The sequence below is a fragment of the Muscardinus avellanarius genome (assembly GCF_963383645.1).
Source record: "Muscardinus avellanarius genome assembly, chromosome: 10".
Taxonomy (NCBI): Eukaryota; Metazoa; Chordata; class Mammalia; order Rodentia; family Gliridae; genus Muscardinus; species Muscardinus avellanarius.
The window spans coordinates 42,938,617-43,082,795 of NC_137796.1; the positions used below are offsets into that span (position 1 = coordinate 42,938,617).

Below are 144,179 nucleotides of genomic sequence, written 5' to 3' on the forward strand. Positions count from 1 at the left end.
TCCAAATCTTTTGAAATCTTAAAATCAGGAAGGAAATTCTTCTAAGTCCACTTAAAAATATCTTCAAACACATCCACAAATGTGGATTTCCCCCCATACCTGCAGCAGACATCCTATACCCTTGAGTCTAAATCATCTTTTTTTTTTTTGCATTGCAAAAATCTTCCCTGACAGCCAACAGAACATATTCTTCTTCTAATTGTTGGTTTACCTCTCGCAAACACCGGCAGATCTCCCCATCTCTAATCCTCACCTGCTTATTCATTAGCTATCAAGTGTGGCTTTTGGAACAATTATATTCTGTCCTACTGTCAGTTCTCTCTGTGCAGGTACAGTATACGTCTCGATTCCTCACACAGGATGTAAATTATTGCTGGCATACCAGTACCTGAAGAATGATTATACCCAGTGCACAGCTAAATAATGGATGTTTAGCATGGTGCATTGTAATAAGCAAAAGATATGAAATATCTACTATTCTAAGTGGAATACACTAAGTATTTTTTTATAACAAAACCATTTTGGGAAAGACAAGCTATTGAATCATGGTCTCCAGAAAAGATTCCCCAGGTGTCAGCTTGTTTGCAGAGCACAGATGGCACTGTTATCTCATCTGTGAAATGGGGACCATACTTACGGTCTTCATCGAGTAGGGGTACTGCAGGTAAAGGCTTAGCATGGAGCTTGGCACATAGTAGGTACACAGTAAATAGAAACAGCTATTTTTGTCTGAGGAGTGGCTGGTGGCAGGTTGGAGTTGCCACTCCCTCCTCTGGTCCATGAGAAAATCTCTGTTGAGCTGAGGATAAGGGACACACATCTACGGGGTGACCCACACAGAAGGCCTGAGATGCTGTGGTGCTGCTCTCTGCTGGACTGAGCATAGGGTAGATTTGGACTGTTCTCTTATTTGTTCCTTGCCGAGGGCCTGAGAGACTGGTTAAGAGCACCCACTCACTCTATCTGGCGTCCAATGTCCTGCATTCAGATCCTGCCTGGTCTTTTTCTGAGCTCTGTGATCTCAGATGTTAGCTCAAGTTAACTTCTCTCTACCAGTGTTTCTTCATGTATAAAACAGGAACAAGCATGGTTACCAGCTCATAGAAGTACTGGGGGAATTACAGAGAATATAAGCAATAGGTTTAGCCCAGTGCCTGACATGGACAGCACTCAAATACATTTCAGCCCCTTTATTAAATTCATTTTATGGAAACTGAATGTGAGAGTCTGATGTCATATGATTCCCTGGAAAGGAGCAGAAGGGCCCTTCCTAACCCAGAGCTGATTCTCACTGGGCCTCCCTCTGTGGCCCTCTCTGACTGCGACACGGCTGTCTGAGTCTTCTCCAACTGTCCAGTAGAATCTCGTTGGCCGTCTGGACCAATTCATCTGGAGCCCCAAGTCAAGGCCACTAGAAGATGCAGTGGGTTGTGCTGAGTGGGAAAGAAGCGCTCTGCTCTCATTTCTGCCTGGGGAACAGGGAAGGGCCTACTACAAAGGTGGGGCCCAGTGCAGCCAGGCCCTCAGCCTATAGAAACTTCTAGAATTCTCATCTCACAGCAACACTGAGGAGCAGCCTCCTCTGCTTCTCATCAGAGCTCCACTCAGTGCCCTCTGAGGATGCTGAGGCATGGAGTATTTCTCTGGACATGGTAGATCACAGTGAACTTCTGCTGCCTTCCTGAATCCCTCCTGGGCATGGGAAGGCACGTGGCACAGTGCTGGAATACTAGCAAAGCCTGCAGAAGTTTTTGACTCCTCTGAGCCTTAGAGTCTGTGTTAGTTTCTGGAAGCAGCTATAACAAAATTGGTTAAGTCAACAGAAATTTATTTTTTTTACAGTTCTAGAACCTAGAAGTCAGAAATCAAGTTTTCTATAGGATCATGCTTCCTCAGTCTCTAAGGAAGAATAAATTCTTTGTCTTTTCCAGGCTCTGGTTGCTGCTGGCATTCTTGGGCTTGTGGCTACATCACTCTAATCTCATTTTCTGTCTTCACAAGGGTTTCTCATCCTCAGGACATTGCCTCTGTGTGTCTGTGAAAAGACTTTTGTCGTTGGAGTAGGGGGTACCTGCCTAATTCAGAATGATCTCAGCATCTAAAGACTCACATCTGCAAAGATTCCTTATTCAAATAAAATAACACTCATACGTTCTGGGGTTCAGGACATGGACATATATTTTGGGGAACCTCATTCAGCCCATAACAATGTCCTCAGTTATAAAGCATGAACAACAACAACAACAATAATAATAATAATAATAACAACAACAGGAGCCTCATAGAGTGTCATAAGGATTCATAATTTTCAGCTTTCCTGCCAATACAAAGTATTTATGTGAAAGCATAGTATATGGACCTTCATAGAGTCCTAGTGCCCTACAAACGCTAATTTGTTTAATTGACACAAACTAGATTTTATTTGGATAGTCAGGGTGAAGTGTTCTGTGCAGATCTCTGGGCAAGGCTTTTCTACAGACAGGAACAATCAGGGTCACTGAAGGGACTATAAACGTCATTGGCAGATCACCTCTGTCATACTGGCAATAGAAACAGCATAGAAAATCTAAGGTTTATAAAACACATGTAGTTTTTCTGAGGGATTATGTGGCAAAACAAAATGCATGTTTCTAGTTGGGCAGTGGTGGCACTTGGCTGTATGTAATTCCAGTCTGTGGGAGGCTAAGTCAGGATTGCAGGTTGAAGGCCAGGCACATCAATATAGTGCAACCCTCAGGAACTTAGTGAGATCCATCTGTCCATCTGTTTTTTTTTTAAAAGTAGAGGAGCCTGAGGGCATATTTTGAAGGTAGAATGTTCCTAGGTTCAATCACTAGCAGAGACAGAGAGAGAGACAGAGACAGAGACAGAGAGAGAGAGAGAGAGAGAGAGAGAGAGAGAGAGAGAGAGAGAAGAAGAGAAGAGAAGAGAAGAGAAGAGAAGAGAAGAGAAGAGAAGAGAAGAGAAGAGAAGAGAAGAGAGGAGAGGGGAGGGGAGGGGAGGGGAGGGGAGGGGAGAGGAGAGGAGAGGAGAGGAGAGGAGAGGAGAGGAGAGGAGAGGAGAGGAGGGAGAGGAGAGAGGAGAGAGAGAAGAGGAAAAGGAAGAAAAAAGAAAGGAAGGAAGGGAGGGAGGGAGAGAATCATGTGCCTTTGTTACAGTGCAGCCCCTGTTAGGGAACTGTTCTACAGAACAAATAGCAACTCTGCAGAGAGATATGTATTTAAGGATATTTGCTGTAGGACTGTCTATAATGGCAGAGAGACAGGGAGAAGAATAAAAAGAAGAGGAAAAGAAAATAACAAAAAAGTAAAAAATGATAAAAGAGAGGAAGATGATAAAATGATTAAAAGCCTTGACAGAGGAATGCTGAAATGCCCAAAGTGGAACCCAAACTCTCAGTTCCTCTGCAGGGACTCCCAAGATAGGACTGGGGGCTGGGAAAAGCAAGTCACCAACAATATGCGCAAAATGGTCACAGTTATGTAGGAAGGAGAGCTTGCCTGTGTGCATGGGTACACCAACCACCCTGTGCACCCACAAGCAGAGGATAGCAATGCATGTCTATACTACAACACTGTAGCAGGGGCTGGGAGACACCCAGATCTGCAGACAGTTATCTGGTCAGCTGTGGAATGCCAGGGCTCAGAGGACAGCTGGATGTGTCCCAGGGGAGAGACCCTACTCTTGTCTGCACACAATTCACCTCCAGATGAAAAAAGCTCACCAGAAAGCCCCCCAGAATCTCTGCAAGAGTTTGGGTACTTTTCCAGCCAAGTGACAGACACCTAGCAGATTTTAAATGGAGAATGAGCGATTGCTGGTCAGTCTGTCTTCTAAGATCCAATGTCATACCTACCTGGCCTGTATCCCCAAATTTGCAAAGGGACAATTAAGAGAGTTTCAAAACTATGCCTGCTTAGGGCATAAAAAGCATATGACCACTCCTGGGTTCTGAGCACAGTGAGGCCTCTAGAGGAGGCTGGAGTGAATCACCACAAAGCTATGCTGCACAGGTGCAGGGAAACCCTGATATGCTGGAAACTGAGACCTGGGTGGTCTGTGGAGGGGAGGGTCCATGGGGCACCAATCCCTGGGGCTGAAACGACACGTGCCACGGCTCGCTCCTACCAAGAGTGCAGCTGAGCTCTGGCTTTCCTATTTCTGAGGCTTTGTTTTTCCACAACGGATGCATTTCTGAACTCCTACCTTTGTAGACAGATACCATTAGGCAAGGCGGGGATTTTCAAGCTGTGCCAGCCAGCATCTCTGCTTCCCCACATTTTGGAGGAACAAAGTTCAAGTTCAATTTTTGTCTTACATGTCTATTTGATCACGTGCCTGGCCTCTGACCTGCTCTGCAAAGCTGTGGTCAAAGGACCTGGGCATCTCCATGACTATGGGAAGATAGAGCCCGCTAAAAATATTCAGAAACCCATGCGTGCACTGCCAGGATGCTCTAGTGGAGGAGCCAGAGGAGAACCAGCAAGGCAGGGCCACCATCGCCCCACCTTCCACACACATACCCTTGGATTCAAGACTTTGGAGAAGTCTGGAGAGCCTAAAAGTCAGGAGTTACTGGTGGTCTTCCCCCCGGGGAAGGTGAGTGCCAGACACATGGCTCAGCCTGAGTAGAATTAGAAGTATTTTTCATGAGAAGTGATGAACTTTGGCCCCATTTCTTCCTGACTAGAGCAGAGTCTAGGTTTCCTCTCCAGAGGCCCTCTGAAAAGGAGATAAAAAATCTTATTTTCAGTTCTATGCTCATCCACCATTCTGGTGACTGGAGGAGAGAGTCTGAGATGAAGTTTCACCTGCTGATCATCAATGGGGAATTCCAACCAAACGTCAAGAGCTTTCTAAGTTCCCCTCACCCTTAGCAGTGGGCAACGGTGAGTCCAAATAGCATGCTTCTGGGGTGAGTAGGTGATGTTTCCACAGCCACCCTCTACAGTGGAACACAGAAGGCTGCAAGAAAAGCCCAGCTGATGTCAGGAGGGGAGGCAGCAGTGGGAGTCCCAGAAACCCCAGGCCCTCTTCATCACTCACCACGCACAGACGTGACCCCTCTGCAGGCTTACCGTGTCTCTAAAGGCTTGGGGTACAATGCCACAGACCTCATCGGGTTGCAGGAAAGCTCCTGAGTGTCTGTGGGGCCCACTCTCTTGCAGGCAGACACAGTGACAGCAGATAATACACACAAGGGAATTCTCTATTCCTGCAAGGAAGGGAAATTCCTTCTCCTTAGAAATCCCAGGGCCTCAGCTGGGCATGGTGGTGCACACTTGTAATCCCAGTACTTGGGAGGCTGTGGCAAAAGGATCGCACATGTTCGAGGCTAGCCTCAGCTACTTAGTGAGGCTCTCAGCAACTTAGGGAGACCCTGTTTCCAAATAAAGTATAAAATAGGTCTAGGAAAGCCCCTGGGTTCCACCCTCAGTATGATGAAAAGAAGAGAAAAGAAAAGAAAGGAAAGGAAAAGAAGTCCCAGGGCCTCTTGTATCTAGTATTTGAGAGTCCAGCCTCTACATCGAAGAAAAACAGGCAATTTCTACTCATGGAGGGCCAACCTGTGCACCCCATCAGTCAGGGACTGGTATTAGAGGATGAGGAAGGTGGTCCTTCCTCTGTTCAGAGCCATCTAATAGGAGACGAGACTTCCCAGGGCAGAAGGAGATGGGGGAGTGGGTACTGGGGCTGCAGTAGGAGAATGAATAGATCAGTGGCTCCAGATTTAGGGGTCCCAGACCTGGCCATTCTCCACGATCTACTAGCATGTGATCTAAGGCTCAATGCCCGGTCTCCCCGATGCTCAGTTTCCTTTTCTGTGGAATAAGATTATAAAGTAGCTCCACCTCCTAGGATTGCAGTGGGACAGGAAGGGGTGGGATATTCAGAGATTCACTCACTTTTGGACCCTCAAACCCACCGCTGTGTCCTTGTTTTCCATCCCCCTGCTTGATGAGGAATCCCTTTACAGCTCAGTCCAATCCATATGCGTCTTCCACCTGCCTGCCTGCCACATGGCCATGTCACCTATGCCAGGTCCTTTGCCAGGTGCTAGAGAGAAAGATCCAGCCCCAGGTGTTCCCAGGCTAGAGGAGAGACTCACCTGTGAGTGGATTGCAATACAAAGTAGTGACAGATGTTTGCCCAGGGGGCCTCAGGAATGACGGATTGTGCCTGGGGGTGTCCCCAGGGCATGTGAAGCAGAGACACTCTGATGCTGTAAAAGACAGCAAACAGGAATCCAGCATATTCATTCATTCATTTCTTTCTTTCTTCCTGTCTTTCCTTTTCTATATATTCCTTCTTTTTCCTCACTCACCATCTTTTGATTGTCTAGTTTACAACAGGCACAAGAGACAGTAGAAACCGCCTTCCATTCAGAGGGAGTGAATTACTTAAGGGACAGAGCCTTCCCAGATACACAGTCACCACTCACCCCTCTGCCCTTGAGACCCTTTGCAGTCCTGAGGCAGCTGGCCACAGCGAAGCCTCATTGGATGGCCTGTCTGGCCACAGCACCAGGCACCACAGGGCACACAGAGTAGGTGGACAGTGAACTTGTGCTGACCGTGTGGCCTTGGCACAGCAGTGCTCTAACAGGGTGCTCTGTAGCTTTGGGGACCAGCATGTTGAGGAGCCAGAGAGGGCTACACAGAGGGCTTCCCTTAGGGAGGAAAGGTGCGGCCAGAAGCAGGAATGGCATCTGCGAGCAGCAACAATGGTGTATGCAGAGGCACAGAGGACAAGGGAGGCTCTGTGGGTGCTACAAAGCCAAGCCCAGCACGGGAGGACCTGGAGGGCCAGCCTGGAAAACCCACAGGGGCACATTAAGCAGCCCTCCTTCTTTTCCGTGACTTAGCTTCCCCTGAAGATAAAGCTGTATGTGTGAGTCTTTTTATTTGGGTATGCTACCCTGGGGCACGGGCAAGGGATGCGGAAACAGAAGCAGCAGAGGCCAGGCAACCGAAGGAGGCATACTGAGCCTGCACTGCTGTGGGTGGTGGTGTTCCAAGCCGTGAAACATTTGGAGGACCCCCATGAAATGTGTCTGAGAACCATGAGGTTCCTCCCCCTCGGGTCAGCCCAACTTGCCGCAGGTCGAGACTGCATGGTCTCAGTGCTGAACAAGTTCCCTGGTGCCGTGCTACAGCACCAAAGCCCTCCTAGGGCGGACTCCTGGGGCTTGTCCTGAGCTCAACTTGCTCCCAGCCGGATGTTCCTGCCTGAAAGTGGTGGGCGCCTGTACAGAGCCATCCTACAAAGGGGCTGGAATAGGAGTTTGAGCTAAGAGTTCTCTGTAGAGTATGAAAGGTGATTTGATCAGGGATTAGAGGTAAGCAAAAACCACTGGGCCCAGCTGATTTTCCCAAACTGTAAGCCAAACATTCAAGATTTGGCAAGTATAGGGAAGATAGATAGGAGATGGGGGAAGGGAAGACAGTCGAGGGTTTAAGAATAGGGAAATCAATAAAGTAGGCAATAGGTGAGTGATATGAGAATAATCCCATGGAAGGGCCCTGGGAGACATGCCTCCTAGATATTTCCCACCCAATGAGGTGCTGGGGTACAAATATACCAATTCCCTTTATTCTTGGTTGCCCTAGTTATTAACTGCATTTGGGGCCTGTCAGAAGGATAGAAAAGGCTTTCTGAGCTCTCAGGCACATTCCAACTGTTCTATCCACTAAGGGCCCTGGCCCCACCCTCACTCACAGGGCACAGAAAAACAAAATCAAGCTTTTTTGCTTGTGATAACCAGGGTAGGCCTTCTTGAAAATTCTGGCCCAAAGTGTCCCAGCCCAAGAAATCTCATTTCAGTTGAGGAAGCACATCCGTGTGTCTCTCCCTAGCCGCTCTGGTCTTCTCCACAGCCTGTCTTACTCTCTAGGTGTGAGTTTGTGTGTTTATTTGCCTTGTAGATTATGTCCTGTTTTCTACAAAGCTTCCTAGGGATGGGGACATACTCTTAACTCAGTTTTACCTCAACTACCTAGAACATTACCAGACCTCTGACACAGACTTTGTAAATATTTATTGAATGGAGCAAGGAGTACCAATATATAATATTCTTGGAGCCCAGGTCTCAGCCAATTCAGTCTCCAGGGTAAAAACACAGGTCACTTCTCACAGCTGAAAGGGAGCAAATACCTGGTTCAGTTTCCCCAGAGCCCTAGGGCTGGCTTCCCAAGGCTGGGCTCATTGGCCCAGTGTGGTATTCCCTGGGGTACCATCACAGTCTTTCCGGCTGGGTGGGCATCCTCTGTGAGTTCTCCCCGGCCTGGGACCTGCCCCATTCCACTTCTTCCATCTCTGCCCAGCACGGCATCTTTCCCTACACATGGTCTGTGGTGTAGAGTCACGGCAGTATTCAAAAGGTTAAAGCAGAGTGAACTGTTAATTTTAATGCTTTCTCTAAGCTTCAGTTTTAATAAGCGAAAATGATGTTCTTATTTGCAGTAAAGTGGTGTTATAAAATTCTGTCTGTCAAGCTCATTTTAAAACCATGGAAATAAATGATCTGACAAAATCAGGCTATTAGACAAGTGAGGAAGAGTGATTTCCATAAAAGTAGAGGAGCTGTTCCTTAATTTCACACTTGGTAGTCTTTTGGGTCGACTAAATTTTTAAATAAGTGATAAAATTATATTAGCGCAATTGCATTTTTATAGATTTTTTTGGTCATTGTACTCTTTTTCAATCCCTTTATTTTAACTCAAACTGTTCTGCTGAAAGGTTACTTTCAACTTATGTTACCTCGTAACAGTGTCTGCCCATGACACGGCCTAAGGCTTACAAATCTTCAGACCATCCCAGCAGGGGCTGGGCAAGATATATCTGGGAAATAGCAGGCCCTTCCAGATGAGTGGGCTGGGGTGTGTGATGACGGTCCAAAGTAAGAGGGGGTGTTCCCTCGGGGTATCCTGAGGCCTGGAGCTCACCTGTTCCTGGTGCCTGAGCTCACTCTATTTTTGTTCAGAATGAGAAACAGAAGCAGGAGATGGTTTTGTCTAGAATCTTCACTCCTCACATTCACTGGATCATCCTTGTCTAGTTGTGTCTTGTCCTGGGCACCCTGCCTAAGCACAGACAGGTGATACTATAAAGGTCTGCTGGATGGCCACCCCCTCCCCTTCTGTGGGCAGGTCTGGGACCTAGGATCACCGGGAGCCCAAGCTGGGGTGCGGTTCAGCTCTGCAGGTACCCAGCCTTGGGGACACCTCTCTTACCTGCTTCCAGGGACTCTGGCCAACAGGTAGTTTCCCAGGCTTTGCAGGGCAGCCGTCTGTAACAATGTGTGTTCACTTCCAGGCAGCTTTTCTCCAAGGACCTCTGAGACCCAGCAGAAGGGAGGGAGTGGGGATCAGTGGAGAACCTGGCCTGTGCATGAGATTGCAGGCACTCTGCTTATTTTAAGGCGGAGGGCCTCCTCTGAGGATGAAGGAGTTTCCCGTTCCAGTGAAGGAATGACCTCTTTTGTCACTGAAGCCCAGGGTCTGAGAAAGGGAGAGGCTGGCTATGTTAGCACTGAGCCGGGAGGCAGTGAATTCCAGTGCAGAAGATTGGGGGAATCCACTCACCTTACTTGTTCTTTCATCGGTTTGGCCAATGTTTTCTTGGCATTTTCCGTGTGCCCAGCGCCATGCTGGCTCATTTGGGATGCAGGCAGTGTAGGAGGGCAACTGTTTTTCCCTGGAGGACTTCTCAGGCTAGGCTCTTGGCCCTAAGGGAAAGAGAAGCCGTCTGGGAACGTATGTGCTCTCCTGCCTCAGTCTCCTCAGCGGTGCTGTGCATGCCCAGGGTGCCCGGAGCTCTCCCAGCCCTGACGTTCTACAGGCAGAAGGTTCTGGGGATACTGGAAGCTGGCACCTACAGGCTGCCAGGAAGTGGCCGAAGAGTCGCGCCCTCCGTCAGCCACTGTACACTCCCCTGGCATTCGAGAGAGCATCTTCAGGACTCGGAAGTTCAAACTGCATTCTCTACGGTCTCTCAGAGGCACCGACTGAGCTGAGGTGGAATGCTAAAGTCACAGCGTTTCCTGGAAGAGAGGAGGAAGCGCGGGGAGGCAGAGCCTGGAGGGTGGCCTGGGAGGGCCAGGGCTGTCTCTCCCAAGGAAGGAATAAAGAAGTCCAAATTAGTCATGTTGTATTACTTCTTTTTATGGCAATGCTCTGAAAGTCTGCAAATGTCAGCATGTTAATTTACTGTCACTCAGTGATATTATTTCATCCTTTCAAAAATGTGTTTCTTGCATTTTCAGTAGCATACTCCAAGTGTTCTCCATTTCAAAGTTTCTATAGATAGTGCGACTACTTTCACTCTGACCGTTGCCAAAATGTAGAAATTCATCGTTGACTGCAGCCACATATACGTTACAAGTGGAGTTAGGGAGTTGGATTTCCTGCTTACAGAAACTCAGGGAGAGGTCTGAATTTTCTCTCGTTCTCTTCCTATCACCTCTTGTCCTCCTCAAGTGCTCTGTGGTTTCTCTCTCAAGGAACGTGAAGAGATAAATTTAATAGAGAAATTTTAACAAATCGGTCATGGTTGAGTTTGTATATGAAGTCTGAGCCCTCCCTGTCTCCCAACCCAGCCCACCCCCAGCTCCTTGCTTCTCCTATGGTGGCAAACTTATTTCAAAAATTCTGATGAAACACTTTGTAAATTTTGTTATTCTGTGATGATAATAAATCATTATAGCCTTAAACACTTCTCTAGCTTGGAGCCTCAGTCACAAATTATCTTGTCATTCTGACCAAAACATTCTCCCAAAAAGCTTGACAAGTGCTAAAACCCAGAACATGAAACCATGTGTTGTTGTGAAAGCAAGATTCAGAAATGTCAATTAATTAGATTAAGAGGCTACTTTTAGCTTTACTCGTGTTGCCAAATAACCCTTAAAATATGCATAGCAGTGGAAATCTACCTCCGCGGTACAGTACTTCTGTGCCGAAGGAAGACAATGGATCGGAGGACTAATGGACGAAATTATTGTATCTGTCAGTCAGCTCCGGAGAATGATCTAGAAGCAAATGTCTTGCTTCTTTTTCCACAATGTAGCTTTACGAGCTGGGTAAATTCTGTCATTTATGAATTCAAGTACTTTTCACCAACCCCCACTCCACCCCTTGGAAATCATGTACAGATCAAGAAGGAAAAGTCAAGCCTTTTTTGTATGTCTTTACTAGTGAGATAGGTTTTTAATGTCTTTCTGGGCTTTTTTCTTTTTAATTTGCATTTGCATTCTGAAGTTCACTTTGGAAAAATATATAACATGAAGAAATTATTTAAATTTTTATCCCTGTTTCTTGAAAGTCTTATCTTTAAATAATCTATATCCTCAATTTTATTTATGCCATAAACTGTTCCTATATTTTAATGGTCTGTTTGCTTTAAAAGGGGTTGTTGGTTTTAATAGCTCAGTTACTATCTTTGTAAACTAAACTACTTCTGACGAAATTCAAGCAGATCATCTCTGCCTGTGTGTGGAAGGCACATTCCAACCCCTGAAAAGGAAATTTAAGCCAAATAAATGTTCTGCCCAAATTAAAATACATAAAATGAATAGTTAACTCGGACAAGAGCTGATGGACAGAGCAGTTGGGCTGTGGACATGTGGGTGTTGGGAGAGCTGGCTGCCAGGCAGGGCCTCAAGAGAGAAAATCCAAATGAAATTAATTTCCTGTAACCCCCTTTGCCCATTCCTCAGGACTAATTGATTGCAGCGCTGGCATGGATGTCTTGGGCGAGCAGAAATGGGCCGCACGATGGCACAGGCAAGGATCTGAAGAGGGAAGATTCCCTCCCGCAGCCGCTGTGCCCCAGCCACGGCCGAGGGGTCCTCCACCAGCCTGCTGGGAGAACAGGGAGTGGAAACTTAACCCCCAAACTCTCAAGGCAGTCGCACCCACCTTTATTCTATTATAAATCACGTGGATTCTGACACTAACTTTATGACATGTCCTTGTCATGGAGGAAGGGCCTGTCTGAGCTCACACAAAGAAATGGCAGGGGGCAGGAGTGTGAGCAACCTGAAAGACGGCCGCAGCTGTGCGAGTGACATGGCTCTGAGGGAGAAGTCCTATTCTTCTTGGCATTCATAACCTCGGCCCCTGCCTCCTGCAGTTACCCCCACTCCCACCCCAACAGCAAGCATGAGGAAATGAGAAAGACACGGAAGAAATCTGCCTTTCTCAGAACTCCTTCCCCGTTTGGGGTGCTCCATTCTGTTGGTCAGGGTCAGTGTCTGACTTCCTGTGGGACAGACTTCCTGTGTGGAGCCACTTCCCGCTTGATGTCATTTTATGGGGCCAAGCGCAGGGTGGAAGTGGGGCCCTGCAGCTAGTGGCTCAGTCCCCCATCTCACAGCTCCTGTGTCCCCAGTTCATTGTTTTCCCCACCCCTCTCAGCCAATCTCCCTGTTTGTAGCCAGCAATGAGGCAATTAATGAGCTGTACAGAAGCCCTAAGTTATCTCTGGAACTAGATGGGTAATAAACACATAAATAAGTAAATAATTAAATAACTAAATAAAATAAAACGGCTGAGTGAGACATGCAGGGCTGCAGTCTCTCCCTGGAATAAATAGGAACAGCTGGTAAGAGGGGGAGGCCTGAGCGTCAGTCTCAGCCCTGCCACAACATGGAGCATTACCTTGGGCAAGTCACTCCTCCTTGCTGGGACCTTCCCCACTGGGTCAAAGGGCGCGCCTTGAATACATGCCTACAGGAACTCAGGGGTCAGATGGGAACAGGGCTGGTTTAACGCAGGCGCAGGGCGAGTGCCACCTGCCCCTCCTCGTGTCTTCGTCTTCACCATTACTGTCTGTGCCAGAGGCTTCCTAATTAAGCCCTGTGTTTGTGGGAGAATAGTCCACCCATGCACAGGGGAGGCAGTGCTCAGCAGGAGTTGGCAGATTCTTCTCTGCCTTACCCTTAGCTGGGGCCAAGAAGAGATTTCCCTGCACAATCCTACAGAGATTCCCAGAGGACTGAGTCCCACCACGGCTACTGGCTTCTCGTTGCCTCAGGAATTGTTTCCTGTCCTTGTCACACTCTCCCCTCCTGGCTGTGCTTTCACGATCACCTGTCACATGAACCGCTGCACTCAAATGCTCATCTCAGTCTCCCATTCTGGAGGCGCCCAGCCCAGGAGACAGACAGTGAGCAGGAAGGACAGAGGCCACACAGGGAGTCGGTGCCCTGTAGGATGGGCAGCCGCTGCGCTGCTCCAGCCACCTGTTGTCATACGAATATGGTACGTGGAGACACCAGAAATTGGACTGTAGTATGAAATCTCCTGGTTTTCAAAGTTTGGCAATGAATTAAACTTTATCCTGTGGTTTTTTTTATGGCTCAAACTAAACAAATTTGCAGGTCATATTCAACCCATAGGCCATATTTTACAACCCCTGCCAGGTAAGTGTTTTCTGTCAGTTCAGTTGCCAAAGAGACTAAGCCAACAGATGAAGCTAACAGATGAATTTACTCTGTCCAGTAAATGCTAGTCTTCAGTAATAACAGGGGCTAGGAAGTGACGCCCTAGGGCAGAGAAGGTCATTCTGTCCCTTAGGTCCTGGTCCTCAGTTATGCCTTAAGAAGAGAATACTAGGAGTTTCCTTTGGTCCCCCAACACATTTCTGGCTCACAGAGATGGAGACAGTGCCTAAAGTATCAGGAGAACCTATTCATCAGGGGCCTGTGGCAATCCCATACCCCAGTTAGGATTGTCCCTGCTGACCCTTAGAAATCGAGGCCCTTTTACCAGACCCAACTCCTTGAGTATTCTGAGAAGTTCACAATGGGGCTCATTCCTCCACGGGCAAAGTGAGGCCATACATTAATCAAGATGCACAGAGGAACACCTACCAACTCGTACACAGAGCCCTCTGCATCCAAGAGCTGGAACCCCAGAATTCAGCTTGAACCTAACCCTGGGCGAGGGGCAGGGGAGGCTGAATTTATGATCCAAGTAACAGTGGTTGGTCTAAGAATGCAGACTAGATCTAGTCCTGGCCAATGAGAACACTACCTAGAGCTCTGGCTCTCACCCTTGTGAAGAGAAGTTCTTTTTCCCTCAAGGTTGTTGGGTCAAGTAAGGAAAGATCAAACCTTCAGGGGAAACAGAAAGTGAGAGAGATGATGTCCCTCAGAGGGCAAGATTCCTGGTGATATTACTAGGAACCCACATCCATCTGTGCCTGAAGCCCCTTGCTCTCAGACTCCAGCTACATGAACTGAAATTTCTATTTTTGCTTAGGATTCTGAGCCAATCTCTGCTGATAGCAATTTGCTGAACACCTCTGTGACCCCTCCCACCCCCAAGCCTGCCAGGGACCCTGTGCCCTACAAGTTACAATCTCAGAAAGCAGGAGAGACCAGAGTTTGCCAACTGGGATCCATCACTGAGACCCGTCCTTTAGTGCCCACACTCCCCTAACCATAAGCAAATGTATGTCTGCACCCATCTACGTGTTTTCCTGAGGAGACAGTCAATTGTGGTATATACTGCTAGAAAAACCTCCAGGTGAGAAACACTGGCATGGAATAAAAAGTATCTACCACTAAAATGTCCGTGGCAAATCTTGTCATGGATGACTCAGAGGGACTTCTCAGGGTGTAACAGCTACAACACTGGTCTCACCATCTGCAAGCCCAGCCTGAAGGAAGGCTGAGTAAGCCTGTCTTTGTGTTGTCCCATCAAAGAGAGGAGGAGCCATACCCCAGCATCCTCCTCCTCAGCCATCTCTCACACCTTAGCCGTCCTTCAAGGCCCCTCTCAGGCTCTGTCTTGCCCAGTGCACAGCCCCTGGCCAGGCCACTTCGAGGTACAAGTTTTGAGTCTTGCAATTTTCCCTTTGTTTCCCAATTGCTCTCCTACTTAGTTGCAAGTTTTCATTTACTTGAGGTCACTGTTTCCTTATGTACATGTCTTCTCTCTCTAGCTGGACTCCAAACTCGTTAAAGGCTAAGGCAGGTCTAGGGCATTTTCTTTCTTGTTCTTGGTGCAGGCCGAGGGTGAGACTGCTCTCAGCCCCCACAGAGGGAATGAGAGGTGGGCAGGGCCCAAGGAGACCTGCCAGTGTCTCAGGCCGCAGATGCTCCTTAGACCTCTCTTAGACAAGACCACAGGCCTCCAGGCTAGGACTAACTCTTGCTGCCACATGGGCCAGGTGGTACAATTCCCTGTAAATTCTGCAGTGACCGCCCCCCCTGTCTGGAAGCCCCTCCCTCTGTACCTCTCCTTCAGCCACTCTGCCCCAAAAGCCTTCAGCAGGATCAAACCTAAGGTAGCCTCTCCTTTCCAGCACTTCCTTTTCCTGCCTGACCTCCATTGTTTATTGCCCCACTACCTCAAATCTTGGGAGTTTTCTGGTAGACACCTCGAATTTTCTTAGGAGAATGAGCCCATTTCTTTCCCACCCTTCACAAGTTTTCTTTGCCCCCCCCCACCCCGGGATCAGAGTCATGCAGGGGTGAAGGCCAACGGGCTTTAGAGTACGGGAACCAACCAGGATCTGGGAGCACACTCTGTTTTGTGATAATTTTACTGAGTAATTTGCTGACCGGGATAATGTGAATATTGAAGTGCTCAGGAAGGCTGTGTGAGGGTCAGGAAAGTGATGTAAAGGCAGGGGAAAATGGAAAAGTGTGAGAGGAAGGCAGCTCGCTGGGGTTCCTTTGATACCTTCTCTTCCCTCTCAGGCCTGGGCCCACCTGCTGGCTTAAGCCCCCCTCCAGAAGAATCTGGGTGCCAGAGAGCCCACAATGAAGCCACTGCCCCATGAGATCTGAGACATATTATCTCATGGAAAAAGGGGCCCTAAATCAAACTGTTCCCAGAACCAGGGCTTTTTGGTGGTAGGGGATTGAAGCATTAGGTAAGTAAATCCCGGGATTTATGATCAGCCTGTTTCCAATGTTTCTGGAGTCAGAAGGCTGGCTGAGCTTCCTGTTGGGCACAGTGGGCCCTTGTCCTGGCCACTGTTCCTCATGGACATCATCTTTAAATGGGCCCCAGAGGCATTCAGCCTGCTGCTCTCCCAGGATGGCTGCAGAGACAAGAGAACAAACTGGAAGAGCAACTTGTCCTGAGAGAGGTGAGCTGGTGTCATCAGCTCAAAATATTATGACAAGACACTCTGGGTTGAAAACAATGTAGGAAAAGGCCTTTGCTGTCTTGAATCTCCAAACTGTGGCTGGAGCTGGGGCCACACTGTTTGCTGGAGAGGTGGTACCACTGCCATCTTCAGAAATCTGGTCCACATACAATTAGCCGCAGGGAGGGTAGCGTTCCGAGCCCCCAGTGCTTAGCCCGGCACAGTCGCCAGACAGAGCCGGGCTAAGCTGAGAGAAGAACCTATGTGTGTCGCCAGCACTCTCAGCCATGCCAAGTGGCCCACGCTGCCTCGGAGGTCCAGGCACTGCAGGAAAGCCGCCTTTCTCCTTCCCTGGCCACGTCTCCTTTTTGAGGGCTGTCATAGCAGCCCTTCAAACCCATTTGACTGGGCTGGAGCGCATCACACTGTCACCAACTCAGTTTTCATTAGGCGGCTGCTTCTCAGTTAGCCTAGCCAAGCAGAAGAACTCAAACACATGCACAAATTAAATCGACATCCAAACTCCACCAATATACAAAGCAATTTAAATGATATTCATTAGAGCGATGACAAGTCCTGATGAGGCTTTCAGGAGCCCGGTCCTTCAGCTTTTGCCGACTCGGTTTCATGGTCACTGAGGCGGAACTCCGGCGACTGTACCTCCTTTTTTTCTAAAGCTAAGAAAATGACTCCTTCCTGACACGCCTATCTTGTTTCCTCTCCCTTCCTCACTTTTCTCTCTTGGCCCAAGTTTACTCAGACCTGGCTTCTGGACACAGGTATTGATATGAATCTGAGAGTCACAGAAAGGGGGAAAAAAAAAAGCCATTCTAACTTCTTTTCCTTCTTCTTTTTTCCATAAATGCTCCAATTAAAACAGATTTCAGTTTCTCATAATTTCATTTCACTTGGCCTGGGAGATCTTTAATTCACAATTATGATGGTCATAAATGTGTCCCTGAAATCCTGCTGTGGGGGAAAAATGGTACTGAAATGTTGAAATGCAATAATTTTAAAAATGTAGCCCCCCCAAACTTAAACATCCCATTTATACACCTGAATGAGAGAGAGAGAGAGAGAGAGAGAGAGAGAGAGAGAGAGAGAGAGAAAGAGGAGAGAGAGAGGAGAGAGAGCACGCCAGTGAGCTCACAGGGTGCTATCCCATAGTGTTCTGAGGCTACAGAGGAGATAAAGGCTGGGTGGCGCCTCTGAGGGTGTGGGGGACTCCCAGCAACCACGGGTGGGGGCTGAGAGCCATCCCAGCCACAGAGTCTCCAAGTGCCTGGGCAAAGAGAGCAGCCCCAGGACTGCCTGATTCGTCATCAACTAAGGGCAGAGCAAGGTCATGGCCACATCCATCACATCTTTGGGCTCTGGAGTTTGAGGCCTAGATAATATCCACAGCAGGGGGAATGATCAGCAACTTCATATACTGATTCCTGCACTTCTGTTTATAATTTTATGCTCAAGGTTAATTATATGTGTCCTTGGCTTTGATCATAGATATTAGCATGTTGCTAATGTTGCTTGAACCCACACTGGCAAAATAAGGATTCTTAGAAATACAAGTGGATTGAAAACACACTTCCATCATTAAGAAATGCACTTTTACTTAGGATGTTGCTATGTAAATAATGGTATGAATAGCAATGCACAAACTTATGTTGACAGGAATGTTCTCTATCTGTGCTGTCCAAAAGAGTAGCTGCTGGCCACATGTGACCACTTAGCACTTGATATGTGCACAACTGAAAAACTAACCTTTTAATTTTATTTCATTTACATTTGAATACCCACATATGGTTAGTGTTTGTTGTACTGGGCAGTACAGCTTAGATGTAAATAACACAGAGCATCCTAATTCCTGAGTTAGCTAATTGTGGATGTTAATCTCTGGAAAAGGGTCACCTTGCATATCATCATTATCATCAGGAATGATTTATTAAGAATATATTAGTCCGTGACATTATACAAAGGTGGTAGAAAATCAGTTCCTCTGATCTTCTGTCATTTGAATTTAATTTTGAAAATACCTGGCTTCTTGGACCAGAGATGGGGGTAGGGAGGCTGATACCCAAACGCAGCCTCCAGAAGCCACTAACTTTGATTGAAGCCACTCTTGATGTCCAGAACTGTAACTGGACTGAGTCACCATTTGGCTGTCTGGGACTGTCCCAGCCATCACAGACTGGCAGGCCACAAACCAACAATTTGGCACATCTACTGTCTTGGCAGGGCAGGGAATGTGTTTTCAAATTAAGGCACTTTGGGATAGATGCCTTTGGAACCAACAGAGCCACAGGGTTCAATTGCACTCAAATACTGATGGGGGGGGGTGATTCCTATGAAATCCTTGGGGAGAGAAAGATGGCATCTGGGAGTCATATAACATCTTCCCTGGCTTGTGGAAACTCAATGGGGTCTCAGGAAAATAAGCAATCTCCCTGGAAACAAAACCCTGCGTTTGATTGCCACTCTGCACTGTCCCTGGAAATCCAGCCCCAAGCTGCCACAGGACCACCACACGGTGCATGGAAAGATGGGGTTCTGATGGAGAGGAGCTTTTCTTCCCGGTAGCTTTATGCTAAAAGACAGAGCCAAAGCCTTACCCAAATGAATGAGATTGTTTCTGGAGCTAACTATAGTGTATTTTGCAAAGGCCAGGGCACCCTGGAGTTGCATGGAAGCCTGACTAGTTTTTCCGTTTTCTGAGGTCAGCCGAAGGCTGGAAGGCATCGACTGGCCCTGAGCCCCAGGGGAAATGTATTTTCAGGTTTCTTTGCCAAAGATTACATGTGCTTACTAATAAATCCCCAGGGAGAATGAAGGTAAGCATTCCTATTACCAAAAGAATAACTATCTGGCAGAGTAAAAATGGTAATTTCTCCATTAGCTCAAAGGATAATAGCTATTATTTTAAAGTTAAAGTATTAATTATTAAAGAATGGTGTTGGGGTTTGCCTGTTTTCATTTCTATGATTGCTTCCTATAATACAAAGTGTATTATTTTCATACTAAATAGTCAACAGAGTAAAATATCATTGCAATTTTCCAATTTTAAAAGAACCGTGCAGATGAATTTGGAAAAATAAAATCATTTGATTAATGGTTTTATTTTTTACTAGACCACTTAGAAATTTCTGGAGACAATAGTTTTACCTCCGAATCCGTTCACTGCAGCTTTGCTTTCCATCAGCTCCTGTCCCTCTGACAATTCTCAGCTTCTATCATCAGAATTCTGCTTTTTCAAATTGGAACTAGACATCACATGGGCCTCTGTACTCTATGAATCTTATCATCGTGTTGTAGAACTGTGGGTGGTCAGGGGTTGGGAACAGTTAGGTCTACCTAGGTACAGTGGTGTGAATTTGGGAGAAGAAATCGTTCCAGGGATGCGGAGGTCTTGATCTCTGCTGGGCAAGCCTCTCAGGACATACCACCTCTTTCTGCCTGCAGGACACTCCGAGGAGATGTGCTGAACTCTGGTTATCAACACACACACACACACACACACACACACACACACACACACAATTTTCTTTTTGCAGAATGAAAATAGAACAGAGATACCAGCGAGACTGGGTCCTCATCATAACCAACCCTCTCTAAAGTACATGTAAGATTTGGGTTAATTATAGAATTCGTGCTGCCGAAAACTTAAAGATACATCCCTGATATTTTTGCTAAATGTTGACTGCAGCGAATAGCTAAGATGTGGCATATTGATTTCTTGTTGTGAAGTGAGCTGTTCAAGCTCCATTTAAGATTTTCATCTTGCATGTAGCCCTGAGCACATCATAGCACCATAAATTAGTTAAATTGCACATTTATCACAAATGTTATTTTAAGATACTGCGTAAAGGTGATGTTGAAAGATATACAGTGGGACTGCATCAAGACTGGGCTTGGCAGGTGAGGTCAGGGTCACCTACACACCTGTGATTAAACCCCCTCCCTTGGCAACACCCCCCTCCCTGCGTATCCTTTAAGACCAAGTCCTTCTTTCACTCACCTCTTCTGTTAACACCAGCCATCGAATGTGTGCCCAACTACAACACATGTGAAATTCCTCTTTGATCTCTGGGAAACCAGGGCCACGCTGGGCGGTGAGTGCAATCTCTCCTAATGAGTGGCCCATTCTTCAGTCAGGCGAGGGTTTAGTGAGAAAATGGTCCTACATTTCTAAGAAGGGGATGAGACCCCAACCAGCCCCATCCTCAATCTGCATTAACCACAGTGCCAGTTGTCATTTCAGGCTGGAGACCTCAACTGCCCAGTTACTATGTTTCCTTAGAGATGAAGTTAATTATTGGCCCCCATTAATACAAGCAGTCCTTTCCTGGCTATGAGCCCAAGGTGCCAAATGAGTGATATAACTTGTTTCCTACCTGGCTATCAATCCTTACTTCTCCCTGCAAATTGGAAATCCCTGAAGATAATCTGGAAGTGGGGTAAGGAGGTGTGTGGAATGCGGGGTTCTTCTCCCAAACTGCAAAGAGGGGGCTTCCTTCATCACTTGTGCAAATTCCATCTCCCTTCAAGCCACATGGGCCCTAGTGGTGATGGAAGTGTTGTCAGTTTAATCTGTTAGATGCAGGACTTTGGATTCTAATAAACTGATGCTATATTTAACCTGTGAAAAATTCAAAAGTGGAAATCTGGGCTCCAGGATGTGAAGATGCAGAAGGCATAGGAGGGAGGGTGTCTCTGTCCCCTGAGCCAGGTTCGGGTGGGAGAGCCAGGCCTCTAAGGAAACCTATGTGTCCCTCAGCAACTCTCAGATAAAGGCCAGCAGGGCAGAGGGCGGCTCAGAGGTCCAGGGGCAGGCCACGCCGGAGCTGGGCAGGGTGCAGGCTATGGACCCAGAGGGAAGGTTCTTTTCATCTGCCTTCCAACAGATCCCACGTGCATGCCCACATCACAAGGCGAGAGCTTATAAGGCACTATTTGCCAATAGCCCATTTTAAACTCTAGTGATGAGGTTTTCTCTAAAAACAGAGAGGAGAGAGAGAGAGAGAGAGAGAGAGAGAGAGAGAGAGAGAGAGAGAAAGAAAGAAAGAGAGAGAATTGCCAAAAGAACTAGAGTAATGACGGAACATTTAGATTCATCTTGACAAAAAGGGGTGGGGACACACGGAAAACCCGTAGGTGTGTTGCTGAACATTTTTGAAAGGGCTTAATTTAAATTTTTAATAAAAGAGTATTTTTTTTCTTAAAAGTTGAGGTGTATTATGTATCACATGGATGTAGCACATCTCTCATTTGTATAATTCTAGGTTAGAAGCTATGATTCCACATAACTGCAAGAGTAGTTTGAATATAGTAATAAAGGTATTTTACAATTTTACATGATGTTCCCAGCGTTTTGTTGGCATGATTTGCCGGGGCCAATAAAAGCTTGTGATTATCATATAAATGCTTTTCCCCCCTCTTCCCTTAGATGGGTTCAGCCTTCTCCCTTATCCTCTCCCCCACCTTGTTATCTCTGCTTGCTTCAGCACAAGAGATAGAAAGCTAAATCGGGGGGACCCCAAGTCAGAATGTCCAACTCGGCTCTGCTTTCTGTTGTTTGAAAACCCTGAGTCAACAGAAAGGAACAACCCTGCGCAGAATATTCCAGAGACCTTTCTTCTCCTTCAGCGTCCTGTGGTTCGGGGCCTGACTTCCCTGAGACCTGAAGGAAGACCAAACTCCAGCCCCCCAGAGGGTCATCTGGTGTGCCAGAAGCACTGACATTGGCTATTTTATAACATCACTTTTCCACAGGGAATCTAACCTCACGTGCATGTCTTTCTTTCCGATTTTTATTCTCGGGGAAAATTCTTTGCAAGCCAACACCGAGTGCTTCCTGCTCTCCAAACACCAAAGTTCACTAAAACTCCCTTGATTTACGTGCAGCCTCCGACTGCCAGCACCTGGCAGACACAGCAACCAACTCAGTCATAAACAGATCGCATACAATTTAATTTTAATGTGCTCGTTAGTCGTAGCACATTTCAGACATAATTGTGAACGCAACACAAAATTATAGCAAAAAGACAATTTTAATGCTGCCGTAGAAAAAAGGGTTATATGAAGAGTCACATAATGGTGTTTCATTGTCAACAACAAAACAGGGCACAGAGTGTGTTACGGTGTCTGTGCTGTTTACATGCCAATATTTTATACATAGGTTCTCATATGGTGTCAGCTGTCAGTTACTTCTGCAAATTAACTGCCAAAAATGGAGAAGAACAGGATCACTTGGAGAGCCGGTAACCACGGGTTACCTTTCATAAGCCTAAAGATAAAGCTGCAGTGTGGGATCTTGGGAGAATAATTAGGAAGAACAAAACAGAAAGTTACCAATTGAAATAAAAAGGTGCCCTACAATATGAAATAGCAACCAAGAGGGCTTATAAATAAGTAAAAGAGGTTGTATCACAGAATGCCTCATGACTTTTAAGCAAAGTATTACAGTACAAACATTTTAAAGGCTTTATCAATGTTTAGGAAATACAGTACACGTTCTTTTTTTTTTTTCCTTTTCAAATAGACTTAACCCTTTGAGCACTGAGTTTATTTTGAGCATTCTTTGATTTCTAATAAATATCTTTAAAAATCATGTGCAAAAGAGTATGATGCCTGCCAGGGATGGATTTCCTGACCTCATTTCTTCAGACTGCTCAAAACAAATGATAATATGATGCTAATAAATATGTATAATTTAAACATGAACCTCTATCAATATAGATGTACTGTATAGCAAAACAAACAATCATACTTTGCTTTCAGATAATGTTTCTGTATACTTTATAAATGCTATCTGTGGTATCTTCTGTATAATTTACAATGTTTGCATGTAAAAAACAAAACCCATAGACATTAAAAAAGAAAAAGAAAAAGAATATACACTATACATAGGCACAGCTTATGCCCAGAGCATAGCAGGTACATAAAACACTGTTGCTATAAATGCAAGAAAAAAGGTCATTTAACCACAATCACATTTTTCATAAGAGTCTGAAATCTATACAATATATACATCTATGTTTCAATGTGAAAATAATATTCTTTTAAATTTCAAGGCGTGTTATACCCCTGCAGACCTGCATAAGTGGAGGTTCATATTATTAATTATAACTAAGCTGTTAAGGAGTTTAAAAAACAGAGCTTCATACATTATTATTTTATTTTATTTTTAACCAAATTAATGCAAAAGTGCTTCAAAGTACTCAGAGGGCTAAAGATGAAAGGGTGAGAAATTCCAGCACACTTGTGTCTCATGGAAAAAGTGTGCCTGATTTCCTTATAAATGTTTAATTAAACTGTCTGTTAATGCATGCAGCTTGAAGCATCAGGGGGATGCTCACAACTAAATCCCATTTACACAAAGTTCCAAACACTTACCACTGCGTTTTAACCTTCATATTTTACCAGTAACAACAGCTGATTATGCACCTCTATTAAACACTGTACAGTTATACAAAACAGTCCAGCCCAGAGTGATTCTCTGCAGTTAACATAAGAACATGTGCCAAGAACAAGACAGAGGGGCCTTAAGGTGCCTTTGACAGTTTCCTTCAAAGCAAACTGCAGTCCTTTCCGTCAGAAGCAAATGCTACTGCTTCTCCAACTCAGAAACATACAGGAGGTGGTCTTCTGGCGATTTCCCATGTGTTTTGCTAAGGTGAAGTTTAACCGCATGCTTGCTTGCGAAGGTCCGATTGCAAAGCTTGCACTGATAAGAGGTCCCCAGGTCCTCCTCCGGGGAGGACGTCACCAATTTTTCTGATGGTGACTTGGTTTGTGCTATTTGATTGTTAATCTGTTCAGTGGACAGTTTCGATAAGTCACGCAGCCGGAAGCCCAGATGTGACTCTAGGTGGCTGATATATGTGGAAGGAGTCCTGATTTGTGACGCACAGTCATTACAAAAGAATACCGGGTGGCCAGTGTCCAAGTTTTTGAGGAACTTTGTTCCACCTGTCCTTCGCAGCTGATATTTCACATTGGCCAGCCAGTGGCTGATGGTGGTCATGGAGAGCCCGGTGAACCTTGAGATGTGCATCCGCTCCTGGGGGCTCAGGTCTGACATGATGTACTTCCCTTCGGAGGTCTGCCGAAGGCTGGCAGCGAACTGGGCCTGGAGGATCAGTAGGTGCTGGGGGTTCCAGTTAGACTGGCGGCCCTTCCTCTTCTGTGCAGGAGTCGACTCCTCGGCCTCCTCCAGAGTGGCACCGTCAATGTCAGACTTCTCAGAGATGCTGGAAGGAGTGGAGGATTTTGACGTGTGGCTCTCTGTCAAGTTCTTCAGCATATCGGATATATCTGACAAGGCATTCTCGCGTAGCGGCGAGTTTGACATGAATGATACGACGGCAGATGTCTTCGCCGTTGTCACCGTGGATGAGGAGGTTGCCGGGGATGTGGATGTGGGGGACAAAAGCACTGAACCCAAAGAGCAGCCTTTGTCACTCTTCCCTTTTGTCAGGTCTATGGGCTGGTCGTTGTTGACGTGGTAGAAATAGCGGTCGAGGTGGTCTGCCTTCTTGGCCTGCAGGGGCGGTGGGGTAGCCACAGCTGCCTTCTCCGCCAGGCTGTTGCTCATCTTGAAGAGCATGCTCATGGGGTCCAGCGCGGGCAGGGAGGGCTTGGCAGCCTTGCCCAGGTGGATGTTCATGACTGACTGCAGGGCGCTCAGGGGGTTCACGAAGGGCTGCTCGGGCGGGTGGTCAGTGATGATGGCCGTGCTGCCGCTGAGCCCGCCGCTCAGGGGCTTTGCCAGCTCCTTGCCATTCTCCACTGGCTCTGCCACGGGGCTGCCCTCCTTGCACCCATCCTGCGGAGGACTGGGACTGTTCTCCTGGCTTTTGAAGGTCCCGTCGCTGGAGGCCTCCATCTTGAGGGGCTCGCTGAGCTCGCTGCTGCATGGAGATGGAGTGGCCCGCTTCGGCGGCGAGAGCTTGCCCTCAGGCTCCTTCATTTTCTCCTCGACTTTGGCAACTTTCTCGGTAACTTTCTTCACCAGCTCCTCCATAGCGTGGAAGTTGGTCTTGGGCATAGGGGAGGTCTGGCTACTGGGCGGAGAAACCAGGGTCTGGCTTTTGGTGGGAGACACAATATCACTGTTGCCAAACATGGGTTTCAGGGGTGTGCTTTTCCCTGATGAACCCAGAGATAACTTCATCATATTGGGGAGCTGGTAGGCAGCGTGAATGCTGGGGTAGCCCCCCCAGCTGGGAGTGCCGTTCTGGGCCTTGTTGATAGCGGATGTCACTGTGTTTTCAAGGGATTTGAGGATATCTAGTCCCCCTTTGGGACTCTCTTCTAAGTCATTTTCAGTCAAATAATGGTACTTGGAAGAGATGTCATACTTCTCTTCCTCCTCGCCAAGCTTTTCCTTTTCCTTGGGCTTCTCGTCGGTGACTGCTTTCTCCTTGTCCACTTCCTTCTTGACCTCCACGCTCAGTTTTGGGGAGATGCTCGCAGGTGTATTGGATGGGGACGTGAATGTGGTGGCTGCCAGGGGCACAGACTGTACTTTCTCGTCCAGCAGGGTTGTGATGGTGGGTGTGACGGGCGTCTCCATGATGGGCTTGCCCTTCTTCATGGCCGAGTTAGTGACCTTGATGAAGTGGCCGGTGACCATCATGTGGGCTGTGAGCTCCTGCAGTGTGTCGTGGGAGCTGCCGCACTCCATGCACTTCAGGATTTGGGACTTGCGGGCCTCAAAGTGCCACGCGTAGCTAGCCCCGTTCTGGTGGCCGTACCGGTTATTTGGCGTGATATAAGGGTTGGAGTTCTTCTGGAGTGCGTCGTTGGTGTCCGACATGGTGGCTTTGGGGGTCCCACCTGTGGAATCTGGGGAGCTGGGAAGCTCCAACTCTAGGGAAGCTTTCTTCCGAGCGGCAGGGATGATTTTGGCTGCAACGGGAGTGACAGGTTCCTTCAGAGGCACTTTTTGGTAGTGTTTAGTTTTGATCATGTGGACACTCAAGTCCTGAAGGGACTCAAAGGAGTGGCCACAGTACATACACTTCAACACTTTCTGGGCGTCTTCCTTCCCTTCCATCTCTAGCAGGGAGCGTTTGCGAGGCTTGGACCAGCGCTTGGGGTTGTTGTTGTCAGTCTCATGGTTGTCATCTCGGTAGTGCCCCGTTTCATTCATGTGTACCGTCAGCTCCACCAGAGTGTCGTAGGCGGCGCTGCAATCTTTGCAGCGGAACTTGCTTGCCCCCGTGAAGATGGAGCCATACAGCTTGCTGCTCTGTCGGTACAGCTGCACGGTGCTGAAGAGGCTGGGCTCCGGCAGCATGCGGCTCTGGGACACCTGCTGCAGGGTCTTGGCCATGGCGCTCTGGTGCCAGTCGAAGCTCCCGCTGCCGCAGCTGCTGCTGCTACTGCTGCTGCTGCTGCTGCTGCCATTGTTCTTCTCTGAGGAGGGCTGGTGCAGGTTGAGGTTAAGGTTGGACCAGTAGGAATTAGAGAGGAAGTTGTTATACACAGCTTTCATCTGCTCCAGGCTATCGGACACAGTTGTGTCCTCCAGGGGGGCTGTGACTTCCTTGGTTTCCTCTTCGTTCTTGATGGAGCTGCTCTCGAAGTCAGCCATTCGGTCGCTGGTCTCGCTGATGTGTGACTCGCTGTCCATTTCGTGGCTGGAAAACTCAGCTGCTGGGGAGTTCTGGTAGCTGGGGCAGGCCTTGCTGAGCTCCTTCTCTGGGCACATGTACTTAGCCGAGGGTTCTCCATCTGCTGTGTGCTCTTCTGGGTCTATGTCTTCATCTACCAGGGCGGCTGCCTTTAACTCATCAGAAACATAGGCTGCCATGATAACAGGTGGGAACGACAGGCAAGATAGAAAGGAAAGAAAGAGGGAGAAGAGAAAAAGGGGAAAAAAGCATTAGTAAGTGTTGATCATACCTAGAATATGTTCTTAGTTCTCAGGAAAAAGCAGCAAACTAGATGGGCACATTTATTTGTAAAACTAAATAGTTAAAATGTGGTGTTTCTTCGGAGGAAAAAAAATCTGCTCTTCAAACATAATTTGCCACCTTATTCTTCTCAAGGGGCAACAGCTTGAAATTAAAACTAAATTTGAAATTAATGAAGCACATTCTGGAGGTGGCATTCATTTCTAAAGTAATAAATTACTTGTATCAACCTCAGAGACAGCAGTTCCTGTCTGTCAATTAATATGTCTTATGCTTCTCCTACCCCTAATGCATTTCTTAACAGACAGATTCACAATTTAAATTAAGCAAGCATTTTTTACTCATTACATTTTTGAGGCTCAATCTTTAATAAATATAAAGTACAAAAACATCAATAAAATTTTTATGAAGTAAAAAGAAAGTACATCAATTGCAATAAATTAAAAACGAGGTTTTGCTACTTTCTTTTCTTCCTCTTGGAAAAGCAGGTTTCCTAAAAGCTCAGAGTAAGTTTCTTACCAGAGGTAGGTGCTGGTTTATTTCTGTTGGGAAGGAAGACCCTGACCCACGACCACCCAGCCCTGGCCCATGTCCCCCATCGCTGCTCAGACATCTCAGCCACCGCACATACACTCTCCATGCAGAATTATGTCAGAACAAGTTCAGAAAAATTGGTATGCGGCACTCATTCCTGCTGTATAAATATATACAAGACCTTCCAGTGGACCTTACAAATGTCAAAGTGTTTGCTCTTTAGACTACTTTGTCAATATTTACTCAGCATAAGCTTCATGGGTATCCAAGAAGTATCTTGTCTTTCTGGAGGCGATGTAACCTGGGATGTAAATCCGGCACTCTCCTGAGCCCGTGGAGGGCAAGGTCCTGTAACTGGGGTTCTAGATAAGGCACGCCCGGAGACACAGACACCTGAGAAGACGTCTGTTAATGGGAAAGAGTCAGTAGTTTCTTTTTCTCATTCTCTTGCATTCAGTGATTTAGTTTACTCCGTGCTGAAGCTCACCTCATATGTCCTACATACGGTGGTCTGGCACATACCGGGGTGTGGCCAGCCCTGTGTGGGTAACAATTTCAAATCAAAGAAAAGGAAGAACAGAGTGACTTTTACCTGCCAGCTCCTAAATACCTGTGAGCCAGTGAGTAACTGTGTTTGGTGCCTTCAATGCTATGTTGCTAATTCAACGATGACTTTTAAAAAGTTCTTAAAAAGGAAGGGAAGCTTTGTTTGTAGAATTTAAACTTTTAAACATTTTCCCCAGGTAAATTTCACTTCAGAAAAAAAAAAAAAACAAGGAAAAAAATCCAGAAAGTCAGAAAGTCAAAGTAGATATTCCTTCCCGAGTGTTCCTTCCTGCCCGATGTGCTGCTTTTGTTCCTAAACCCCTCTCTGAGCACCAAGACTGCTGAGCTGAAATAGCAGTGACGTCCCAACATGAGCCAATGTGGACTTGGATGGGAACTGTGTCCCACATACCCACATCAGTTGCAGGGATAGGGGCACTGCTGCTCATATGCATTTTACAAAGAAAGAATCTTGTGCGTCAGCCATAGTATGTCCTTTGGGAATGACAAAAAATGCCCTCCCTTGTCGGCCGAGGTGTGAGGTACTGTGGTGAAACTTAAGTTGGAGGCTATGAACTTAGAGATGACAAATTAAAATGGCTAGAGTTCTTTTCCTAGGACAGAATCAAAATGAAAAGATAAATACAGCACAGGCCAAAGGAGGCTCATTTGCTGACCACAATGAAGAATATAAATGTATGGGTTGGAAAAAGAAAAAAAGAGAAATAAAAGAGGATATCTCAATCTTCCCCACAGCCTTTCTCAACTAGCAGCACGTGTTAGAAATCTGGACTCACAAACTCCAACAGGATAGCAGATGTGGAGGGAGGCCAGCTGGGCTGGAGTGGCCAACTGTCTCAATTTGCCTGTACCTATACAGGTTTTAGCACTGAAAGTCCTGCATCCTGGGCATCTGCTTAGTTCTCGGTAAATGGGTGACTTTTGATCACCCTAGTTGGGGAACACACAGCATTATCGAAGTCAGAATATCTAGGCACGTCTGTGACTTCTCTAGTAATCCCTGCAGAAAGCAGCTCTAACAGGGAGGGCTAGGTTCAGCCAGATGTAGCCCATGGTATACAGAAACGCATGGTGGCACCCATGATGGTTTTATTAAAGAAGGCACTCTATTGTGAATAATCAGTTTAAGAAAAGAGGAAACCACATAGTCCATGTCCCTGCCACTGAAATCCAGAAATAGATACCAAAGCTCCTTCTCTCCTGGACATGTTACTATGACCATGATCTAAAGTTCATGCCCTACAATCTTTTCATCCCATAGCATTTGGCTTCCGTTTTATGAACTAGGGACTATTAGGAAAACCAGAGGGACTCCAGATAATGGAGGGGGAACCTCAGCAAAGCTGAAATGGAAGGGTAGGAGATGAAGAGGGCTGAGGTTGATTAATGGAGAAACTACGTTCAAATATGTGTAAAAGTATGAACGTAGCATGGGTATCCTGGACGCTCATTGTTGGGAGGAGGGAAGGAGAAGTGGGGGGATGAAAGAGGGCACCAAGCACAGTCTGAATGTATACCATTTTCAATATGATCCACATAAAAACAAAAGAATAAAAAATAAATTAAATAAATCCAGGAGAGAAATAGCCTATAGAAGTCACTACAAGAGGACACCAGGTGGTCAAAGGAGGAAGAAAGAAGCCAGTAGTGAATGTGTGTGTGTGTGTTTGTGTGTGTGTGTGTGTGTGTGTGTGTGTGTGTGTGTGTGTGTATTACTGGGGACTGAACCCAGGGCATTCTACCTCTGAGAAGCATCCCAGACCGATTTTATTTGTTATGTAGAAGTTGCTGAGGCTAGCTTCAAATCTGAGATCCTCCTGTCTCAGCCTCCCAAGTGTTGGAATTACAGGCACAGGCCACCTTGCTCAGCACCAGTAATGAATGTCAAAGAGCTTACCCACAGTGGATTGAGGCTACCAGCCACAAGAAAAAAACTAGTAGCTTTGCCAGCCTATCTCCCACCCAAGAGTAGCATGACTGCTAGGGCTCCACCCCATCTCATTCCCTTTCTTGCCATGGAAGCATCATCATAGCACTAGGCAAGCAGAAGGCTGTCAGGAGACCCCGCCTCAGACATGCAGCATCACTGATGGGCCCCAGCATACATCAGTGTGCTTTGTCATCAGTCCAATGGCTGAAAAGGGAATTAATATTGAAAGAACAGTAAGGTTAATCTCCTGGCAGGAACAAAATCCAACTCCGAGGAGTATTAAGTCTCTAGTGTGAAGAAGGCCTGGATCCTGGGGAGACCTGGTCTTGCCCACAGCCCAGCCTCAACTTGTCATGGCTCCTTACATGTGCACTGGAACAAGAAGTCAAGGGTCCTTGTGTGTGCACTGGAACACTGCCGTGATGGAAACCTCACTGCCTGTCAAAAGGCCATGTTTATTTTTCAGACCTGTGAAAAATATTTCCTTAAGCTGTACCTAAGACTGATTCTAGTTCTTCCCTCCACATTAACATGGAGGGAAAAGTCTTAATCCCCTCCCCCCACACTATGCTTTGCAGTAACTACTCGTCTGATAATAGCAGACACACTCTTCATCACTGAACTTTAAGAATAGAAATGGGCCCAGAGATACTTTCTGGGTGCCCATACAAGCCAGGTAAGTTGTGGCCCTCTAAAAAATCCTCCATTTTCTTTCTCTGGGCCTCCATTTCCTCATCTGTACAACACACGGCACTGGCATCATGATCTATATGGCCCTCCTTCTTTACATTTCTATCCTTTTATGTTTCTCAGGTGGAAAACAAAGGAGTCAAAAGTCACTCATCCCCCTTAAATACCAGTTCCTCTCAAATACTTAGTAGTCAGGTCATCCCTTTCTAATTTCATCTCTGGTCCCAACCTAACTGGCAGTCTCTGGATGAATAGAATTACTAGACACTAGGACAGTTGACACTCTATATTAGTAAAGAGGGACAGGAGAGTAGGTGTCCAAAGCCCCTGTGTATAAACAGTGAGAAACCAACTAAGGGGTGGCTGGGCCTGATGAGAAGCTGGCCCAACCCACCATGCTGACGCCCAGTGCCCCAAGGACAGGGGCTGTCGACCATAGGCATCTGACAAAGAACGGTGCACGGCCTCAGGACGCTCCACTGTCATCCGAATAGTTATTGCAATTCCCCTCGCTATTTAGCTTTCTGCACATCCTTGCCTTAATTCTCTGGAGAGAGAGACAATTACAAGTCAGCCTTGCACATAGTAGGTGAGCAACAGATGCTCACTGTTTCATTTGGAAAGAGGTTAGCTGGAGGTCACTTCCAGCAGGGAGGTACTGTTAGGAGCCTTTGTAACAGGATCTGCTCCTTCTCTCTGTCCCCTCCCACTCAACCTGGTCCAGCCAGTAGCCTCTCTCATCCCCTCCTCAACCAACTCCCTGACTCCAGTGTGGGCCTCTTCCATCTATCATCTCCAAACAGAAGCCACTGGGATTGTTATAAAACAGCTGGCTGGGCATGTCGCTCCCTCATGGAACACCCTCATTGACTCCCATTAGTCTTAGAAGAGAATCCAATTTCTTCAAAGCAGCCCCCAAATCCTCCACCACTTGGCCTCTCTTCCTCTCTAGTTCTTTTCAGCGTCTAGAATGTGCCAAGACCTCTCACTCATCACTTCCCACTTCTGCCTTCTCTGCTGAAAACCCAGCGACAGATGCAGGGGGTGAGACAAGCTGCCCCCACTCCCCGGGGCCATAGGTGAAAGGCTTTTCCTGGGGGAGGGGTTCTCTGACCCCAGCTTCTGTCCCTGTAGCACCCTTTCTCTAAGCACACCAACTCAAATCATTGGTCTGCAATCAGATATTTCAGATATCTTAACAGACTATAAACTCTGTGTGGTCAGGAACAGCCCCACACATCTCTCACTTCATGACTGATATCTGCTGCAATCCTATTGTCTGGCTGAATTCATTTGCTGTTACTTAACAAAGTGTCTGAGGCAAGTCAACTTTATAAAGAAAAGAGGTTTGTTTACCTCACAGTTGCATGTCACCGGCTCTGGCAAGGGCCCATGGCAGATTTCAGAAGGGTATGTGAAAGGACGAACCCGCAACTCAGAGTGGGAAGGCAAAAGGCAACCCAGGGTCCCTGCACTCGTAACAACACATTCTCATAATAACTAACTCAGGGACCCATAAGAACTACCTAGATTCCTTCTAAGGGCAGGGCCCTCAGCACACTAAGGGCCTCCTATTTTCTCCCCTTTTACACTTTGTCACACTAAGAGTCAACCTTTGGGAAATATACCCATACCATTTCCAAACTATAGTGGCCACTCAACATATATCCATGGGATAAAGGGATAAATGAACATCAGAAACGACTTCTTCAAATCTTATAAATAGTGGCTTAAGCCGCTCAATCAGCTGGTCCTGGTCCCAGAACACAACGATGTGCAGGTTGTGAAGCAAAGTCCTTCCTTACTCTGTTCTGAGCATCACTGCTGCCTGAGGAAGGGCCTCTGGGGTAGACAGGATGCAGAACCACTGCTGAGGAAGAGGGGGAAGCACCCCAGCTGGGGTCTCGCCTTACTGGAGCCCACTGCCAAACACCCCATCCTTAAGAACACACTGCCATGCCTCTTCTCTTCCATGATTAAGACCAAGGTCTTTGCTGCTGACTCCAGCAGAGGAGAAAACAGGACTGGGAGGGGGATGAGGCTCTCATTCAAACCACACACAGCTGCAAAAGTTGCAAAGAAACACAGCAGTGGGTGGAGACTTGCAAGTGAGGGGTGGCCCAGGGACTACATTTCATGTTTTCCCAAGTTGCTCTGTTGAAAAAGACTTTCTCCAAGATGGAAGCCAAACTGCTGCACCTGCTTCCTGACCTACGTTCCCACTTTCCCTTTTCTGCAAATGAAAAGTAAGTGCTTCAGGCAGCAAGACAGCAGTGGATCACTCTACAACTAAGTGCCAGGAACACCTTTTCAGACTACTAGATGAACCAAAGAACTTGGCTGAGAAAAGCCAAATGGGGCTCTTGGTTAGATGCATGCTCCTAAGAAATAAAGCTCCCAAACTTACAAAAGGTGCCTGTGAAGTTCTAGAGCCCAACACTCTGTAGATAAAAAGAAACAATGGTCCTGTTTAGTATGTGCATGTGCGCATGGATTATTTTCACATTCCTTGCATCTGGTCTTCTGAACTGTCCTTGACCAGGAAGGAAATGATCTCCACTTTGTTGACATGGACATGAGAGTTCTGATCAGCTATACGGAGCCTTCTTTAACCCCAAGACCCACATTGGAGTGTAGGAGCGAGTGTTGTGCTGGGATGCAGAGCCTGCTGTAGGGCCGTCTGTGCTGACCGCTCAGTGAGACTCCAAGCCTGCCCCCCAGGAGGGTCCAGAGTCCCCCACCAGGGCTCACCAATGTTTCTGACTAAGAGACATATCCAAGGAGTGAAGAGTCACTACTGTAATCAGAAGGCAGGGAGGCAGCAGCTCCCTCATTATTTATTATCACCATTAACTAAATTCAACCACTAGGTAAAAATGAATATGTTTCATATAAATATAAAACAGAATGCTGGGACAGGGTGGAATTCATCTCTGGGCAAGTAAACTTGCTTTTATGGCACTGTAACGAGCCTCTCCCAAAGGTGAAGACGCGCAGCCTGGGTCCCCGCTTTCAGGCCATGGGGATGTGAGTGGGCAGGTGAGGTCTCAAGGCAGCACTGGGGAAGGGGGGGGGGATAAAGGAAGCCTGGCTGTGCCATGCTCCCAGAAGCAATTTCAAAGTAAATTATCCTATGGATATTACCATTTGGGGGGCTGAAATTAAAGTTCTGAAGTCATATCCCTCTGTTTTCAAATGCCCAAAATTCCCCAAGAAGGCACATTGCTGGCTGAAACTCTTTACAGGTACCTGTTTGCTTAGTAAGATATCCCCAAGATCACCCTCCTCTATGAAGAGTGGTCAAGCATCCTTCCATAAGTTTCCCTGGGCTGCAAAGGAGAGAGAGGCAGAGGCCAGAGGGAGGGATGGAGAGGAAAAACAAGGAGGCAAAAGTTGGAGGAAGGTGGTTCAGGCCCTTGAGAAGGGTGAGGAGGAGACAGAGGACAAAAAGAAAAAACAGACATGGAGTGGAAGAGGTTGCTCCTTGGTGGGAGACCTCACCAGGGGTGGAAGGTGAGCAGCGAGAGAAGGAAGCCATGATGCAGACTTGAGAAGAGGCAAGGATGAAAGATTATCTAGTGGAAAGGACAGTAAAACAGAGATGGGCCTGGGATTTTGGAGCAGAGGTGACTATATGGGCAGCCACCAGGAGGGGGAGAAGTCCCAGGGAGTCACTGGGTCACTCCTGGGGCTGGAGACCCCACGCCTTCTCTCCACTTCCCGAGTATTCAGATTTTCAAATAACACAGGATGAATTTTTTTTTTCCTTTTTAAATAATCATTTAGCCAGCGGAGGGTGGCCAGAGGAAAGTGAACTACTCCGCTGACCTGGGGACAGAGCAAGCAGATTAGAGGCAGCCTGCAGCTGCCTCCATGATGACCTTGAGCTGTCCTGAGCAAAGAGGATACTCTGGATCCAGTGTGGCCAAGGGAGACCATGCTGGCCCCAGAAAGTCTCTAGAAGCCCAGGTCAGGCCCTCACATGCCCACGATCACACTAAAGATGTGGAATTTTCAGGAAGATGCCAGGGATATGGGCCAGATTGGGTAGCTTGGGAAGAAGGCTATGGGGTCTAAAATAAGTCTCTCCTGACTGGGCTCTCCAGTGATTGTGGACAGCAGCCTCTGCAGCCTCTCCTTCTGCCCTCCCCTCCTAGCCAGGGCCTCACTGAGGCCCTACATCCGCTGCACTGATATAGAAAGTGTCTGGACAAGGACATAGGCCAAGTTCCTCAGACGGAGTCTTGAACACTTTTGGTGCCCCTGCCTACACTTCTCACATATGGTCCCAAGAGAGCAGACCCCTATGGACTTCGGCAGGGATGAGTTGGGATGGCTGCAGAGCCACCCACAGGGTAGCAGCTGGATTGCTGCAGAGGACCTGATACTGCTGCTGGCATTTCTGCGCTGGCATTCTTCTGTAGTCACAGACAGGGAGGCCCTGGATCTTAGTTCCTACTCTATCCGACACTGTCACCTGGCTGTGATGATGGCCTTTGGGTATCAGGAATGGCTTCCCTTGCTTCACTCCTAAAAGGTAGAGAGAGAAAGGGTGGGCATAATATTGGCCACACCCACTCCCCATGGCTTCCAGGAGGTAGGATCAGGAGAGTTCCTCTGGGCTGAGCTCTCCTGTAAAGGGCTTGAGTTGGCATTTCCCAGATGTTCAGCCCTGGCCTTGCTGCCTTTCACTAAAGGGGTGCTGGGGGGGGGGCAGGGAAAACCTTGCTGGGGAATTTCATCTGCCCCCATGCCAGGTCAGCTTCTGCCCTGAGCTGCCTTTCTCTGCATTCAGGAAAGAGCTCTCACTGCCTAGGAAATTTCACCTAAATCTTACCTCATTTTAAATACACCTGGACAATCTGGATGGACTGATCCATCTGACACACACAAAAAATGTTTTCTTTAAGAAAGACTTGTGAAGCTGGGCATGGTGATGTATGTTTGTAATCCCAGTACTTGGGAGGCTGAGACAGGAGGATCACAGGTTTGAGGCCAGTCTCAGCTACTTAGTGAGGCCCTCTGTAACTTAGTGACCCTGTTTCAAAATAAAAAATAAAAACAGGACTAAGGGAGTAGCTCAGTGGTAGAATGCCTCTAGGTTCAACCCCCAGTATTGCAAAAAAAAAAAAAAAGAAAGAAAAGAAAAAAGGAAAGAAAGACTCATATAAGGGCCTACTACAGTATGTCTTGTGGGTTATTTTTACACAGGGTTCTACTGCATAAATATGTTGCATACCTCACTGGGATTCCTTGGTAGGGGGAGCCGCACTGTGCATCTGCTCTCCATAAGGTCCCATAAAAGGTTGCTCAGAGGTATCCATCCATTTCCCTAGACCTGGCCAGGAGTCTTGGAGTGGTGAAGGGTGAGAGAGATGGTGCTCAGAGCTGGGTCAGTACCGACCAAATACATTCATCCCCTAAGCAGCCCCAACATCCTGATACTCAGGTGCCCTTATGAAGGTGAAAATAAGACACAGAGACATCCTCCTGACTGCCTTCGGGAAAGGACTCCAAGCAGCAGTGCTGAGCAGGGACTTCTTCTTGTGCCAAGTTTGTGAGGAGATGGCAGAAGGAAGCCAGAGATGGAGTGGAGGCAGGCGCCACGCATGCCCTGGGTAATCCCAATGGGACTCTATCACATGCTGGGCCTCTCTGTCTGGTTATTCAATAGGCAGCAGAGAGGGGTAAAAAGTTGGTTCTAGAGAAGAGGAGCTCGTGTCTGGTATCCTGCAGATCACTCTGCAGCAGAGAACACATTCTTCTCCCTCCATCCACCTGGGCTCCTGGAATCACATAAAGATATCTCCCAAGCTGTTTAGGGTAATAGAAGTTACAGCCTTGGGGAACAATAAGGGAATGGTCCTCTTTGATGGCGCCAGGGAGACCATCATAGAGGCAGCCCTGGGCCTCCCAAGAAAACAGGAGAATATCCAAAGGTCTGAAGCCAGAACAGAGGGGCTCTGCAGGGAAGGACACATGGCTGAAGCTATAATGGTCAGGACTTCTCCAGAAGGCTGGCCATGTTAGGATGACAACCCCCAGATTGATTGTTCTTCCCACTAGCAAGGTCAGGAATATTAATTTTGCACACATTAATTTGATGTAATGTGCAAGATGAGTGCTTGTTCAGTTGGTATCACCCTGTTAATAAAGCTGCAATGCTTTCATGCCAAGAAAAGCATGGCATTAGCTGATTGGTGAATGAAGTGTGAATAGGGGCCACATTACTCTTTGGCAGATCTGAGGTGGCCAGTGTTTGTACATGCCATGACCAGCTGCTGCTGCTTCTTAGGGGACCAATGACATTGGGGGCCCAAAAATACCCCTAGCTATTGGGAACCCAGCCTGTTCCAGAGATTTGGCATCCAGAACAAGTCCTGTTTGTCCAGGTATGGCAGAAAAGAGAAGTCAGGAGCCTGAGAAGCCATGCCTGCCTCTTCCACCTTTAGTTAAGAAATATACTGCCTTGGGATTCTTTCTTTGGATTTTTGCTGCACTGCAAGGCCATCAGCAGCCCCCAGCAGGAATAACCTCCCTCTTTCCCTTTCCTGACACTCTCCTCCTGAGAGAGATGGCTCAGAGAAGGCCTGCAAGACAGGAGGATCTCCAAGATAAAAAAGGAAAGGAAGCTTCCCCATCTCTAAAGTGACTCTGGTCCAAATGTTTCTGGATGGTATGTTCTGCTACAGTTTGAGCACCAACCCGGGCAAAGAAAAATAAATGTATCAAGGACACACTCACAGGATAAAAGCAACTGCCTGAGACAGTTCTTCAGATAATAAGGAATAAATAAACAAATACGTTCCGGGACCATCTGATTCACCTTTGTCCTTGGCTACCAGACAAATGGCACCTCATCAACAGTAAAGTCCATCCCTCATCCCAGAGGGATGTCTGTACTCTCACCCCCTGGCTCCACAGAAGGGCTTTGTTGCTGGAACCTGGTGGAGGCAAGAGAAAAAGCTTTCATGAGGTAGCTCATGGCCTGCAGTGAGGCAATTTATGAAACTAAGAGGAACTCTTGCTCATCTATATACTTGTGGTCTCAAAACATGGGAAACCACAGTTGAGAATTAGGCAATGGGTTGAAAAATTTGAGGACAGACTTAAAATAGGCTTTTACAAAGTGGCTCTACAGGTACAATTCAAAGTCCCACTGGGACTTACTGGAATTTCTCCATATATAAGAGCATTATCCAGAAAAAAGATAAACAGAAAACTTACATGAGATAGGAATTAAGATTTACGTGAAGGTGGAGCACGCTTGTAATCCCAGCATTTGGAAGGCTGAGATCAGAGGATTGCAGTTCACAGACAGCCTCAGCTATTTAGTGAGGGACTCCACAACTTAGTGAGACCCTGTTTTAAAATAAAGAATAAAAAAAATAGGGCAGGGGGTGTAGCTCGGATACTGAATACCCCTGGGTTCCATCCCCAGACCCGCAAAAAAAGAAAAAAAAATGAAAGAAGATGAAAGAAGAAATAATTGAATCACCAAACCCATTTACCTGTCTGTCCAGCCATACATGAATGTATCTATCCCATCCATCCATCCACCCACCCTCCCACCCACTCACTCATACATCTATCTATGCATGCATCCATATATCCATCCAACCTGTATTAGGCACTCATTACATATTCTTGATGCTTTAACGTTAGAAAAAAGAAGTTACAAAACTGAATAGGGTTAGAATCACAGACTTTATTTTTATGTAGTTAAGATAGACTTAAATAGACACAAGAACATTAGAGGATCTTATGTCTTAGCATGAGTGGCTTAGACTAGCATTCAAAACCCAAAATAACCAAGCCCCGTGTTTCTTTCCTTCTATCACACACACGTACACCCATGCCATACTTCCCTGATGGTCTTGCCTTGATTTATCCTATTTCCTCTAGTGTTCATCTTTTTATATCCTCCTTCCTGTCCTCCAATAGCCTGTCACTCCACTGGCCCCAAGAAGTCCTTTCTCACCTCTCTCTCAAAGTGACCTCTTTAATCTCAGGGTGGCAAAATGGATGAAAATCCCCCCCCTCAACCCCAAATTCTAGAGAAATACAAGGAATTGTTTCTGGCATTATTTTTACATATCTTTTGGCATTAATTCCTTGCGATCTTTAGAGAGACTAATGGCATGCCTTCCCTATGCATTACCAGCATTCATTACTTCTGCATCCTTCACATGGCCTGGCATACCAACTATCCTAGGTGATTTCTGCTTCAATTCACATTGTGTGGTCGGTTGTGCTTAGTCTAAGAACCATCAAATACTAAGGTTCACCTCGAGTGCAAGTTTCCACCGGCTTCCTTGACAGCTCTGTGCTGGATAAAGGGAGTGTCCTCTGATCTGAACATCTCTTCATGGAGCTCTGCTCCCATTTCACAAAACAGAGACACTCCAGCAAGAAGCCAAGGCCACAACTGTACTTCAGGAGTCCCAACAAAAGTCTCCACCTGATCAGAGGTAACCTGGAGAGAAAAGGCTCATGGTGACCTAGAGAATCTCAGCTTTGTCTTCTCTCTACTGGGCACCAGAATAAGAGTCACCAGGGTTGAGTGACCTGCCTACAGCTGGCAGCACTGCCAGCCTTGAGCCAGGACTCGGCCACCCCTGGCTTAGCCCATCCAGCAAGACTTCACCCAACACTCAGCCAGCCCTCACCTGTCAGTAACTTAGCACCAGTCAGCCCTGCCCTAGCACTCAGTCATCCCTCACTCAGCAACCCACACTCACTTATGTAGTACTTAGATAGCACTAAGTAATGAGCTAAAACTCAGTCATCAGTCACCCAGCACTCACTGAGCAACAGCCAGAACCCACCAGGCTTCACCGGGACCACCACACAGGTGACCACCATTTGGATGGATAGTAATGAAATCTTCCTAGCTTGTTTAAAAGAACAAAGGCAGTGTTTCAAAGATTCAAATTGTTTTTAGTTTTGACTGATATTTATGTCTAAAGATTTTAACCTCAATCCTATTTCTTAAAACAGGTTTCCTCAAACCAATATATAAATAATACTCATTGGCTGGCTGGCACTACATGCTTCCTTTTAAATACTCTGTCTCAAAAATTATATTGACATTTATTATTCAGTTAAGTGTGTCTTATATTAGATTCCAATACCTTCCACAACTTATCATCAAAAGGAAGAGAGAGAGAGAGAGAGAGACAGACAGACAGACAGACAGAGGGGCAGGCCAGCCTACCGAGTAACAACAAAATCACTCCCACTAGCTGGCTTGTGTATTATTTACCATGGCCTCTTTATGAAGGATAATTCAGCACAACATATCAAAATTAGAAATACATATAATCGGGTGTATTCATTTCGACTCACCCCCCCATGCCATTTTGGCATGGGGTTGTATTTTTATTTTCTGTATTTCTATCTTTCTAATAAACTTCTTTAAATCTTCAAAAAAATATATATACTCTTTGAGCCAGCTAGAAATCTATACTACAGAAATATTCATGCATGGAAAAAAACCTTCCATGACTTAGGGTGTTTTCATCAACATTTCTTAACACTAAAAACATGAATAAACAAACTAATACCATGAAATAGCATGTAACAATTTATACGAATAAGAGAGAGGATAAGAAATAAATAAAACTTTCATGTGTGAATACAGCAGTATAAAATATTACAAGCATTTTGAAAAACTGTGTGGCATTATCTACTAAAGTTAAACACACACATACTCAGTGACCCAGTAATTCTACCCCCAAACACAAAACCCTTCAGAAAGGCATACATGTCACCTAGTGAACTGCCCAGTGATATCTTTTGACATGTGATTCATCATAGCAAAGAAACTGGAAACAACCCCAATGTCCATCGACAGTAGAAGGGATCGATCTTTTGTGACCCATCCTTACAAAAAATACCATACAGCAATAGAAATAAACTATTATAAGAAACAACATGGAAGAATCCCACAAACATATTAAGTAAAAGCTGCCAGACATAAGAGTATATACTGTTTGAATCCATTTACATAAATTTCAAAATCAGGCAAAACTAACGTGAGGCATCAGAAATCAGGAGTACAGTTACCCTTGGAAGTAACTGTGAAGAGACACAGGGTCCCCTGGAGCACTAAACATTCTACTTCTGGGTCTGGGCCTAGGTAACATAAAGATGTTGACTTGGGAAAAAGTTATCAACCTATGCTTATTTTTATATGCTCATCTTTTTAGATGTGATATTGAAAATATAGTCATCAAGTATAATTGACTAAATTTTCATGTGGGAAGACTTCTAATACACACTGGCAAGTGGGGATAAATCAAGTCTCAGAAGTCTGTTTTCAATGCAAGTTAGGGTGCCTGCATTTCTGTGCACTGGGTACCCAGGGAAGGGATCTGGGCCTGGATGTTAACAGACTTTGTGTAGGTACAGGGGGATGATGTCAGAAGGAGACAAAGGAAGCTGTCTTCCCCACTATCTGAAATCTCATTAGTATGCAATCATGAAGCATTGTAAAACTTAGCAAAAATTATAAAATGCAGTTTATTTGTACTTAGTATCTCCAATATGTCAGGCTTTGTACTGGGTACCGTCAACAGGTAAGACTGGGGGAGGAAGCACCCGTCTCCACAGAGCACACATCTGAGCATGCACGCACTTGAACCACAGTAGCTTCCTATACGGGGGGGGAGGGGGCGCAACATAAAGTCACACAGCCTCAGAAGCCAGCTGTGCAGGCCACTCAGAGGTCTGCTGGTGACTCCCCACCAGACTGGAAGGCTACAGGGTAAGACCAGACCAAGTGCGAGGCACAGGCAGCCACAAACACAGTCTGGTTCCCCCTTGTGGGAACCTACAGTTCTTAAGTATTTTCTTTCTTTCAGATTCAGACTCAGGCCTGGCTTTTTTGGGACTACCACTGAGGTGAGTGGCATAGTTCTCAATTCCTCTTAGACCCCTCCCCGCCACTGCAGGCCTTTCCCAAGTCCTTGAGGAAGATGTCTGGTAGTGTGGACAGGTGGGGAAAGGGCTGTGGCCTCTCTGACCCCACACTGCTCTCTTGTTGAACAATGGGATGAGCTAAAGAGAGCTCAGAGAGGGTACACAGTGGAGATTCAGTCCTCTGTACTTGCTTTGCTCCCCGAAGACCAACAGAAAGTTCTGACACTAGAATACTGATTTTAATACAGATAGTCCAGGCTTGCCGGGATGCTCAAAATAAACCAGCACTGGAACCCCCCTGATCCCAGCTGCCACGCGCTTCCCTGGCTATTCCATGCCCTGACGTACTCTGCCAGGCCTGTAGCTACCCATCTACAGAGAATTCCTCAGCCTAAGCAGGGATTCCCTGAGGCAGGTTCAAGCCACCATGACTGGTACTGGGGATGGAGCTGTGTGGAGTTCCTGTGGCCTCAATAACCTGACACTCCTTAGGGGGCACCCAGGGACCTCTAGGACCGATATGTCCCAGCCTCCATGGTGCTTCCCAGGCCTCAGCCCTTGGGACCAGGAGTACTTCACCTCCCAAACTCAGATGCTTTCCTATCTGCTCTCTCTACCCCAGCTGGTCCTGCTCACCTCTGTGTACCCACAGCCCTCCTGGGATTCTACAGTGAGTATACGTCTTTTCCACTGCAGACTAGGGAAGGAGTTCCCAACAACTCCCAGCCCAGGCAGGGCACTTCATATGCTGGGTGATCAATAAAGTTCTTTGAGTGTCATTAATCTTTCCCTTTAAAAGAAGTCACAAACAGAAAAGCGGACTTCACATTGGATATTTTTTTGATGTTGTTGTTTCCTTGAGATACCTTTATACCAAGCAATGTCCATAAAGAATTAAAAACCCAGAACTAATTATCAAGGCACAGAGGCATCCCGTTCACCTGAAGCTCAGAATGGTACTGGCCCATTTGGGGATGCTTTGTACTCCTGTTGGTATGCTCTGTGCATGACCTCAGCTCAGCTACACAGAAACCTGGAACAGGAAGGTGAGATATAATGTCAAGTGTTCCATTTCATAGATGAGGAAAGTGAGGCTAATAGATAAAAATTAGAAGATGTGACACAGAACTAGGCGTGGCAATCAGAAGCCAGGACTTTTCTACTGTATCTCACTGATTCTCTCCTAAGTACAATTAAGGCATGCTGCTTAAGGGAGAAGAAATGGAAGAAAAGGTCCCTAATACTTTAAAAGTGTGGCACATGAACATGTGGTCTCTCTCTCGGTCCAGATGGGGGAAGAGGCTATGGTTCTGCCATGCCACCCTGACAGGTTGTGGCTTGGTGAGCATGTAATTTCTGAGCCTCAGTCTCCCCATCGGCAAAATGGGGTGATATTGTCTATCATACAGGATCCTGGGAAGACACAAAATACGCCATACAATATGCATAGGAGCTAAAGCAGCAAATGCCACACCGTGGGGTGCCCAAAGCTCGCCGAGAGTCCCAATTGTGGAAGCCAGGTATTTTTCTTCTTATTCAGGAGGAAAATTGTTTAACCTGAAAATACAAATGGAAGGGCTGCTTCCCGAGTTAGTCGAAACCCAAAAGTCCATGAACAACAAGTGACAAGACTTCAGGTTATGGGAAGGGGGTGGGGGGCTGGCGGGTGGTGCAGGGTCCTGACCCACACATCACAGGGACACCTGCATCCTGCCTGCAGCTCTGAGGCTCCTCCTGCACAAAGTCACAGGGAAGAACAATGGCTACTACTCTGTAGGCTTCTCATCCTACTGAGCCCAAGGCCCCAGTCTCAGGCGGACACTTCTGTTGGCTGCCTCTCAGAGGGGACAGTATGAATGGTTTATAGCCGCCACTGTGAGCAACGAATGTCACACAAGCAAAGACACTTGTCAAATGCCTTTCCCTTACAAGCACCCTCATCATGACCTGTGTTAATGAAGTTAATTGAATTTAAGATCAATAATGGTTAATTATTGCAATTTGACATTCAGAGATAAATGGCTTTAAGACAGAGAAGTGTGTATGTGAGCGAGAGAGAGTGTGTGTGAGTGTATGAATTCTCTCCAAAGAAGGTGAAGGCATTACAAGCCTAAGAGGGATCCCACAAGCCTCCCATTGATTCTGGTACAATCTGATCGACTTCATCCTCTGATGAATGTGGGCTTTTCAGAGCTACAAGTAAATGTTCTACAAGACTACTCTAACCCTTGTCACTGGTCAAATCTATATGTGCTGCACGCCAGAAATCTATTGAGATAGATTAAAGGACTGCTGCAGAAACAAGAGCAGCTTCAATAAAGGTGAAGGTTTATTATATTGACTATTAATGTAACTTAACTGTATGCAGTTATGAATGCTTATGGATCAGGGCAGTTTAATTTGGGCCAGTTGGATATGATTATAATTGAACACTTTTTTATATCACCAAAGATGAACTCAATTCAACACTAAAAATAAAAAAAGAAAAGAAAAAGAAAAACCAATCCAACTCAGTAAGAAAGTTATAACCAGCTTCCCAGAGAGTGGCCTCCCTCATGGGGCTGGCCACAGGAGGGTTGGCCTCCCCACCCCTTCTATGCTGGCACTCACCCCAGGACTGCAGCACGCTGAGGGCTGGGGCCTTGGCGGTCTGTGGCTGTCCCCAGCCCAGAATCAAGGCTGCTAAGTGGCTCATCTGATTTCATCCCAGTTGGTGAAAAGTTTACTTTTCAGGAAGATTTCTTGGTAGGAAGACATATTCCCAAATGCGCCTGTAATGACACTCCTACACGCACCCTGAAACCAGTTAAATGACCACTTACAAGATTTATGATGATAAAGTCAGTGTTGGCAGGGAAGGAAGCCCTACTGATTGCGGAGAACTGGCAATACAATGCGGCTGAGGAGTTCTGTCAAAATGTAAGATTATGCAAAACACCGTTGAGAACACTGCTAATCATCTGCTTGTGTCAATTACTTGAAGGGTCTCTGACAGCATATTTACATTAAACACATTTCAGGAGCAAAATCCTTAATGCTATATCAGAATATTTTTCATTACCATTAGTGAATCTTTAAAAATCGCTTTTCCCCCCTCAGCTACAATAGGAACCACAGTGAGACAAGGAAGGCCGGGGTGGGGAGCCTGCGGGGGTGGAATGGATTGTGGAGGAACTTCAACTCATCACACTGAAGAGAAGAAGAGGGTAACGGGGACTGAGATGTGAGGGATACCTGTCACGTCTTAGGCCAAGGCAGTGGGAGGCTCTCTTTGGTCCCCAGAAGCCTCTGTACTGAAAGAAAAGCAGCATTCACTTTCCTTCTAGTTGTGGCAGCCAACCTCACACACCCAATGTCGCCTTATTTAACAAGGCAAATGACAAGCATACAGGGGTAATTATTGGAAATAAAATTAGATGGCATCTACTAGACACCTCGTGTGGGGTTCCATTACCTTATCCTGGTCTTGCCGTCTTGTCCACAATAAGGACAACAACATGGAGACAAAGTGAATGGCTGGATCAGCCAGCTGAGTGAGACACGGCCTGCACTGGCCCAGGACTGGACCTTGTCATGGACTGAGGACAGCCCGGTGGAGGGCACCCAAAGGCCCACCCCAGAGCTGCCTTGGAAGGTGTTAAAAGGGTAGAGTCTGAAGGAGTCCAGGGGTCTTAGAAATATATACCCCAACAGTCTCAGGGAGTCATACCCAAGACAGCCCTGGGTTTTGCTTGGTACCTCAGTTACAATGATCATGGTAATGACAGCAGCTAGGATATGATTTTTAAATCTGCAAGCCCTTTACTGAACATTGTACACATGCTACCTGCCTCCAGTGCTCCTCACACCACCCTATGAGGCAGGCCTCTTTGTCTTCCTGCTTCAAAGTGAAGGCACTACATCAAACTCAGAAGTGTAACTGTGAACCAGAGAGCAGGATGTACACAAGTGTCCAAGGAGCCACTGGCATTCCACACCTGGGATGTCTAATTACAGGGACTGCGAGTCAGTCCTCTGGTATCTTGGCCCATAATCACTTGATGAGATTTCTTACATTCAAAACAGCAAGCAAGTGGTCACGAAAGGCTGGCAAACCTTGACATCACCTTAGCTTGGCAAAGTGCAACTGTGCCAATCAGATGACAAAGCTTTGGCATGAAGTTATCCTGGACCATCCTTCACAGGGCATCTCAAGGTTCTGGGATGTTGTGCCTGACCTGCCCACTCTCCACAATAGGTCTCCTAACCACTCTCCTGGAGACCTAGTGCTAGCCTAGCCCTTGATGATTGGTACACAAGGCTACAGGGCATGCTGACATCCAGAAATGACACATGGCAGGACTTAAACATAAGACTCCACGTCACAACCAATCTATTCAATAAGAAATGAATAGGAGAACCTGGTGTGGTGGCACACACTTGTAATCCCAGCATTTGGGAGGCTGAGACTGGAGGATCGTGGTTTGTGGCCAGCCTCAGCTACTTAGTGAAGCCCTCCACAACTTAGTGAGACCCTGTTTCAAAATAAAGAATAAAAAATAGGGCAGGGGTTGTAGCTCGGAGGTCGAATGGCCCTGGGTTCCACCACTAGACCCAACAAAAAGAAAAGAAAAGAAATAAATAGAATACTCAGAAAAATAATAAAAGGACTCACACCCATTCCCAAGTAGCTGACCCAGGAGATTCAATACTTATGGACATTTCAGAAATTGGTGTGTATTGCCAGGCGTGGTGGCGCACGCTATAATCCCCACTCTTGGGAGGCAGAGACAGGAGGATCACGCAGGTTCAAAGCCAGCCGCGCTGGCTTAAGAGACCCTGTCTCCAAATAAAAAGTATAAAATAGGTCTGGGAGTGTAGCCAGAAGGGTTTCCAGGAATCCCAATACCACCAAAAAAAAGAAAGAAAGAAAGAAAAAAAGAAAGAAGGAAAGAAAGAAAGAAAGAAAGAAAGAAAGAAAGAAAGAAAGAAGAAAAAGAAAAGAAACTGGTGTTATTGCATGGGAATTCAAGAAAAATGCATTCCTTTAAGAGAATCTATATTGTGAATGTTAAATCTGTTTCCTAACATCTTTAAAACTATGTGTTTACTTTTACCTTAAAATATTTAAAACACTAGCATTAGTTTACAAATGTAAATACACAGTTATCTTTTAGTCTCTGGGGAACTGGTTCCAGGACCCCCCAAAGACACCAGAAACTACAGATGCTCAAGTCCCTTATATAAAACAGTATAGTATTTGAATATAGGCTATGCATATTCCCCCCTATATTTGAAATCATCTCTAGATTACTATAATACCTAATACAATAGAAATGCTACCCTAGTTATTCTGTATTGTTTAGAAAATATTATCAAGAAAAAGTCTATACAAAAACATTTTTGTTTTCAAATATTATTTATTTATTTATTTTTAAACACATTTTTATTGAGCATAAATGGTATATATTTAAACTTTATTTTCGATCCACAGTTGATTGAAGCTGCAGATGTTGAGTTAATGAATACAAAGGGCCAACTGTATATAAATAAAAATAAATAAATAACACACTATTCCCATCAAAGCAGGCTAACAACGCAACGAGATGCAATAATCCTCCCAGTTGCACATCCACATTTGAAGTGAAATTTATACTAAGAAGACCTCAGACCAAAACAAGAGCATCCAGAAGCCAAAAGTTCTAGTTTTATAAGGCCAAAATTTGGGTAGTTTCTGGGTACCCCATTTCTTGCTTGAGAAAATTAAGATGTTATGGATAAATAATGTGGTTGGGTTCACTTTCATTTTTAAAAATAAAAAATGCATTAAATATAATAAAACATAAATCACCAATGTATATATATTCATTAATACATCACGTGTCCATACACACATGCACAGGTAGACCACTGTGTGAATGAGACTGCCCTACAAAGTTATCCTTCCAATACTAACAAATACCTGCAAACAAATTTTTCCCACATAAATACACTAGACAAGAGCAAGTCACCCAGATGGGTGGAGTCTGCTATCAAATCATCAGATTCTGGACACTCAAGCGCCACATCTCTCTTGGAAGGCATGGCTACTGAGCTGCATACCCTGCACTTTGTGAACTGACCTTCCTGCACAGTGCTTAGGTTTGGGCTGGGACACTGAGCGTGCTACAACACGGGAAGTAGCCAGCCAGCATCTTTTTTTTCTAGAGGACCACATGAGCCTGGCTCAACCAGGGGTACCTGGTCCACACAGGAGCCTATAGGCTCACATCCGAGCAGAAAGTCATCAAAGTAGAGCTTTAGGCCAGGCCAGGCATGGTGGCCCACACTTGTAATCACAGTACTTAGGAGGCTGAGACAGGAGGATCGAGGTTCGCAGCCAGTCTCAGCTACTTAGTGAGGCCCTCTGCAAATTAGTGAGACCCTGTTTCAACATAAAGAATAAAAAATAGGGCCAGGAGTATGGCTTGGAGGTAGAATGTCCCAGTACCACACAAAAGAAAGAAAGAAAGAAAGAAAGAAAGAAAGAAAGAAAGAAAGAAAGAAAGAAAGAAAGAAAGGCTCTTTTCTTACTGGTATGAGTGATATGACTTGGCTTTTACAGGGCCAACAAGCACCCTACCCCAACCTGATGTGCTGATGTGCTGCTCCCTCCACCCCACCTGTTCTCCTTCTTCCCTGCAGGCCAGTGCTTCTTATTCAGAAAGGTCTCCAGGACGAGGCCAGACTCCTGAAACCCCAAAGCCTGCTCCTGAAATGTGGGCACTGTTGCTCAATCATGATAGGAACGTTGGGTGATGCCAGCAAAATCAGACGGGTTTCAGAAAGATGAATCTTTTTGTGAGGATTCAGGTGGAGGCATGCAAAATGGCAACGGTAACTAACATTCCATGCTGTTACAGACCCTTCTACACAGTAGCCCATACACTCCGCAGAGGATCTCATGAAATGCACGTCCTTGCCATTCATATTTCACAAATGGGGACTCTGAGAAACTGCTTCAAGGGGACAGTCCTAACCACGCAGGGCCCGGATTTGGAGCCACATCTCTGGATCCACCCTTTAAGCCCATAACTTCCCTCCACCCCCTCCAACCTTTCTAGTGGATCCACGCCCCTGTGTGCATCTCTGCTGTTTACAGAAAGAATCCCCTCCCCCAAACTGTCAATCTGGGCCTATAACCAAAAAACATTAATCTCAAGTTTTTAAAATATCAAAACCTTAAAATGTATAATTAAATTAATCATCATAAATTACTTTTTAGCACTGAGAGTTGGATTTATAATATCATTTTCAAACCTCTCTGTGAGATTTAAATATTTTATAGCATATGTGAGTTAGAGGGAAATGTGTCTAAGGGCTTAAATATCGCTGCGGAGCAGCAGACTTTGACAAAAACTGTAGCACAACTGTTTCTAAGGTAGTTTGTAAAAATTATTTATTTCCATACCAGTTAATTATGATGGGAGTCTTTGTTGAATGCACAAGCATTAAAAAAGTGCTGATATTTTATGCATCTTTAACTGGAGCGCGATTCCCCGCAGCGCACTGGTAACTCCTTGACATTTAGCATTCACTCACAGCAACTGTAATAAGGGGTTTGATTGCTTCCTTTGCAGATGCAGTAATTTAATAACTGTGATCAGTTGCATAAATTTACTATACAACCATCTTAAGTTAGCCACATTAAAATTAAGCAAAATTGTAATCTGTTGACAGATTATTGCTACTGAACAATTCTACTAAAAGCATTTCAGATTAGCAAGTGCCAGGAGCATTTGTGTTTTATAAGCTTATAAAAAATACAGCAGCTTCCTCCTTCTGCACCCCAATCTTGTCACCCCCCCAAACATCTATGTACACACATACTATACATCTCACCATTAGACAATTTCATGAAATTCTATGCTTTCTGCTAAATCGCCTGATTTGTGGCTTTCGATGTCTGAAATATTCTGTGTAGTGAACTGTATTACCCGAAAGGGGGGGGGGGCATCTTGTCAGTTTCCTCTTTCTTTCTTCCCAGTAATTTCCTTTATGTAACTTGCATCCATTGCGTTTGAGGGGAAAAGAAACCACCTAGCATGGAGCACTTATGAATTAAACGATCATGCTCCCCAGAGCAAAGGAAAAGCACTAATTTCATACCTTAGCTGGAGACAGGTAGAAGGTGCTGTTTCCTGTGAGTGACATCCCTGCAACAGGCATCCTTAATTAAGGAGACCACACAAAAGCTAGAGAACCCCTCACTGAGTTTGTGGGTAAACAGAGAGGAAGGCACAAGTTCTATGGCAGGTTCTACCTATAGCATGTCGATAAAGGAAAAAAAAAAAAAAAAAAACATCACCCTTGCCCACTCTGTTTGGAGCACTGAGACCTGCATTCCTATTCTGTGCCCTGGTAATTGACTCTTCAGAGCAATGTTTAGCCAAGCAGGCAAGTCAGGAATAACTGTTTCTGATACTTCCCAGCAAATATCTTTAACCATCTGTTTACACTTGCCAAATATGCTTCCAAGTTTCCAATTTTATCAGTATATAAAAAGAATATCTGTTTTTAAAAAAAATTGTAAATATCTTGTGATGCATCTTTACATAATTCAAGAGAAATTTTTTTTTAAATCTCACTTGAAAGCCAGCATGATCACAGATTTGTTTAAACTTTCATTTACATAGAGGTTTGGGGGGAGAGGCACCAAACGGGGTAGGCGCTTTTCTGGAACAGCCAAATGTCAAAGGTGAGCACCTTCTCCGCACAGCGACTGAAAACATGGTGGCCTCATTCCAGGGGCAACCTGGCATCTGCAGCCTGTCACTTCATACAGAATTGGGGGAGGGGTCTCTCCCAGACAGGTGATGTGCTGGGGCTGGGTTGTGAGCTTCCCTCAGAGTGAAGACCACTGCTGAGCCTGACAAATTGGATGGGACTTCACTACCAAATTTCCTGCCAAGAGGCCTAACAGTCAAATGTCTGTCTTCTTCTCATCACCAAGGAGTGATGCTACGACTTTGACATAGTGTCTCCGTTACTTAAAGATATAGTTAATGCAAAGTGATCGAGAAATGTGAGGGCTGTAAAACTTTTAAGAGCCAAGCATAAATGACTTCCATCATTGGCTCTTTTATCCTGAGAGGAAATGAGTATGTGTGTGGGGTGTGCCTGTGTGTGCATGTATGTTTGTGTGTGTAAAACCAGAATTCACATTAAATAGTGAAGAACCTGGGTTCCAAATGCTGCCCTCCTTACCTGCAATTCTTTATAATAAATAGGAGATAACCAGGGCCAAGTTTGTTTGTTTCTAATTACAACAAATTGTGCTTCTAAATATTTTCTTTAGGGTTACCTCAAGTAAATGGAGGTAAGATAAAAAATGTATCAGGATTATTAAAAGAAAGAGAAACATACTAATTAGCTAACTAGTATACTCATCTCAATATTTAATAATATTTTTTAGCATTCCAGCATACGCTGCAGAATAAAAAATTACCCACAGCACCACCTGTGCATCCCCTGGGACATGAGGATTTAGAGTTCTCTACTGCAGTCTTGGGAGTCCTCGTTTCTAAATATTTCTTTGATATTTCTTTGTATTCCAACCTATCCCACCTCCACGAATTTAAAGAAAAAAAGAGTAAATTTTGTTCCCCACCAAAGCCTTTTAAATAATATTTCTGCAAAGCCCAACTTAATTATATAACTCAAGTGCTTGAGGGGGAAAAATCTCATCTATTTCCATAATTTTGGAAGCTGCCTCTACCCATTTCTATAATGCAGACAGCACTGCTGAGTGAAATGCCAAATGCACACCCTGCTCCCTCATCCTGGGAAGGAAGGCGTGTCGCGTCCCCCTGCGTTCTCTCCATCTGCTTGGACCTCCCCTCTCCCTGCATTCTGGGAAGGTGCTGGGCTTTGTGTGGCCTGTGATGGAGCCAACTAGATGTGGCTGGGAACCCAAGGGAAGATGGAGTGATGCTGGGGGTTTTGAAAATCACAGGGCTGGGCACACATGCCTGTTCTACCTCTTACCTGTAAACAGAGCACCTGGGCAGAAGGCAAGCTGGCGGTGGAACTTAACCAGGATCAGACAATTCAAACCCAGCAATGAATGGCCAAAGCCAAGGGTGCCCCTGAGCCTCTTGGGCTTTCCTACCTCAAACTCTACTTCTGATTATGGGTCAGTCGTATACAAACAAAGCCTTAACAGAAATGTTACTGAGGAAATAATAGCCATTTCCAATGATAATACACAATTTTAGCACTGACGCTTGGCTGATTTAGGTGTTCGGCCAACGTGTCAAGCAGCCTGCCTTCTTTAGGCAGGCCTTTAATGGGTAACTGGCAGGCTCTGGCAGCCTTATTTCTGTTTTAGATTTGGTTTGTCATTGGGTATCCATTACCTGCCATTCATCTTTGATCTCTTTGGACAGGCCTGATCAAAAGATGTCATTTGACCTACTCCACTTGGCAGAAACTTGTATGACTCTCATAAAGGGGCCACCCCAGCTATAAATAAAATGACATTATTATTTTTCTGTCCTATCATGTAGAAGAGACAATTATGATAATGCAGTGTCTGTCATCGGGAGCCCAGCAAATTGCTAGCTCTCACGCAACTGTTTAGCTTTCTTATTTGTTTTTTGTCTGTTTTCCTCCATTTCAAGTTGAAAATAAAGCAGAATTGAAATCCCTAATACTCTGCCTCCCACTCCAGCCATCTCAGGGCTTCTTCCCACGGCACTGACATGCAGGTGTGGCTAGCAGCTTGCGTTTGTCAGTGGCGGCTACGGCGGCATCGGAGGCAACAATGGGATTGAGTCTGTCCTTCATTTAGTATTTTGAAAACAAGCTAATCTCTGAAATTAGAACTGAGAGATATGACTGCAAATAGATAAAAACCATGGCCAGGTTTATTGTGTCCTTAATCAAGTCATAATAAGGAAAAATGCATTGGAATGTTTACCTGACAGGCAAAATAAAGATAGCTTAGGGGCCCTTGCTCGGGGTTCTGGTTCTGGAGGACTTCCTGATCCAAGTGCTTTCATCTTCTCTCCTGTGGAGCAACTGTACTGGCTCCATATTTATAACACAGGCCGTCAGTGCTTTCTGGAGATGGAGGTCTGGGTGCTACAAGTCTGCTTCTTCCCCTGGATGCTTTAGGATTCCACAGGGACACAACAATAATAAAAAGAGGTAGCTAATCCAGCAGCCATTCTCTGCAGGCCAGGTGCCGTGAACCAGAAGCAGCAAGTGCTCTAGCCACCACGTGTCAGGGACCTGCCCTGCTCTTTGGTCTCCCCCAATCCATGCTCTTGTTTAGAAAGAGAAAACCGGACACAGCATCAAAGACCCTGCTGGAATTCTGGCTGTGCCTGCTCAAGATCCTGTCATTCTAGAGCCAAGGAGGAGAGAGAAAGCTCACAGACACCAAGTCCAATGCCTCATGGACAGGGAAGAAAATGAGGCCCAGAGAAGGGAAAGGAATAGCAGAGGTACCATTAATTAACAGCAGAGACGAGGCCAGAACCAAAACCTCTTAACCCCCAGGTTAGGGCCTACTACCATGACAGGGTGCCCGTCTGTCAACTCCCAAGCTAGCTCGAGAGCTTATTCTTCCATGAGTTAATGATCATGGAGCTTTCCCCAGGGCTTCTGCTGCTTGGGGTACCTCTAGAGCACAAGGTGTCTCAAGATGAAGATGCACGTGGTGGCATTGCTGTAATCTTTAGCAGACACCTGTCACTGGGTATCCCTCCATATCATCCTCTGTTCTCAGGATGTGAGGGTCCTTTAGACTTCTGAGTGTCATCATTCACCTGTCCTAGTGACAGAATATGGGGTAACCCTCAGGAAAAGTGGAGCGAGTGGGTGGGTGGTAAGAGAATGAAAGGATGAAAGGGAGAGAAAGAGCAGATTCTGAATTTCTCAACTAAAGAAAGAAGGCTGCTGGCTAAATGCACACTGATGGAGCCCTATCTCCTGCAGGAAGGTAGAAAAAATACTTTGCAAATACCAGAGCCCAGGGGTGGGAAGGGTAACTCAAACCTCTGATGGAAGGGGGGGGGGACAAATTTGTCTCACATCAATATGTGGCACTTATTTTACAGAATAACACCTCTGAGTGACTTTTCAGCTTTGAGGACCATCGGATCAATAAAAGGAAACATTCTGGATTGGTAGAAGGGTTGAGAAAAGTCTAGAAATAGTTTTCAAACTGGAAAGTCTAGGCAGGAATATAAAAGATACAGAAAGCCTGACACTCTCTCAACCATCCAGATGTAACTTCGCTTGCACAGCATCAGATAATGTGGCCTGAAGAGAAATGATGGTCCTGAAGACAATGGCTGAAATAAACTTAGCTGGGCACTCCCACTTTCAAAAAGTCACTCCTGGTTTTTTCTCACTTCGTGGGATGAGCAAAACATCCCTCCTCATGTTCCCATCCTGCTCAACATCCACCTCCATCGAGGGACCCACATCAGAATTCCCTGTGTCTGTCTGTCACATCCTCTAGCCTCCAACTTCCTGGAGGACTGCCTACCTTGGGATCCCAGAGCCTGCCAGCACTGGCCTGAACAGGTGCTCAATACATGTCTGCTCAGATTATTTCAACACATACTCCAGTGCCCTCAGAGGAATTTGTGATTACAGGAAAACGCATACATTTTCCTTCCTTGAGCTTAAGCAACGTCTCCATCCCCATTCCAGAACCCCAGGTCCCATTCATCATGCTGTCATATCACACAGTTTGCTGAGCCTCTACTAAGTGCCCAGACCTCTCATGTCTTTCCCCTACCCTGGTCCCAGATAATGAGCCTCTCTTTGCTCCACATTGCCTCTCAGGTGCCAATGGATAAAAACCGAAGACTGAGAGTCAAGCGAGCCCAACAGGGTGAGGGGCAGACCAGAGGAAGAAACACATAGTCATCATTTAGGTCCCTAAGATGTGAGCCCCCAGATATTTGGGGCACTCGACATGTACTTCCTTTTTCCTTTTAGTATGGCACCAACCCAAGGAGCCAGTGTCCAGGAAGGTCTGCAGACATCTGCCACACAGATGACTGAATGAACTCAGGAGCCTAATGCTCAGGGCCAGAAGAATGAGCACAGGGCAAGGGCTGTGAAGCGGAGGCTCTTTGGGGCGCGTATGTTAATGATGCATGATGTTAACAGACATCAGAACCACTTCCTCCTGAGCAGCTGGGGTACTGGAGCAAGTTACTACACCTTTCTAAGCCTCTGGCCTTTCAGATTTAGAATGAGAACAGAAGTACTCTCTTTTGAGAATGTTGTTAATAGAATTACCCAAATAAAGCACTTAGCACAGTACCTGATATGGGGCAAACTTTCGATAAAGAAAAGTTATTTCTACTTATCAAAATTATGATTTTCCGTCAACAAGGACGATCCCTGCAGTGACAAGGGCAGAATCTCCAACATGACGACAAGATCAGTCCCTCACTCATAGGATCAATCCCACCACTTCTGGAAGAATCATTAAATGTCCAAGAAGCTCTTGCCTGTGTAGTTACTAAGCATCTTGAGCCCGAGAAGAAGGTTGGTCACTTCAGCAAGGTGGCAGCTAAAAGTACCTTCCGTCATCCCAAATTCTCTCTCCATCTCAGGTCAAGAACTCCACCAACAGCAGGTCAGGTAGACTCTGAGCTAAGTTCTGTTTTGGCTACTCATAGAGAACAGATAAATCCCAAGAAGGTTGGGACTGAAGCAGAGAGAATGCGGAGTGGTGAGAGCTATGTACCAATCCATTTGACACTCTGCTTGTGGATTTGTCAGTTCATTTCCCATTCTCCAAGTACTAGGACAGATCAAGAGTATCAGTGTCTGCAGAGGTTGGCAAGGGCAATGGGAAAAATACGAAGCCAGAGTCCTGTCGTTCTCTGGTCTGTCCTTCTTTCAGGAATCTTCTCTGGGGTGAGAAACAGGAGCTAAGGGATAAGAATTTGGTATGTGGTCTCTGACTGTGCAGGCTTTTCCTTGGAGGAAAAGAGGCCTCAGTCCTATGGAGCCCCCAGCCCTTGAGGCGTGAGATGGAGGAGAGAAGGTGTGGGGCTTGCTTCTCTGTGCTGCTCATGGGTTGCACACTGACTCTCACAGCTCTGTGGGGCTGAGCATGAGGAGGACCAAAAGATGGGAATCCTGTTTAAGGTCTTTCCACTGATGGAATGAGAGGCTCTGAGCACAGCCAGCCCTCCTGGCATCCTGGCTTCCCCTCCTTATTGCCTTCACACCACAGTTTCCTCATCTGTAAAAATGGGAGTGGTGACACCAACTTTTCCCAGGACTGCTCTGGCAAGGGCACTGGACAAGAAGGCATTTTGTGAGCTTCTCTGTGCTGAGCACAGTGCTATGTGGAGAAGGCCTACTTCCCTCCCACGGTTCAAAATGATGGATTAGCACACCAGGTCAGAGAAATAAGAACAGAGCCACTCAAGAAACATCTAGAGCTACACTGTTCATGTGACTGGTTACAATTAATGAATATTCAATAACAGTTAAAATTCAGGTGTTGTACTCACATTTAAAAAGTTGTGGTTGGTGACTCCCCTGTCAGGTAGCTCAGAGTAAAACTTACCCACGAGGGCAGAATGTTCCACTCTGCTGGCCAGAGGGGACCTGCCTTAGCGCCGGTGAATCCTCAGCTCCCTAATGTCTTCCCCCTTCCTTTTTAGAAAAGACATTTTCCTGTGGGAAGGTGGTTCTTAACCCTTTGGGGGATGAGGACCACCTTGAGAAGCTAACACAAGTCAATATTTGCTGAAATCTGGGGTATGTCATGGTGGGGGAGGAGTTCCACCAGTGCCACAAGAAAATATTAGGTGGTTCACCTTGAATCACAGAGTCATAAATTACTCCCCTGTCAGTTCTGTCTTCTTTCTTTTGAGTGTTTCAAGGAGAAAGTACCCAGTGGGTGCTATCGGTCTTCAACACCTCCTAACACTTGCTAATCTCCTGTGTGTGTGTGTGTGTGTGTGTGTGTGTGTGTGTGTGTGTGTGCATGCACGCATGTGTTTAAGAAGAGAGATAAGGCATCAGATTCAAGCTTAGGCAGGCAAGAGAATCCAGCCAGAATTTAATGACATTGTTTGATTTCACGGCATTTATTTTTATGGCTATTTTCTCTTTATGGCAAGTGATTCTGGGTCTTCATTTATAGGAGTGACACGTTCCTTTTAAAATAAATTTATTTGAGTTAAAACGTGTGTAAATAATAATGTTTAGCAGTACATGTGGCATGCAGATATGTCAAAAAGCATGACAGGTTTGGGACACAGGATACCAGGCAGATCACAGTCACAGAAGGTTCCAGAGGGGACTCCATGAAGAAAGCACCCAGCCCACAGGGAGAGATTCAGTCTCCTAGTTAGCAAACAGCATTTGCACTTAGGATTTTGGATACTCCAGACCCATAAGGGAATTTAACATAGAAGACATAGCAGTTATCAAACTGTGATAGGAATAAATACACTAATAAAAATGTGAATTTTGCAATGAGCCATTATCAATTAAAGACAGGAGGCTTCACTGTCGAGCAAGGGCTCCGGCGCCTGGCTCCTGCCCAGGGCCTGAGATCTGCAGGCCATCTTTGGACCTAGGTACCTGGCAAGGACATGGCAGTGATGCTCTTGGCATCATTCTGCATCTGCCAGGGCCTCTGTGAGGGTGATACTTGTCTATCTTTCCTAGACACCCAGAAAAATGGCAGCAATGTGTGAACTTGCACTGACTTTGAGCTGATGGGCTGAATGTTGAAATCAATATTGGTAGCTGGAGCCATCTGGGAAACAAGAGAACCCAGGGGTCTGAAGGGTCCCTGTCCCTTGCCTGAAGAGGACACACCTGAGCTGAGCATCTGAGTCAGGGAGGAGCCTACTTCCTGAGCAATGCTTAAGCTTACCAGCATGGAACTTGGAGCAAATGAGTGGATGTCTTAAAGCCTTGAGGAACTTTATCTGTGAATCAGGTACTATCTTTACCCTGGGTCCTCTTCTGATAATACATTCATAGTGAACCTTTCCCCCAGGTCCCTGGCCCTGCCCATGCTAGGAGACCCTGTACTTGCCTCACCGGTCCAGTGGAAGGGTGCTTTGTGGATAAAATAACAACAGAACATCTCAGCACCCCCAGAGAATCAGGAAATATGCCTCTGGCCTGCAGGGTCAGGACTAGTTTCCTATGGTCTGTAGGAAAGCTGCTGAGGCCAGACCCCAGCCGTGCCTACTCCCTCTGCCAAATACTGCCGCACGGAGCAAGGGCAGGGAGCGAGAAACCGCAGCAGTAAGGGGTGATCAGCCATCTCCGCAAGGAGGCTGCATGCGATTCTGAGAAACCATGTGGGCACGTGTTCCCACCTCCACGGCGGTGCCCTGCCTGTGATTGTTTCTACATGAGTCTGTCTCAGGGATCTGGCTCCTCACCTCCTTCTACCTAACATTCTTTGGGCTGAGAGTCTGATGCATTCTGAATCATTTATGATGAGAGGATTTCATAGCCCCTTGTGATACTACATTCTTGTGCAGAACTTGTAATTTGGGTGATTGTGAATTGTTCCAAGTGCCAGATTTGTATTTTGCAAAAGATCAGAATTTTATTCATATCTGAGTGCATAATTTTGCCTCAAGATGTGTTAGATTACATTAATTAACTTTGTAGCCAGAATGGGAGAAATTAACCGTTTGGATGAACCTTGCTCTGTAATCACCGTCATTCTCAGACCCCTTGCGCATGGCCCTCTGGGGCTGTCTGGAAGAGCAGGCAGTGAAATCAGGAGAAGTCGAGGGGGAGGGCTGGAAGGGAAGGATCCACTCCCTGGCCCAGGGAGGAGCTGCATTCTTGGGACCTGGCAGGTACTTACCTCTGTGAGAAAGGACGGCGGTCCACAGGCTTCTATATGTGCCATGTAAACTTTATACATGCAGGCTCGGATAGAGAGAAGGAGCCGAATATGATCACAAGCAGGGAATCCTGCCACCAGCTGCTGCTGGATCAGACACTTCTGTCCTGGGCACAGGCTAGGGGAAGAAAGCGATGCCGCCGAGAGCTGTACCCAAGCAGAAGGCAGAAATTTATGAGCTACTTCAAACAAATGCTATGGGGAGATTATTTTGAATATTACTACTAGCTTATCTAACTTTTCTTTACTGTAATATTCAATTTTTCTTACTATTTTTGTTGCTGTGGATGTTGTTTCTTTTTGCTCCTTCCTGCTTTGGGCCCCAATCAGACATCCAAAGTCCTGACAGTTGTCAACCTCTTACTGACAAGAGCTTTCCACCACCACGTCCCTAGTACATCCGTAACTTGGAACTGGATAAGCCCATTTTTCCTTCAGAATGAATCTTGGGGGCCCCCAAAGCCCGCCTTCTCTGGGCAGGGGTGCTTGATATCGAAAGTGGCATGGCACATCCAATCCAGGCCAGGCCCACACAGGGGGGCTCCTGCCTGAAGGCAGGAAATGAACGGGCGACTTGGTGGTCCTGGAGTTTACTTGCCACCCCGTGTGGCTGGGCAAGGCACTAAAAGGTAAATATGAGAAATACAATTGGAATTATGATAAACAGAAATAAAAAGGGGCTAAAATCAGAAAGGTTTTGTGAAAAGAAAAACGGCTGGCAATAAAGCTGAAAACAGCAGTGCTCCGAGGCAATTTAGACTGCAAAACACAAACCATTAAGTTTGTGCATTATCTTTTAATTTAATCTTGAATGATTTATAATCCATCACGCAAGGCTTCAACCATATCCAATTATTCTCTGCTGCTTGATTGACAAGAAAGGTGATTTATTAAGCTAATAAAAAGTGATGTGAGCTGAGCTCATATAAAAAATAACCAGCCGGACAAAGACTTTAAAGAGACATCGACCATTTTTTTTTCCCCACCGAGAAGGGTTTTGTCACTTTTACCCATTCAGCACTAATCAAGTGGCAACTTAGGAGAGAGTGGCAAGGTGTAATAATTACCGCTATATAAAATTAGACTTCCACCTCGGGTGGGATGGTAAGGGGAAGGAAATAAGTACCAATGCAAACGGAAAAGGTCTGAAGCCCTGTGAGAGCCCAAATGCTGGAGGATCTCAAAGTCTTCTGAGATAAAAGCAGCACTAACACGCGCGGCTTGGTTTTCAGGAGGAGAGGCAGAAGTTCCCTGCTACTTAAAATGCCTTTCCCATTTTCTGGGGAAAATCTGCCTAAATCTCCAAATGCCTGTTTGTGAGAACTCCATTGTGTCTCCTGCAGCAGCAGCGCTGGGAAGCTTGCATGCATGAATTAAAGGGGAAGACGGCACCTCCAAAGTCATCTCCTGTAATTGTTTACCTAATGCTGCTCAGAGACTCTGGGGAAAAGGCAGGTTTGCAAGATGAAGTGGTGTGTACGAGGCCTCTCCTCATACACAACAGGATGCCACTTTAATGTCCAAGATGCTGGCGTGTTTCAGTGAGCACAGCACTTCAGGACTAATGATGCAATCAAGTCTCTTGCAATCAAACAGCCTGGGCTGGGGAAATAGTGCTATTTGCAGCAGCCGCTGTGTCGTGCACTAAAATTTTCTGGAACAGAGAGGAAATAAGAAAGTAAAAAAGCAAAATTCTAAATTTTCACGGGGGAAGAGGAGGGGCTGTTCGGGAAGGAGATGTTAAAAGCAAGCGTCTGCTTTTTACCTCGTGTGCAAGAGGGGGACAGAGGGAGAGGGGGGCTGGCCCCTCCTCCTGCCCCACCTCTGCTCACTGTGCACTGTCACTGAACAGTCTTTCCAGTCATTTTCCCGTTTTATTTCTCAATTATTTGAGTCACATATGCTCCAGCCAAATATTCTCTGCTTGCTTTTATTTTCTACCACAACCCATATTACCTACAGTATATTAAGCAATCTCTAAGGGCCTGGCACTTTCTATCATTCTGGAAGAAGAGGATGCCGATGATTTGCAGAGGAATTGCAACAAAGAGAGACCACAGGAGTTTAAATGTAGTTGAGGGGGACTTTTTTTAGGGACACAATTCTCTTCTCTGGGATTTTTCCACCCATCGATAAAGTCCTAGCCGCTTTCTTTTTACCAGCTTTCTCTCCATTTCACTGGGCCCCCACCCCACCCCTGCCAGAGCCCCAGCTGGCCAGTTGCCTGGGAGGGAGCGGGAAACTCAGATCTGCTGCAGTCCAACACCCCAGACATGTCAGGCCAGCAGTTTCAGCTGAACCACACCAGGGCCAGGGCGTGGCCCGCTTCAGCCACATCATGGTGACAGGGACCCTCCAGGGTAGATGCCCTCCATGGTGAGAGACACAGAGTTAGAGGAAACTGGTTTCACTCTGCTACCAGGCCCTGCGGGGGATTCAGAATCTAACTATAATGCCTCCTAATCATACCCAAATATCCTGCCACACTGACTCCACTGCCCAAGCCTGGCAAGGACAAAAGAAAGTCTAAGGAGCTCTCTCTAGGCTCAAGTTAAAGACAAAGGAAAGACAAGGGGTGCTTAATTAAGATGCATCAGCCAGGTGTGGGAGAAAGTGGAGCCCCTCTAAGCCTGTCCTGTACCTGCCTGGGGAGGGCAGCAACTCAAGGCTGACCACAGAAGCCACCCCGACACAGCCCAGTCACTCCCCAGAAGGGAGTTTGTCTTCCTTAGCTCTATTTATTTTTTTAAATTTTCCTTCCAGAAATTAGACTTGAACGGGGTGGGAAGAACACAAAGCAAAACTTCACTTATGAACTTTTCCCTCCTTGTCTCTTTCATGTCCGGGTCCCAGGGGATCAGGGCTCCTCCGGCCCCCACTGGCAAGGGGGCCCTGACCATATTGACTCATTTGTGTGTGAACCTTCGGCTACAGGACTGTAAAAGCTCCCTTTGCCAAAATCAATTCAAAGATTCAAAACAATCTATTGAAGAGTTTTGCAGCTAGCTTTTAAACCACTTATAAAAGACAACACACAGGAAAAATTAACCCCTGTGGCTCTATTAGGAACAGTATAATAAATGTACATTTAAAAGATCTATAAACACATATTTATCTGCAAAATGTTCTTGCATAAAACTGTTATTGAAAAGGCTTTCATTTTATCTTTGTGTTATTGTAATTTTATTGAATTGCTTATTCATTCTTTGATATTGTATTTTAATGGTATTATAAATCTGTTTTATGTCTGATAGGAGCCTCATTGTAAACTGATATAACAGATAATATGGCAATTCACCATAAAAATTCTAAACCAAAAATGCAGATCAGAACGCAAAGAAGCACTTTAATTCATTCTTGGTTTCTTTTCATTTTATTTTTTAATTATTTTTCATGTGCTGGTTGCCATCTGTTGATAAAGGATGGTTGTGTGAAACTCACTGTACAACACAATAGGAACTTTTTGTATAATTCTATTCATAAAAAATGATAACAGTATAAAAGCATTGCACTCCTCTAGACTGAGGATCATTAGCAAGTTCATTGTATAAACTGATTTAAATTAGTCACTTTTGGAACAAAATCCTTTTTTGTAAAATATCTTATTTTGGGTAATTTTTAGTATCATGAATAAAAGAACAAAAAAATCCCACTTTCTAAAATGTCTCCTATTATTTTTATCCCTTTATTAAAAACAATGAAAAACAATTATGATAAAAGATGGTATCAACATGTAGAGCAATTATGTCATAAACCCAACCATGGCTCAGAAACTTAGCAGGAAGTTCATTCAATAAAAGTATCTTAACTTGCCATCTCCAAATGATAAAATCTCCATTATCAGAAGGAAATGATCTGGTCACCAATACTGTAGCAAACACCTCGTCCCAAGAGGAAAGCTTTATAATCTCTCTGGTGTCTGCTTGCAGGTCCCTCCAGTGGCCCGAGGACATTGCTACCAGCCTGGTGCCACGGCTAAGTGCATCTAATTAATAGCAGCTCAAACCTGGCAGTGATCACATATGCCTAGTACTGGGGTCTTAAGAAGTTCCTTTCCTCGGTGAATTTATCTAAAAGTAGGCACTGAAACAGTCCCCTATTAAAAGTCACATAGTTCGTTTGCTATAGTAAAAGACCAGTAGGACTTAGGTAAACTAGATTACCACCTAACAACTTAGCAACGCTACAAAAACAAGCAAGCTATGAATAGCAGCTGCCAAGGATGCCTGCTCAGCTTCAGATAAAGAAGCATGCTATAAACACAAAGCCTTCTAGTAGAAAATATAGCAAAGTATTTTTTTCTTCCTTAAGAATCTTACACATAAATCACTGTTACCAATAAATATTTTAAAGGCTTCATAGCAAATTAAAAACTATATTCACATATATGGCAATCATCACTAGGTGAGACAGAAACGATTAAAGCACACCTAACTTCTGCTTAACTTCTGAGTGAAGCAGAAACCCCAATATGAGCAAATCTAGCTTGTCGCAGCAAAGCTAGTCTCTTATCCTGAGCTCCTCACCTGAGCCAGAGAAGATGAACCCTGTGGAAACCTGATGTTTCCACGTGGTGAGGCAGTCAGGCCCCAAGGAAACTTCCCAGCCCCTCAAAGCTCCACTAGGATCTACTCCAAGAACACTCACCAGGAAAATGTAGCCACCATGACAACAATAAGAAAGTGTCCTTTCTTGCCATCAGAGGCATAACCATCACTAAAGTTTCCCACTCAAGTTGTGAAAAAAATCAACTGATGGAAAGAGAAGGCAGGCTTCATTAGCTGGATGACGTATATGGACAGTTAACATGCAGCCCCCAGAGGGGCAGTGATCTGGCCCATTGTTCCTACTTCTTTCCAAAACAAATATCTGATAGAAGAGATGGAGTTTCTTACAATTCTCTCTAAACTAAGACATAATTGCTATGCTGTGGCTCAAAAATCAGAGCTTAGAACTTAAAATGCTAACGACTGGAGAAACCACACCCTGAATCATTTTCCCTTGTCATATTTGATATATACAGGTATATATTTAAGTATAATGACAAACACCTCCTAACTTGAAAATCACAATATTACCACTGGGTGCCTGCAGGTGACAGTTAATCACCATTCTGGAAATGAATGGAAATGACCCCAAATAAAACTAGTTTGCATTTACTTCTGAGCTTTATAAAAATTACTGCATACACATCCAACCTCAGACTGAAGGAGGTTACTGAGTCCTGAGCAGCACTGAACTCAGATGAGTGAAGAAATCAGTGTTATCTTCCCTAAACGTCATACTGAGATGGCTAGCAGATGTGAGGATAGGCTACCCAGACAGGTAGCCCCAGAGGTAGTTTTCTGCCTCAAGTTTTTAAAATCACAGCTTAGCAAATATCTTTTTTTTGCGTGTGTGATGGTGGTACTTGGGTTCCTGGAAGCCCTTCTACCTCCGGGGTACACTCCCAGACCTATTTTATACTTTTTTTTATTTTTTGAAACAGGGTCTCTTAAGCCAGCACGGCTGGCTTCGAACCTGCGCGATCCTCCTGTCGTGTGGGGATTACAAGCCTGCGCCACCACGCCCCGCACAGCATATATCTTTATTCTTATACTTTGCAGTAAATAAAGAATGCAAAATGGTGTTGGTATTGAAGAACAAATGGGCACAATAGAGTTTTTCACCATTTTCTTTCATAGACCCTTCTCCCCTTCACACTCCTGACCAACTCCTAAAATTCAGAGGAAGCCCTCTGAACCCCAGGAATCATCTGGAAATGGTGATGTAGCAGAAAGGACCCTTGCTTTGGGCTGACAGGAAAGACTGGATACTGCTCCATGACTCTCATCCAGAGCTCGGTGTCACAGCTTCACAGCACACCTCACAAGCTGGGGGTGGGGGGGGAGTCAACAAATGTCTTACCACTGTAATGTCCCACAGACACCTTTGTAACTTTTTAAATTTGCCTACAAAGTAAATTTCTCATTACTTTTAAGCCTGATTGGGGGTCTCCAAGTCTTTTTGAAACTTCACTGAACCCCACCAGTGCCAAGGTATGTGCATAAACTCAAGCATCCTGACCAGGCAGGCAGAAAGGCTATGGGCATCAGATAGGGACTATTAAAACACTCATCTCCCTGAAACTAGAGGCCCGGTGTGAACAGGGATGCATTCCTTCTCAGCTGTATGTATAATAAAGGGAGAGTGAGAGTTGAGGTCAGGGGAAAAAAAGAAGTACTTAATTTTTAAATGAGTGAATGAATAAATGAAAAAATGAAACTATTTCTGCCTGGCCACAAAGATCTCTGATGCAACACACCCTTAATATCAAGTCAAAGAGTTATCAATATATGCCTCTTATTGAAAATTTGGAAAATAAAGACATAGAGAAAACAAAGAACAAAAAAGACACATTTTAAGATTTACTTTTTTTCCTATTATAACTTATGTATTCATATGTGTTGGGTCTATACTATATTTGAAAACCTGTTTTTTTTTTCAAGCAGCACTGAGTCAAAAGCATTTGTCTCAGGTGTAAATTGTTTTAAACATGCTTTCTACTATTGAATGATGAGGTAACCCCTAGAGGGGTGAATGTCCATAGATGCCAAAGGCCAGGTCCTCCCCATGCAGCTAGGAGCTGCCCATTACCATGTGGATGCCACCTACCCCTCAACCCTACAGGAAAGGGGAGAGCCATGAGAATCTGCTGCCAGGATTTGGCAATCTTGACTAGTAAATTATGTGTAGGGCTTCAAAAATCAGTAATCAACTGTTATTATTCAATAATGAGCTTCTATAAATAGAATTCATTATAAAAATCCAATTTATTTATGATATCAAGGCACATGAGCTTTGCCATTTAAGTAAAAAAGACAAAGCATAATTCCATCAATGCATATCTTTTTCTTTTTGTTGTTTTTTTTTTCCTGTGTTCACCTCTAAAAGAATTCAATGTTGAAGAACTCTACAAAGTGGGAGCATTAAGATTTATCTTTGCTTTCAGCGATGCAAAGTTGGCTTATCCAAACCCAGATGACTTTGCATTAGTAAACCCATAATAGACCCTGAGAAATGTCCGTATCTAGTCCACAGGAAAAGCCTGGCTTCTTTCCATCAAATACATTGGGAGAGTATCACTACAAGGTTGGAAAACTCAGTCCACAATAACCTTTCCACGCTGTCCCACATCTGGGGAAAGTACTTCTCCCACCTTTTGAAGGCAGCAGCTGTTGTCAAGCACCTGAATCTGCTGCTTCTACACACACCGGAGCTGGAAATACTGCAGGGTCTTTCTTGGGTGACCCCTCCATGTGTGCACAGCAGGGACAGTCTATGGCACTGTGCCATTCATGAGGCCATCCTCATGGAGTGGTCAACAGGGCCTAGGGATCCAAAGCCTGGAGAGGCCGCATCAGAGCCAAACACAGGAGGAAGAAAAAAATCTCTGGACGTCAACTTGCAGTGGCCAGACCCTAAAGACTGAACGCACCCACGGACCTCTTGTAGGCAACACATGGAATCCGAGCTACTGGGAGGCCAGCCAAAAGTGCTTTGGAAGCATTATTATCATTACTGCTATTATTATTACCATTACTATTTAATTTAGAAGACTTGTGTGAGTTTCCCTTAATTAGAAATAAACTATTAGAAATTTTATTATTTTGTTCACTGGGGACTGAACCCAGGACCTTGCATACATCCTAGACAAATGCTTCATGACTCAGCTACATCCCGACCCCCACTTGCTTATTTATTTATTATCTAATCATTCGTTCATTTATTTTTGTGGTACTAGAGATTGAACTCATGGGTATTCTATCTCTGAGCCACACTCCAGTTCTATTTTTACATTTTCTTTTATATTTTATTTTGAAACAGGGTCTCACTAAGTAGCAGAGGGCCTGGCTATAAGTAGCTGAAGCTGGCTGTGAACCTGCGATCCTCCTATCTCCACCTCCCAAGCACTGAAATTATAGGCATGTGCCACCATATCTGACTTAAAATTTAATTTTAATGTTTACAATTTGACTCTTGGAATAAAAAATAAGCAATGAGATTTAAAACAAAATGAAAATACTAAAAGTTGACTGAAACCTTTCCCCATACAATCATGTGAAGAGTAGGAATTTATTTAAATATCCTGATTTCTCTGATGCCAAAGTAAACTTAAGTGGACTTCAACTTCAGACACAGCTTTTGTTAGTTAACTAAAGCTACTCCCTGCTGCCACTGAGAGAGTCTTTCTTGCCCAGCTTCCAAAGGAGCAAGCAGACTCGAGAAACTTGAAAGGATCACTGGCCGAGGGTCCCAGGCCTATCACATGCTGACCTGTGGGGTATAAAACCTTCCCGGATTCTTTTCAGATGGCATTCTGCACCAACTACTCGACACAGTAGGTCCTCTGCCTCCACTGCAGTTGCTTCAAAACAAGGAACGAGCCAACTTAAAAAAGGGAGGTGTCCTTGCATTATTTAGGCCAAGCCCAGAGGGGAAAACACTTTAAAATTAGAGAGAATCTCTGGGCACAGTAATTCCATGGAAGCACAATGATTTTTTATTTTTTCAATTCCATGAATAGAAAGTGAAGAAACCATTTTCATATGAGCATATTTTTCTCCAAGGAACAGTTAGAAAAATGCTGATGTGGTGTCTCAATACATTTTACTACAATGCCATCAATTACATAAAAACACAATTAAGTCACTGTTTCAAAATCCTTAAATATTATTCAGCCAAAACCCAAAAGGACATTTGCAGTATTCCACGGTCATTATCCAAGGAGCTACATGCTGTAGCCAGCCACCTCTGCTGTACTCTGCAGGAGCTAAACAAAGGTAATATACAGTCAAAGTGCTTCCTGCCTTGGCCGCTGGGCTCTATAAGCATTGTCAGGTAATGAGGATGCCAATGGAGCGGCCTTCTGCAGTCCAGCCACTGAGCCAGGTTCCAAACCATATAATGTCTCTGCCAGTAGGGATCAGCCAGGAAAGGACTATAAGAACCTGGGCTGGTCTATTCCCATTTCTGCACCACAGTTTTCTCATTGTCAGTATAATAGAATCTAAAGAGCTATGATACTATACACATAAAACCTATTTGCTATTACTCAAAGACTTAAAAAGGCACAAAAGTCTAAGATTAACATGGATAATCTTTTTAAAATTTGTTATTTATTTACTCATTTATTTTTTTAGATATTAGGGATTGAACCTAGGAGCATTCTACCTCCAAGATAAACCCTCAGACCTATTTTTTATTCTTTATTTTTGAAACGGGGTCTCACTAAATTATAGAGGGCCTCACTAAGTAACGGAGGCTGGCCATGAACGTGGATCCTCCTGTCTCAGCCTCCCAAGTACTAGGATTACAATCAAGCCTGTGCCTTACACTCTTATTTATAAAATTTGCTGCAAGGGGGACTTGCTGAACCCCTGCTGATTCTGCAGTACCTCAGCTCTGATATCAGAAACATCAAGAGTCCACTTCCAAATGACCATCAAGAGATTCACTTATACAGTGGAGTAATACTCCACCTTTTAAAAGCATGAGAACCTCTATATAACATGAATCAACACACATAATGCAATTACTAGGATATATATTTTGCCACATTTTTTATTATGAAAAATATATGCACATCAAAGTTTAGAGAATTGTACCTGTACCCCCACCACCTAGATTCTGACGTTAACATTTACTTTATCTGCTTTGTTACAAACATATCTATCTATCCATGTATGTACCTTTTAGACATGTCTAAGTAACTTGTAGATATCTGAGATGTATTTTTAATTGAAAACAGAAGGGTAGAATATAAAGAATATATGTGTACTTATGGTTTCAAATATCAGGAAGGATATACCACAAACTGGTAACCGTGCTTACCCCAGGCAACTGTGCTTGCGTGGATGCCCTTTGCTTCTCCTAGATTTTCTATTATGTATATTATTGCTTTTAAAAAATTAAAACACGCTTATTGTCATGAGGGAAAGCTACTGTTAAACCTTTCAGGGCTCTACATCTACGGCTTCTGTAAAGTGTCCATGCCCATCCAGTAGCCCGGTCATGTGTGTGCACGTGTATGTGTGTGTGTGTGTGTGCTCCTGCCTGTGCACACCCACATCTATGCCCATAGACACCCAGACACCCAGATGCTCTAAGCCTCCACAGTGAAGGTGGTGCTGCCTTCTCATCATACATTACTGGAGTCACTTTCTCGTGGAACTAAAATCTTGGGAGTGTGAGGCAAGTATCTTATGGAGGATCATTATTTAATTTCCAAGAAAGCAGCCGTAAAAGGCAGCATGTCTGTTACTGTTAGGGAGAATGGAACATATTAAGAAAAGGCAGCTCTACTGTGTAAGGTTAGCTGTGCACTCAGCAGACCCGAGTCTCAGACTCTCTTACTGTAAACATTTGTGCAGCTTCAAATAAATATACTCCCAGAATTTCATGCAGTCTTTAGTTTCAAGGGAAACCCTACATAGTATGCACCAATTTTCACGAGCCAGGGAAACAAAACTATTGCGAAGAAGTCTAGCCGCACATTAGGAAAGCTGCAGAAGGCATCCTGGAGGGAATGTGGTCCTTTTCTTGCACACTCAATTGAGTGCTGCAAGCAATCAGCTTTCTGTTTCACTTTTTCACTTTTTAAAACGACAAAAGAGTAAAAAACATATAATTAAGCATCAATGTGAACAGCACTATAGGCCAAATATTCAAAGAAAAAAATACTACTCTATGTTACCTTGGCATGTTTATACAATTCTCTTCTCTCCTAAGAAATCAGGATCTAGATTTTGAGTCTGTGAGCTGTTTATTTATCTTTTACCTTTGTGAATAATGATAAATTTCCACATATGTTTGCAACCCTGGGAATGATACTGCACATTTTAGAGATAGTAAAATTTTAAAAAACTGAGATAATTGAAAACGTGATGAATTATGTCAACATGCCAGGATAAATACCTGAAATCCTTACTTTCCTATCCATGAAAAGGATTTGGTAGCTAATGAGAGAAAGGGAAATGTAATTTGTTAGTATTCTGCTTTACTCTGTTTGGAAACATGCATATAAAACTAGTATTTTTAAAAATCCGTTTGGTAAGAATAAGACTGAAAATATTTGATGTTGACTAGGTCATACACATCTCTACACATGCATATGCACATAACACACACATACATGTACATATATACGTACACACATGCATTATATAAACACATAATAAATATGCAGTTGAGCCAAGCAATTTACTCAGAGAACAACAGTATGATAGTGCAGACAATCTGCATCTTATTGCATATCTAAAAAAAATGCCCTTGCAAATTACCTAAACCTCAAAATTCAATACACAAAATGAAACCAATTGTACTAAAAAAAAAAAAAAGAAGAAGAAGAAATGAGAAAACGCACTACTATATTCTCTTATTTGCTTAATGGTCTTTTTTTTCTAGAGTTTATTTGGACATTGTCTCTAGTTGCATCTGCAAACCAATGCATCTGCTGTCAGATCACTAAGGCATTTGACAACATCATTTTAGAACCTTTAGTTACTGAGCTATCAATAATTAAATGCATTCAGTTCACACTTTGTTCTTGTGGATACCAGCTATTTATCTCTGTCCTCAGAAGAAGCTAATGGTATAATGGGCAAAACATCAAGAATAATTAAGAAAAACATTTCTACGAACTCTGTCAGGAGAAATATAACTTTTGCCCAGGTGGATTCCATTTATACAGGATCCACCCAATAGTATAAACACACCTTACTGAAAGAGAAGTGCTAAGCCTGAGAAGTAAGTGGCTCAGTCTGTATGCCTCAGGGAAACAGTGGCTAGCATCCTCCAGTCCTTCTCATTTTCTGCCCTGGAAAGGCTCAGATGTGTGCAAAGACAACAGGAGCCACGGGGCACCTCTGCCAGGCCCTTGAAAGCTGGCCCTGGCTCACAAGACAGCAGAATGACTTGCTTCAGGATTAGCCCTGCCCATCCCGCCCAACCTGAGGGACACTCACTTGCACAGGCTGCCTTGCATAATTAGCTGGTATTGAAACAGAAGGTCTGTGAATGTCTTACACCTGAAATGGCCAGTTAAATCATCAGTAACGGGCCCATTTTTCTTTAGCAGAAAATGTCTTTCTCCTTTCATATCCAATAACAAATGAAAAGAAAGAAATTACAGGTTGGTTTCTTCTTCATCTAATAGTCAGACCTACCTAGCATATAAACCTCCAAATAAGAGAATATATTTTAAAGCAGTAACAATTAATTACTATGCCATATGCATACCGCAGATATCGCAATATAAGAATAAAGAATTATCTGGAACCATAGTAATAGGAGATAGTGTTGAAGAGGCAGCCTTTCAGATAAGCCCTGTCACCTATCTGCATATCCTTTCAAAAATCTTTATTTTAGTTGTCACATGAATGGAGTAACTTCCAATCACTGCCCACCAATCTCTTTGCATGAGACACAATGGTCAGCTCCTTACAGGAACTGTTAGTGTCCAGGTTTCAACTTCAAAAGGTATATTTATAGTAAAATAAGTGCCCCTATTTTGTCATTAAATTTCACAAGTCTCTCAGTCTTTGTGTGCACATTTACTGCAATGAAAATGGACACCTTCCCATTAATGACAAAGATATGGAAAATGTGAAATTGAAATAAGCTACCCAAACTTAAGGGGAAGAAATGTTACAGGCACTGCTTTGTCAATCCTAATTGTGTAATTACTTCTTGGCTTGGTCACCTAAGCTCGGAGCAAGAAATAAGAGACAATGGTAATTTCTTTCTGCTGAAATGAAGGTGTCAAGCTGTCTTGTGTGTTCTGTGGAGGCAGAGCTAAAGTTTACGTTTATATCATGTTACCACAATTACCATCTTCCAGGGCACAGCAAGAAATTAGTGGTGGGAGGTCAGGCCTGGCAACAGGCACACTACAGTTTGCTTGCACCTTTATTTAATTTAGACGGAGTAGAAGCATCTCTGCTTTTGGTCACTATCTCAGGCCTGAGAAACATCAGAGAAACAAATGCACTGCTACTGGCAATGTACAGACAAGGAACAATAAAACAGTGGCTACTACTAATAACGAACCAATAGATGACTCTAAATTTTTCACTTCTGAATATCTGAAGGTGCACTATTTAGAGTCTTTCGGTTATTTACCTGAGTTAAAGGCTGGAATCAAAGCACAAATCTAGGGAAGACCTGGGTCCAGCTCCGGGAGTATAAGGGTTTGGATAAGAGGCAGGATAGCAGGATGGGCATCCTGGAACCTGGATCCTGGTTCCTGTCTCTCGGCACTCCATAGTTCCCTTTATAGTTAGAAAATTAATTGCAAGGACATGTAATTCTAGCTTCAGGCCCACCACCCTTGGGTAACATGCCAAAAATATAATTTTTTCACATCAAGTACAAAACACTCCTCATTCTGATGAAAAAAGGGAGCGGGACACAACCAGAAAGAGGAGAAAAAAAGAAAAAGAAATTCCATTATAGCTGACTTCCTCAAGCTTCAGCCTAGGATATGAGTAATCACAAAAACTGTAACATCAGCTTTTTTTGTTTTCCTTACACTGGGTTCCTCCTTTATTTCCTTTCAAAGAGGGTCAAGATCTTTTTTTCTTTTTAATTCATAAAAGCTGTTTTGTGATTACTGAAAGGTTGGTTTCTCTTTGTAACAGCTCTGCCTTCTATGACAGCTTAGAATTTGGGGGCAAAAATAAAACTTTCACCAAAAAAAAAAAAAAATCTCTCAGCAACTGCCCCAAATGGACCTTAATCTGCACACCAGTCTCACCTTCAAGTCTTTTGGAAAATTCTCCCCTCTAGCAGGGGCAGCTCTGGGCAAGCTGAATGGCTCACCTGGATCCAGAGCAGCCATCAGGGACCTCAGAAGGTCACTCCTCGCTGCTTGGACATCCTACAAACATAGCCTGACTGTTCCAGATACCTGAGACCTGGCGGCTAGCAAGCACCAGGAGGAGGTCGGCGGGTCTCCGGCTATCTTAGGTCATCCCATGTGACTTTCCAGTTCCCCTTTCTCCTCTTCACTATTCCCACCTTAATAAGAGGGGATGGAGAAGGGAAAGCAAATGTAGGTTGTTGACATGCTTTGTGGTCCACACACCCCTTTAAACTGAAAACAACAATGAACATTTTAACAAGAAGCCAAATTCCATTTAAAACTAGGAGGAAGGAGGAGTCTATACTCTTAGGAATTATGAAGTGGACCAGGCAAACACAGAGGGAGGTGCTCAGGGACAGACTTTCCCAGCAGTCCCTGTGAATAGGGACACAGTGCAACCTAGAGAAAGTGGGCATGCAACTCCCAACACTGGAATGTCCACCTGAGCATCCTGTGGCAGGGGGGACCTTGAGGCTCAGGGCACAGTGGCCACAGCAAAAGACAAAGAAATGCAGGGCCTTCCAGAGAAGGGTTTACTGGAATCCCCTATGTGGGAACTGCCCTGCCCAACAGCAGAATTAAGAACTTGCAAAAAGGTCATCTCCTACTTTACTCTCTCCCTTCAAAGATTCAAGGAGAGGAGCAGCTCATGTATCCCTGCCCTAAGTGAGACTCTGGCTGAACCTTGCATCTGAGAAGCTAAGTTCATGCAGGGGACGTGGGCAGATGTGGGCAGAGGCAAAAATATCCTTCAAGAGCTCGCTTGTACTGCAACTTTAGAAACCGTGCCGGCAAAACATCTCTATGATATGGCACATATTGAATTAAAAGGGGGCATTCACATTCCATCATAGCTTGAAATAGCTTACTTACCATTTTTTGTTTTGTCACTGATATTTCATGTATGCTGCGAATTGCTGCCATTTTTTAAAAATTACACTTACGGTAATAATGATGCCCAGTGGACGTGGCTAAAAGGTGGCCTGTAACTCCACAAATGCAGCTCTACTGTGCTTGCGGTGCTGTGTCATAATGAAGTAAACCCTGTCGTGAAGATGCAGTTTCTGGTAATGTCATGGATACACTGAGAGGAGAAAACTACAAAGAGCTGCAAGGAAGCAGGCAGTTGGCTGCATTAGCTGTCACTGCGGCCCAGCGCTCTGGGCACCCTACATCTACCAAGTGCTACCTACCACAATGTCAGAGCTATTTGGTCAAGTTGTAACAGTCTTCTGATTTTAATAGAACATCCATTTTATGTTTTCACACCAGAGCATGCTGCATCTTCACGAGGAGGGGTGGCTGTTTTGAAGGGAAGAATGGCTGAGTCTCTACTGGTGCCGAAGCTGCCACCTCTCCGGGGTAGTATTTTCTGGGCAACCAACAAAGAAGAAAAATGAAGTACATGAAGGAAGCATCCTCCATGAAAGCAAAGGTCTTCTCTTCTCACCTTCTTGCTTTTCCCTCTGAGAGCAAGCGTCCAAAACAGAATATTTCTATTCACAATAATATGTAGAATCTCTAGTTGAGGGCAAAATTATCCTCCCAACTAGGACCCTTTGTCATATTACAGTCAAAACATTGGTTGATCCTCCTGTCTCTTCAGTTACCAAAAAGGAGGTGTGCTCTGTGCATCCTGACAATACAATCACCACCATAAACTTTATTATTACATCTAGAATTTAATGATATGCTTAGTAATTGATTACAGAGACACAGCCCAAGATTCTGCTCTCCCACACTCAGCCACAATTCCAGTAACCTAACTGCTTAATACTCCTGGAATGTATAAACAGTGGTAACCACTGTATTCCCCACCCAATGTGGCAGAAGGAACCACCAGTCAAGCGGGCTCTGAGAGGTGAGGATGACTTTTATTTACTCGGGTGGGGGGGGTGGAGGTCATCATGGCTTGAAAACAAAAATCACATTTTTGGAGCAATGATGACAGATAATCAGATTTTATTTGGGGGCTAACCTACAGGTATCAGCTGTATTGGGGAAACTGATATCAGTAACAAAGTGCGCACAGGGCTATCACCCATCACTATTACTCTGAATTTTGTGGGGACTGAAGTTTAGGGAACTATAATTATTAGAGAGTTTCCCAGATCACGATTTCTCATTTTATGGGCACCACAATAGAAATGTAAGAGAAAAAAACATGTTGGGCCAGAATTATACAATCAGATTGACTAATGTACATACTTTTTTTTTTTTTTTTTTTGGTGGTGGTATTGGGGTTGGAACCCTTCTACCTCCGGGCTACACTCCCAGACCTATTTTTTATATTTTATTTGGAAAAAGGGTCTCTTAAGCCAGCAAGGCTGGCTTCGAACCTGCACAATCCTCCTGTCTCCGCCTCCCAAGTATGGGAATTATAATTGTGTGCCACCACACCTGGCTGTACATACTATTTAACAGGAAAAAAGGTCAATAAACCAAGGCCATTGCTCACGGGTCCTGGGAGTTGAGCCACAGCAAATCGTAGTGGAGAGCACATATGCTTGCTCTTCAACACCATCCAGAATCAAGAGGACACCAAGGGCCTGAAGCCGACCTCCAGCCCACTCCCTCTGCACACACATGCCCACTTGGCTCTGGGGCCTAGGCTCTCTCCTGTAACAAGTTACTTTACAATAGCCAGCCCCATCACAAAACCATGACTTTGACCAGTTTCTCCAACCATCATCCCCTCATATCATCTTTAAGCAAAACAGTCCATTTAGCCTTCAAATCCTCAGCCAAACTCCCAGCATGCAGAGGAAGCTGGTTCTTGAGGAAAAACCATCTCAAACCACCAAAAGAACCACCGATCATTCTGTCTGTAACCAAAAATAAACAAAATGCAAGCATGCTAATTTCCCTCCTGCTCGGAGGGTCCAAAGAGGTGTCTGTCTGAAGCTGTCTGATGATGCCAAGTGAACGGTCATCTGGGGACCATCTGAACCAGTTCAGCCCCCTTCACCCTGACCTGGGAGCTTCTGTTAAAAATGGCCCTGCCATCCACCTCAGCCAGGTTCCCCCACAAACGCTAAAAAGTACTTGTTTGTTGAACTGAAAAATCATTACCACAGAACACATCAAGTAATGAAAGATGTTTTCCTCAGAGAAATGTTAAAGACTTCACTTCTTTCACAAAGAGTACATGTGTTTCCAAATAATACCTTTCTCCCTCCCTACTCACACTTCATCAGAGTCTGCAGCTCCAGGACCCAACGTGAACAATCTCGTGTTCCTCTGCTCTCCAAGAACATGCTGTTATTTTATTTATTTTCCTTTGCTCAGTAAGACTATGTGTTTGTTCTATTACTTATTCACCTAACCATCTCAGTAGGAACCTCAGTCACGTAGCAGAGTCCTTGCTGCCTTTACTATTTTATACAGAAAAGCAAGAGAAAATACCATGACCACATCCTCATATATTACACCGACACAATATTTGCTATTATATATGAAAGCGCCATTTCACTACAGGTCCACAGCAAAAACAAAGGCAGGAAACAGCTGCAGCAAAAGGGACTGCTTCCTCACATGGAAGCCACTGGCAACCCCATCTTCTCCTCTGGCAAATGGGAACCCTTGCCTCTTTCAAAGGCTTTTCCTTGGGTGGATGAGTAATAATCACTGCGTCTTAGGAGGCCCAGGTCTTTTAAGTGTTTCAAAATGCCTTCACCTGCAGGGAGCCACACTGGTTAATTCAAGGCAGAGCCAGCGGGGTAGGGGCCAAGCCTGCTTAGAGCCTGTGGCAACTGAGCTAGAAAAATCCAAAATGACTTCCAGCTCACCCTGTCTCCCCAAACTACAAGAGGGAAATATAAGTCACTTAGATATAACACTCAAATAACAATTCCATGCAGGGGCCAGTGGAGTCTTAGGTTTTCTCACCATAAAATAGATTTTTAACATGGTTGCTCTATCCTGCCATACCTCTTTAGATATAGGATACCCTTGTTGAGTCCCCCTCCCTTGTCAAAGAAACCATAATCCAAAGACATAGATTCTGAAGTCCTGGCCTAAAGGCACACACACAGAACCCAAGCCTCAGTGACCAGTCCAACTTCTCAGAACTTGAAGACTTTCCTTCTCTTTTTCCCCCCTTTGTTTTGTCTCAGGGAAAGCAAATTTCAATCTAATTTTGGTAGTATTAAAGGTTGACATCTTTTCAGATGTGGGTTCATAAACCTACCACCAACGAATTACAGGAAACTTTCTTCCTTTCCCCATTTCTGAAGAATATCTACATTATGAACTACTTTGTCTGATATTAAGCAATGTGCTTTCTCAGCAATTAGTGGCAAAGAGATGATGAGAACTGCTCTTCCAGGCCTGAGATGAGCTGGTCTGCCTCCAAACAGCCAGGTCACCAGGGGACAGGAGGCCCCTCACCTGCCCAGGCCATCCAATGAAGCCCCAGCCAGGTCCCCACTGGTATCTCCAACGTGTCCAGAGCACAGAAAAATGTCCAGACTCAAGGACAGCTGATGTGTGGTCAGAAAACCCAGATTGTGGCTGCTTCCCAGTCTGAGCTGGGGGTACAGAAGGCTCCCAAGGAGATATTGACTCCAGAACCCACGTAGTTACTGTCACTTCTTCCTCTGGAGGTTCAGTTCTGATCAGGAACACTCCTCTAGTCACCTGGACAGGTCAGTGCAAAGGAAGTGTCCGCAGGCCAGGCAGGTGCTTTGGCTTATCTGTGTCTCTCATTTCTTTTTCACCTCAACGCCAGGGCTGAGCAGCTTCCCTGGTGGGTTCCAAGGGCACTATGAGAGCCTGTGGATATCACATCCTGAGGTGCAGCCATAGTGCGCTCCCTTAGGACTCCGAGCAATGAATCCCCAGTGCCAGTAAACATGGGGAATGCTGGAGAGTCACTGATGTGCCGATCTGGTGCACCCTGAAAACAGTGACCCCGAGAAGGGTTGCTTTCTTCCTTCCCATGAATTCTAATATTCAAGCCTTTTTCCTCCTGCTAATTTTAGAAGTCTTGCTATTCTTTGGGAGGAGAATGGTGTGAAAATCAAACATAGTATCCAAAAATAAAAGAGTAGATCTGTTTCAGGGTTTGCAGCATATTTAACTGAAAAGCAACTCAAGATATGCCACTTTCTATCTTGTCTTTAATACATTTTCCATTTCCTCCAGAATATTTTAGCTTCAGAAAGAGCAAGAATGAACTTCCCTAGTCTGTGAATATGTTTTTGAAGCTGAAATGGGCACCCCAAATAATCACTACACTATGATCCAGGGATTTTCAGAAGGCAATACTGGGCTATTACTCTGGATGCGACTCTCCAAGGCGCTTTCTGGGGCTACACCAAGATGAATCCTAAATGTTCCTTCAGAACCTAATGCTTGTTCTGGGTAGAAGTGAGGGAGATGAAGGGATTGGAGCTTGCTCTCTGGACCCTGAAGGCCAACTTCATGGTATGTCTTTCAGTTCTCTCACCTTAAAAAAAAATCCTGTTATCTAAGGAATTCAGTTCTTTCAGACCCACCAGAACCATACACAGACATCTGATCCTAGTTAGCAGGGTCCCCACTCAGGTCCTTGGGCTCCAAGCTGCTTCAGAACAGCTGGAACGGAACGTGATGGCCAGGAGAAAGGAAAGAGCATACATGGGTCTCTAGCGGCCACCTGCAGACCCCGGCCCATTCCTTCTCACTAACCAGAGAACCAAAGATTTGTAACAAAAAGTTGGACTCTGTGTCAAGCTCTTCATGCAAACAATAAATATTACTTCTGTTCATAATCGGACTTTTCTCCAGCATCGTCTTTGAATGTTGAACCTTTTTCAATTAATTAAAAACTATGCACTGCAGAGTGCATATTTTATCAGCCCTCAGCTGCTTAAGTGTCTAGAAAAGACCAAGCAGTTTTTCTTTCTTTCTTTCTTTCTTTTTTTTTTTCAGGCAACCCAGAGCAAGTACTTGCAAGGGTCATATCTTTTTAATTATCTTTTCTCTCTTTGATTAATTATTCCGTCTGACAATAGCGTGTTTCTAATGCTATTCACCTGCCTTTGATGATTGACAACTTTTCTGTCTGATTCAGAGCAAACAGCTGCTGCCACAATCTCCTAGCAACCTGGGTGTGATGGATGAGCCCCCAAGATGGATGGCTGCAATAAATCATGTCTCCAGCCATAAAACTGAGAAAAGGGGATAAGAAGAAAAGCGAACAAAAAACAAAACAAGGTTTCTTCCCATGAGTGCACTCAGTTCCTTACCAATTATACCTGAAATGGACTTTGCACCTATTAATAGCAAAGTTTTTCTAATCAGTAAAAATAGGATGATGCCATTTGTATCAAAGGTGTTTACAATTGTTCCTGCGAATTGACACTTGTACTCCAATTACCTCCAACACTGCCCAAGTGCAAGGGCAGATGATCAAAGTTTTGTCTTCTTCCATGAAGTCTCAGCAAGGAGCAGTTTCATCTTTTTAAAGTTGGACAAAATTCCAGGTGCCAACAAAGGCTACATCTGTTATTCTACCCGATTGGGGTGGCAGCTGGGCAACCCCAAAAGTGAATTGTAGGTCATGCCTGTTTGCACCACAAAGTGTCGTGCTGCTAATAAAATTATTTCAAAAATAAACACACACACACACACAAAGTTGCTTGGAGTTGGTGAGTGAATAAGCAGCATTTCTGCTTCAGTTCATGGCAGATGCAGGCTTTTTACATGTCAGGAAAAAGTTTGTGTCAGAAGCTTCAAGATACAAACATCCAGCCCTTCCACAAATTCTAGATCCTCATTACTTTAGATAAAAAAAAAAACACTCCGATCTAACTTTCCATCCCATCATTTTAAAAAATTAATATCCCTACTATAAGTCATACAAGATGCCTTCAATTTAATTAGCAAACCCAAATAAAGTCACATATTTAATAGAATGCTTGACAATTGAGTTTGCACTATCAGGAGTTTCTGTTTTCCTTTTCCGCCAGGGCGCCAGGCAGCAAGGCCGGGAAGCAGCAAAGGTACCAAGGCCCCTCACTGCCAAAGCCTCCCTCTTGGTGGCTGCCAGCCTGTGTCCCTAAGTACTTCCAGTAGGTGGGGGTGTCCTAGTGCACAGAGCTCAAGGGTGAAAAAAACCAAGAAGTGATTAACCGGCAGGGCCTAGAAACAGCTGTCCACATCAGTCCTGGCAGGGTTGGGGGCCCAGCTGCAGAGAACAGAGCATAGACCCAAAGGAGAAGAGGCTGCCGGGAGCAGGGGCAGGGAGCCCCAGAAGATCATTCTTTATCTGAAATATTCCTGAGATGTGGAAGACTATGTTTCTTCATTCTCACACTACTAACCAAGCCAACCAGTATTTTTTTTAAGTTATATTGTGCTAAGCTTTTCAGATACAGATTTTTTTTAAGCATGACACAGTTTAAAAAAAATCAGACAAGGATTCTGGCTTCAGCAACTACAGCTCTGTTTATATTTTAATGTTTCCTACGTGACTGCTTTTAAGGGGGAGAAAAAAGAGGGAGATGGAGCGAAGACAGAGAAAGAGAGAGAGAAGAGAGAGAGAGAGAAAAAAAAAAGTTGCTTGTTAGCTTTAGTGTAAATCACAGATGCTTCATTTTCCCTATGTCCTTGGAAATTATTCAAAATTAAGAGCTCTTCCCTGCCTGACTTTTTTTTCCTGAGGGGTGTCTTCTCTATTATGAATGGGAGGGCTTATGCCTGGTCAGTGCAATGAGAACCCAAGGCCAATCGATAGAAACACACACACTCACAGGCCCTTACCCTGCCCCGGCTGGTCCAACTCTCAAGTTACAGGTTTACACGGCAAGTCTAAATAATATTCAAAATGATAAATGGCACCCTAAGCCCGGCATCCACCATCAATCTTTTTTTAAGGAACATCCATCTTCAATAACGCACGTTTGAATCATGTGAAGCCAGGAGCCCTGAGATTCATTTATACCGCCCCTCACAAGCCAGCCTGGCTTGAATGATACCTGTCACCCTTTTTTTTTTCCCCTTCCCTTGACTAAAGGAAAAGAAAAGAAGGGAGGAAAGAAAAATAAGGGGGGGAGTCAGAGGCTGAACAATGTGCTTTAGCAGATAATATGAAACGACATAACCTCTCCTATGCCTCTGCCAATCTCCAGCCTGCCACGCTACACACCCACAGACGGCCATCCGCCAGCAGCTCTGGCGCTAGCCTCCCTCTTCCCTGCCTCCCTCTCCTCTGTCCCTCTGGCCAAATCAGCAGCGCCTTCTCTGCAAGCCACACTGTACTGAAGGAACAGGGAGAAGGAGGAGACAGCATCCTCAGAACTGGGCTTCCCTCCCCTCCCTGTTGTCTGGCTGGGGCCCATATGATAAATGACATATGTCATTCTGTCAGGAGGGAAGGGTGGGTCAGTGATGTATGACTCCGCTGAAAAGGAAATCGACTGTTTGGCATGGTGCAGCTCTTCTCCACCAGGATTTAGTTTCAGAACTCTGAAATGAATTCTCCGACGTTTCAAGTGCATACTTAGGGCAGGCTGCTGGGAGGCCTGGGGAAATTGTACTTTATCCTCCCCCTGCCCTTCCGATGGTGGGAAAAAAAAATCTGAGACTAAAACGATTCTGCCACTGGATACCTGCAAAAGGCCAGGAGCATGTCAACGTTCCCAGCAGTCACACACCAGGGGTTATTAAAAATGTGACTTAAAAAAAGAAAGAAAAAATGAAGTGAAGTAAGGTTAGTCCTGTTATTTATTTATTTTTTAATGGCAAAGGGCTGACACAAAAGCAAGATAAAAATTAGCATGTTTGAAGTAATCGTCCCGCAGCTTGACATCTGCATAGTAAATTTTAAAGGAAAAAAATGTGTGAGACAGCCCTGAGCCGCTTCACCCTCCCCCTTTCATTAGCTCACTGCCAGGGTGGCACTACTGAACCTCATTACGGCTAGAGGATTTATGAAGCTGAACCCAATGGCAAAGAAAAGGCATCTGTCAATAATTGTAGGGAGCTGCACTCACAGCTTTGAAATCTCATTAAGTATGCAGTTATCAGGCATAAAGATCAAAAACATTACTCAACTCCGACAGAATCTTATGGAGGAACATTAATTAGCAACAGGCCTACAGTACAAAAAAAGGGGGGAAAAAAAAAACATAGACTTCCTCTCACACCTGCCCAACCCACAAACCTAAAGCAACACTCCCCCTCCCGCCTGAAAAAAATATAATTCCCGGCATCTGAGACTGATCAAGAACATGAAACAAGAGAGACACACACAGAAAGGGGGAGAGGGAGGGAAAGGGTGGGCGGCAGAGAGGGGAGAGGGAGGGCGGGGAAATTCAGTTGAGAAAGGCTTGGCGGTGAGGAGAGAAAAGGAAGAAGCTGTCAAACTTGAGAAGGATGTCAGCGCTGGCCCTGATTACAGGGGCCTATGGAGTTCCCAGACCTTTTATCATCCTCCCCATCAAAACCAGCCTGGGAGTCACTGCTCTCCAAGGATGGCTGCTGCTCTGCAGCCCAAGCCAGATCCCAGACCCAGGACCCTCCCCTCCAGCCCCTGCCTACCTGGTAGGCAGGAGACCAGTCCTGCCCAAGGCCCAGGAGAAAGGCTCTGCTCTCCTGGGGACCAGGTCTGCACCCAAACACCAAAGCAAAGAACCAGATTCCAGGCCCTGAACACATGCAGGGAATCTCTGTTCACCTTTCTCTTCCCCCAAGAAGACACACACACACACACACACATACACACACACACACACACACACACACACACACACATCCTCTTACTTTACTTCTATGTATGATCACTTGAAACACACCAAAAATACAATATAAGTCTGGGGAATTATCACTGGAACTGTCAAGTCGTCGTCAGTGAGTCACAAGGCCTAAGACCTTCATAACACTCGCTCTGTTCCAAAAGGGTGCAGGTGAGTATGTGTGTTCATGGATCCCCATGCTAGTTTGCGCTAGGATTTCCATGAGGAGAAAAATAAGTGTTAAGTTTCCTGTCCCACTGCATTCCCACCTTTTTGGAGCTGCACTAGTAAAGAATGATTTACATATATTCAAAAACATCCCAGGAGCTTGGGGTCTCAGGTTAACTTCCCTGATACCCGGTGGCGGTCTGCTGGCTTCAGGGTAGGTGCCCCAAAGATGGGGCTGTAGGTGGTAAGGTGGGGTCTCAAATATCATTCAGGTTTCAGTACACCAGGCAACATCAACCTATACCCTAGCAAGTCATCCAACAGTTAGACACCTCCCATCTTCCCCATGAAGTGTGCAGAATAAAAATTATGAACAAATATTCTGCATTTTATTTCCCTTATTGCACTATAATGGAAAGGTGGCCTTCTCTGCACACCCATAAGCACATGCTCCATGCTCACTTACGCTCTCTTTGCTCGCTCGCCCTCGCTTTCTGTCATGTGTGCACGCATCACAAACACACACACACACACACACACACACACACACACACAATAGGGCACTTCCCATAATCCCACACTATGAGAAAACCTGCTGAACAGCACCCCCTGTGATCTGAAACCTCCTCTATCATTCTCCCAGCTTCCCTCTTTTGCCACACTCTCCCCTCATGCCATGGCCACTTCAGAAGCATTTACCTCTCTCGTCCACGGAAGACAAAACCTTTTCTAATTAGCCATATCTTTAAGGAAACAGGCATTAAGATTCCTAAGCAACCAGCTTGGAGATCCTTCCAAGCCAAGGACCATCCTTTCCAATAAATGCCTCTCCTTTGGAATATCAATTAACCCAGCTCAGATAAATTGTCACCTATGACCAAAAATAGTCAGGAATACTTGTCTATAAACCAGACCTGACAAGAAGGAATTTTAGCAGGAGTGTTACAATAAGGTGTTTATATTTTTTATGTGCTTACCATATTACCTTTATTATGTGTAACATCAAAGTGATTATAGCAATTACATCTAACAGAATTAATTACAGAACTTCCCATCATTCCAGGATACATAATGCATTAGAGGTAAGCCAAAGAAAAGCATCCTGATTGTGTAACTATTGTTGGTATGTATTTCCTTCAGCAGCACTGCCAAACCAGCGGCAGCTTCCAGGGCAGTAGAAACTGAAGGGCTAGTAGGAAACGAGGTATATTTTCTTAAAATGAAGTTAACACTTTTGCTTAATAATATGTTGGTGCTAGTGGACTTATAAAACCAATTTAATTTTTTGAAGTGTAAATCTTTAAAAGGTGCTGGTTAATCCACCCAACTAATGTTACTACATAAAGGAGAAAGCACATGGGTGAAAGACTTACAAGTCTTTACGTATGCAAAATAAATTCACTCAAGGCTTCATTAATATTAATTTAAATTCAAAACCCATTTACATTAAATTGTTCATTAAAAATTGCCTATTTTATGCAACATGCATTTCTCAAAGAACTCGGAAGAAACTGAATACATAGGACTAGATTTAATGATGGGGATGGGAAATCAAAAGTAAATGAATTTGAGTCATCGCACGTATATTACCAAACAGCCCTTTGCTCTCCATTATAGATGGGTTCCAGTTTGGGGGAAAAAAAGATATTCAGAGTATTTTGTTTTCTACTGCTAAAAATGTGTGAACATGACCTTCTAGCCTACCACGGAGGAAGGAAGAAAAAAGGAAAGAGACAGAGAGACAGACAGACAGACAGAGACAGAGAGAAAGAGAAACTGGTGGAGGGCTTGGGAATAAGTCAGGTATCCTGCGACTCAGAATCCTAACTGGACTCGGTATATATTGCCAGTTAGGCTTATGCTTTTAAAAATATACATTAGTTGACATTTTCTAGTGTCCATCTGGGTCAGGAATTAAATTCTCTCTCCCCTATACTCCGCCCTCTGTGATCTATTCTCAAAGCCAAGAGACCAGAAACATGGCCAGGAGTGGGCAGGCTCCTCGCTCTGGTACCCTCCCTCCAAAAGACAATCTGAACTTACCCTGTTTTCCCAACAGCTGTTCTGGATGACGAAAACACAGTCATAATTAATAACATGTGTCCTGACAGTATGAATTAATAATTTATCATTAAGCTCAAACAAATTTAAATTATTCTTCAAGAGTCACACCTCTGCATATCTGAGAAGAAAAAAAATAAAGAGATGGTCAAAAAGTCCAGGTAACGTGACCTTTCATAAAATGCCCCCCCCCAGTATTCTCCTGAACTATTCTGGTTTAAATAGTAAAATCATTTAAAGAATTGAAATTAATTAAACCCAAGAATCGAAGTGCTGATCAAACCAAGTGTATGTGCTAAAAATGTCTTCTTTTTTTAAATGGGGCTTATAAAATATTCAATAATTGGTCAAGGACACTTTGTAATCTTTCTAATAAAGATTCCTAAATCTAGAGTATGTCAGTTATTCACCCATGTGGTCATAAGCAGAGTATGTTCTATTAATGATTTTTTAAAAATATTTTCAAATATGCATATAGCATCATTCTAGTCACAGTGACCTGAAGTTTTAAGTCCACATCTACCATAAATTTTACGCATATTGAAAAATTAAAAGAAAGTTATCAAGTCAATAGATCCACTGCCCACAGTTCAAGTAAGAAAAATCAGAAAGGGAAAAAAATATTCATAGCCATTGTTTAGTGGGATTGAAAAATTAATTTAATGACTAACTGCAAATACTGGAAACTAGAATTAATCTGTCTGGATTTTTTTAAAGGCTTACAGACATTTAAATGCATGTATCAGGACACTTTATCAACCTAACATAAAATTGTCATCTTATCTTATTATATGACTATTTTATGCATGTGTCAAAGAATTTAAAAATGACTGCCTGTCTATTGAGTCTAATTACAACTGCACATTATCTGTCTAGATGTACCAGTCCATATCATTGTTACCAAATACAATATATTGTATTCACCTTTCATTTTTAACTTCAGACAGAGAAACCACAATTTGGAGTGTAAGTAAAACACACACACACATGTGCGCGCGCACACACACCACCTGAGAGGATTGAAGTAGAGACACCAAAGTTCTGTTCTGCTCTGTTTCTTTCCACCGCGGAGTACAAGGTGATGCTAGAGGCACCCAAAGAAAACACTTTATCTGCGAGACTTATCTACTTAACTGGGCTAGACACTAACATAGAAGGGAAGACATAGGCCCTACTTTGTTTTACTGTATTTTATTTTTTTACTCTAAGACAAAAGCTGTTTCTACAGTTTGTCCAGTAACAAACAGGGTCAGGGTGGGGTGGGGGGAGCCGGCAAGAAACCCTCCTGGGCTGCACCTGGAGTAACTGTGACCTGCAGGCATTACTGGATACCACAGCTGTGGTGTGCCAGGCCCAAGCACTTTCAACTCCTCTGCCTTCCTGCCTGTGCTCTGCGGCCCTCGCCCAGGCCTCACTCTGCCACGACACTGCTACCTATAAAAGGCAAAGCACCCCAAAGGGGCAGGCACTGTGCCTCGAGGTGATCCTTCTTCAGGAAATCCCAGAAGCAGAGGATGGAGGTGAAGGATGGGTTTTAATTCTGTGAACTCACCTGGGCTTCACGGCACTTCCGTGGCCCTGAGCAGTCACCTTTCATTTTAATCACTTTACGAAACAATCTTTAGTAAAAAAGAGGGAAAATGCAGACTTGTGAAGCAATTTGGGGAATAACTGCTGATACATCAGTTATTGACTATCACGCTCCCGTTTATGAGTGCGCTCAAGGCAAAACTGAGAACAAAATGACAACATCAACCGCTCACAATCAAGTGTGGCCCTGGAGAGCACTGAAGCCCTCACTGACAGTTGTCAAGATAATGGGGGCACAGCAGCTGATTCTGGAAGATTCTCCTTCCTGTGTGGACATCTGTGAGACTATCCTCACCCCATCCCCTTTGTTTTTGCCTTCCTTCTTGATTTTCCTTATTAAAATCTGCATTGTTCTTCTCATTTTATAGGAAGGTGGGGGTGGTGAAATCACAGAACAGCCAAAGCCAGTCATTTTGCTACCTTGCTGCAAAGGCGACTTCCTGTCCAAAAGAGAAATACGTGGCAGGCTTAAGAGCAGATAAATTCCCAAGGCCGATGCTGAGATGCCCTCCTGAACGTTCCAGGAGATTCCAAGAGAGAAGGCAAAAGCTCTTCTCTCTGGGGCTGCCAGACACATGAGCCGGACTTGGCAACGGCGTGAACTGGACACCACCAAGTGGGCCAGCTCCCAGGCATGCCCGTGGCCACCGGCAGTGTGAAAGCCCCTTTGATATGCCAGGGACCCGCAGTGTTCTGTGCAAGAGCAGACCTAAGGGAGCCCAAGTCCATTTACAAAAGTCAAAACACTTGAAGGTTTCCCCTCACATTGTAACCACCTAGGAACTCCAAGGAAGACTGCTCCTTTTCAACAAAAAAGGACTCAAAACACTCAAAAAGCAAGTTGTTCCCTGAAGATATTTTTTAAAGCATAGGCAATAGCCTTCTATGCTTTCACATTTTCCTTCAAAAATATATCTGAATAGATACAATATTATCTGCCACTGCATATTACTCGAAAACTGTTTACGGTATATTTCAGAAAACACTTCTTTAAAAATAAACACTACAAATAGGAGAGGGTCATATTTTAAGCAAGGGATAATGGCCATTTTGCCTAAAGGACACTGGCCTTTGCTAACCCCCGCTTCTCTAAGCTTTCACAGGCAGCAACATCTGCCCAATACAAACGCACTGCCCTCTGAAATTACATGCCTGAAGAAAGGAAACTCCTGTCCAGGTCTCTCTTCGAAAAGTAAAGAAAGCTCTCTCCCCTCTCTCTTTGAGAAAAGACACCAGGCTGTGTGTAATTTCTATTTTTAAAAAATCCGAAACTACAGAAATACATCTTTTCAGGGATAGTCGGAGCCTGGAGCCTGCTTCGGCCTTCCTAAGAACAACGTTACATGTAGCCAAGATATAAAGCCTGTGTGCACCTGTGTACTAAGTCTGCAAGCTCTACCCAGCTCTCAGCCCTTTGTGGTTGTTATTCTACCCCAGACCATTAAAAGGGCCCTAATTCCTATGACATGATTATCCAGGTACCAAAGCCCATTTGTCACCTGCAGCAGAAAATTGAGTTAATGCACAACTAAAGGCAGCCAGGACTGTGTAATATCAACTTGATTACATCAAACTAGCTGCAAACCTAATTCTGCTGGATGACACTGCGTCGAGCTTGTCATCTCCAATCATTAAAGCTGTCAGGAATCCATCAGGTTTACAGCTAATTAGGTGAACACTAATGAAGCTGGCAAAACAACTTTTCTTTTTTTATGGCTGAGCGGACCTTTCAGTTTGGAGGGGGGAAAAAAATTCTCAAGTATTCTCAAGGTTGCTGGGGACTGGATTTCCAGTTACCAATCAGCAGACATCTTTCTTTTTCCCCACTCTCTATCAGTACAAAGCAATCAATTTGTCATCACTCCCAGTATGCCACAAAAGCAGGCATGAACCTTATAACTTGCAGCTGTGAGAACTAAAAAAGGAGGGAAAAATGGGAAGTTTCTCACTCACCCACAAACAAAAAACCTCAAACAGTTCACTTATTGGCCTGTGCACACTTATCGCCAGCCTAAATGTGGAAGCCCCCCCCACTACTCTTCTTAAATAAGTAGCCCTTCAGTCATTCTCCGTCCCCTCCTCCACAGGTCCATTAGGCAGAGGCATTCTGATAAAGTAAATCCAAAACCAGGGTATGGGAAAGAAAGAAAGCACTCACGCTGCCAACTTCTGATTGACCATTAAGCTATTGATGAATGTGCCTGTCAGGAGAGAGACAATTAAATCAAATATGAAACAAAGTCGTTTTGACGGGTCATTTTGATAGAGCAAAACCATTCTTCCATCTCCTATTAGTCCTGCAGTCAAGTTTTTATATAATGAATTTTTCTTAACTGACCTGAGATTTCCTGGCTGGCTTTTTAAAGGTGCAAAAAGGTTAGTGAACAGGTCGCTTAAAAATATTAAAATACAACCCACAGTGCTTCCTCCCCTTTTCTAGCACTTTCAGAAAAAAAAAAAAGTTATCAAATAGAAGTCTGAGGTGGGCAGGATGGAACAGAAAAGATAGACTACAAAGAGAGTTCTAAACCAAATGTAAGGATGAAATCACACATGGTTCATTTGACTGAGGCACTCAGGATACCTTAAAATGTGTATCCAAAAAGAAAAGAAAAAAAATAACCCCAAAGACTGGGAAAAGCCCAGGTCATTACTACTACCTAACTTTGTGAAGGGTTCCTCCAAAGTTCTGGCATTTGCTTTGCGTAGATAAGCTCTTGCTTGAGCTTGGAATTCAAACAGAAGGCAGGATGAGCAAAACATTCAGCAAGGTGAGCTGAGGGGGAGGCTGTTCTCTGTACAAACACTAGTGGGATTTTCAAACTTTCTAAATTTGGCAACATTGAGGACAGAAAGCAAGACCTGCATTATATGCACCAAACCAACTCTATTTTCCCTTAAGGCTTTCTTAAAACACTGACAGGCAAGCATATTTCTTGAAGAAAGAACATCATTCCTTCTCCATCACCGTGTGTAAAAAGTCTGGAGTCCAGAGTGCGGCCAATGTGTGAACTCCACTGGTGGTGCAGGCTGGCCTGATGGAAATTATCATCACCATCACCATCACCACCCTGGATCCCACCAGCACTCAGCACCAATGTCCTGACCAATGTCCTGACCCTTCTCTCTGCCCTTCCCTCTTCCATCAAAACAAAAGAAGTGGAAGGAAAAGAAAGAAGAGAAAAGAAGTGAATCCCCCAGGTAACCCTCCCCTTCGGCCAGCATCTGAGCCTCTGCACATCTGAGCATTATATCAAAATGCATCTGCCCATATGTGGTCCTTTTGGCGATCTATCCCAAATCCCCGAAGTTGCACTGACAGGGCCCTCCTGACGTCACAGAGCTTGGCCTCACATTGCAAGTGATTTATTGATGTTTATTGGGAATGAATAGATCAAAGGCAGCAGCATGACTAGCGATCAATCAGTCATCAAATCAAGGGTGGCAATGGGCCAGAAATCCTTCTTCCAGGCAACATGCCTCAACCAACATTATTGCAAAATAATGTCATATGTGTGGGTTTTGTTGTTTTCAGTGATGCTTTTTCCAGAAAAGAAAAAAAAAATCATCTCAATCTTAACCAGGAGTTGACACTGGGCAGGGGGGGGGGGGACGAAAAGTGGAGGAGTACTCAGACATACCCCAGGACCAAGTGCTATGAGGGAAAGAGGGTGGGAGAAGCAGTGGGAGCCGCCGGAGTGGGGTGCGGGGGCAAAAACAAGAGTGGAGGGAATGCCAGCATTGAACACCGACTTGACAGTCATCTGACAATACCCAGACTCTCTGTGCTCTGGTTTCCACCACCGTGCCCGGTTTGGGCCCAATAAAAGAAGAATCAATCGAGTTAGCAGTAAGGTGGTCCAAGGGACCGGCTCGCTCACTAGCTAGCTGAATCTCCTTCGGCAGACACCAGACAGCCCCCCCGCCAGCCCGCCGCGGGAGAACTAGGAAGGTGTCCCGGGGAACTCAGGTGACCCCGCCCGCCCCTCGTAGAAAGAGACCGACTCGGGCTCCTTCCCTCGCCCGGCAGCCCGGGAGCGGGGGAGGCGGGGACCCAGCCGGGCTCAGTCCGCCGAGCGCGGCGGGACGCGGCGGGGCGTCCGGGGCTCGGGGCGCCTGGGCGGACGCGCGCACCGGCGGAGGGGAGCGGCGGGCGAGGCGGGCGCCGCGAGTTACTCCGCACCCGCAGCGGAGAAGGGCGCGGAGTGCGGCGAGGCGCCGGGTCGCCGCGGCCAGAGGCCGGGGCGCCGCGAGGAAGAGGAGAAGTGAGGCAGGGGAAGCGGCTCGTACCTGCTGCGCGCCGGGGCGCCTGCTGCTTCCTCCTCGGCATGATGCTTCTCCCGCGACTGCCACCGCCGCCGCCGCCGCCGCCGCCGCCGCTGCCGGGCTGAGAGCGCGAGGGAGGGGCGGCGGGCCCGCGGGGGGGCGAGGCGGGCCTGCTCTCGGCCTCCCCCCCGGAGAGCGGCCGCCCGCAGGATGCTGCTGCGCCCCGGCTCTCCGCGTCCCCCCCGCGCCGCGCTCCGCCGCGATCCCCGAACGTGCGGAGGGAAGGAGGAGGGCGGGCGAGGGAGGCGCGGGAGGGAGGAGCGCGGGGGAGGAGGCGCGGAGGAGGTGGAGGAGGAGGAGGAGGACCGCGCTGCCGGCGGAATGGGAAGTTTGACAAATCGCTCCAGAGGCCGGAGGAGGAGGGGGCGGGGAGGAGCGGCGGCCCAGCCCCCCCCGCCCCGTCCCCAGACGAGGTGCGCGGGGTTCGGGGCTGGGGGCGGGGAGCGGGGAGAAGGCGGGCGCGGGGAAGGGAGGAGGAGCGCGGGGCTGCGGGGCCGGGCCGGTCCGGGCCCCGGCGCGGGCCGGGGGTCACGGCATCCGGAGGGCGCGCCGCCGCCGCCGCCGCCGCGGCCCGGGGCTCAGCGGTCCAGTCTTCTGCCCGCGGCGCGGCTGGAGCGGCGGCGTCGGCAACAGGCAAGCTTAAAGGAAAAGGAGATGATCGTGTCACTCGCCGGCCCACCGGGGCGCCGCGCCCCCGGCCCTGCCCTGCCCCGGCCCGCCCGGGGGCCGGCGCCGCCCTCCGCCTCCGCCCGGTGCGCGCACGCGAGGACCCCCGCCCCCGAGCCCCGAGCGCCCGCCGCCCCGCTCCCCACCTCGGCGGCCCCCGGCGCGCACTGCCCTCCCCGCCGCCCGGGAGGAGGGAGGGGCGGCGAGGCCGGGTGAGGGGGCGCCCGGGGCCCGCCGCCGCCCGCTCCCCGGGGACGCGCCGCTGCCGCTTCCCCCTATTTTTTCCCCGAGCAAACTTTCCCGGGCCAGTCTCCGGGGCCGCCTTCGGAGGGGTGCCTCCAAGTTTCCTCGCCTGACTTCGGGATTACCTCGCTCCCCCGCCCGACTCCAGCCCCCCGGGGCGCCGGGTGCCCCACCCCCGGGCGCTCGCAGATCCCGGGGCGGGACGGGTGGAGGAGAAACTCGAGCGCCCGGGCCCGCTCGCCGCCCCCGGGCGCCCCCGAGAGGGCTGAGGGCGGTGTGGGTGATGGGGATCGATTATTGATTGGGTGATTGGGGTCGCCGGGCTCCAAGCGGGACCGGCCGCGGGGAGGAGGAGCTGACCGGGCTGCGGCGGCGGCGGGGCGGCTCGAGCTCACTCTCGAGCGGCGGCGAGGGCGCGGGGGTCCTGGAGCTCGGCGGGCGACCCTCGGGCGCGGCGGCGGCGGCGGCGCGGGAGCCGGAGCCCGGGAGGCGCGGGCGGCGGCGCATCGATGCGCTGCGGGATCGATTGCGTCTCCCTGGGCAGCTCTCGGGCCGGGAATGGGGCGGCGGCGGCCGACTCCGGGCGCGGCGGGGTGCGGGGGAGGCCGCCGGCCGGGTGCCCGCGGCCGCAGGGCGCTGGACGCGCGCGCCGGGCCCGGGCTCCCCGCGGGGCCGGGGGCCGCAGTCCCGGGGAGAGCCGGCGCCCGGGACCCGCCGCCCGAGCGCCCCCGGAGCCGCAGATCCCGGCCTCTTCCTTTTTTTTTTTTTTTTTCTTCTTTCTTATGACTCCTTTTTTTCGTTTGTTTCCCTCCTTCTTCCGTCCCGTCTCCTTTTCGTGTTTTCTCTGTGACTGCTTTTGCAAGTTTTAAAAGTTCACAGCATGCTTTCTTTTCTTTTAGACCAGAGACCGCGATCTCGCCCTGACGGTAAGACCTAAAGTCTCCGCCGGGGGCCGGGCCGTCCCGCCGCCTCCCGCGCAGACGCCGCCGCGGGCTCGGGCCGTCGGCCCCTCCGCGCCGCGCACCCCGGAGCGCCCGGACGGGGCGCGGAGCCCGGCCGCAAGGCGGGCACGGCGGGGCCCGGCGGGGCCCTGGGGCTCGCGGCGCTCGTGGGCCGGGACGCGGGCCGGCGCCCGCGCTGCTGCGGCCAAAGCCGCGGCCCTGGGGCTTGAAATGCTTCTTGCAAGCGAGGGAACGGTGAGTCGGCGGAAGCCGCCGGGAGAGCAGGGTCTGGCGGCCGCGCCGCGAGCCTCTCTCCTTCGGGACGGGGCCCCCGGAGAGGTCAGCGACCGCCGGCCCCGCTCGCCACCGAATCGGGCGCGCCCCGGGTGTGCGCCCCGCGCTTGTCGCCGCGCACCTAAGGCAGCGTTTTCCCCGGTAGTGCTTCCATCCGTCTCCCCTTCTCTGGCGGTCCTCCCGACCTTGTTCCCCCCATGTCCTCCACCTGCGGGCAGCAAGCTGAGCTCGGGTCTGCACACCCGCAGCCGCTGCTCGATTGGTGCGGGACCCTCCCCGCTTAGGCGCTGAGCACTGTGCGACCCGCCCCAACATCTGTCCATCCAGCCATGGACGCATCTATCAGTGTCAGTGGGTTGCACATTGCAGCGACAGCCCATCACGCACAACACGGGCTATATGGAGTGCACACCGCGACTGACCGCGCTGCCTTCCGGGACACGCCAACGGGGTTGGGGCCGGCTTGGCACAGCCAGAATCTTTGATCTCTTCTATGTTCCTTTAGCCACTCACACTCGGCCACCTTAATCTGAAGTCCCCAACACGGGAATAGTTTTTCAGGCCATTGTAGAGACGGAACAGAAGAAAAGGAGTAGTGCCGACCTAATCCTTATATTCTTCTAAGTTTTTTCTGCCTTTTTTGGTGGGATTGGGTGTGGCTGGAGAGGAAAGAAATCTTCCCAAATCCAAATCCACACCAAACACCTAGTGGCTCCCGGAAGCTGCCGGGATACAGGAGCTTAATCCTGCTTCACATTAGCAGATGCTGGATTGTCCATGTTGCCAGGTCTTAACTGGGAGACCTCAGGATAAAACTTTGCTAGGCTGCTTGGCCACAAGGCCTGACAGGGAGGAGCAGGAGAAGGGGAGAAAACAAGGACCCCTGTAAAATCCAAGGGCATAATATAGGGAGAAATGGTGTCTGGGTGGCATTAGGTCTGTAATCCACATGCTATTTACAGAGGGAGACAAGGCAGAGCCATGTGTCTGAGAAGCCAGCGTTTTATGGATAGTTCCTGGTGCCTGTTTTCCCACCATGCCATCCTAGGCAGTGGCTGCATATTCTCCCAGTTATGGCCTCTTGCTTCCCCACTCCTTCCCCAACTGTCCTGAGGGTAAACATATGTTTATGTGTCCCTAATCAGTCTGGCCAGTTCAAAAGGTCTTTCTTGCCCTCCCCCTAAGACTTCAGGAGAAGGGTGTATGGGAGACCTACTCGAACATCTGCACTGGCAGAGGCGGTACCTGGCATTTTACCAGACTGTTTTTCCTGTAAATATTTGTCTGGGTGCCTGGTGAGTTCTGTCCCCTGTTAGTCGACTACACAAACAAGTGAAAACTCAAGTAGTAGTAAACTTCATGATTTGCAAGTTGGGCAGAAAAAAACAGTCACTTTCAGGGGAGCTCTGGGGGGGGGGTCCTGCTAGTCTAGAAAGCAGAAAAGCTGAGCCCTTCAGAGGAGCTAGAATTATATAGAGGATACATGATGTAGCATCTTTTTACTCCTGTCTCCGAAGAGTTGCAGATATCTTCAAAAAGCAACAGCAGGCTTCAGCCCCACTCAAGCACCTGGTAACTGCTTATCCACTTAAGTAATGCTGATAGTAAATGTTTGGGCCAAATGTTCCCACCTGTGGTAGGTGCTGCTTTTCAGGGAATACTTTTTTAAGTCCCCTCAAAATAGGAGGCAGCAGAGGGTCAGAGAAACAGCTTACTGAACCATCAGGATAGGTAAAACTGGAGATTCACATTGCGATCAGGTGGCTCATCTGAAAACTGGATAATCTCATTATGAGCCCAAACCTAGCCCTGAAGGCATTTTAGGCCCAGTGGAAGCCCACTCTTCCTCCATGGTAGGGCACTAAGCCATATTCTATATTCTCCCATTCGGGCTTCTTGAGGTCAGAGGTTAGAAATCCCACCCCAGCTTTCTGAACTTAAAAGTTCTGGACCCCATTCCTGGGTCCCTACCTGCATGAGTCTATGTCACCCCACGGTTCGTGACCTTGGCTAACCTGAACTTCACCTAGATTAGTTCAGGGGTGGGGGCAGAAGGATGTCAAACACAGGTGGCTGGTCAGGGACCTGGTTGGCAGCATGCATAAATCCCACTGGGAAGACTGCAGTTGAGCCATCTCTGGGAAGGCAGTGTTCAGGCTGGCAGCTAGAGAGGGCCCTGCTTACCAGAGCAAGGCTGTATGAAGTGTGCTTTCAATCGGTGACCACCAAGGAAACGATTTATAGTAAAGAAGGAGTTCTGAACACTTCCATTCCAGGAAAGCTTCAGTCCTAGGATCCCAGGGGTCTCAGACCTAAGGGGGGGGGGGGGTTCTGGTACCTGGAGGAGGCATGAGCCTCCTGGAGCAAAGAGACTGTCTGGGTAGTAATTCTGGGAGCCTTCAACCAGTTTCAAGGTATGAAAGTGTCTGGTCAAGGTGTGGCCCTTAGAGAGCCCAGGGCCCAGCAGGGGAGGAGAGGCAGAGGTGCCCTCCAGCCTTTGATCCCCTGGACCAATGGCTCCAGAATGTCTCCCCTTTCCACACTGCAGTCTGGGCTGGGAAATGGCCAGGATGTGCCCTTTGTGCAGGGAACCCTGCCAATTAACACCCCTCAAACAAGGATTGGCCCCACCTAGGGACCTCAACACTTTGTGCCAAAACACAGCGTTCAGACCTTAGGACCAGGTCCTCACCAGGCGGTAAATTGTTTACTAAGTGCATTTACACAGCAGCGAAGTTTGTTTCTCTTTTTTTCCGGTAGCTTTGTTTTAAAGAACCAGATGTTTTGTCTGTAAATTCTCCCAAGAACTTTTACAGTTTTGACGTGAAATAAACCTTCGAAAATCGGAACAGTATATTAATGCCATTTCTGTGGGGCCTCTAGAGAGATGCGTCGGCCTCGCCTGGATGTGACTGGGGCGGGGAACAGTCCTGGAAGGAAAGTAGGGAGGTACTCCACGCAAGATCAAGAACTCTTTTGGTGGGTGCGATGCGCCTCCCCCACGCACTCAACCCGAAAGTACATATATAGCGCACCGGAACACACACTCCCAACCCTGCCCCTCTTGTCCTGGCGGCGCCCCACTATGTAAATTTCGTGTGGTTTAGGGCGCTGAGGAACGTCCCAACTTTGCAAATATTCCCGAAGTACGAACGCTGTTTTTCACCAGACCACTGAACTGGAAAGCAAAAGGGCCTGCGATCTTCCGGGGGAGCCTTGATACCCGCGTGCTCCGTGCTCCCAGCAGCAGCTGGGTCGCCAGCCATCCCGGAACTATTAGACGTGGGAGAACTTTAGTTGGAGGCTGATTGGGTCTAGTCCCCTAGGAAGCCCTTTCCGATGCCTGGTCGCCCCCTCCCCCTTTCTGATTTCCAGGCAGTCAGTTAAAACATCTTAAAAAAAAAAAAAATAGAACCAAACTACCCACCTAGCGGAGGGTGGGAGGAGGAGTGTGGCTGGGGTAGGGGGAGACCTGCCGGCTCCGAGACCTACCCGCTGATTGGGGATTTCCACAGACCAGGGCTGGCCATTTCCTCCTTCCTTCAGCCCCTGCCACTTTCCGGGTGCGGTCAGTGGAGCATCTTCAAATATCACCCCTTTCTTCCATAATGCTTTCTCTTTCGTTCTATCACTTACGGAACTTTAAAAAAAAACTTTTTTTTTTTAAAAAAGAGACCGAATGTTAAATAAAGAAAATAGACGTCTTTGCATTTTGGTCTAAAGAGGACAGATGTACATTGAGCCCAGTTTGAGGAACACAATTACCGGTGAATTATCAAGTCCCACGTGAAGACCCGGGTTGCTGGGGGGAGGGGGGGTTCTCAAATTCCTCGTTACAACGTCGCGTGGCCCCCGCCCCACTTTGGGTAAAAAAGATGTTGAGACCATTTAGGCAGGTTTTTTTTTTTTTTTTAAATCAAATAAAACCTGTACTTGAGAAAGCCTCAGCCGCGGTGGAACTCCTCGCGAGCCGGGAAGCGCTGGGCTGGCGGGAACGCCGAGGGGCCGCCTCTTCCCCCGCCATCACCTGCCGGGCGCGGGCGGGTGTCTGCAGCATCCCGTGGGCAACCCGGTAGAGGTCCGAACCCCTGCTCTTGGAATGCAGGAACCCTAAGGGAAGAGGAGTCCCAGAAACCAAAGAGCCTGGTCTTCGAAGACTAGCGCCCAGCTTCTGAGACTACTGACCTCAACTGCCCAGAGAATTCGCAAGACCAGAAACAATCTTGTTTCCCTTTTCTCTCTCTTTCTACATCCCTCTTCTTTTTGTCTTAGATATGATGATTTTGTGTTCCTAAATTTTCATACTGTGAAAGCTAACTACAACTCGCAATAGGGCGGGTAAACCAGACCAGCACAAGGGGATTCGTTCGTTCTCGTTTTTTTTAACTCTCGAAATGTGATGAATTTCGCTTGTATTTGGGCAAAAGAAGGGCCAAAGTTGTTGGGGACAGGTAGCTCGAAGGGCTAGACTGTATGTCACCTACATAGTCTCTGACCTGAGGAGCTTGCAGGGCTCCAAGGTTTTGCCCCCTCTGGAGAGAAGCCCTGAATGCGGCTTCTCTTCCTCTGTCTGCCGCTTCTTCTTTCCCTACTTTCACCTACTTTCTTCCTTCCTCCTGTTTCCATGCTCTGCTCTACTCTACCGCCGTAAGAATCCTCCAAGTACTTGCTGGAATCCTTGTCCCTAAGACAAGGCAGGGGCAGTCACTCCGTGCATACAATGTGAGGGACCAAAATATTTTGTCGTTTCTTAAGGGTTTTTTGGGGTTGGAAGAGGAAAGGGAGGTCGGACATAGGTTGACACTTAGTTTAAAATACAAAGAACATGTTAAGAAGTTTCAAAGCTGCCAATAAAACCCTTTAAGTGGCTCGTGATTCAGTGCCTGGAGTTGCGGTGATGGCATTGGTAAATGACTCTAATGCCCAAAGAAAAATATTACAAATGCCGCTGTCTCGGCCACCAATCGGGCGCCGCTCTCCAGCGCTGGCTGTGGCTCCTCTCTGGCGCGGAGGGCACCCACATTTGCATGATAAATTGACCAGACTGGCGGCAGCCAATGAAATATTCAAATTAGGCTGGGGCGGGGTAGGGGTAGAGTCCCTGGGGCTCCCCCCCTTGAGCCTGCTGCGGAACAGGACTTCCCACTTCTCCATCAGCGCCCTCTAGAGGCGGGACAGCGCGGGCCTCTCTGGCCAGTGGGACCAGGCTCAAGTGGGGGGAGATCAGAGGTGGGGGGCTCAGGTGCTTTGGAGGGAGGGAGGCTTTGGGGCTGGGTTAGTGAGCTCCGTGCTCTGTAGAGTGTGAGTGTCTGCATGCATTTTACACTTAAATGTGTTGATGGTTGCAGCAGCAAATGGAGACTCCAGGGAGGGGTTTCAGGTGGGCTTTAGCTTTTTCCCAATGCCCTTCTCAAGGTTCCACTAACAAACCTAGATTTAAATTAAAAATAGTGTGTTTGCAAGCCAGTCATGGTGTTGCAACAGAGGATCGTGGTTCACGGACAGCCTCAGCTACTTAGTGAGGCCCTCCGTAACTTAATGAGACCCTGCTTCAAAATAAAGAATAAAAAACAGGGCGGAGGGTGTAGCTCAGAGGTCGAATGTGCCTGGGTTTCATCCTCAGACCCACACACACACAAAAAAATAGTGTGTTTGCTGTGTTGATTTAACTTCAAGCAAGACTCTTGCTCACCCCAGACCTTAACAGGCCTCCTCAAATCCTTTCCAATACTGCAATTTTGCAGCAGTTATATCCAACTGGTCCTGAGTGGAGGATTGCACACCTTCAGCTCCTGAAGCCCAGCCTGGAGCATCAAAGCACAGCGAGGCTGTAGGAGCCCATGCCTAGGAGCCACCAGACCAGGCAGTGCTAGAATACTGACCCTGAGAGGCAAAGTGTTCTGAGGGACATGCCTAGGCCTCCGAGGGTGCAAAGAGGGGCACATGTGCAGTGCTCCTTAAGATTTGGAAGTCCAGTCAGGAGGGGTGTTTGCTGTCTCTGGTAGCCCAGGAGAACTGGCCTCCCTCCGGGAGCACCTACCTGGCAGGCTGGCCTCCTGGCCTGGCTCACCCTGGGGGTCTGGACTCAGCAGGGACTTTTGCATGGAAGCCAAGCACCACTGGATATCTCTGTGTCTCTTCCTTTCTCCCACCCCACTGTTCATCCCATTTTTGTTTTTAAAATTGAGTTTTAGAAGTACATATGTCTTTTCCTACACTGTTGTAGAGCAGTAAACACCTTGCTCTTTCCCCATCTCAGTGGGGCTCAGAGTTGGGTCCCAGATAGGAAAGTGCTAGGCCCCCACCCCTTTTCCCAGCCCCAAGGGTCTTTAGGTGGTGGTCTGAGTTCCCTTTAGGCACTTCTCCCCCAGACATGCCCAGTAAGTCAGTTATCTGCAGCTGTCCTCCCTGTTCATTAACCAGGGACACCTGGTGGACAGAACCACTCAGAGCCTGTCTCCAGGCCGACTCAATAACTGTTTCTAAATACACTGAGCTAGGCATTGTAGTGCATGCTAGTAATCCCAGCATTTGGGAGGCTGAGACAGGAGGATCATGCTTACAGACTCAGCTACTTAGTGAGGCCTTTTACAACTCAGTAAGATCCTGTATCAAAATAAAAAATAAAAGTAGGGCTTTGGGTGTAGCTCGGGGGCAGAATGACATCCTGGGTTCCATCCCTAGTACCACAATAAATTAAATAAATAAATAAATAAATAAATAAATAAATAAACAAACAAACATAGAAAAATGGTACGTGCTGATACACTCTTGAGTGTTTTTTGTTTATTTTTATTTTTGATCACTTTGTAGGTATGACCAGTAGTTTCAAAGTGTGTTGCCAATTTGGGGATGCCTTTTTGTATCCTTTAGGATTGAAGCCTTTTGTGCATCTTTTAGAGGGGAAGCCATTTTTTTTTTTTTTTTTTTTGCATTTCTTAGGGGAGAAACCTTTTTTTGCATCCTTTAGTGTTGTTAAGAGTGTGTTGACTGAAGGGGAGGGGCTCTGGCCCTAGGCTAGGTAGGAATGCATTGGGGAAATAGCTGATAGAAGAGATGGGTTCAAGGGGCCTCCCTGCTTTCCCAGAGAATCTTCATTTGTAGCCTGCTTCAGTGTCTGGGATAGACTTCCCATTAGGAGAAAACCTGTGAATGGAATAAGCCCTTCTATCTGGCTGAGCCAATCTACACTACCTGACAGGAAGGCCTTCCTTGGAAGCTCATCTTCATCTTCCTTGAACCTCACCTGTCACCCAGGAAAGATGAGACTTGCGAGTGGGCCTGAGTTCTCCTCCAGTAGTGAAATTTGTCAAGAAGGTCCAGAAATCAGAAATACAGGAGCTAGTGCTCTCTCTTCTGTCTCTCCTCTTTTCTCTCTGTCTGTCTGTCTTTCATATACTTGGGACACACAGAGAAGCAAAAAGCCAGATGAAAACATTGGACTACCCGGCTATCCATCCCAGGACCCATTTCTACCCCAACTGATCTATGCACAATGAATTAGGGAATCAATGAGACATAAAGCTTGCAAAATATATAAGGATCCTGCACTGTGGGTTTGCTCTGCAAGTGCACATGTGAGATTGCAGCCATAGGTGGTGATAAGAGGCCTAAGTGCGTGGCCATAATTCACCAAGCAATCTTGAGGAAGTCTCCTCTACTCTTTGTACCTTTCCCCCTCTATTTCTGAATCACGGAAGCTCTATCTGGAACAGTTAGTAGGAACCTGGTAAAGGAAGAGTCAACTGAAGTTAAAGTCACCCTTTGAAAACCTTTGCTTCAGCCGGGCGTGGTGGTGCATGCTTATAATCTCAGCATTCGGGAGGCTGAGACCTGGAGGATCGCGGTTTGCGGACAGCCTCAGCTACTTAGTGAGGCCCTCTGCAACTCAGTGAGATCCGGTTTCAAAGTAAAGAATAAAAAAATAGGGCAGGGGGTATAGCTCGGAGGTCAAATGCCTCTGGGTTCCATCCCCAGACCCGCAAAAAAAAAAAAAAAAAAAAAAAAGAAAACCTTTGCTTTTTGCACTACATTTTAGGAGATTTAGGGTCAGAACATGATTTTGAGGAGGCACCAGCTGTGTGCTTGTGAACAAGTCATGGTAGAGCCTATTTCCCAGAGCCTTACTTGGAGTGAAACTTAACCTGGGTTGCTTACCTGCCATGATGTATGTTGATCTCTTGGTTAAGATCTTGGCATATGTTCATTTTTCAATAAATGGTGACCCCTAAATTCAAAGTGAAAAGAGCAGCCACCGGGTCAGGCTTAAAAAGGAGGTGAGGCTGGATGTCTCGCATACAGGCAGGTGCTTAGATTGGGCCAAAGGAGTGAAAGGAGAGACTGAGTAAGGCAGGGCACAGGCCTCCTGACTTCCTGGGAAGAGCTGTCATCTGCAGGGCTGAGGAGGTGGCTTCCTCCAGACCTTTCTGTGAGCTAATTAGACAAAGGGGTATGGTAAGGAACCACACTGATATTTCTGTTTTCCCTGTTCGTAGCAACTGGAATTTGTACCATTCAGGTCAGATAGAAAATAGAAGCCAGGAAAATCTGACACACATTGATTTGCTCTCTTTGCTATTACCACTCATGAGAGAAAGAAATGTGACTTCAAAATTGCAATTAGGAACCAGCCTGCTAAGAGTTCCTTGCCTGATCTCCAGTGCTGGGCCCGTTACAGGCCTGGCTCCTCTCATTTCCTAAGCAGGTACATTCGTCATGGTTTCACACAAAAGCTGGCAAAGTAAACATGGCACACCTCCCTGCAATAAGCTCCTATAGCCCATCAGCACTTTCCTCTCATTTTTGGTCAGGTCTTGGAGAAGAAAGAAGATTTCCCAGTGTTTTAAAAGTATTAACTTCCTTTCAAACATTCTTTAACCTTTAATGTTTTGTAACTTGATGAAAAGGTCATTTTGTTCTGAGGATGCAGCTCTTCTATAATTCTTCAACTCTCAGGATGAATTGAACCCAAATCCTGAAGTCTTCAGTGGGACCCAAACCACACATACACACACACATAAAGAAGATGCATGTTTTCCCTTGTACATGCATGCGTGGTTGTGTGCACATTTGTGTTTGTGCACACACATACAGGAACTTGAACTTAGAATAACATCTCTGGCATTCTTACAGAATGACTTCCTATAGAAAAAAAAGATGTAAAATTTACCTTTTTGAGTAAGTTTTACTTAACGTTTGATGGCCATCAATTTATTGTGTAGTACACATTTCTGATTTTTTTTTTAAAGGATTTAGTGTCTAATTTACTATTTTATTCCGGTCCCCCAGTAAAGGCCTCCAGAAGCACAGGAAATTTTATTTTATTTTTTTGTCTTTTTATATACTGTTAACTTCTTAGCTGTCACTGGCTTTAGAGGCCACTTCTCTGCTATTACCTTTCTAAGCTGATTTATATGTAAAATAAGAGTTGAATTAACAGCCTCAAATAAGAACATGAGGGAATTTTCTACAAGGAGGCTATATAAAGCTTATGCTTAGACTCTAGGAAATGCATTTTACTTATTCAAGAGGCATTGGGTGTGGTTCCTTGGATTGCTGGCTCTGATGATTGAATTTTTCAGATGAAATCTCTCCAGGAAAATAAGGAATAGATAGGAGAGCTCACCTCAAGTCTTTGTAGACTTATATAAAAACTAAATCTGATCTAAACTCTAATAAATCAGTAAGGACACTCAGTAAGATTAACACTCATTACATTTAAAAGAGAGAATTGATACTTTTAAAAGGATACAACTTCTACTGAAAAGCAAACACCTTTGAAAGATAGCTGGCTGTGGGAAAGGTGAAGCAAAGCTTTTGAGCATAATATAAAATCACTGGGATAGACCATCTTTGGAGCTTAAGCCTCTAGGCTTCATCACCCAGTCACTCATTGTGGATTCCAGGCCTCAGGGTGGTTTTCTGCATTTCCCTGGGGTCTCATTTCTGACTTCATGTTTTCATGTAAGAAATATATAAAAAATGTGGAAGAATATGTAAATCATCTGAATATGCTTTAAATAATTACAGAGTCAGATCCTACATAACTCAGTGTTCCCCTGTCGCCTCTCAAGTCCAGTATCCACTCCTAGAGTCCATCTTTATTCTTAGGTTTCTTTGTTCGTTTGTGGTACTGGGGATTGAACTCAAGGCCATTCTACCTCTAAGCTACACCCTACTCTATTTTATCTTTTATTTGGAAACAAGGTCTCACTAAGTTGCTTAGGATGGCTTTAAACTTGCAGTCCTCCTGTCTCAGCCTCCCACGTACTGGGATTAGAGGCATGCATGACCATTCCCAGCTTATCCTCAGTTTTGGAATGATGAGTTTCCCACCTTGCTTTGCAGTTTTAATAGGAGTACAACCCTGTGTATGGTCATAAGTGAAATCATATCGAATGACTCACTCTTTTAACAATTTCTTTTACTCAGCATTGTTTGTGAGACTTAACTACATAGATGTGTGTTGCTGGTTCATTTTCAAAACTGTATGCTATGGCCACATTGCAATATATTAGGGTTTTCTCTTTTTTCCCCTTTTTTTGGCTATCATTTTTAAAATGCCATGATGAACATGCTTATGCATGTGCCATCATGTACATGTGGAAGAACATATTTCTGATTTAAAAATCATATATACATATACATATGTGACGTGTAGAGGTAGAATTGGTTGGCCACAGAGCATACATATCTACAGCACTGTTTTCCAAAGTGATTGCATCAATTTTCACTTCCACAAGCAGTTTTGAAATGTTCCCATTGTTCTACATCTTTATCAGCATATGGCATTTTTAACAATATTTTTTTCTTGTTGTTAATATTTTCTAATCTGGCAGTTGTGGTTGCTATCTCTCTGTTTGATTTACTTTCCATGGTTAGTAATGAGTTTGAGCATCTGTTTTATGTGTTTTGGTCATTTGAATTTTATTTCCAAGGTACATGTTCAAATCCCTCTTCCACTTTCCACTGGATATATGTTTCATATTATTTCACTAAAGTATTTTATTGCTTGGTTTGTTTCAAGTTGTTTTGGGAAAGTCGATTGTATCAGAAATATTTCAGTGAGATCCCTGATCATGTTTCCTAGGATGCGTTAGACTGCAAATAATATGACTCCCTGCTCATGCAGGCATAGGGAAATTGTCTGTTTGACTCAATTCAATCAACAGGAAGTCAGTTTTTTTACCCTCAGACTCTCCCTTTTGTTTTCAGCATCATCTCATACTCAAGGGGTTTCATCTCATGATTTCAAGAAGGCCACAAGTGGTAGAGTAGGACTTCTTGCTTCTTTGTCTACATCAAATAGGGAAGAGAAAATTAATTAAAACTTTATGCTGGGTGTGGTGGCCCATGCTTGTAATCCCAGTACTTGGGAGGCTGAAACAGGAGGATCACAGGTTCACGGCCAGCCTCACCTGCTTAGTGAGGCCCTCCGCAACTTAGTGAGACTCTGTTTCAAAATAAATAATAAATAGAGCTGGGAGTATATCTCAGAGGTAGAATGCCCCTGGGTTCAATTCCCAGTAACCCCCTACACACACATTATCAAGCCTTGTAATCTGAGTCCTTCCCTTCAGTTTTCAGGAACCACTCCAGTGGAGCAGTAGCAATCCCCAACAGGGAATGCAAGGCCCTGACAGCCTTCTTCGGGATCCCTGTTTGGAAAGGATGAATATTGGTAGTGGGCAGGGGAATGTTAGCCTCAAGCAGTCACTGCATTTACTGAAAAACCTGTAGGGCTTTTATTTTTTTACTTTTTAAATAATAGAAAACTTGAATAAGTTTTATTCATTTTGCATAGAGTAAAATTCACTCTTTTGGTATGTAGTTCTCTGAATTCTGACAAATGTCAGGTAGCTGCCACTGCAATCAAGATTTGGAAAAGTCCATTATACCCTTGCTACCACCTCCAAAAATTAAAAATAAAAAATTGTGGCCTGGTGGGGAATACTTGTAATCCCTATATTTGGGAGGCTGAAATAGGAGCATCACACATTCCAGGAAACTTATTGAGATTCATAACAATCTAGCAAGACAGCATTTTAAAACAACAAAAATAAATAAAAATAAAAAGGGCTGGGTATGTAGCTCAGAAGTAGAATTCCCCTGGGTTCAATCCCCAGTACCAAAAAAAAAAAAAAAAAAAAAAGGTGCGGTAGTCAAACTATTCACCATGTGACTTTAGCTCCACTGCACTGTTCCAGGAACCCCAGAACCCCCAGTCTGAACCACTGATTGCTCTTCCCCATAGTTTTACCTTTTTCAGGATATAGTACAAACACAATTGCACAATATATAACTTTGTAAGTCTGGTTTCTGTCACTTGGGGTAATGCATTTGAGATCTTTTCACTACATGTTGTTCAATGTATGATCAACTTGTTCCTTATCACTGCTGCAAAGTATTCCTTTGTATGGATATAAAAATCTGTTGACTCATTCATTGGTTGAAGGGCAATTGGGTTGTTTCCAGTTTGGGGTGACTGTGAATGAAGCTTCCATATACATGCACATGTAGTTTTTGAGCGGACATAAGTTTTAATTTTTCTTGGCTCTCAATATATGGGAGTGTGATTACTGGGTCACACGGTAAGAGTATGTTTGACTTTATGAGAACCTGCCAAATGGCTTTCTAAAGGGGCTGTACCATCTTGTATCTCTACCAAGAATGAATGCCAAGTTCTACTTGCTCCTAAAGAAGTTCTAATGGATTTGAAAGAGTTTTTTTTTAAAGAGTGAGTGCCATGCAAGGTGCCAAGGTGGGAGGATTCAGAGATGGCACATTTCTAAACTCTTAACTCCCGTGGCCCCTACTATGTGCTTCTCATTTCTGGGCCACTTGTTTCTCCCAAGGGGATACAGGTAAGCATCATTCTATCCATTTTAAAAATGAGGCCACAGCCCTGTCTCTCTAGGTTGAGGCAACAAGGCTTTATATAGTGTGATCAAGAACAAGATTCTATTGCCTTGTATTTTATTCTGAGTTCACAAAGTAAAAGGAAATCTGATAATTTGGAATGTTGTTATGCTATGTGGCAAGAACTAAGAAAGGGGATACATCCAAATATACAATCAGAATGTCAGAGCTGGCAGGGATCTTTCTTAGCGATTCTCACTAGAAAGATGATAACCTATTACATACTCTTCTCCCCAGGATCCCAGCCCGGGACTGTTTCAGGCTCACTGGATTTCCTTAGATGGAATAAGATGAGTTCATTTTGTATGCGACCTTCCAGAACATGGGGCAGCATGCCACCAAAGGTAGGGTGCACAGGCTTACGGTTTCTAGGGTCGCAACACACGCAGAAACAGAAATAAGGCTGGCTGCCAGGTGCCTAGTGGCCAGAGATCTGCTTTCTGGCTCACATCCCCTAAGCCCTTGCTTCTTTCATTTTAGTGCCCATTTCTGAGGCACCTTCACATTCCAAACACCCTGAGAATATGTTTAATTAGAACTTGGCCATACAGCCTTTTAAAATAAAACAGAAGGGACCAGCTAATTATATCATTCAGCATTCTGTGGCAAACATATATTTTTTTAATAAAACACTTTCCTAACCAGAGTAATCCCTGGAGATACAAATCCTCATTTATAAGAAGTTTCCCGAAGGGAGTTAAAGAGAAGATGCCTTATAAAGGAGACAAAGAAGTATTTTCAAAGAGCTTTGTAAAGACTCATTCTGAGGTTGCAATACAGATATTTTAAAGATGCATGTTTTTTACTTCAAATGTCTTGTCATTCTTTCCTGTATTTTTGATCAAGTGTTTCTCTTTTTGATGATTGCTTCAAATATTTATATTTCTCATTCTGGTATTTAAGTACAATATTTAAATAAACAAGCAATTTTCTCAAAATACACTTTATCTCCTGTCCTCGTCATGCTCTGTGAATAACCTGGTTCTCCATTAAGGGAGGGGAGCCTTTCCTGATGTCTTTGATGTTCCCAGGGAAGAAGGAGGATCTTTGCCCCCCCAAGCTGCAGCAAGTCTAACATTTACATTCGTGAGGCTGACACCCCATACTTAACAATGATGATGGCAAGAACTCATGTTCGCTGGGGGGTCTGCTTCATGCCAGATCATCAGCTAGGAGTTTGGGCATCTTCATTTAATCCTCACAGTACTCATGGAATATAGATGCCCCTACCCCATTCTTCAAATAAGGAAAGAGAGACTTCAGAAGGGGAGAAATGTGTGATGGATCTGGTTATTGGGAGGGTAGCACTTGAATATGAATGCAGTATGTCTGCCCCAGAACTCAGCTCTCTGGGACACTGGTGTCAGGGCACGCTGATAGACATCACCAGGCTCAGGGACACCTTGCTTCCTATAGTGTGCTTCCTGTCTCTCTTCCTATGGGGCTCTGACAGATAGACATCGTGATTTCAACTAAGTTCTGTTGTCATTCAGAGTCCTGGTGAGAGAACAAAGACAGGCTAGAATTCAAATTATTCATGGAAAAGTTCCTAAAGAGACTATTTGTAAAGGTGAAGGAAAGCACACAAGAAATTAACAGAACTCTACTCTCAGGCCTGAAGGAGAAGGGGTAGAAATGGTTACTGGTAGCTGCATCAGATACACCCTCCTGGTTGCTAGCAGGAAAAGGCAGCACATTGACACTGCTGTCCAGGTCGGCCTCCCAGGGCACAGCACAGGCACACCTCTGGGAGCAGGCAGCAGGAAACTATCACAAGTGCAATGATTGTGGCAAGGCACCGGGCCTTTGCCAGATCTGTGCTGGGCTTGGGGAATGAGAAGAAGCTACAGCACTGCCCTCAAAGAGCTTAGAGTCTCTGGAGGTCTCTTTGGTCTCTGGAGGAGGTTTTCACTTCGCTGAGGGACTGAGTGACCTGTAAAGTGCAAGGTACAAAGGATGCTCTTTTGGAAAGCTCTGGGCTGGTCCAAGGTATGGCTTAAAGGGACCTCTGAATTGACATGCCTCACATGAGCCATGTACAGTTCTCAGGAAAATTCCCAAGGTTGGCCCTTTTCACTTGAGATATGTATAATCCTCTTCTATCATATGTTTTCTAAATTAATTGATTGGGAAGCTGAGATAGGAGGAGCACACGTTAGAGGCCAGACTCAGCAACTTAGGCAGCACCTCAGCAACTTAGTGAGACCTTGTTTCAAGTAAAAAATAATTTGAAAAAAGGACTGGGACTATAGATCAGAGTTCAATCTCCAGTACCAAAAAAATTGAAAAAATTAAAAAAAAGAAGTCATTCATCATCCCATTCTCTTAATTGTTTGGTACAACTCCTTCCACTTGATTTCTCTTGAACTTCTCCTCCATAGTTATGGTTCTGATGAGCACAAAATTTTGAATTTTTACTGAACATTGCCATTTTATGTCATATTATAATACATCTTTGGTAAAGTTCTTGATGATTGCATAATAGTCCATTGCATAGATGCTAACACAGTTCTTATTATTATCCTACTATTGCTTACATGCTTAAGATATCTTCTGCTTTTAAATAATATTATAGAATGCTATAATGAGCAACTCTAACTCTGCACATAAGAATTTTTACATGTTTTTGATGATTTCTTCAGGAGGACATCCCCAAGATAAAGGTATCAGGCAGTAAAGAACCTAGCACAGTGTGTCACAGGATGTACAACTTCAACCCTAACTATTGTGCTCACTGGTAAAGACTCATATAAGGCTTTCTCCCAATTACTAATGCCTCTGAGGAGCTTCCTCTAGAGTAGCACTAGGATATAATGCAAGACATATAATTTTAAATGTTGTAACCACATCTGAAAACACAGGTGAAATAGGTGAGGTCAATTTTAATAGCAAATTTACTTTAGCCAATTTCCCAAAAATATTTCACACATAATCAATATAAAAACTATTAATGAGATATTTTGCTTTTTTCATGTAAACCTTTGAAATCTAACATGTATTTTATACTTAAATTGCTTTTCAGTTTTTAAAGTACCCACATGTGGCTTTTAGCTGCTGTACAGAACAGTATGGTATAGAGAAGGAAATCTGCCAGAGATCTTTTCAACTGTTGGCATTTTTGCTTAGTTCCAAATCTAGCCACCTTGAAATGTTCTCCTGAACCCTCTCTCTGGCCTTCTGGGCCGGCAGTAGGCCCAGAAGGACAGGCGTAACATGACTTCCATACCTGGGCAATTTTACCTGTCTCTCATTCCTACTTTTATGCTAGCAAATCACAGACGTCCTCTCCATCCCTGTTTCTTTGATGTTCATTTATTCAGAAATATGTACTGGGCACTTTCCACATGTTAAAACCTGTGCCCTTCTCTAGGGATGCAGGTGAACAAACAGACCCTTCTCATGAAATTTAATTATGAACTTGTCCATATTCTCAGGGTCCAGTGGAGGAGATAGATGTTAATCAAATCATTGTACAAGTATGTAATTTAAAATTGTTAGAAGTGCTAGGAGGAAATGTGTCATTTAAAACTGCTAAGCCATGGGTCATGGCTTGCATAACTTGTTCCTGGAAGTTTTTAGTAGAGGTGGTCAAGGGCCGTCTTGGAAAACATTGATGCAACAGAAGTGAATTGGATGAGATGATCATAAGTTCCCTTCTGGTCGCAAGTGTCCATTTGCTACACGTGGAAAGCTTCCAAGGGAGACAGCAGCTCAACAGTCCTTGTGTCTGTGGCCTCTTGCATGTAGTTATGTTTATCTTCTCCAGTAAGACTTCAGGCCAGCTATGACATCAACAGCAGTGAGGAAGCAGAGGACAGCTCACTCACTCACTGTTCCTTCATTCAATCACTTGTCTGCACATTGATTCTTAACGAGTACCCAGTGGGACAGGTGTCAGGCGTTGCTCTGGACGTTCAGAAAAGCAACGCCAGCCATTTTTTGGCCAGACAGACTACACTGCCAACTGGGCCCACTTTCCCAGAGAAGATAACAATTCAAGGAGGAAAAATCAATGCTAATAGAACTCCTTTTCAGGTTTGGAAAATGATATTGTCCACAGCAGCCGATGCTTCGAGCCAGCAGCTGGACAGGGAGCATGAGTCCTGGATGGACTCAATCTTGCGAGCTTCTCAGATGTGGCCAGATCAATAAAAGAGAGGCAGCAATGAAGGTGGCCGAGCAGAGGGAGGCTGAGTTCAAGGGGCAAACGGCACTATTCCTCTTCTACCCCCCGAATCACGACCAGGACCTCCCTACAGCCTGCAATCTCTGGGGACAGGGTAATTTCAGCTGCACTTGATATAACCTATACATCACTGTCTTCTCTACCAGCTCTCAAATTAAACTCTGATGTATAAACTTAAACAAAAATGAGATAAAAATTGGCAGAGGTTGAAGAGGGTCAAAGTAGTCAAAACACAAGGTAGACTATTGCTCCTTTTGATTTATGTTATTCCATACACTTAGAAAAAATAAAATTATCAATCTCCCTGAGACTTTTCCATTGAGAATAAGGCATTACTAATTTATTTTCAATAGACTCCCAGGTTTCCCAAATGGGAGGAGTGTAGCTATTGTTTCTAGGGATAATGCCACAATTTGACCTCAAACATGGACTGGGATGATGTGAAAGTATCTTGCAATTTAATAACTTTGGGAAGCAGCATTAATGATGCTGCTGCCTTGCATTGCTCATGCCACAGAGCACAGTATCTGCTCTGCTTCATCTTATCATTTAAGGCTCACAAACCCTTACGGAGTAAAATGCACAGAATCCATTGCCACTATGTGATAGTTGAGAAAACTGAGGCTTAAAGAAAACACATGCCACCAATGACAATTAGGGGCACAGAAGAGAATAAGACAAAGGTCCTCTGTTAGAGACCATGCCCTCCAGCAGGAGAGAAAATAATCATGTATAATGACTGAAAATCAAGCATGATCATGGATAGTAGTAACTATGAGGAAAATGAAGTAGTCCATGGAAATAGAGTAATGGAGGCATAAAAAGCCAATGGAGGGCTTCCACAAGGGGAGTGATATGATCATATTCGCACTTTTTGAAGAGTGTAAAGGCTATGCATGGAGAATTAACTTAGGGGATTGACCAAGGGCAAGATCAGGGAGGTAGGTGAGGAGGCTCTGATCAGACAAACATGGCAGTGGCCTGGGCCAGAGTGGTAGGGTGAAGAGCTACTAACTCATCTGAAGACGAGGTCTCTAAAGAGAATCTATGGTTTCAGTTTTTTTTTCCCCACAGCACAAAGCTATCTGCAGCCATATCCTGGCATCAATACACTCAGACTGGAAGCAAGTTGTTTCTCTGGGACTAGTAGAGACAGGGCGGTTATCTGGTGAGATGTGATGGCACCAGCAGGAGGCAGGGATTCCAGAGAGAAGGACACCTGCTCCTGGTGTGTGTGTGTGTGTGTGGTGTATGTGTGTGGTGGTGTGTGTGTGCAGAGTTATGTGTGCGTGGTTGTGAATGTATATATGTGTGGTATGTGTATGTGGTTGTGTGAATATATGGTGTGGTGTATTTGTGGCATGTTTGTGTGATTATGTGTGTGGTATACATTTGTGCAGTGTGTGTGTGTGTGTATGTGTGTGTGTGTGTGTGATGGGTATGTGTGTGGTTTGTATGTGTGTATTGTCCACTTAACTGCTCTGCTCTTAGGCTCTCCTAGTGGCTTTTGTCTCTGCCACACTTTCGAGGCCATAATCTAGTTCTTCACTGCCCAGCCCAACAGGCTTTAGGTCCCTGGGCATCTTAATTTTCCATCTAATCCTTTTTCTGAAAAAAATGCAGAGGCATCAAGGACGGAAGGCACTTTTGTCAATGTACACATCATAGTTAAGGGTTAACAAACAGGGCTTGGAGTAAGCAAAGATGAGACCAGTCAGGCCAATACTACATAGAGAAAAAGAAAAATTCTCCATAAACACCTGATAAATTTGGCTGTACAGAGATGAAGTAACAATTAGAATTCAGTAACTTCTTTATCTTCCTCTCTGACTTAGCACATCTCTGAAGTTCCCAGGAGAGGGGGCCCCTGAGCAAGGGTGTATGGGAAATGGACAGTGGTATGCTCCTTCTCTTCAGGGATAGGCCCCTGCTTATTTGTCTCTACTTTAAGCAGTAGGTCAGCTCAGACTTAAAAAGTCTTGATCAGAAAAGCAAGTCTCTCCAGCTCTCCAGGGGCCGGTGAGGTCAGGACCTTGACCATGCATCTGAGCTGGTGATCTTGACTGAGGCTTCCAACTACAGCTGAACTTCTGAAGTGGTCGTTTAGTCACACTTCTCAGGTAGGCCCTCAGCTCAGTGGGACTTGGCTGCTCCCAGTGCTCTGGAGAGGAACATAGCAGGCTGGTTGCATTCAGTTTACAGCTGAAGATACTGAGTCCTGGGAGTGAGGACTTGCTGGATGCTCTTGGCCTCCAGGAGTGATAGAACCTCAGGGGTGTGCAGAGTGGTCTCCCCCTTATTGAGAAAGACAATCACCCACGCCACTGGTTCTTTTGTGGCTGGACACTACATTCTCTTCTCCCCCATGTACAGGCACCCTAACTGCATCCTAACAAATGGTGCTGCTCTGCCCATCCTCAACGAGCAGGATGGAGCAAGCATCTAAAGATGTGCCTTCTAGTTCCAGCCCCCATTGTTAATACTGGTACAACCTCAGCCCTCCTATCTTCTCCTCCTCCATTCTTTCATGACTATTTTTGTTAAATTAATATTCAGAATATAATATTCAGAATATAATTTACCTAATATTCATTAGGTAAAACTGTTGATTGTTGAATCAAGCAGTATACGAGGGTGCTCTGAACTGTTCTCATTTTGTTTACCCTAAAGCCAATAATGGACTCCTTTCCATTTGCTTGGTTTTCTTGGTACCTCTGGTTAAATTTTCCCCTGCCTACCAACAGCCTCTCAATATAATTTTTCACAAAGTCAAACATATCAGATAATGCATTGGTGTGATTTTCTCTCTAAGCCCTCTGATGTTCTAATCTGGTTTCTGCTGCTCAGGTGACTACATACCTATTGTCACCTCCAGCTTGGCTATCTCTTTTACCTCTTTCAGCCACAGGATCTCTTGTTCTTAGAGTTTTTGATCTTCTATTTCTTGGCCTAATCCCTCCTTCATTGGTACACAACCCCCAGTAGCTGTGTGGTAATGTATTGGGACAAAGAAGTTTCTGCCACTTTTCTTCTGGTTAATTGTATCCCAAACAAAAAAACACCATTAATAGCCACACATAAACAAAACAAGGAGAATGCTGAACAGAAACATCCCCCCCTTTTTTGTTTTTTACAAAATGAGCAGATAGCCATAACTCAAGTCTATAAGGGGTGTAAAATGGTCAGGAGAAAGATCAGGGGCCTTCAGTTTGCTGGGTGGGACACTACACCAGGTGGTGGGGTCAGGGGTAGGGCAAGTCAAGGATTAAAGACTCAGTAGGTCTAGGCCACTTGCTCCCCTATCCCGCCGCCCTCCCCCGCAAGTGGCTTTCTCCCTCATTCTTTTGAAAGATAGGAAGTTGACTGAGCTGAGAGCTGAAAAGAATGAAAACCAAAGCCAGGGGCATGTGGGGAGCCTACTGTTATGCAGGCGCTTAACACCATCCCTACTCTGCCTCACAGAGCAGAGGCACAGCAGGAGGCCACACTTTTTTCTTCGTCTATTTATCATCTACATCATCATCATTTTCATCACCATTAGTGTGTGTGTGTGTGTGTGTGTGTGTGTGTGTGTATTGAACTCAGGGGCATTCTACTTCTGAGCTATACCCCTAGTCTTATTTTTTCCTGTGGTGTTAGGGATTGAACCAGGAAAAAATTTTCTCTAAGCTATACTCCCAGCCTTTTATTTTATTATTTGGAAACAGGGTTTCACTAAGTTGCTGAGGGTCTCACTAAGTTGCTGAGACTGGCTTCGAACCTGTGATCCTCCTGTCTCAGCTTCCCAAGTACTGGGATTACAAGCATACACTACCATGCCCAGTTTAGCAGCAGCAGCAGCAGCAGCAACAGCAACAGCATCATCATCATCATCATCATCATCATCATCATCATCATCATTATTTGCAGCACTGGGGATGGAACCCATGGGCATTGTATCTCCGGGCTACACCTCCAGCCCTATATATATATTTTTTAGTCTTTTTAGTTTTGAAAGAGTCTCACTGAATTGTGAAGGGCCTCGCTAAGTAGCTGAGGCTGCCCATGAACCAACTGCAATCCTCAGGTCGGCCTCTGGAATGCTGGAATTACAAGCATGCACCACCACGCCCCAGCATTAGCCTAATTTTTAAAATTTTTTATTTAGAAACAGTATCCCACTAAGTCACTGAGACCCTTGCAAATTTGCCGATGCTAACTTCAAATCTGCTATCTTTTTGTCTCAGTCTCCCAAGTACTAAGATTACAGGTGTGTACCACCATGCTCAGCCACATTTTCTTTATTGGACAAATTGTATGAATTTTAACACCTGTATAATTTTGTGTAACCTAAGCCACAATCAGGATGCAAACCAGTTCTCTCTAGCTTCCTCCACCAAACTCCATGTTATTCCTTTAAAGATACAATTCCCTCTACCCTGTATCTGGGAGCCACTGATCACTACAATATGATCCCTTCAAGAAAGCTACATAAACAGAATCAGGTAGCAGGAATCCTTTAGAGAATGACTTCTCTCACTTGTGTAATTCCTTTGAGATCCATCCAAATTGTTCCACATATGAATAAATTATTCCTCCTTATTACTGAATAGTGTTCTGCTGTATGGATACAGCATAAAGGATGCTTACCCATTCTCCCCTTGAATGACATTTTGGGTTAGTTCCAGTTTTGAACTAGGAATAATGTCACCACAAACATTTGTGTACAGGTTTTAGAGTAAAGGGAAACTTTTATTGCATCTGAACATGGGATTCCTGGGCCATGCAGAAAGTTTATATTTAACTTTTTAGGAAGATGCCAAGCTCTTTTTCAGAGTGACAGTATCAGTGTTTTTCATCTTCATTAACAAAGTTATGGGAGTTTTTTTGTTAGACACTCTTGCCAAAATTTGGTATTGACAGCATTTTAAAAATATTAGTCATTTTAGCCCAGTATGGTGGCACTTGGGAGGCTGAGACAGGAGGATCACAGGTTCCAGCAAGGCCCTCAGTGACTTAATGAGACCCTGTTTCAAAATAAAATAAATACATAAATAAAAAGGCCTTTGTAATCCCAGCATTTGGGAGGCTGAGACCCGGAGGATTGCGGTTCATGGATGGCCTCAGCTACTTAGGGAGGCCCTCTGCAACTCAGCGAGACCCGGTTTCAAAATAAAGAATAAAAAATAGGGCTATTGCTTTTCTTTGATTATTTATTTTTTGCCCAACTGGTAAGGTATTGAGGATTTCTATATGAAGCATATAGAAATGCCCAGCACAGAATTTATTAGAAAATATGTTTTCCATGTATATTGCTGCAAAACTAACACGTTTCTACACCTGGAAAACCCATCAATTCAAAGTTCCTTTTAAACCTGCTTTAGAAGCCAGCATCCAACAAAAAGCTTTGAAAGATACTCTTAATGAGAGCAAAGTGGTCCATGGGTAGCCTCAGGGATAACATAACACATTCATAGGAGCCTTGTGAAGACTGCATCCCTGACCAAAGGAGAGCCACAGAGGGTAGGATTTCAGGCATCTCAGTGAGCTCTAGGAGGAAGAGCTCTGAGTAGGAGGCCTTCTGCTATCCCAGTGTCCCACCTCCAATGGTAGGACAGGCCCAGTTGCCAGTCCATCAGAGTGCCCTAGGCCTCCTTCTCTACAGCAAGGACAAGCAGAAGGCAAACTTAGCTCTGGAGTCTTGTTTAGCAGGCCCTGTTCTCCAAATGTCAGCTCTTGATAGGCAACAGCTGCTTCTGCGGTTTCTTGTAGGCAAGTGATTCATGTCTTTGCTCAGAAACGATAAGCAGAACAAATGTTTACTTAGACATATAACAGAGAGACAATTGGAAAACAGGAGACTGGCAACTGGAAATATTTTGCTGCTATTTGATCCATGACAATTAGAGGGAATTAGTCATATGGGCCAGAGGCACAGTGGGGGATAGTCAGTTGGCCTTCCTGGAAAAGGAGCAAAAAGGAAGACAGAGAGAAAGACCAAAAAAAAAGTTTGCTCAGTGAACTTCAGCGTGCCCTTTATGCCCTTGAAGGTGACACCCCCTGACCACTGGCCTTATTTGATCCCTGATTGGGTTCTGTGACTAGGGAGTGAGTAGAGAAGGGAACACTCTACACACGTCACTAGTGCTTTTAAAATGCATTTGTAATATTTTACACATTTGTAAATTAAACATTTAACAGTTTGACATGTATGTGTGTGTGTGTGTGTGTGTGTGTGTGGTGTTTGTATGTGCACATGTATGAGAGAAAATTTACTAGAAAAAAATCCACATTAATGAATTTTAAGCTTTGGGACAGTTGCACACATTACTGATTCATCCAGACAGAAACATGAATCTTGAGTGTGAAACCCAAAAATGGGCCGGGCGTGGTGGTGCACATTTGTAATCCCCACGCTTGGGAGGTGGAGACAGGAGGATGGCGCAGGTAAGAGACCCTGTTTCCAAATAAAAAAACAAGTATGAAAAATAGGTCTGGGAGTGTAGCCCAGAAGTAGAAGGGTTTCCAGGAACCCCAGTACCACCACAAAGAAAAAGAAACCTAAAAATGGGACTTTTGAGTAGGCTTTGCAGTCTAATTTTGTTTATAGAACTTAAGGTCTTGTATCTTATTTTCTGCACATAGAGCATGTACTCCTATAGCCATACTCAAATATATTATTTAATAGATTTATTATGGGTATTACTATAATAAAAGAAAATGTCAGATATGTAATCTTTTTGTCCCCCCCCAAAGAAAATGCACCATTTTTATGAAAATAAACTTCTTAATCCATTTTCTGACAAACTTCACAGATCCTTATTTACAAAGACCCAAGAGGAAACATGCAATAAAGTCTAAAACTCCCAATACAACTCCGCCTTTACCTTAGGTGAAAATCTGAGCTTAAGACTACTCTGGGAGTACAATTAAACTCATGAGGGAGGTGGGCGCTGTCCAAGGTGAGCACAGTCACAGGAGCTGAGCATGGAGGTGGAAAACTCAACTCTTCCCTTCACAGGCAGATTTTCTAAAAACATTCTAATGTGTGTCAGTGGGGGTGATATGGGTGTCATCTCCTTGCCCAGAAGCACTCTTTGGGGAATCTCTCTGTTTGGGGTTGAGGAGGCCTTAAGGGAAGGAAGGTGGGGCCAGGGAGCCTTAGAGAGGTGGCCTTCTTTGTGGAAATGGACACCTGGTGGTTTGAGTGGCCTGCCTCGTTTACTTTTTCTCCTGATGGCATCTTAGTTTTTCTTTGAGGAAAACACATCTGTCCAGGATGTTTAGATGGGATTAAGAACTGCACTCTGTCTCTGCTTCCCCTTAGCTTTGGGAGAATGTATGATCCAGCCTGAATCAGTGGGATTCCCTCATTCTCTGAGGCTGGCACCCACAGGGAGGGGCCTACTGCTCAGTCAGGATGCGTGAAGGAGGGAACACGGCCTGGGACAGACAGAATCTCCAGGGAAGAGACACAACCTTCCTGTCTCCAGTGCAAGCTGAGGGCGGGCTCCTGGGCTCCATGATGGACATTTGTTTGCTCTATGTCCGGCCATGATGGGACTTTGTTTCCATACAGTGGTTCAAGTTCCTAGAACCATTTGTGCTAGACTTCAGACCCCTCAGTAGACTCTGTGCCCAACCTAGCTTGAGCCTTTTGTTTGTCTGTTTGTTTGATTTCATCACTTGCAATGTTCAGAGTGCATACACCTATTTTGGCTGAAGGCAGAGGCAGAGGAAATGCCTAGAGATAAAGGCATTTCATCTTAGGTTCTTAGGTACCTGGCACGAGGCCTCCTGAAAGGGACTTTCAGCTCTCAGGACAGAAGCTCCCTCCACAGCCTCTCTGATATGTTAGACACCTGCCTCCAGAGATGGCAAGGGACTCAGTGGCTTCCCGAGGGAAGCTGCTGTGAGAACTTCCAGGGCCGCAGTATTCCTCTGAAGCCCTGGACTAGCTGCCCTCCATTCATTTCTGTCCCAGGAGCCACCTCAGAGCTTTTCTTGTCAAAAGGCAGTCCCACAGAAAGCATAGAACTGGTCCCTCCAGCTCAACACCCCAGGCCCTCCAGCTGTGCCCAGGCCGCAGCTCCATGTCTCCTGCCAGTGTGCTGATGACCTCTGAGCATGTCACTCAGAACAGACTCACCTCCCTGTCCAGGAAATGAAGTATGGGACTTGTGAAGAGGTTCATTGATGAGTCTGGTGGTGGTTAAAGCATCACTTCTCACAGTTCCTAGGGAAATGGCCAGAAGAATTTCTACCAGACTAGAGTCCTGCATGTACTTGGCCCCAGACATTCCTAGGACCCTCTCCCTCCCTTTCTGGGTGAGCACTGCTGTCCCTTTCTCTGAAACACCCTGCACTTCCATCTTCCCTGACTTAGTTTCTGCCCATCCTTTTCAGATCTCAGCTTTAATGTTCCTTCCATAAGGGTACCTTCCCTGCCTCCAGGCCAAACCAGACCACTCTGCAACAAGCTTGCCTGCCTGCCTGCCTGCCTGCCTGCCTGCCTCCCTCCCTCCCTCCCTCCCTCCCTCCCTCCTCCCTTCCTTCCTTCCTTCCCTCCCTTACTATTTATTCACTATTTGTGTGTATTTGTTGTCTTGAAATGAGACTTTGTTTTCCAGACTCAATGGCATCTCTGTGTGCCAATACTTGTTAACTATCTGTCACACTCCCTTTTGCTCCATGAGGACAGATCTGCATCTCATGCACAGCTCCATTTTCTGACCATCTAATGTAGAAATAGCTAGGAAGAAGACACACTGATGAGTTCTCAGTAATAATATCTGTATCACCAGGAGAAGAAATACAGATTTTTCTAGGAAGTCCGAATATAAAATTGACAGAGAATTATCAGAGACACCTGGGTGCCTGGAGGTTCTAAGTGCCTGGACCATAAATCTGCCTGAAAGGTATAGCCTAGTTGAACAATGTAACTGTCATGAGCAGGTGTGTGTGTGTGTGTGTGTGTGTGTGTGTGTGTGTGTGTGTACATACATGTGTGAGAATCTCAATATATTTGGAATGACCATTCATGGCCTTGCAAGCTGCCTCCTGGGGCTGAGCACAGCCAGCCCCAAAGGTGAGGAGGTGAGACAAACGGTGGTGACTGGAAGCCCTAGGGGCTGGGCTTGAGCACACCTGCAGGTTCAGCTCTCTTGGTTGTCTCATCCAAGCAGACACCTGCCTTTTGCCTGCAGCAACACTGTATGTTCCTTAAGGGTCAACCAGTTCTAGTTCAGAGAATACAAAGTACCGATGGGTTTGTCTGCCTCCTCGGGGGTAAGAGTCCTTTTGGTGGCCTCTACAAGCAAGCACCTGTTCAGGTTTGTAAACAAAATTGGCTACTTTTTCTTTTCTTTTTTTTTTTTGTGGAGGGGAAGAAGGGGGAGCTGGACACTGAATCCAAGGGTGCTTTTCCACTGAGCTACAGTGATAGTCCTATTTTCCTGTTTTGGTACTGGGGAACAAACTCAGGGTTTTGCACATTTGGGTAAATGTTCTATCAGTTAGTTACATCCTCAGCCCTACTTACCTTTTTCTAAGTATATAAAGGAAAACATATTCACAGTACAAATTTAGAAAATAATGGAAAGCATTTTTTCAAATATCTGTCATCATCCCACTATACAGAGAAAATACACTGACACATTTGCATACAGAATTTTTTTTTTTGGTGTTCTTTTTTTTTTTTTGGTAGTGGGGATTGAGCCAAGGACCATTCTACTTTTGAGGTACATCTCCAGCCCTATTTTATTTTTATTTTTTATTTTGAAACAGGATCTCATTAAGTTGTTCAGGGCCTCACTAATTTGCTGAGCCTTGCCATGAGCCTGTGATACTCCTGTCTCATTCTCCCAAGTACTCATTTACTACCATGCCTGGCTTGCATCCAGTTTGCATTAATAAATATTTTGTAAGAAAAGTATGAGTTTATTTGCCTATTTCTTTTTTTATTTTTGTGGTACTAGTGCTCCTGGAAACCCTTCTACCCCTGGGCTACACTCCCAGACCTATTTTATATTTTTATTTGGAAACAGCGAGGCTGGCTTTGAACCTGCGTGATCCCCCGGTGTCTGCCTCCCAAGCGCGGGGATTACAAGCATGCTCCACCACACCCAGCTGCCTATTTTCATATATTGCTTAAAATATGTCAAGATTATTTTTATGCCATTATTATTATCTGAAAGTATGCTTGCACTGGTTGTATAATATTCCACCATTTGGTTATACTACTATTTGTTCAGCAAGCTCATCTTCAGACATTTAAGTTGTTTCAATTATTTTCCAGTGAGAATTGACACAAGTGAATATCCTGGTTCATAAGTTTTTGCAAGTCTCTGATTCTCTGATTCTCCTCCTAGGAAAACTTCAAGATCTTTGTTGGGCCAAGTGTAAAAACAAGACTATCTCTTGTTCAGGCTCCTCAACTGGTAGTATGTTAGGCAGGGACAGCTAGAAGTTTTCTTTGCTGCCTTCCATAGAATGAAGGTACTGGGAAATGAAAGAGGAGGAAGGGGAGATATAACTTTCTGATCATGTCATTTGACCCTTGATCCTGCAGGGCCTGGACTTGCCATCTCTTAGTCCACTAACATGGACCATTAATCCAATTTGAGCGAGGTGTCTCCTCTGCCATGGAGACTTGTGTCTACTGGTCTCAGGACTTGCAGGGCTTCACCTGTTCACCCAGAGCTCTACAGTCTCCTCTATGGTCACGGGAGGCCATTTGTTACCTGACTGGAATCTCCTCGGGCCTTAAGGCGCATTGCCCATTGCCTTTGAAGTCATTCTATGTCCTTGCTGAAATATCTGAGTATTAGGAAGCTCCCATTCATATTAGCTAAAATGTGTGTTTTCCTGTATGTTCTATTTGCTGATACAAGGTAGAGAATACATGCCTGCTTACTGAGGGCAGCCGGTGCTAATCACTCCCTCCACATGGTCAACTGGGGGTGAAGGCAGCCCTGGCTGGGTGTGCAACACTGATGCGTGCACTTCCAGAGCCGGCTGGGTGTGCAACACTGACGCCTGCACTTCCAGAGCCGGCACGCAACTCAAGTCCAGACCTCTCCTCTTCAGTCTCCCTTCCTCAAGGGTGGACTGAGAGAGGGGCTTATTCAGCCCAAAGCTTTCTTAGCCACAGTTTAGCAAATATCCCTGTAGTCTTTAAAGCAATTTCTGTCATAATAAAAGTAACTTATAACCTCAGAGATAGGCATAGGGGCTTTAAAGCACAGAAATCCAGATAAGCGCACTTTGGAAGTCATTTGAATGAGTATTTTTTGGAGGTAGGAGGGATTAAACCTAGGGGCATTCTACCTCTAAGTTACCTCCCCAACCTTTTTCTTTTTAGTTTTGGTGGTACTGGGGATTGAACCCAGGGACATTCTATATCTGAGCTATATCCCAACCCCTTTATTTTTATATTAAAATAGTCTTGCTAAATTTTTGAGACTAGCCTCAAACCTGTAATCCTCCTGTCTTAGTCTCTCAGTACTATGATTATAGGCATGTGCTATCACTCCTGACTGTAATGAATATTTTTCTTTTCCTTTTTCTTTCTTTCTTTTTTTTGTGGTACTGGGAATTGAAACCAGGAGTATTCTACCTTCAAATGATACTCCTAGCCCTACTTTTTACTCTTTATTTTAAAAAAGGGTCTCACTAAGTTGTGGTGGGCCTCACTAAGAAGCTGAGATGGGCCTCAAAACTGCAATCCTCCTGTCTTAGCCACCCAAGTACTGGGATGACAAGCATGCACTAATACAACTGTCTGTAATGAGTATTTTTAATACAGACAGAAATTAAAAAAAAAACTTGCTGGGTTCTGATACAGCAATGCACCCAAATATGCGTCTTTTGATAGAAATATTAATGTGTCAAGGGAGCTAAAGTGCTACTGATGTCAGTAGCACTAAAGGAAAAGGATTTTTTTTTGGTGGTACTGGGGTTTCTGGAAGCCCTTCTACCTCTGGGCTACACTCCCAGACCTATTTTATATTTTTTATTTGGAAACAGGGTCTCTTAAGCCAGTACGGCTAGCTTCAAACCTGCACCATCCTCCTGTCTCTGCCTCCCAAGCACGGGGATTACAAGCATGTGCCACCACACCCGAGGGGAAAAGGATATTTTTTATGGCTGCAGGTGGGAGAGGGGTTGACAGGAGAAGAGACTCGCTATGCAATGTGGCCCATAGTCACTGCGGGTCTAGTTTCTAAATGAAAACCAGGGGCAAGATTTGGCCATGAGAACAATGACTCCTCTTTGCACTTGGATAGGAGAAATAACTTCTAATAACTTTTATAGCACAGTAAGAGAGCTATGGTTGACAAGAATTAATTAATTGTATTTTTTGTGGTACTAGGAATGGAACCCAGGGGCATTCTACCTCTAAGCTACACACCTAGCCCTATTTTTATTCTTTATTTTGAAACAGCGTCTCACTGATTTGCAAAGGGCCTTACTAAATAGTAGCTGAAGCTGTTTGCAAACCACCATCCTCCTGTCTCAGCCTCCCAAATGCTGGGATCACAAGCCTGCACCACCACATCTGGCTCAACTGGATATTTCTAAAAAAGCTAACTGAGAGGATTTTGAATGTTTCCAACACAAAGAAATGATCTATATTGAGGCGATAGATATGCCAATTATCCTAATCTAATCGTTACCCATTGTCCACAAGTAACATCAAAACATCCCACTGTACCCTGTAAATATGTACAATTCCTAAGTGTTGATTAAAATGAACTTAAAATACTTACAAAAAACTAAGCTGAAAGGGTTCTTAGGTCCAGGGAGGACAGGAGTCCCCCAACATTAAGCATCTGATAGCATTCTCCAGCTAATATCTGTGCTTCTACTTATTGGATGCATTTGTTCAGATTGCTTCGTTTATTTGTACTTACCCCTTTAACAGGAACATTTATGTCATAATCATAGGTATAAAACCATAATCACTTGCCTTGAATGCAATGAAAACAGCAAAACACTGTTAAATGCTGGACAGATACTTTTGCTTTTGCCTGTGGCTCCGGTCTTTAGTTCTGTTCTTTTGTTCCTAAAAAGATGAACAAAATATGCGAATGCTGTTAAAGATGTCCTGGCACCAAGCTCAGGCATCCGCCTTGATGTCATCAGAGACTGGGAAGAGAATTAAAGTAATACAAGTTCTCAACCTGGTACTTAGTATTACTCAATGAATTGTTCATTCACTGCTTCAAACCTTTTCAACTGCTTCAATTATTGAACACCCCATATTGATAGAGTCCAATGCCCTTGTTTAACAGGTGGGAAGCCTGGGAACCAGAGAGGGAAAGCGGCTCCCTGGAGGCCTCAGGAGCCTTCTAACTCGCAGCTTTATGTTTTCCCTCGTTTACCATCATTTGTGCTGCCCACCCCACGATCTCTTAAGTGAGTGCTGTGGTCAATAATTATAAACGGAGACGTGTCCAGGGTAAATCAGGCCTGCCACTGTGTGCTCTTGGAAGAAGAGGCAGGTGATGGTCTTGTCTCTGCAAAGGGTACTCAGGCTGGAAACTTGCAAAGGAGCAGGCAGGCACAGCAGGCAGGTGCTAGGCTGCCTGGAGAACCCAGGCCTCATTTCAGAAGCAAGAACACTCAGCTCAGAGCACAATATTTTCTGGCTCAGAGTTTGGCTCTTAGAGTGGCAGCTGTTTCTCCCCAAGCAAATGCTGAAAATCTGTAATTTTCAGAAGTAATCACCAACCCCCAGAAAAGATGTGTTTACACCCAAACCTCTCTGTGTTCATTCAGTGTCTTGTTGCAATTTTCTCGGCACCACATTTTCATGCTTCCCCAGCAATTGCTTTTGCTATAGAGCATCAACATGTGCAAATGGATCCTGACTAGTGTCCAGCTGGGCTCCTCCCCAAATTGAACTCGATAAATCTGTGGCATTTAGCACTCCTGCAGTTTTTAAAATGACATCTATGCATAAGTGGAGAGTGAACTCTCAACTCCAGCGTCTGCTCCCTGGAAAGCTGGAAAGTTTAGTCCTACTTTAGGTGTCTACATCACTCTGGCTCTCTAGATGGCCTTGCAACTGGACCCTTAAAATAAGATAATTAAAATGCAGCTTCCTGGGCCTTCCCTCAAGAGTTACAGAATCTTCTCTGGTTTACATTTTTAAACAAGGTAACAGACCGGTCCACTTTAGACAGATGGGTAGATGATAGATCCCTGCTGGGAAAATATCCATTCTCCACAGAGACATCCATCTACCTACCCCCAACTAATCAGTGAATCTTGATTGGGTACCTGTTATTTGTTGAAAGTGTTCAGGCTTCCACACAAGGGAGGAGGTCACCACTTTAAAGTTTCAAGGCTTATTGAGAAGATAAGGCACATACCTGTAAAGGCCTTCCAAATGCAAGATAAATAATAACGTAAGATGTTACCTTAAGACATCTGCCATCCATGTGGCAGACCCTGTTTTGTCCACTTGCCAACTCACTATTCATTAGCTGCTTGCTTGTGCTGATAATGCACAGATAATTCTTCGCATACATTCCTCTGGGCCAGGCACTGTGCTGAGTTTCAGACACACAGGGACATTCATACAGGGACATGGCCTTGACTCTCTGGGAGCCCACATTTTACCAAGGAAAATGCCTCTTGGAAAAGACTGAGGGGGCAATGCCAATCCAAGTGTAATCCTACTCCCTGGAGCTTGGGAACATAGAGTGCCAGTTGTGACCCTGGGAGCTGGCATCCGGGCAGTGATTTTATTGTCAGCTCTTATGTGATGGGCCTGAACTTTGTGTCATATGACTTTCCTCGGCCACTGTACAGAATTACCACAAACTTGGGGACGTTAAGTTATAGACATTTATTCTTTTATGGCTTTGGAGGCCAGAGGTCTAACATCTGGATCTGTGGGCCCAAACTGAGGTTTCTCATGCCTTTCACCTCAGGAGCTCTAGGGAGGGAACCTGTTCCTTGTCTCTTTCCAGCTTCCAGTGATTGCTGGAATTTCTGGGCTTGTGGATGGATTACTCCAACCTTCAGGACTGGTATCGTCAACTCTCTGCCTGTTCCGTTTTCTCATGGCCTTCTGTGTGTGTAAGTCAAATCTTCCTCAGTCTCCCTCTTATAGGCCACTTGTGATTATATTCAGGCCCTACCAACATAATCTTTACATTCCAAGATCTTCATTTTATTTTTTTATTTTTTAAAATTTTCGGTGGTACTGGGGTTCCTGGAATCCCTTTTAACCTCCGGGCTATACTCCCAGACCTATTTTATACTTTTTTTTTTTTTTTTTAAACAGGGTCTTTTAAGCCAGCGCGGCTGGCTTCGAACCTGCGCGATCCTCCTGTCTCTGCCTCCCAAGTGCAGGGATTACAAGCTTGCGCCAGCACACCCACCTAAAGATCTCATTTTAACCACGTCTATAAGAATCCCTTTTCCTTAAAGGGCTTGACATTCACAGAAGCCAAGGATTAGGACCCAATGTGTTGAGGGCAGAAATTCTGTCTGCCACAAGTGATTGTCTTGGTCCTTGGGCAGAGGCCGGCCTTTGGAATGCTGCCTTTAATATTCACTCCACACTTTTTGGCAACTTCCCTAGGGCACGTGTCCTCCTTGGTGAGGAAAGCTTAGGGTCACAGACCAGGCTGTGGCTTTGTAGCCTCCCTGGGTGACAGGGTCCAGCCCAGCCCCACCTCCCCTCTGTTGGCTGGAGGTTTCTGAGAGCTAATGATCACCTTGTAGCTTCTCAGTGTGAATGCCTAATCATTCACCAATGTCTGTATTCTGTGAACAGAAAGAAGGTCATAAGTCAAATGTAGGCCTAGGGTCAGTGCAGAAACACAAAGGAGATTAAGGGGACAAAGAGAGGGCAGAGAAGGTCTATCCCCACTGGCAGTTAACCTAGCAGAACTGCGATGAGACATGCGGGCTGTGCTGGCCTTCAGCCCCTCCCAGGGCCTGACTCCTCTGCATGGGACCAGAGGGACATGCGGCCATCCACAGAATTCCCCTGTTGTATCTTTACAAAAGAATTAAAGCTAGATAACTATGGTGACACATACATATCCATATTTATAGCAACACAATTGACAATAGCTAAATTATGAAGCCAACCTAGGAGTCCCTCAACAGCTGAGTAGATAAAGAAAATATGGTATGTATCCAGAATGGACTTTGACTCAGCCATCAAGAAGGACAGAATTATGCCATTTGCAGAAAAATGGATGGAACTAGAGAGTATCATGCGAAGAGAGATCAGCCAGCCTCAGAAAGTCAAGGGTCTATGTTTCCTCTCATATGTAGAAATGAGAGAGAAAATAGGAAAACAAAAGAGACTTCACATAAATGAGGAAATAGACCAGTAGACAGTAGGAGATTGAGAGAGAAAAATTGGAGGAAAAAAAAAGAAAAGCTTGAAGAAGTTTAAAAAAAAAAGTAGAAAAACACCACTAGCACTCTCACCATGTTTGGGATGTTGGGGACCAGGGTGGGATCTGGTCGAAATAATACCAAGTGCCATGTTCATGTACATTTGAATCACTTCCAACCTTACTATGTATATGTAATCATGTATAATTACAATGTACCAATAAAACTATATTAAAATTAAAAAAGGATTCCTCTGTGTGTCTCAGAACTCTGCTCTCAAGTCAAACAAACCACAGGACCTCATGGTGTAGCCCTGATTATTATTATTTTTTAAATCCAGTATAGGGGATTTAATCCAGGGGAATTCCACCTCTGATTTACATCTCCAGCCCTTATTTTTCATTTTGAAATAGAGTCTAAGTTATTGAGAGTCTTACTAAGTTGCTGAGTCTGGCCTCAAACCAGAGGTCTTCCTGTTTCCGTTTCCCAAGTCCTGGGACTGTAGGCATGACCCTGACTAGGCATGACCCTGACTCTTGCTCTAACATTATATCAGCACAATGAGTTTTGTTCTCTAAACATCTCATAGGATGCTCAGAGTCATCCAGAGCCTGCCTTAAGTTTCCATTTTACAGATGAGGAAACTGAGGCTGAGAGAATAAATGGCCAAACTAATTTGACGCAGGAAAGAGAAAAGGATCACAGGAGACTCTACTGTGGAAACCCTGCCCAGGGATTCTTCATCAAGTAGTACTGTCTCAGGGCTGAGACACAGCCTTTGAGGACTTGTGTTTATCCAGAGCCTGCTAACTTATAGAAGGGAGAAAAAAAGTGAGCCAGCCCCTAGTTTTTCCGTACATACAGGCTGTGGCCTCCTCTGAGGTCCTGGGGAATTGAGGGCCCAGACACTTAGAAGCTCACCCACTCCAGACATCTCTGTTTTTGTTGTTGTTGTTGTTGTTGTTGTTGTTGTTGTTGTTGTTGTTTAGTAATGGAGATGGAACTCAGGGGCATTCTACCTCCGAGCTATACCCCCAGCCCTATTTTTTATTCTTAATTTGAAACAAGGTCTCATTGAGTTTCAGAGGACCTCACTGTGTAGCGGAGGCTGTCAGGAAACCCGGATCCTCCTGTCTCAGCCTCCTGAATGCTGGGATTTCAGGTGTGTGCCACCACACCCAGCTCCAGACATCTCTGGATGCATGTCAACTAATGAAGATTCCCGGCAGAGTCCTGTTGGAGACAAGGGTCCTTGGGGGAGAGTTTTTGTAAATACTCTGGTTCCTGAAGTTTCAATCCAGGTTCCTGCTCTTTATCCTGAACCATAAGCCCTCCTTATTACTGGCTAAGTCATAAAATCACTGCAGAGAAGCAAGGGCCACAGGTACCTGATGGGCAAGGGCTTGGCCAGGTTTGTGCCCTCCAGAGTGACTCATTAGGTGATGAAGCCTGGTTTCTGAAGAAATGATGGGTGTTGGTTGAGTTTTTTGGGGGAAGAAATAGATTTTCTTTACTATTTTCTCATCCCCCTATTCCATCCCTGTGCCCCAGAATTGCCCCAGTCACCATGACTAACATCCCAGGATATGTTGTACTGTATGACCTTCTCATCATGGTCTTTGTGGGTTGAAACTAGAATGGGCATCTGACCTAAACTGTGTCAGTCAAATCCCCTGCAGGAAGCAGGGGATTTGGAGTTAGAATAAGAAAACCCTGGGATCCAGCATCCCTTAACCAATGTGCCAGGGATAGTACCTTGGGAGTGAAACATTTCAGTGCTGAAAAAGTAGAGAGAGCTGGTCTGCAGAGGGAGACAGAGGAAGGCAGAGGAAAGAGAGATGCCAACATGAGTCCTGGCTGTGTTCCCAGTTCCAGGCTGCAGGTCTAGAAGCCTGGGCTGTCCTTCCTGCCTTAGTTCCCCTGAAGGTATCTGCTTCCTTACAACAAGATTTTCTTCATTGGTATGATCAAATGAGTGGCTTCTGTTTCTTACAGTCAAAGGAGCTCTGTCCAAACAGCAGGCCAGCCCCATGTATGGGCTTGGCAGAGTCCCCAAGATCTTGGATTGAAGGACAGATGCTCCTCCCAAGCCCCGAGGCTCATGAGGAGGTGGAGCTGGATCTGGTTGGCCCTACGGTCCAAGTCACTTCTCCATGAAGGAAAGGCCCCTGTGGGCTTTCAAAATGCCGTAGACTGAGAGTAGAATTAGATTTCCTGCAGGGGGAGGGGAGAAATAAGGCCAAGAAAATCATTCCAGAATATGTGGCTATTGGAGAGAACACGTTGGGTCAGGAAGGAATGTTGCTGCAGCAAGTGTCAACACTGTGCCAGCTCTTACTAAGCTTCCTCCTCACCTTGAAGCACATCTCCCAATGTTCTTGTAGTGATGGCAGTGTCGCCCACCATTTAGGTGGGAAGTTTATTCTTTCACAGTTCTGGAGCTCAGAAACCTGGAATCAAGGTGTCAGCAGGTCCTTGTATCCTCCAAAGGCACTGAAAGAAAATATCCTTGCCATCTCTGGTGGCACCAGTCGTTCCTTCCCCATGGCTGCACCATGCCAGTATCTGCCTTCACCTCCGCGTGGTCCTTTCTTTTTTTTTTTTTTTTTTGTGGAATCTCTGCATTTTCTCCTCTTCTGTAAGGACATCTGTGATTGGATTTAGAGAGCACCTGGATAATCCAGGAAGATCTCTTTTTGAGATTCTTCACTTCATTCCAACTACAAAGGTCCCTTTTCTGAATAAAAACTTATTCACAAATTCTGAGAATTGCATCATAGACCTTTCATTTGAGGACCAGCACATCCCCCTACAGAGAGGTTGGCTGATTTTTCTGATCACGCAACAGGTAGTGTCTGAGCTTACTCAGACACTGGAACCAGCCCAGTTGGACTGCTGTGGTGTTTTTCAGACACAATATGAAGATGCAGGAGGAGGATAAGGGGATGGGAAAGTTGGAAGGGGTGAGGGGAAAGAGAGCCTTCTAGCTCTGCTGATCCCCTGCATACTCTGGAAAAAAAACTGTTTATGATTTTTTTTGTCCTGGAGTTATGACCCTTAGAGAAAACCCAGTATGAGAGTCCCTAGGGTACCCTACATGCTCTTCTCCTTTTGCTCCCACAAATGTTTCTCCATGAACCATGGTTTATCCTCTGAAGAAACACCTGATAGCATACAGTAGATACATTGCCAGCAATGTAGAAAAGTCCCAGAAACTTGAGCGCTGGAGGAAATCCCCAAAGGTGAAGGTGTTTGGTTGTTCAGGATGGGAGCTTTTTCCAGGGATATGTCAGGGTTAAGGAGCACAATTCTTGGTACTTGGGTGAAGGAAATAAAATCATAAATTAGTACAAACACTATGGGGATAAATTTGGAGGTTCCGCAAAAAACTGGGAATAGAATCACCAATCCAGCTACACCACTCCTCAGTACCTTTCCAAAAGAAGAATTAAACTCAGAATACTATAGCAGTATATGCATATTCATTTTTAAAGCAACAAAATTTACAATAGTCAAATTATGGAACTAACCCAGGTGATGTCCATCAACAAATGCAAAGATAATGTACATATACACAATAGAATTTTACACCACCATAAAGAAAACAAATTTATGTCATTTTCAGAGAAATAGATGTATCTAAAGACTATTGTGTGAAGTGAGATGACCCAGTCTCAGAATGTCAAGAACTGTGCATTTTCTCTCAATTGTGGAAGCTTGAGAGAAAACAGAAACCATAAGACTTTAAATAATGTGAAGAGAGAGAAAGACCTGTAAGAGTAGTGGAAGGGGCCTGGGGGAAGGAGTTAGGGAAGGGAAGAAACAGGACTGAGGAAGAAAATAATAAGATAATACCATGGCAATATGTGAAGGTATTGCTGCCAATTTCACTGAAGTATAGAGAGAAAGGAGGGGAGAGCTGGGAGGGATGTGGAAGGGAATATGGCAAAAATTTTGTGCTTGTGTTTTTTATCATCTGAACCTCACTAGGATGTACAATTGCAATACACTAATAACATAATTTTTTAGAAAAGAAATAAGAGAGAAGGAAAGAAAAGAAGAAAAAGAAAAGAAGGAAGAAAGGAAGGAAGGAAGGAAGGAAGGCAGGCAGGCAGGCAGGCAGACAAGCAATTGCCCCTCTGAGCTGATGCACAAGGAAAGGCGCTGCTGTGGATACAAGAGTGAGTCTGGTTACACTAGGTGGGTGGAGGGGGAGGGAAGCACCCCACCCTATCTGCATTTCCATCTCCCCAGGGGTGGCTCACATCGTGTACACCATGCTTTGACATGCCAGGCACCTTCGCCCTTCTGTAGAATTCACATGGGGAACTTTCCCAGGGACTGGTCCCCCACACATACCTAAAGGGCTTTTGTGTGAGAAGCCTGAGTCTGCAAGCCCCTCCAAGGCCTTCGACATCCACTGCTTCAAACCCCTCCTTTCTTTACACCTGGCCTTCCCGTTGACTCTTAACCCTCCCCCTCAGTGAGTGAACTGAGAAAATGGACTCTTCCACCCAAACTAAAGTAAATCATCAAGTGACATAGAAAGTTCTGTTCAACACTAGTGAAAATTGAATTTATCTTGGAAATGTTTTATTCTTCCAAAAGTTCACTTTGGCAAAGTCTAATGTACAGAAAAGCATGAAATACTACAGCTCCAGACAAGTAAGTTCTCTGCTCAGCATTAAGCCGCGGGGTCCGAATCCTGCTTCGCTCCCGTCAACCACTCTCTTTAACTCAAATGCCCATCAATGTCCTTGCTAAATGGGAGTCTCGCACACATCGAATCTTATCATAATGTCACAAAACCCATAGAATTACAAATCAGGTTTAAGGCAGAAAACATGACAGCCAAATATAAGTACACAAAAAGTACATTAAGTATCTGTCTTCATTTATCCTACCCGTTCCAATCTACCTCTCGGCTGGGACCTGCTCTGTGCAGAGCTCAGCTTGAGGTAGCCTAAGATCCATTTTAGAGTGGACTGAAATATAAATGACAGTTCACACTGCACATGAACATAGACAACTGTATAAAATATTTAAATAAAGACAGGAAAGAACAGAGGATTGCTGCGAAGCCTTTGGCAGACCCAGCCTTGGGGAATTTAGCAGCTTGAGATTCATTACAAATTTCATCTTTAATGTTATTTTTAGTTCAATATTTTGTAGCACTCAGAAGTAAATCTTGGTGTGCTGTCTTCTCTCCCCTGGCTTCCTCTCCTTTGGTGTCTGATCCTTCAGTTTTACTGAAACCTAATATGGTTTCAATAAAATTGATTTGTGACGTCGTAACCCCGTTTGTTACCGTCTCCTGTTTCTTGATGTAATGGGAAGAGAACTATTGCATGATTTGGCAAAGTGAGGCGGATTGCTTTTGATTGTAGAATAAATTGGCATGAACCTGGAAACCACCCTGCTGCAGCACGAAAACTCTCTATTTATCCCTCCCTCCCACATGACCCTATTTTAAAGTTCTAGTTTTGCACTAGAGTTCTGAGAGCTTACAGTTCATATATTCACCCTGAAGATAGTCACCCCAAATATGGCTGCAAAGAAGAGAAAGACACCTGAGTTCTAATAACTACTAAGTAGTTGCTCTCTTTATATGACTTTCCACCTGAACATTTATAGCTGGTTTGTGGCCCCTACGTGAAATTTTACAAAAGGTGTCTGTGCCCAAGCTAGGGCAAAGAGGGGACCAGTTGAGTGAAGGTTCTGTCCGAGGGTCATTTTTAGGGTCTTCAGTTTTTCATGAAGAAGACGGAGGATTAAGCCAAGCCTGTCCAGAAGGCAGCTGGCAGCAACAAAATTTGCCTTGAAGCTTGAAACTGAAGCCTCGAGGAAGAGCCAGAAGCTAGAAAATACCTGATTTAGGGGGTTTGTTTTTTCTACTGGGGATTGAATCCAGGGGAATACCAGCTCTGAACTATACCCCTAGCCCTTTTTATTTTGAAAGAGTCTTGCTAAGTTGCTGATGCTGGCCTCAACCCTGAGATCCTTCTGTTTCAGCCTTCCAAGTACTAAGGTTACGGGCTTGCACCGCTGAGTTCAGCTCCTGATGTTTTTGACCAGTTTAGGGGAGGAGGTTTCCCTTTGTCATATCAGGGCAGCCTTTGACTACTTACGCAGGAAGGTGAGGAAAGGGTCTGTTAGACTCAGATGGAAGCTCACAGCATCCTGAGAAATGCATGTCCAACCCATATATTAGGAGAGCCAGGATATTTCTTAGAGGGAGATGTCATGGGCAAACCTGCCTTCTCTGTGACTTGATTTTTCACATAGAAAATGGGTCTGTTTCCCTTTGCCTCTTACTTTAATAGGGCTTTTGAGGATGAAAGAAAACAAAAACTCTTTCAACATTAAGGTTATTCTTACCTATGCAAAAACAAAAGGAGAGAAATGGGATGCTTATCTGAGCAATTAATTACTAAATAAAGCCTAATAGATTTAAAAGCAAAAATAGTTATTTTTTTTTTCCTGTACTGGGGATGGAACCCAGGGGCATTCTACCTCTGAGCTAGACCCCCAGCCCTACTTCTTAAGTTTTTATTTTGAAACAGTGTCTCACTAAGTTGCAAAGGGCCTCACTAAGTAGCTGAGGCTGTCTTCGAATTGTTATCCTCCTGTCTCGGCCTCCCAAATGCTGGGATTACAAGCATGTGTCACAACGCCCAGCTCGAAAATAGCTATTTCAATACTGGAGCAAAGAATACTTAAATAATTCACACACAAGCAAGTGGATCATTGGTAGGTTCTGCTCTTAGTTGTTTTTTTTTTTTTTTTCCTGAGTGAGTCACACAAAAATGTCATAGGATGGTGTGTAGATGGAGCCTGAAATTACAAGAGAAAAGCAGACCCTTGGCATCTGAGAAGAACAGGCCTAGAGTCTGAAAATCTGAGGAAACTAAGGAGAACTGAACTGGTAGTGTTGTGGATTTTGGAAATTATGGTCTGATTCTGATGACAGCAACCATTGGATTATAGTCATTTCAAATTGCCAGTAATCCTAAATTTATATTCCAAACTGCCTACAAACCCAAACTTTAGTAATTTTTTTCATCGTGACAGGTCAAATTATTTATTTGTTCATTTATTTTTAATTTGTCACATTGTAAATTTTACATCATATTGGTGGTATAAAGTATCAGACAGATACTCCATTGGTTCCCTCCTCATTCTGCCTCCTTACACATGTCTTTGATCTTGGAATTGTTAGTTTTTTATACATTCATATCATTATTTCCACTTTCAGACTTTTTTTTTTTTTGCGGTACTAGAGATAGGACCCAGGGGCATTCTACCTCCTAGCTACACCCCCAGCCGTATTTTTTTATTCTTTATTTGGAAGCAGGGTCTCACTGAGTTGCAGAGGGCCTCACTAAGTAACTGAGGCTGGCCACGAACCGTGATCCTCCTTGACTCAGCCTCCAAAATGCTGGGATTACAAGCATGTGCCACCACGCCTGGCTCTCCTCTATCACACTCCTGATGACCTTATCTCCCATCCCTGATTTCCCTCAGTCACTCCCCTGGTATTTCTGCTCATCTATCTGATGTTGCCCTAATTCCTAAATGTCTCTCTAGCTTTCACATATGGAGACTGACTATACTCAGCATGATATTCTTGAGTTCCATTCATTTTCTTACAAAAGGCAAAATTCTTCTTTATGGATAAGTAAAATCCCATTGTGTACATATGCCACAGTTTAGTGATCCATTCACCTGTTGGTGAATACTTAGGCTGGTTCTGTAATTTGGCTATTATAAATTGTGCTATGAACACATATATGCAAGTGTTATAATAATCTGATTTCATTTTTGGGGAAGATGCCCAGGAGTGCTATTGCTGGGTCATTGGGTAGTTCCATACCCAGTCCTCTGTGAAACCTCTGTACTAATCTCTGTAGAGGCTGTACTAGTTTGCAATTTCACCAACAGTGTAATAGACTCCCTATTTCTCCACAACCTTGCCAGCATTTATTATTATTTGTGTTTTTAATGACTGTCATTCTTCTGCCCAGTAAAGGGAAACCCTCAAGAATCTACAGAGAAAGCCCCCAGACTGGGAGAAAAGCTTCAACACTTACCCATCAGACAAAGGTCTAAGATCTAGAATATAAAAAGAACTTAAAAAGCTTAACACTAAAACAAAACAACAAAAAAAAAATCATCCAATCAAAAAGTGGGCAACAGAACTCACTGATTTTTTTCAAAATACAAATGACTAACCAATAAATGAAAAAATGCTCAACATCTTTAGCAATCAGAGAAATGCAAATTCAAACTGTAGTAATTTAATAAAAACAACAATACTCTTTACAGGTGGCACGCATGTCCAGCTTGCTTCCTCTGATCAGTACCTCTCACTCACTTGCATTTTTATATCCTCATTTGAATGGAGGGAAAGTGAGGCTCCCCTCTGGCTCATTCTAGGAAGATCTAAAAGGCCAAAGATCTCTTTGTTGAGTCTTCCATTTGAACACACCTAGTCTTGTGTCCCCTCAACAGGGTTTTCTGAGGCCCTACTTGGTGGTATTGATTAGAGATGAAAAGGATATTCTATCACTGAAGCTTATATTTGATCAAGCTGGAGGAAGAAGTAACTCAGGCCACGTCTTAGGCTGGGCTTCCTGGAAGTGTAACCGAACTGAGGATTCTTATGCAACTAATTTGTGGAAGGAGTGCTGTCATATGAAATCCACAGGAGAAGGAGGAAGCTTGGAAGGACAGAGGAAGAAGCCAGGTGAAGGTATTGGTTTAGACTGGAGTCTCATCCCCTGTATTAGGTAGGGTTCTCCAGAGACAGGACCAATGGTATATCTAGATCTAGATATATGAATGGGGATTCACTGTGGAAATTTATGCACATGCTTTTAGAGGCCAAAGAGCCCTAAAACAGGCCGTCTGTGGGATGGAGATCCTGGGATTCTGGTAATGTGGCTTAGAACCCTAGGCAGGTTCTGGAGTCCAAAAGTTGGAGCGCCTAGAGAGATGATGACTAGGGACCAGAGAAGAAGAATGTATCTATCCCAGCTCCAGGAGAGAGAGACTAATTTTTCTTTTCTTTATTTTTTTCTTCTATTCTGGCCCCAGCCAATAGGATAGTATCTGTTATACATTAAGGACTAATTTTCCCCACTTAGTCTGCTCACTCATAACCCAATATTCTCTGGAAAAGACTCACAGACATAGACTATACTAGGTTCACCAGTTATATAGGTATTCCTTCATCCATTCAAATTCACACCTAAAATATTCATCACGGGCTCCATGGGGAACTCTGCAATGTTGATTGCACCGTTTCAGTCAGCGTTCTTACTGCTATGACCCCAAATAACTAACAGCCATGGAAGATTTATTTGCTCACAGTTTGGAGGTTTCAGAAGATTCAGTCCACGTTAGGGCAGGTGAAATCTGCAGAGTTTAGGTCATGGCAGCGGGAAGCAGAGAGCACAAGAGTGGAGGACTCTGCTCTCACACTACGGAGGTCACAGGCAGAGAACAGGGAGAAGGGAGTCTAGGAACATGTGTATAGTCCCCAAGGCCACACCTTCGAGAATCCACCTTCTCTAATCACACCTACCTGCCTACATTGCCACCCAGTAAATCCATTAGAAAGTGTAGATTAATGGATTTATACATTGATGATATTTAAAATATCATTAAAAATATCATCTCTGAGAATCAATACATGAGCTTTTCAGAGGACATTCCATGTTCAAACCATAACAGGCACCATGAATCGTCCCACTTTGAGACAAGAGGTCTGGGATTTTGTGCTCCTGCATTGCCCTGTCTTTGACTAGGGACCAACCCCAGGACAAGTGGGCTACTTTCTGGATATTTTAAGGGAATGTGACTGGAAATTGAGTCTCAAAGGTTGAGAGCAATTCCTAGGAGACGCACTTGTCGACACCCAAATACTCACTGTAGACAGAAATGTGAACTACCCCGTGGCGAAGGTGATCTGGCTGGACAGTTTGCTACAAGCAGACATGCTAGCCCAGTGCAATCTCATTCTGTCATTTATTCCCCACTAAAATGAGATTACGAAGATTATAAAGACTAGAAGACTCACTGTGCTTTAGTGAGTTTTTAAACCCATCAGAAGATAAGCATGCTAAGTAATAATGGTTCAGGAGGAAGGAAAGCTTATATTTTGCTGCTCAGATCTCAGGAAAGGGTCAGGTTGAGAGCAGCGTAAGAACTGTTTTGCCTTTATCCCCTGATGTGACGCTATTCCATTTAAGTAGCTGCTGTCAGATTCAATGAGAAAATGTGTGTTAAACATTTTACATTTTCTCTGGCACATAGTAACCACTCAATAAATGTTAGCTTGTTATTATTACTATTTTCCTTGGTGGTGAGGTCAAACCAATTAGCCGAGTTTTTCTTTTTAATGAAAACTCTGATGAGATAATCATTGCAAGGTAGAGAGGCTTTGAAACCCCTGGCAACTGGGATGATTAAAATGCACTTGATTAAGCTGAGGCAGTGACAGCATGTAGGTTTGTTTGTTTTATCTTTTTTTTTTTTTTAACATGCCAACGCCAACTGGGTCAAGGTGTCCACTATTGTTAGGAAGGATTCTGAGGCCAAATTTAGGCTTGGAAGAAAGAGTTTACTGATTAATTTGTCCTGTCTACCACATACATCAGAGAAGAAGCACGGGAAAGGGTGATATGTGTCATCCCTGTACTGTGGAATAATTGGAATTCACGGCTTTTTTCAAGAAGGAGGATGACAAGACTGCTTTGCTCCTTTAGTGGCAAGTGCCAGACTTGGGGCTTCTGCTTTAGAGAGGTGAGACAAGCAAGAAGTTCCAAGAATGTGCCATATTTCTTCAGCAGTTCCTGGATTCTTCCCACAGGGAAAAGGAGGAGAGGGTGAAAAAGAACAAACCTCCCGATTTGCAGCATAACAAAAAACCTGAAAGGTTTTATTCACTCTGTGTGTGTATGTGTGTGTGTGTGTATCACATATCTCACATATGTATATATGTGCGCGCACACACACACACACACAAAACCCAAAGGAAATAAGGAAAAAGACAATTTCCAATAGAAAGATCGGCAAAGGCTAAGGTGACTTCCTCCCTCCCCTTTCTCCTTCTTTTGGAGCTGGGGATTAAGCCCAGATACTTTCTACCACCAAGCTACACTGCCAGCCCCTTTTTTTGTTTTGTTTTGAAACAGGGTCTTAACAAGTTGCTGAGACTGGTCTTGAACTGCAATCCTGAACACCGAGTAATGGGATTACAAGCATGCACCATCATGCCTGGCTAAGACTAAGACATCTTGGGATGAAACCCAATGACTGTTCAGTCTCACCAGTTGTCCAAGATATGGACACCCAAGGCTCCAAATAGGCAAATAATATAAAGAATGAGAGTTGTGGGGACTGGGTTGGGGCAAACATCTTACAAACCTCAAAGAGATTGACAATATCTAGTAAACTGCAAATGTGCACATTTTTTGCCTTTCTGATATTTCTACCTCTGGTAGAAAAAACTATGTTCAGAGAGTCATATGGAAACTGTATTCATATGAAAACTATGTTCAGAGAGTCATATGGAAGGATTTTTGGGGCAGTAATAGCAAAACCTAAACTAACCAAACTGCTCAACATCAGGACCACAGGTTGATGGTGAACAAACATACGCTGTTTTGCTCACCTGGGAGTCACACAGATGAGATCATGTTTTATATACGTAGAGAATAAGAACAGTAAGGGCTAAGTCCCCACTCAACATTCAACAATATTATAAGTTTTCCATCTAAGTACAAAGGACATATCTGGAAGGCATCCACATATCGCTATGGTTAAAATAATATAACATAATATATGGGTGGAGAATGAGATGGGAGGTTTGAAGAGAAGTTTAGTCTTATCTATAATCTTTTAATATTTTATAATAAGCAAACATTCATGTATTCTTTGAGCAAGTCCTGATTTCTGGTGGATAGACAGGCAGGTGGCGGCTGGACAGATGTGGCAGCCATCTCTGCAGAAGAGTCCTTGTATTTCTTCCTCTTGGTAGTTCATGGGCACATTCATGTTTAAGCTTCTGATGTAGGGTGGACAGCTACCCTTTTTCTAGGCAGGGAATGCATTTCTGGTGCCTGCATGGCTCAGCATTTTGAAGGCTCCTGGGCAGGTGCCTGCCATATCTGGTACTTTGGAGGTCCTGTGAGTAGCATAATTTATCTTTTCCTGGACGCTGCTCTCCTTTCCATGGTACCAGATGACAATTCCCACCATATCAACCCCTCCATAGCACAAAGAGTGGGAGAGTGATAACTGCTCAGAGAGGTTCCTTCCTTAACATCTGGGTCTTACTAGACTCTAAGAGAGATGTGCTAGAGATCCCTGGGACTGTTTCTGTTCCATGGGCAAGCCACCTGACTGGATCCTTTCTTTCTTCATCGCTGTATTGAAGAGGGTGGTCCACCATCCCTGGTTATTATAGGCTCTCACTCAGCCAAGGCTGTCTTATCACTGGACAGTCATCTCTGCAGTCTTTTCTCTGAGCCTAGGTTTCTGCCAGTGCTTGGAGGAGATTCTGACTCTCACACATAATCTATAGTCACTGGTGAGAAAATTTATCTACCTCCTTTCTTAAAGCCAACAGATGGTCCCAGGAGATCCTGGGCAAGGTGGAGAGAAAATATGCAATAGTAGTTTTTGTTAGGTTGAAAATAGAGTTAGGGGGTTTAGGAGGGAGGCAAAAACACCAACCGGGTTATCAGAGACCGCTGTTTTATTCGGACCCGGCACCCTCCAGAGAGTCAGCCAGCCCCGGGGGAAGGGACCGCTAGGCCACGTGTCTGGAGAATTGTGCATAGTCCTGATCCGCCGGCTGAGTCATGTGGTAGATTGGAGGCACCGATGTTTTATAGGCATGCCGATTCTCTCGCGACATCCTGAGTCTCATGATGTTTGGAGTCTCAGGATATCTCCACTTCTGGCTTCTGCTTCCTGTTCTGCTGTGATATCACGTGGAGGAGGGACCCAACTTATCAGTTTTTCCTACTCTTTTTTGTCTTTCCTTAACTTTCCTTGCATCTTCTTTCCCCTTCTTTCATTCACTTGGTCATCATCGGTGAGTGCTGAGCCCCTGGCACTAGAATTGCCCCTTCAACCCATCCCCTGAACCCCAGATAGGAGGCTCTACTTTCAGGGAGAGGTGACAGATGTAGAGTGCTTTTTCATTGTTATTAAGTTATCACATAGATTTACAATGGGATTCTGTCCTGATACACCCACTATAAATAGAAAATATCCTAGGTGGACAATGTGTTTAATGTATTTCATCCACCAGACACTATAGCTTACCCTAGCCAACCTAAACATACTCTGACAACTTACATCTACAAGTAGGAAAAATTATCTGCAATGCAAAGTTGATTTTATAATAATATGTTGACTATCTCATGCAATTATTTGGATACCTGTATCCAAAAACCACTAACAACAGAATCTACTGCAGATTTAATTAGTGTATCCTAGTGATGACATGGCTGACTGAGATCACGTGGCTTGCTGTCACTGTCCATCATGAAATCATGAATTTATTGTACCACATATGGATAACCTGGGGGAAAATCAAAATTCAAAATTTCTACTGAACACGTATCACTTTGGCACCAGTGTAAAGTCACAAAGTCTTAAGTCAACCATCTGTATGTGAGAGCAGAGGATATATAACCAATCAGGATCACCTCGGTTGAGTACATCACTGCCTACTATACTGTTTCACACCACTGGCATCACGCGGGTGGAGGATGCTCTGTGGTCCAGGCAGTACAAATGGCTCAGAGTCAGAATGTCTCAGCTTAGTTCCAGGCTCATCTACTTAGAATCATGAGGTGACTGAGTGGATATCCCAAGTATCAGGTTGAACCTCACTTTTCTATTCCGCCCCGTGTGAGGTGCGCAGCATAATCATGCCTGTCTTGCCTGTCTTTTGGGCCATCTGAGGGTGGAGTGGGTCATGCATGAAAAGGGGCTTTTGCAACTCAGAAGGCCTGTGTTGATGGAATCACCGATCCAGGCCCGTTTATCAAATCACCCGATCAGCAAAGATTTATTGAGAATACACTGTGCACTGGGGATTCTTCTAGATTTGAGGATACAAAAAAACACACATTCCAGTTCTTTAGCTGTTTTCAGTTTAATAACAGGGGATGGAAATAAAAGTCAAAGAGCACAGAGTAGCAGGTGCTTTTCAGGGCAGCAACACAAGAGCTGTGGGAACTCTGGCCATTTAGCTCAGAGTAGAGGTCCCTTGACTGACCTCATCCCTGTCAGAGTAAGTGGGCAAGTGGAATCTAAAACTGCCTTACTCTTCAAGAAGGTTCATTCATAGTTAGGAGGCTGAAACAGGAGGATCATAGATTTGAACCCTCTGCAACTTAATGAGAACCTGTTTCTAAATAAATAAATAAATAAATAAATAAATAAATAAATAAATAAATAAGGCTGGGGATATAGCTCAGAGGTAAAATACCCCTGGGTGCAATTATCAGTACAACACACACACACACACACACACACACACACACACACACACACGCAGGAGTGTTTCAGAGAGGCTATGCACAGTAAAGGATGTAACGTTTTGGGAAGAGGCATACAGGACAGCGGATGCATGCAGTGGTGCTGACCCACATCCCCATAGCACCTTTACGGCCACAAGCAGACAGGTCTCTATGTTCTGCACCCAGAGAAGCTCATCTGCCCTGCAGGCAAGGCAGCTCTGAGGTACCAGGGAGTGAACACCCCAAAGAGCAGCCTCATCCATTAGCAGCTTCCTCTACCTTCGAGCCATCCTGCACGGCATCCCAGTGGGTCCCAGCAGGTCTGAGTTCCAGTTGCCTGCAGCAGCAGCATGCTGATGAGCATGCATGTTCTGCATAGCTGTCTTCCCCTCCCAGTCTCAATGAGCAGTCTGCTGGGACTATCTCCCAAATAAGTTACTCATACTAGTATCAAAGGGTTGTCACTAAGGGATGGCTTCTCGAAGAACTCAACCTGAGACAAGGTGTTCTATGAAAACTCCAATTTTGCCCCAACACTCACCTAGCCCGTGTTCCATGGGCTGCACCATTCAGGACAAGTTTCTGTATTTCTCTCAATCTGTTTTTACTATACCTGTTGACAGGTCAATGGAGCAAATGTCAGGCTTGAAGATCCTGCCCCTCCTTTGCCTTTTCCCAGTCTCCCAATCATACCACACCTCTTGTTTACCGAATGTTCAATTTTGGTTATGTTACTATAAAAACCAAGCAGCTGGCAATTCCAGCTTGATTAGCAGGTCTCCAGTTTTGATTAGTAAATTACTGCAGTAATCAAGGTTAATTCTCATCGCAATGCTCAGCAATAGATTTTATATTTTGCAGGGACATGGTTTTCCTGCCTAGGATGGAGAAAATTTTGTTAAAGGAACCCAAAGATTGGAAGTGAATTGCAGCAGTACTGAGAACCTATAAAATTCCTTTCTGTCCTGCTTTCAGATGGGCCCTTTCCTGGGGTCAAGGAGGCTGGACAAGGCCTTATGAGAAATACCAGGCCATAACCTCACAACTTTCTGTGTGTCTTTGAGAAATAGGGGAAACACTTCTGATTGGAATCAAAAGGCACAGAGCTCAGGTCAGAATCCCCAGCTACTGGGGTCAGGAAGTCTGTGATCAGGATCTGAGGGGTCTTTGTGTTGACTGATAACTTTAAGTGCCTCAGAGGGGTGTGAAGGAAGGCAGGCTGCTTTCAGTGCTAGTTCAGAGGCAACCTGTCCACTCCCCGTACTGAAACCTGTCACCTTCTCCAGGGAATGTAGGGCTCCTGCGGAAAGGGGCTAGGAGTTCTGAGACTCACTCAAGCTTAAGAGAAAGCACTTGGGATGGTGGAGCTCGATTTCATTTCTGTTTTTTCTTTCCTGAATCTCATATTTGGACTCTGGAAAAATTGGAATTTAGGTGTCTTGTGCCACAGATTGAGAGACAGGACACAAAGAACAGGGAAGCTGGCCCAGCCCCATGCAGGATACCTCTGTAAGCTCATTTCCTGAACTCCACTAAAGGTCAGCTTGGGAATGATTTGCCTCCTAGAGAGTGACATTTGATTTTAGTACCTCTTTGGGTGGGTGTACACTGTCAGTCCATAGAATTTGTTTAATGCTATATTAGCAGGAAAGATGATTGAGATGTCAAGATCATGAACAGCTCCGGATATGCAGCACCCAGACCACCCTCCGAGTCACAGGTTGCTCTGCTGCCCTCCCAACCTCACAGCATTTGCTCACCCCCACATCCCTAAGCACCCTCTGGACCAGCATCCACAGCTGGTCATGACTCTCCGCAAAAATGAAGCAAGTCATATTCCAGGCTCATCCTCATTCTTCCCTCCAGACAGTAGGAGCAGTTACTTGCCCTGATGTACACTCTGGACTTTGAGATCTTTTCCCAGGGACACTAGGCAGGAAGAGAAGCAAATTAAAAATGAGACCTTGCCCTTGACTTGGTCACTGTGTATTGTAGGGAACTTCCTTCTTGGTGTCTTCCCTTCCCAGGTTTCCCTCTGCAATTTCTGGAGTCTTCAAATCTTAGACACACCTTTACGAAGTGGACAGGGGAGGCAGGCAATGGATAGGCAGAGCTGGAGTTTGATTGGGGGTCTGAATTGTCAGTGTCCCTGAGGGACCACATTCCATGAGCAGATGTCTGGTCCAAGGAAAGCCAACAGGCTGTCCAAACCTCATTTCAAAATTCTTTGTTGGGCAGAAAGTGAAAGGGGTTTCCTCCTCCAACTACAAAATCTGGCTGTCTTGAGACCCTTTGAAAGGCTCAGTAAGAGCTCTAGTTCTTCCTCTCTGTGCCTTTTGCAGCCACTTAAACCTACCCTTCATCCAAGTTTCCTTTTGTTAACTGTTTCAATGTGCTCTTTTGGAGTAGTGAGAAGAAGGCCCCAGGCAAACAGAGCCAGGAGGAGAGAAGTTCAGAGAGCTATGGCAACCCTTGCAGGTTTCCTTGTCTAAGAATGATAAAGGTCTCAAACTTGTTTGAGTTGTGGGATCCAGAGAATTGTCTGGAGAGAAAGTCAGTTCATGAAGGGGGTCCCAGGTTGAGCCAGATGTTGGCTGGATTCAAACCCCATCCAGCCTTGTCTATGACTGGCCCATCACTCCTTCCACAGGACACTTAGTTCTTTGTGCCCTTGTACCTTGGCTTACTTATCTGTGAAATGGATGTTTTGACAGTAATTAATTATCAGGCTATGTAAGAATGAATGATGTAATACATATAAAAGCTTTTAATCTTTTACAAGAAGTAGTGCTTAAATGTTATCTATTATAATTTTTCCGTAAGTGGCAGTGCTCCAATGGGGCGGCTCCAAGGTACAAATCTATGCTCATGTCATGTTTGATGATGAGAGGTTAGCCAAAGTGAGTAAAGTGGGCAAATACAGACCCAATGTGAGAAAGTGTAGCTGTGGGAGGTCTGACTCACTGGGTCTCCAGTGGAAAGATCCACCCCACACACCTTTATTATTATTCCACGGTTACTTTTGATGTTGATTACTAGCTTAAAGGAGCATTTCTTTATCATGCTAAGCAAGCGCTTTCTTCTATCATTTCCTGGTTTACTATGTCACCTGTAATCCAATTGAAGCACATTGGCTACCTCATACCAAAATGACTATTAATCTAAGTGTGCTTGGATTTTCTTTGTTGTAATTCATGACAATGTGAGTTGCCACGTTTTCTTGTCTCCTTGTCCCCCTTTTCCTTCATTATATTCCTTATATTCTCTTTTACATACCTTTTTTTTTTGGTCTAAAATGCCAGCATGATGAGAGGGGGAGGGGAAAGAGAATTGTCTTGGGGAAGAAGAAATGTTCAGAGTAGAGAACACCCTTCCCTGTGGGTGGTGGTTCATGTATTCTTCACCAGCCCCAGTGTGCCAGTGTAGGGACAAGTAGTTTTATTGAACTGTGTTTTGGAGACTAAATTTTGCATATTTGCGTATTCTTAGGAGATGTTCCTCTATAGATTACCATCAACAGAGAAATGCATCCTCACGCTGATGCCAGGTTGAAGTTGTTACCATATCACCTAGTAGTGAGACAGTTGCTGCAGAACCCAAGAACAATGGCTTTTGGCATTGTCTTCCTGTTAGTGATTGCAGTTGATGTCATTTTGAAAAAAAATATAAGCAAAATGGATGTTTTGGGTCAGCATGTGGCAAGGAATATATAGCTGCATTTCCTT

The 144,179-nt window shown here is 45.1% G+C and overlaps 1 protein-coding gene across 1 annotated transcript; it reads right to left on the reverse strand.

Annotated features, from left to right (window-relative positions):
* Window positions 1-23,701: 23,701 nt before the first annotated feature.
* Window positions 23,702-90,320, reverse strand: TSHZ3 (teashirt zinc finger homeobox 3; the record flags this gene model as incomplete). Its single annotated transcript, XM_080703293.1, has 2 exons — window positions 23,702-26,907; window positions 90,281-90,320. 2 exons carry the CDS (start codon window positions 90,318-90,320, stop codon window positions 23,702-23,704), a joined length of 3,246 nt encoding a protein of 1,081 aa, XP_080559419.1.
* Window positions 90,321-144,179: the final 53,859 nt, after the last annotated feature.